Raw genomic sequence first — 144,179 nt, 5'->3', positions numbered from 1 at the left:
ACACACACACATATATATATATATATATATATATATATATAAGCAACATGGTGACAGTGAGCTGGCAAAAGCAAAAAGCAAAGCTTCATCAATGATATCAACAAAAGTGAAAGGACTATTAAATAATCCTATTACCAGAGATGTTTTTTTGAGTATTCCTTATTAGTTATAATATTGTTTTGTTGTTAGACATGATATATTTGTTGTGTGAATGCCACTACACTACTGTCTATGGCATCACGTTTTATAAGAATTTTCAGAAAAGATTGTGTTCTCTTCTTGCTTTCTTTTCTAGAAACATAGGTCTGAAATGGAAATTTATCATAAAGAACAAAAATGGATGGAACTGGAGAACATTATGCTAAATGACATTAGTCACAAAAATAAAAAATCAGATGTTCTCCCTAATATGCGAAAGCTAGGGAGATAAAGGGTCATAGGAGGAACTCTAGACCAGGAAGGAGAAGCTGAATATGAGCAAATGAGGTGATCTAACTGAGGGTGGTGGGAAGGGGGAAGAGGGAAAGTTCCTAATGTACTTGATGTGCATTCACAGACATATCAAAGTCAATCACTAAGCCAAACATGAGAAAAAGGGAAGGGGGAGGGAGTGGGTGGGAATTGAGAAAGGGCATAAAGAACGATGTGTGCATGTATGCCTCTACCGTCTTGAACTTCATTAGGGTGAATGACTACAATGCAACCGTTAAAAAAAAAATAAAAAAAGAAATCTATCACCAGTAAATTGTTGAAGTTTATGGAAATTAAAGAAGCTAAATTTTACTCTTTTTGTTCTAAGCCTGGGGCATTGTGATAGGGGTTCCCATTCATTAGCTCTATATTTCCTACTTTAGTCATGTCAAGTATTTGTTTTTTCTAAAAAAGAAACTGAGGCTCAGCAAGGGCTTGTCATTGAATGAGAGAAGACATTGCTGGCAAGTATAGGGTTTGTATTCATGTGACTAAACTTGGAACCAACAAGATTGCTTAATCCCAGTATTATTATTTTTGCTTCAGTTTCTTCCTTAGTTTATTTTTTATTGTATTGCATTACAACTAATTCTGTTAGCAGCCTAAAAGACACTTTTGTATTAGGAAGGACACGAAAATCCCAGAAGAATTTAAAGGTTTAACCACAAGGAAAATTAAATTAACTGAAACACTGGGAGACAGAAGCCTTCGCTTAACTGAAAGCCTTCCTTGTTTCCGTGCTTGTTGAAAACATTTTTAAGTGGATTAATGTTAAACACTTGATATTCTCCAGAGATATCCTTGCGACCTTGTAAATGGCCAAACTTTGGAATTTTAATACAATAATCATCAAAGCCAAGTCATGATTCAAATGGGAGATATTTAGTTAATCTCACTTGATAACCAAGTTTCTTGCTTCTGTTCACTTGTCTTGCAAAATATGCAATCATATTATGTCTCAACAAAATTACTTTGGCTGTCATCATGGATTTTTAAGATTAAGATTGAATTAAATTTGTTCTTAACTAATATGTAAAAACCAAAAGTATTCATATTAATGGGGTAAGGTGATGTTTTTATACATTGTGTAATGTTTAAGTCAGGTTAAACTTTTCTGTTTCTTCAAACATTTATCATTGTTAATGGCAAAATGCCATGTCATAATGAAGAATCTTGAGTTATTTCTTATCTTTCCTGATGAGAGTTCTTGGAAAATGCCTAAGATTTATTATTTTTGTAGAATTTATTTCTGATGCTTATCTGTTCCCCACACCTCTAATCCAATCTGTCAGAAAAATATTTTTTTTTACCTGCAAAATATACAAAATACTGGCCACCACTCCCATCCCTTGGACTGCTCATGTTTAAGGTCCTTGGATCCTACGGTACCTTCCTACCTGAGCTTCCTGTTGCTTTCTCTATAATACTATTTTTCCTGCAGCAGTCCGGATAATGCATTTAAAATATAATTTATGTAAATACGAATGTTTCTCCTTTGGTCAGAGCCTTGTGGCAGTTCCATATTTTACTTAGAATAAAAACCAGTGTGTTTATAGCGGCTGGCAGAACTGTGAGCAAGCTTGTCCCCATCTGACCTCCTCTTTGACTCCATTCCCTCCTCACGCTGTCTTTGCTGTTACTTGAGCACTCCAGGTACATTCTTGGAGACTTTTTTAGGACCTTTAGCAGTTTCTGGAAACTCCTTCTCTCCTTTGCAAACTCCCTCACTTCCTTAAGTCTTTGCTCAAATCTTACTCAGTAAAGCTTTCTCTCACCACAAGACTGACTGATTCAAGTCCCATCTTCACTAAATCTTTGGCTTTACAGATCCCTTTTCTCTTGTCCTATTTTTTCTTTAAGCATGACATATTTTTAATATTTATTATAATTTGCCCATCTGTTTAAAAATTTAAAAATTGCTACTTCTCCACTAGAATGAGGGCAGTGGTCTTTGTTTTTTCCACTGATGTATCTCAAGTACTCAGAAGAAAGTCTTGCCTCAATAAATATTCATGAACTTATAAGTGAAGGCTACCTTTATACATAATAGCTGAATTAATGTGCTGGGGATTTGATTATCTATTCAACAAATTTATTTCCATACTATTTGTATATTTCTCCTACCAGATGAATAGAAATTCAGTTTTAAAATTGGAAAAACCTACAAATAAATTGGGTCTAATTAGATACACAATGTCCTAGAAACACAGTGTAAGATGATCCTTAAATAAAAGGATACATCTGTGTAGCCTTTGTGGGTACTTGCAAAAATATGATTAAATAATGTTTAATAAAGAGAAAGAAAATATCCTATGTGGGGAATATGCAGTATTTGTTGACTTAGCATCCTTTGGGGAAGGCTTTCTTTTTCATTCTTATTCCATGTGGTTGAAATGAGCCTGACCCTGTTCCAGAGATATGTGACCTGGGGATTGCAAACTAGAATTCTCCAATCTTCTGACTGTGGAGATTGCTTCATGGACAGACTCTGATACCAGTTGATCAAGGAGTCATTCAGTTTTGTCATAGCTATGGAGAAATAAATGTCTTCATTATGCCATGATTATTTTCTGAATGCACAATGTAAACTTGGAGCTTCTGAGAATCATCTTTGAAAATGAAGCTAACACAGAAGAAGATGGCAAATGTGTGTGTGTGTGTGTGTGTGTGTGTGTGTAGAAAGAGAGAGAGGGAGAGAGAGGGAGAGAGAGGAGAGAGAGAGAGAGAGAGAGAGAGAGAGAGAGAGAGAGAGAGAGAGAGAGAGAGAGAGAATAAATTCTGAATTCCAGATGACAGGATTTAACTCCTTGATCTGCCTATTCAATTATATCCTTTCAGTTCTGGATAAAAGGGTTCTAACTTTTCAAGATACAACCACATTGTTTAATATTATGTAGAATTTACTTATTAAAACTGAAATACAGTTGAAGTTTTACTTAAATGGGTAACAGGAGGAACTCTAGATGAAGAAGGAGATTCTATAGGTGAGCAAATAAGGCAACCAAACAGGGGATGGAAGGGGGGGACAGGGAAACTCTCTAAAGCACATGATGTACTTAAACATATCAAAGTGAATCACTAAGCCGAGCATGGAAAAAGAGGAGGGGAAGGGAATGGGGCAGGAATTGGGTAAGGGTAATTGGGTGACGTGTGCACGTATGTCTCCAACATTTTTTATCCCATTAAGATGTATGACTACAATGCACCAATAAAAAATTAAAAAAAATAACAGGTTTCATAAAATTTGATAAAGAAAAAGAGCCGGGCATGGTAGTGCATGCTTGTAATCCCAGCATTTGGGTGGCTGAAATAGGAGGATCGCAGTTCGCAGACAGCCTCAGCTACTTAGAGGCCCTTTAAAGAATAAAAAAATAGGGCTGGAGGGGTCTCTTGGAGGTAGAATGCCCCTGGGTTCCATCCCCAGTACAGCAAAGAAAAAAAAAGATTATTTCTTTACTATTTTGTTTGAAAGGTAGGTTAATTAATGAAATGAAAAAGGTTACAACTACTAAAGCTACTGTATTCTGTTATTTAAACTTTAGGTTAACAGAGGTTCTGCTATGAATTGTTTTATTGCTATAAGACATGTATAAATTGTACTCACTCTATAATTTTGTGTTTAGATTGTACAGAGAAATCACAATAATCCACTCCAATGTCTGTAAAGTCCACAAAGGTAGAGGACAAAATCTGGAATGCCCGAGGATTTTTTTCCTTGAGTTTTTGGCACACATTGAACCCATCTACAATTTCTGTGTCACCACCTGTGACGGTTTGTTTTATGCAGTGCAGAAGCTGAACCTACAGGAAGAAAGAAACATAAATTTAAAAATAATGACATTTACTTTTTTGATGATTTGTTAAGGATTCAAAAAGATATGAATGGAAAAAAGATATGCATGGATCAAGATAAACCTTTAAAATATCTATTTTTTGTGTCAGTAGAGAAAGGGGATGGGAACAAAAAAGTGGTTATAATAAATACATTCAAGCTTATTATAATGTCAGATGAAGGATTTTGTATTTTCAATTATGCTAGAAAGAAATCATTGGGCACAGAAGTAACTTAATCAGAACTGAGTTAAAAAATATTAGTCCAGTGGTGTTACATAAGAGGAGTTATTTCTGAGGAGGGAATAGGACAGACAGTAGCTACTTGAGAGTCTAATTTGACAGTTCAGGTGTAAGGATAAGAAGGGCATGACAAAGGGGGACGTGGTGGTGCATGTTTGTAATCTCAGTCTTTGGGAGGCTGAGAGAGGAGGGTTGTGGTTTAAGGACATCCTCAGCTAATACTTAGTGAGGCACTTTGTAACTCAGTAAGACCCTGCTTCAAAATAAAGAATAAATAAAAAATAGGGATAGGGGAGTAGCTTGGAGGTAGAATGCTCCTGGGTTCCATTTCTAGTACTGAAAAAGAGATAGAGAGGGAGAGAGGGAGAGAGAGAGAAGGGAATGAGCATAGGACAAGAAACCTAAAGATAGTAAGGATTAGTTTTTCCAAGATTTTTTGGGGGAAATGTTAAGAAAACATTATTTTGAATAGCAAAACATAACAAAATTTAAAATTATTTTGAGTGATGTTTTTCATTTGTTTTGTAATTCTTTTGGGTAGGTCAGCATGGGTGGGTATCTATTTTGAGTATCTAAATTTAGACTCTGGTTTTCTACTTGAAGAAATTAATAGCTTCCAGTGTGAGAAATTTATTCTTAACGAGTGAAATAAAATTAAAACCATTGTTTTAGTGTTTGTAGAATGGAGAAGAAAAATAGTCAAATATAAGATTTAGAGTGATTCAAGTATTAGTGGAGAAAGTATTCCTTTAGCTTGGTGCACACCATAGATAGTCTAGCACGGTGCTGTTCATCAGAACTTTCTGGAGCAATGAAAGTGTTCTTTTTTCTGTCTAATACAATCATCACTATCTCCACATGGATATTGTGTCTTAAAATAGAAATAGTGTGACTGAGGAATTAAATTTTAAATTTTACTCAATCTTAATATAAATTAAAATTAAATAGTTACTTGTGGCCAGTGGCTGGCTGCCATATTGCTCTAGAATACAAATCCTGATTCCCCTCTAAAACCATACAGGTTTTCCAAGTTTTAATAACTTTACACATATTTTCTCAAATTATAATTAAGCCTGTTAATTCTTATAGCTGTCTTTAGAATTGGATAGTTTTTTTCTTCATTTTGCAGATAGACTGAAATAAACCAGCTGTCTAATAAAAATTCAGATAATATTTGGTACAGATGGTATTCAAACTTCAGCCTATTTTTCTAAAAACCTATATAGCAAGTCCTTTTCCTACAAAGGGAGAAGTTCTTTTATGATACTCTCAGTAATCAGTATTGTATGGTATGTACATGTGTATAAGTATATGTATAAATATGTACACATACACTAATACACACATGCTTTTTTAAGTTAGAGAAATGTCCATCCTTATTTATTGATATTGGGGAAAAACTGACTTAAATGAATAATGATTCAATTTTTAAATTAATACCATATTTTGTGTTTAAAAAATACATGAATAAGCTGATCAAGTCATGTTAGGAAAACACCTCACCAAGGCCATAAGGAGTAAAGCAGCATGATGAAAATGAAGAGGAAATGGAAAAGCCAACCTCAAGTCTCCCAATCTCCAAAAGGCAAAATAATCCTGTAACTTTGTCTTTGAGAGAATCTGAGTGTTCTTTTGATTGGTTTCGACTTTGCCATAATGAACTCACAGACTATTTCAAGTGTTAGTTTTTGAAGAGGTCAACTGAATGTCTTTCACATATGGCAAGGCCAAATACTGTTTTCTGTGTGGCAACATTTTTATATAACCTATAAAAGGAAAAAAATGATGGAGTTTGACAACACGTTCACCACTAATTCAAAAGGTAAATATATATCTGTCACATATGAAAACCAGTTTTATTTTATCTGAGTGATTCAGAATAAAAAATATTCTTCTTAGATGTTTCTTTAGGACAACATGTGATTTTTGGCCCAGAGAAAAAAGCAACAACTGAGTTTCATTCAAGATGTGTCTTCTTCTCCCTGCCCCATGCAATCCAAATTGGTCAAACAGAACTCACAACAGGCAACTCGTTGTCCAGATCATTTTTTCTATAGTGAAATAATATTGGATTTTTCTATTGAATATTGAAAAGCTCAAACAAATTCTCTCTTTGGCTTTGGTTGCTTTATTTGATGACAAGAGAAAGGTACAACTTTGTTGCACTTTGCTTCTTTACCTGTTATGTCTCTATTATATGTAAGATGCTGTATTAAGTGTTCAGAGACAGAGAAGTACAAAATTCACTTCTTGTCTTTGAAAAGCTTGTAAAGCATGACAATGTCAATGAGTAATCTATCATATTATATGGATTATGATCATTAGAAATTCAGGATAAGCCAGGCATGGTGGTGCACACCTAGTACTTGAGAGGCTGAGCAACAGGAGGATTACAGACTCAAAGCCAGCCTCAGCAATTTGGTGAGGCTCTCAGAAACTTAGTGAGACCCTGTTTTCAAGTAAAAATAAAATAGTATTGGGAGTGTAAGCTGGAGGTAGAAGACCCCTGGGTTACATCCCCAGTACCACGAGGAGGAGGAGGAGGAGGAGGAGGAGGAGGAGGAGAAGAAGAAGAAGAAGAAGAAGAAGAAGAAGAAGAAGAAGAAGAAGAAGAAGAAGAAGAGAAGAAAAGAAGAAAGAAAAAGGAGTAGGAGTAGGAGGAGGAGGAGGAGAAGAAGAAGAAGAAGAAGAAGAAGAAGAAGAAGAAGAAGAAGAAGAAGAAGAAGAAAGGAGGAGGAGGAGGAGGAGGAGGAGGAGGAGGAGGAGGAGGAGGAGGAGGAGGAAAGAAGGAAATTCAGGACCACGAACAATGTAATGACAATCTGGATGGAGACTAAGATTCAAGTTCCCCATTAATCAGATGTAACCTGTAAACCTTTTTAAACTTGTGCTTCATTTCCTCATCTAAAGTAACAAGGTACAATTAATCCTATCTACCTTAAAGGAATGCTATTGTTCACATAAAGGATTAAAGTAAGATGAGTAAAAATGCTTTGGAAAGGATAAATTACTATGAAAATATCAAGTGTTCTATTATACTTCAGAAATGTCTATGAAGTAATTTAATAATCTCATCTTATACTTTCAATTTTAACCCAGAAACAATGTAAGCTCAGGCAGAAGATAATTTAAAAATTCAAATAGAGCCTTTAGTTTTCTGGTCTCATACTTTGAGTTTTATTTCATCCAACTTCTCCAACCAATCTTTGGCAGATGAGCTGAATTGATTAGTTTGACTTTTAATATCAGGGTTTTAGAGAAATTTCTGAATCACATTTTGAATAAACCACATTGTGTTTCTCATCCCCCAACTACCACCCTAAAAGGTTACTGTAGGGGTCTTTTTTGCCATCAGTTTACTTTGAAAAAATGTCGTGTTGTACAATCAACAGAATAATTTAAAACACATGAGGTCAAATACTAGCCTAGCTTAGCTAATGCTGGCAAAAATGATGGTAATGATGAGGGCACAGAAAACACATTTTTAGTCAAGATGAAAAAAAGGCTTAATTTTTATTTTGGCTCATCTCTTCTTTATTAACTTGAGAATTGTCCCAATTTTTATTTACCTTGGTAGACACAGATTTCTGTGCCATGATATCACATAGTCCAATTTAACTCTAAAAATAGGGATCTTTTAAAGATAGTTCCTGTTGAGCATGGTGGTGGTACATGCTTATAATTCCAGTATTTAGGAGAATGAGACTGAAGGATTGCAGGGTCGAGGCCAGTCTCAGCAAATTAGCCTTGTTTTAAAATAATAAATACAGGGCTGCGATGTAGCTCAGTGGCAAAGCGCTTGCCTGGAGAGTGCACTGCCCTGGGTTCAATCCCCAGTCCAAAAAGACAATACATACATACATACATACATACATACATACATACATACATACAATAGGTCTGGGGCTTTAGTTATGAGGCAGAATCCCCCTGGGTTCAGTCCTTACTACCAATGAATAAATAAATAAATAAAAATAAATAACTGGTATTTGTCTTTTGGTTTAGTAAAATTATGGCTTTTTAAAAACACATTTGGCCTACTAAAATGAGAATTTTGTAAATATGGAGAGGAAGAGTGTCTACTCAAAAATTCTCCTGGAGGATATTTTGCCTTACAGAGAACATTCCTTTCTTTGACAAGAAAAATGATAGATGGGAAGAGAGATGCAAAAATGACACAATTCTTCTATTTCTTATATTCACATCATTTGGATGGCATTTTTGTAGCCTCTCCCTTGTGCTGCCTGCTTTCTCACCTTTTGAATCTGGGCAAGACTTAGGACTTAGACCAATTCAACATCACAGAAAAGACTGATTCCTATCCCAGGCCCCAAGAAATCGTGGATGCTCTGGCTTCCTCTCTGAAAATTCTGTCCATCACCTTGGGCATAAGCCTGGGCTAGCCTGCTGCAGGATGGTAGACCAAGTGGAGCAGGGCAAGTTATCTCCTAGGAGGTTAACCAACCTTTAGTCTACTCAGCAACTGACTGCCATCAAATGTCTGCAAACAAGAACTGCCCAGCTGAACACAGCCAAAACGTGCTAAGTACATGGCTCTTCTTTTGAGCCATTAAGTTAGGGAGTAGGTTTTTAGGTATTAATATCTGAACAAATGACCATGAGTGCCTTGTAATATTGTGGGAAAGCCCTTTATTATGTTCCCTGATTTTATTTTCTCTTTGTAACTCTCATGGGAGTGATAAATGAGAGGAAAGTCCTAATGATATAGAGCTGTCTTGGAAAAGCAAAAAATGCTAACGATATTTCTAGGAAGAACAAAAGAAATATTTTAAAAGATGCACAAAGATTACCTAACTTTTAGGAATGTGAGGATATTTAGAATTTAGGCACAGAGATTTTGTGAGTTTGGATTGTGTCTGTAGAAAGAAAATTTGCATAAGTGGAATTTTTCTCAGCTATAAAGAAAAACACACTTATTTCATTTATAGGGAAATAGATGGAACTGGAGGACATTATGTTAAGTGAGATTAGTCAGTCACAAAAAATAAGAAATCAGATATCTTCCTAATATGCAAAAGCTAGGGAGAAAATAGGTAATAGGAGGAACTGAAGATGGAGAAGAAAATTTTATAGATGAGCAAATAAGGCAACCTATCTAAGGGAATGGGAGAGGGGAAGAGGGAAAAAAATCTCTAATGCACGTGATGTACTTAACAAACCTATCAATATCAATCACTAAGCCAAACATGAGAAGATGAGAAGGAGGGAGGGGGAGGGAATTGGGTGGGAACTGGGTAAGGGCTAATTGGGTGATGTGTGCATGTATGTCTCTACCATCTTGCATCCCATTAAGATGTATGCATACAATGTACCAACAACAAAAAAAGAAAATTTAAAAAGCTTAAAAAAACAAACTATCTGGTAAAACATGTAATCTTACAAACTCAAATGCAGAAGGATATTTGTCCTTGTATTGCCCTATGGGAAATACGTTGAAGCTCACCTTACCCCAGGTGGATGATGGAGAGCTGGGTAATCCGTGTGAAAGCTTAGCTTCCCGGTTGTGTAAGCCACATTGTTTGCATCGATTTTGTCTTGTACTTGCCAAGTATGTCTGTAAAATACAAGAAACACATGTTTCAACAGGTTGTCACTAAGCCAGGGCAAATGTGTTAGAAGGAATTTGATATGTCAGGGGAAATGGCAACTTTTCATCTTATGAAATAATTAACATAATGACTATGAGCCAGAAAGGTAGTCTGATTTTTTTATATAAAGTACTATTTTAGAATTAGCGTGTCCTCATTTCTGTCCTCAAAACAAACACCAAAAAAGACATTTATACATCAGTCTATCTTATAGAATTTATAAGTAATATTTATGGGAATTATAGACCATCTTTTCAAAAAGCTTAGCACATTTATTATGATGTATTGAGGCAAAATATACATGGCATAAAATGAGCTATTTTCTTTTCTATTTTTTATTTTTTGCAGTACTGGGGATGGAATCCAGGTGGATTCTTTCTGTGAGCCACACCCCCAGCCCTATTTTATTATTCTTTATTTTGAAACAGGGTCTCAGTGAATTGCAAAGGGCTTTACTAAGTAGCTGATGCTGTTCACAAACCATGGTCCTCCTGTCTCAGCCTTCTAAATGCTGAGATTACAAGCATGCACCACCACGCATGGCAAAATGAGCCATTTTAAGGTGAACAGTTTAGTGGTGTTTAGTACATTCATAATGGTGGCAACCATCATTATTGTATAACAAGTTGTTTAGTTTTGCATTTTTTTGTGGCACTGAGGATTGACCCCAAGGCCTTGTGCATGCTACACAAGTGTTCCATTACTGAACTGCATTATCAAACTCTACACATTTAGTTTCAAAGCACTAAAACCTCTTACTCAGTAAGAATTTGCTTTGCATTCTTTCCTTCCCTGGATGTTTAGCAACCACTAATATGATTTTCCATCCTATCAGTTTACCCATTTTTAATATTTAATATACATGTAATTATACATAAAATATGGCATCTTGTGTCTGACTTCTTTAACTTACCACCATATTTTTAGGATTCTTCATATTGTAGCATATTTAATTTTATTTATTTTTTACTTTTTAACATTTTTATTGGTGTATTATAGTCATACATCTTAATGGAGCAAAAGATGGTAGAGGCATACATACACACATCACCCAGTTAGCCCTTACCCAATTCCTAACCCCATTTCCTCCTCCCTTTCTCCTTATCATGTTTGGCTTAGTGATTGACTTTGATATGTTTGTTAATGTACATCATGTACATTAGTGAATTTCCCTCTTCCCCCCTCCCATCTCTCTCAGTTAGGTCCTTATTTGCTCATGTATAGTTTCTTCTTCTTTGTCTAGAGTTCCTCCTATGACCCATTTTCTCCGTAGCTTCCATATATTAGGGAAAGCACCTGATTTTTATTTTTTATTGTGATGGACTAATTTCAGTTAGCATGTTCTCCAGTTCCATCCATTTCCCTATAAGTGACATAATTTTGTTCTTCTATATGGCTGAGTAAAATTCCATTGTGTATATATCCCATAGTTTTGTAATCCATTCATCTGTTGATGGATATCTTGGCTGGTTCCACAGTTTGGTAATGGTGAATTGTGCAGCTATGAACATAGATATGCATGCATTAGTTTAATAGTTTGGTTTCTATTCTTTTGGATAGATACCCAGAAGTGGTATTGCTGGATCTTTGTTCCCATTCTTCTTAGGACCCTCCGTACAGTTTTCCAAAGTGGTTCTGCCAATTTGCATTCCCACCAACAATATATTAGAGTTCCCACTTCTTCACATCCTTGTCAGCATTTTTTGTTTGTGCTTTTAATGATGGCCATTCTAGTTGGTCATTTGGTTTATGGTGTTCATTAGGTCTGTGACATCTTTACTGAACTTTTGTCTAGAAGATCAGTCTAGCAGTGTGAGAGGGGTTTTGAAGTCTCCCAGTATTATTGTATTGGGACTTATTTGTGATATAATGTCACCAAGAGTTTGTTTTATTTAAGTAGCTGTACCTATGTTTGGGGCATAAATGTTTACTATTGTTATTTCCTCTTGCTGGATTGGTCCTTTTACCAGTAAAAAATGACCTGCTTTGTCTCTTCTAATAAGCTTGAAGTCTAATTGGTTGATATCATAGTTGCTCCTCTGCATGTCTTCAAGTTCCATTGGCATGGATTACCTTGATCCAGCCCTTTATCTTTAGTTTATTTCTATCTTTACCTGTAAGGTGTGTTTTTTGAAGGCAGCAGATAGATGGATTCTGGTTTTTACTCAATTTTGCCACCTTATGTCTTTTTATTGGGGAGTTGAGGCGATTTATGTTTAGTGTGATAGAGAAATGATTCTTAATTCCTAACATTTTGTTTTAATTTCTGTTAGAGGTAGTGTTTATTCTTCTTTGCTTAGTTGTTTGCTTAACAGAATTATTGTTTCTCTGGTTCTGGTGTGTATTACTTATTTTTTCTTTGCAGTTAATCTCTAAGTATTTTCTCTGGTGCTGGTTCGGAAGATATAAATTCCTTCAGCTTCTGTTTGTCATGGAAGATTTTTATTTTCTCTAATTTGAAAATAAATTTGAAAAAAAAGAAAAGGGATGGAGAGAAGAGATTAGGTATGTACAAGGGAAGAGGCTTGAGAAAGGGGTTGGGAAGACAGCAAACAAACATACACACAAAAACAATAAACAAAACAATGAAATAATGCAATTCTACAAATATATGATTACTCTTCAGACTTGGTTTCTGCAGTCTCTTTCTGTGCAAATGCCAAGTGCCACTGGCACCTTTCCTGCTACAAGCCTGGTTCTCTGAGTCTCTCAGTCTATGGAGAAGGCTGGTATCAATGGGGCTGGATCTAGTATTAGTGTAAGTCTCTCTTCATGTTTTTCACTGATGCAGAGCCTGTGTCTCTTTCTGCCTGCATAGGCAGTGGGTGCCTCTGAGACCAAATCCAGTGTAAATGTCTCTGCTCTCCACAGGTAGGGCTGGGTTTGTCTGACTTCTCATTTACCACAATTGGGTGGTCTGTGTTGATCTCAGAGATCTTTCTAGTTAGATCTAGTGTTAAGTGTAGGTCTCCCTCCACACTTTCTACTGATGTAGAGCCTGAGTCTCTCCAAACCTCTGCTGTATCCAACAGCAGACTCCATCCCCACCTTTGCTGGGTTGAACTGCAAAATCTCTGACCCTATGGGTTTATTGTGGCTGTGTGAGTTCCTGCAGGTGCCGTCCTCAGCATTCTTCTGTCAGGACAGTGGGTTCATTTATGGTGTTGTTGAGCACTGCTCTGGCTCTCTGGAGAGTGTGGTGATCTCAGGCACCATTGCTGCAAGTCATAGCTAGTGCTTGTGTAGGAGGAACTAAAGGCTTACAATTCTCATGAGCCACAGCCACTTGCTTTGTTTCAAGTCCTTGGTTGTTTTTCTGTGGGTCTCTGGAAATTGGACAAGATGAAACTGCTCCAGTGCTCCCAGCTGCAGCCTTTGGAGGTGTGTGTGTGTGGGCGTCCTTTTCTGCTGATTGGCCTTCTGGTGATTCTTTCTTTGCCATCTTTCACTTATTGTGTTCTTTTTAAAGTTTTGGTGCTTTCTTTCTTTTGTTAGAATGCTGTTTTTACCACAATGGATACCAAGTGTCAGCAGGGCTGATATGTGCTGCTTTCCTTGGTTGCCATTTTCCTGGAAGTCCTATAGTATATTTTAGAATGTTTCTTTTTATAATTGAATATATTATATTGTATGGATATAGACATTTTTTTTGTTCATTCTTTCACCAGTTTCCACGTTTTAATTATTATAAATAGGGCTGGCACATGTACCTACTGAGTATTTATTTTCAATTTTTGAAATTTATATAAAAATAGAATTGTGAGATTATATTAAAAATCTGTGCTTAACTGAGAAACTGTCAAATTATCTCCTATAGTAACTATGTAATTTTAAAATTCCTATCAGTAAAGTGTGAGAGTTCCATTTGATCCATACCCTCACCTAAACTTTATATTTACTGTTTTTCAAAAATTTTATTATAGTCTTCCTAATGGGTGTGCAGTGCTATCTTATTTTTTTATGATAATGACTAATCATTCTGCGTATCTATTCATGTGCTTCTTGCCACTTGTTTATTTTTGGATAATTTTCTCTTTAAGTCCTTCCTTTTCACATTGTTAAATTTAACAATCTTTTTATTGAGTTGTGAGGTTTGTTATATATGTCCTGGATAAAAGACCCCTATGAGACTTATAATTTTTGAGTATTCTCAGTTATTTATTTATTTTTTGGTGGTACTGGGGTTCCTGGAAACCCTCCTACCTCCAGGCTTCACTCCCAGGCCTATTTTATATTTTTATTTGGAAACAGGGTCTCTTAAGCCGGCAAGGCTGGCTTTGAACCTGTGCGATCCTCCTGTCTTTGCCTCCCAAGTGTGGGGAATATAAGCATGCGCTACCACACCCGGCTTTTTCAATTATTTTGCAGGTGATTATTTATCTCGAGCTAATGTCATTAGATTCACAAAAGTTTTTAAATTTGATGAAGTATAATTTATCATTTTTGCTGTTATTCATGATTTTGGTACTATGTCTACAAATCCCTTGCCTTGTTTAATGTTTTGGAGATTTTCCTCTATGCTTTCTTCCAGGATTTTTATAGTTTCAGATTTTATTTTTAGGCAATTGATCCATTTTTGTCAATGAGTTGAATTTTGTGTATGGTGTGTGGTAAAGGGTCCAGCATCAGTTTTTGGGAATATGGATATTAAGTTGTCTCAGCACCAAGAAAGTAAAGCTTTTTACAAATGCTCATCCTAGTTACAATCCCTCCTCTCTTCTCCAAAGTAGCATAAGTATGACTTCTACAGTTATAATTTCCTTGGAATTCTTTATAGTTTTATCACCTAAATGTGCATTTTTCAATATAATGTTTAATCTTGCTCAGAAAACAACTGTTATGTGTTTTAGGTCTATTAATATACACCTTTCCTATACACCATTCTCCTTCCAATTTATTGTTTAAGGGACAAACAGTAGAGGTCTATGAAGTTTTTCAGTCTGGACTTCATTGGCTGCATGCTCATTGTGCCATTGACTTGTTCCCCTATTTTCTGTATTTCTGGATACAGCTGAATGCAGAGGCTGAACAGACTCCATTCTCCATCTTTTAAAAAAGTTTTTAAACCTACACACACACACACACACACACACACACACACACATCCATTTTATTTACTTTTTATTTTTGTGTTTTTATTGGTGTATTATAGTCTCACATCATAATGTAAATCATGTTGACAATGACATACATGCACACCTTTGTATGCTCCCCTTTCTCGTTTTCCTCTCTCCCAATATGGAGTACTCAGATTAACAATGGCATATATTCACATGTATATACAGAGTCTATGGTACTATGTCTATTAATGAACCTAAATCTTCCTTTACCCCTACCCTTATATCTCTTCCCTGGCTCCCTTGAGATTTTTCTTCATCATCTGGAGTCTCCCAATTACTCCCTATCCTGCACATATTAAAGAAAACATGATCCTTCACTCTCTTTTTGTCTGTGTGGTACTGAGGATTGAACCCAGAGGCATTCTGTCTTTGAACTACATCTCCAGCCCTAATTTTTCATTTCTCATTTGAGACAGAGTTTCACTAGGTTGATGAGAGTCTCACTATTTGCAGAAATCGTCTCAACCTTCAATCTTCTTGTCTCAGCCTCCCAAGTACTTATATTACAGTGTGCATCTCCACACCTGGCTAAGTTTTATGTTTTTCTTGCAAGACATGACTGGATATCTTTTAGTGATGTTTGTATAAGTTCATGCTCAGTGGCTAGCTCCATTATTTCACCAGGGGTTGAAAATAGTCAAACTGACTATTTTTATTTATTAAGTAGATTGCCTTAAAAAACTTAAAGATCATGAGATAATACTTGATTCCATCTCTTTATTTACCATTTTCAATGTAATGAGTTTGTTTCTTATGATTCCAAATTGAATAATGAGTAATTTTTCTTTTAAATAGCACTATCAATAAAGATGTGTTGAAACTCAATTGAGCCAGGCATTATGGCATGCTTTCGTCATCTCAGTACTTGGGAGAATGAGACAGGAAAATCACTGGCTCAAGACCAGTCTCAGCAATTTAGCAAGACTCTTAAAAATCTAGTGAGACCCTATTAAAAAAAATAACTAAGAAAAGGTCAGAAAGGTGGTGGTAGCTTGGAGGTAAAATGCTCCTGAGGTCAATACCCAGTACCACAAGCAAACAAACAACCAAACCAAACAAAATGAAACAAACTAAAAACAAAATTGAGGCAATATTTACTTTAAATTATGAATGTACCAAACGACACAGAATTGTTTTTTATCTCACTTATAAAAAAGTACCTTGATTCAGAAGTTTTAAGTAAGCTGTGGTTCAAGCAAAGCTAGCTTTTAAAAAGCCACTACATGTATTTATTTCTGTTAAAATATTTATTATTAATTTATGTTCAGGGGACTTCTGGGAAGATGGCGACCGAGAAAAGCGGGGCTTAAGAGCCCCGCTAACAACCAATCTCGATTACCACAAAATCAGCGCCTTTCATAGCCAGAAAACACCATCACCAGAGAAACAAAAAAATCACCAGGCTCCAGAGAGAAAGCTGACTGAGAACAGAGCTCAAAGCCACAGAGGAGATACACCGGCCTCAAGCCTGAGGATGCGGCAGCAGCGCCATACTGCCGGCGGCAGCGGCAAATTCACCAAACGGCTACAGCAAGCCGAGGTGAGCTGCTGCGGGACAGCCAGGTGGGATTTCTCACCGCAGGTAAAATCTAAAGCTCCCAGTGGCTGAGCTCAGCACACGCCGCAGGGATTCAGGGTGGAAATCAAAACCAAGAAGAAATATGCCAGCCTCACGGCCGAGGGCGTAGCAGCGGCACCATATTGCCACCGGAGGCAGCAGCAGAGATTTCACCGAATCCAGTACAGCTACATCTGCGTACTCAAGAACAGTGAGTCAAATTGCGGGCCACAGAAGAGAAATCCCAGTACTGTACTCCCAGGGACTTGACCCAGTGGGGGAGGGGCGGTGGCAGAGATATTACACCATAGGAGAACGTGCAACCTGGCACCCCCCACAGTCTAAAGCAGCCTCTATCGACTCTCTGGGTCGGAGACTCTGTGATACAACCCAGTAAAGGAGTAGTGGGGTCTGAGATACTACTGACTCGAGATCCAGAACACCTTAAGTGAAGTCATAGTGACCCAAGGGAAGAACCCAGAGAAAGCACAAACTTCCGAAATCATGGGAAAGAGGAATAATACTGGAACAATGAATGCCCACAACCCCACAACATCAGAACCCGATAAAACAGAAAATCAGAGATTTCTAGAAGATCAAATCAGGAAAATAACTGTAGAAATAATAGAGGTGCTTTGAAAAGAACCCAGAGAGAGCCAAAAAGAGATAAAGGATGCAATTAATGAAGTAAAGGCCTCAATTCAAAGCACAAACAACCAATTAGACCACATGGAGAACAGAATCTCGCTCTTAGAAGATGATCATTCCAAAAATGAACGCATAGTTTCTAATCTAGAAAAAAATATCCGACAGCAGGAATCTGATATTGAAGAAATATGGGCCCATTTTAAGAGAGCTAACCTAAGAATAATTGGAATAGAGGAGGGAAAAGAAAGTGAAACCAAAGGGATCAACAATCTCTTCAAGGAAGTAATAGAAAATTTTCCAAACATAGAGCAAGAGGTTGATACACAGGTCCAGGAAACTTATAGAACTCCCTTTAGACAGGATCGGAGAAGAGGATCCCCATGCCACATAATTGTCAAAATGACCAATGTGGAAGCCAAGCAGAGAATCTTAAAGGCAACAAAAACAAAGGGCCAAGTGACATTCAGAGGCAAACCAATTAGAATCACTCCAGACTTCCCAAACCAAGTGATGAGAGCCAGAAGGGCTTGGAGTAACATATTCCAAACTCTGAAAGAAAACAACTTCCAGCCAAAAATTTCCTACCCAGCAAAACTTTCTATCAAATTAGATGGAGAAATAAGAAGTTTCCATGACAAACAGAAACTGAAGGAATTTATGTCTTCAAAACCAGCACTAGAGAAAATACTCAAAGAGATTAACTACAAAGAAGAAATAGGTAACACACACCAGAACCAGAGAAACAAGAGTTTCCATCCAACAGTCAACTAAGATTGGTTATCTGTGGAGATTCATTACTTATGTTAGTCTTTTACCTATCTCTAAATGGTATTGTTTGCCTTTATTGTTGTTAATTTTTAGGATTTCTAGTTGGAATATTAATATACCTTCAGATATAGCATTTGGAAATATTTTATCCCATTCAATTAGTAACTGTTAACTCTGTTTACATTGTCTTTGGATATACAATATATATATATATATATATATATATATATATATATATATATATATATATTTTTTTTTTTTTTTTTAGGGAGTTTGTATACTCTTCTGTTGCCTGTGCCATTGAAATCATATCCAAGAAATCACTGCCAATTTCAATGTTGTGAGGTTTTATGACCCAGATTTTCTCCTAAAAGTTTATAGTCTTAAGATTTATATTTAGGTCTTTTATCTATTTTGAGTTAATATCTGTATATGGGATTAGGTAAGGGTCCAAATTTATTCTTTTCCATGTAATTATTATGTTTCAACAATATTTAGTTAAAAGATTATTATTTCCACCACCAAATGTTCGTGGAAACCTTGTCAAAAATAACTTGACAATATAGGGAAGAATTTAGCTCTAGGCTTTTATTTAACTCCAAGGGTTTATATATCTGCCTTTAGAATAGTGCTACACAGTTTCAATTATTGTAGCTTTATATGGTTTGAAATCAGAAAATATATATCTTCTAGCTTTGTTCTTTTTCAAGATCGTTTTGGGTATCTAGAGTCCATATTCCATATTAGGATATATTTTTTTTTCTGAAAAATAAATATATAAATATATGATAGTTTCACCTCAAAAAATAGAAAAAATATTCTCTGGTAAGAAAGAAAGTAAAAAGAAATATTGAAATGTTATCTTTAAGTCATCAAAAGCTTGGTATCAGACAAATGAAACTGTTATGTGAGATTATCATTTTTAATTTAGGATAAATTGATATAATACTAGATGTCAACCACTAAGCCAAGCATGGGAGGGAGGGATGGGGAGAGAATGGGGTGGGGATCGCGTGGGGGCTGACTGGGCGATGTGTGCATGTATGTCTACAAAAGTTTGTATCCCACTATGATGTATGAATACAGTGTACCAATAAAAAAATTTATGTTCATATTAATCAAATATTTTTTGTGATACTGGGGATTACATTTTGGGAGGTTCCATCTCTGAACTATATCCCTAGCTCTATTTTATTTTTTTATTTTGAAATAGGGTCTCACTAAGTTGTGGAAGACCTCACTAAGTTCCTGAGGTTGTCCATGAACCTATGATCCTCCTGTCTCAGTCTCCCAAGTTCTAGGATTACAAGCATGTGCTACATCAAATTATTATTATTATTATTATTATTATTATTATTATTATTATTGTTTTATGTTATGTTTTTTGCGGTACTGGGGATTGAACCTAGTGGCATTTTACCTCTGAGTGACACCCCCAGCCGCCTTTTTATTTGTTTTTGAAACAGGGTCTCAGTGAGTTGCAAAGGGCCTCACTAAGCAGCTGAGGCTGTTGGTGGACTGCAATCCTTTTGTCTCAGCCTCCCAAATGCTGGGATTACAAGCATGTGCCACCACGCCCAGCTTCATCAAATTACTTTTGGGTAAACCTATGTTTAACATGTATGCATGTATGGACTTAGCATTAGAGATAGATCAATGAAGAAAAAGGACAAAAAATGTAATTATCAAATTTAATAAAGTGCTGCAACAAAAGGCAAGATATAGAGAAGGAGAAGAAGCAGGGGGTGCTGAGATGATGCTTTGGGGGCACCCTACAGATAGGTGGCCAAATAAAATAAGGCAAGAGAAAATGTGATTTTTCTGGGAGATGTATTTTAGGCAGAGGAACCTGAGCTGCAATGGTGCTGAGTGTGTGGTATGCCTGGCACATTTGTGAAAGAACAAGACTAGTGTGGCTCCAGGGGATCCAGAATGGGCAGCAGAGCAGAAGTGCTAATAGAAGGCAGGTCCAGAAGTGTGCTGGGACTAAGATAGAGATTCCTGTTTCTACTTCACATGTGATGGGAAACCACTGGAACATTTCCATTGTGTAAACTATACAACCCCAAAAAATTTAAATAATTGCTTTAATTGCTGAATGTATGTGGGTAGGGTGTACATGGTACTAAGGAAAAGGTGAAAAGAAGAAGAAATTATGATGACCAAGACTAGACTAGCTGCCATCATAGGAAAGAACAGTCAGGTCTGAATTTTAAAGGTGGCAATAACAGGATGCTCTTACATATTAGAGGTAGGCTATAAGGGAAGGGGGTCTAGAATGATGTCAAACTTTTTAGCACAAGGAACCAGAGAGAGACGGTGAATCCCATTTGCTGAGATTCACTGTGTCAAAACACATTATCTTGTTGGATAAATCAGTTTCTATTCCATTTGTAGAAACATAAAATTAAATCCCTACCTCTCATCTTGCATAAGAGCCAAACTGAGATGGATCTAAGACCTGGAAATTAGATAAGAAACTGAAATTACTAGAGGAGGGAACAGGTGTAACACTCCAAATAGGAACAGGCAGAAATTTCTAAAACAAGACTTCCAAAACTCAGGAAATTAAAAATAAGAATTAATACCTAGAATATCCCTTTTTTGAGGAGTAGGTACAGGAGGCAGAAATCCAGGACTTCCTTTTATAGGCCATTTGATTGACCAAACTTAGATGACTTATTTGTGCTTTATAAAAGTCTTCATTCACAGGTTGACAAAGGAGGACATAAAGGAAGCCCTTGGTTTTTGTGTTTTAGCTTTCACCAAATGTCACCTTTGGCAGGTTTCTTGCTCCTAGTATTCCACCATACACCACATACCACAACCTGCCAGACCTCCTTTGTGCTTCATGCTTACCTTGCTATTTCTCTGCTGAAAGCTATTTTTTTTTATTCTTTAGGATCAAAGAGATATTATTTAGAGTAGCTTACTTAGAATTCAAGTATTGAATACAATTTTCTCACCTTGTCAACTACTGCCATACTCGTTATCTTTTCTAATGATGTTGATCTCATTATATAGTTTGCCTGTACTTTTCTGCCTTTTCTCTTGCTTCTTGTTTTCTTCCCATTCTTTTTCATCTACCTATACCCACTGCTCAAAGCTCAGCTCATTGTCAGTAGATATGACCTGGATTCTAGATTCTTATAAGTTATTATGTTTAAACTGGACTCATTCCAATCCTGGATTTGTAACTCACCTGCTGTATGATCCGGGACAGTTTATTATTTCTGAGCCACAATTTATATATGTGTATAGCAATATTTTGAAGTATTTACATATACTTCAAAGACTTGCTGTAACAAAGAAGCAAGGTCTGTATCTGACACATAGAAGATGCTTTTTTAGATCAATGCAAAATCATCATTATTTTTTAAAATGATATCCGAAGTAATTTCCTATTGACATTGTCAATGGCATTGTCTTCTTAGTCTGAAGATATACATTCTTGTTGAAATTATTTTAGGTCTCCTTAACTTCTTTCTTACATATTGATAATTTGTAATAAACAAAAGAAGAATATAGTTCCCTGGCTGCTTCAGTCATGGCAATTCTTGAAAATCTTGGATTGCAGTCTTAGAACATTAGAATTTAGCTTTAATGAGAGGTACATGCACATACACCTTCATCTCAGTAAAACTCCATGGCTGGGCTTTAAAATATAGTTTCTACTAAAGCCTGCATGTAAAATTGATACATATTTCTACTATGTTTTCCTGAAGACATAGATTGGGGATGGATTTTTCTCTTTTTAGTTTCTGATTACCTAATATTTATTCCTCAGACAGGCATGTGGTACACGCCTATAATCCCAGTACCTGGGAGGCTGAGACAGGAGGATTGCCGATTCAAGACAAGCTTCAGCAACTTAGTGAAGTCCTGTTTCATAACAAAAGATATAAAAAGTGCTGAGGATGTAGTTCAGAGGTAGATACCTCTGGGTTTCATCTCTAGTACTGATAATACAAATAAAATTATTTCTCCACTCAGGACTCCCAATGAATATTTATTTATCTTATTTATTGAAATTGTGGGTGTTTTGTTACTGTAGTTGCAATTCCCCAAGAACTACCATTAGTTGAATCTATTTTAGATCTATGATTATATTATTCTCTTTCCTCTTTTTCATTGTGTACTCTTTGAATGCAGAATAGTCTGCTCTCCTCCCAGTGTCTATTCTAGAACAAAGAACCAAAGAAATATTGACAGACTGTGCAGAAGAAGATGCAGGGGGTGACTTTTTGGAGCCTCCATCTTTACATGATAAATGGAAGTATGAATGATGGTGTTCACAGGAGATGGTAAAAAGCTAAAACACATAAGTTGATAGCTTTTTCCTCTTTTTCACAGGGATACAACCTAAAACCTTTTGCCACATATGAAAATATTTGTCTTAAGGGGCTAAAGTAGGGTTGCTTACTTGTTATTTGCGACAGAATGAAACCAGCAATCCTATTCTGCTTTATCTATTTAAAATTAGAGTGGAAAATTTGATACATCTTTCATTAAAGGTCCAACAGCCATCCATAGGGAGCCATGAACTGGTAAGGAATCAAACAAAATGGGAAGAGGATACATAGTCTCTGTTGCAACCTATTTTCAAGAGGAGTCAAGCAGTTCATTATATCACATGACTGTAGCCAAGAAATGCACATTTTTTAAGAGGTTCATTTGATTCTAGAGCCTGCATAAAATGTAGATCCATACTATTTTCAACATTGGCATTTCAAGAATTATAAATATATAAGAAAAGATTTAAGGAGAACCAAAACTATTTATTGAACTAGAATATATAATATCTTCTGACTAAAAAGACAATTCTGTTGAAAATGTCAGTTGGAAATGACTGTACAGATTTCCTTTTGAAAAGTAATGATGAGTTTGCATTGACCTACCTACATTATTATTTTTGGTTTCCCCTATGATCAAGGTTAAACTGACCGAGTTCTATTATAGCCAAGAGCTGGCTGAGAGTCAAAGCGCAAACTTCAGCCAGAGAACAGATTCTTAATTTCTTTGACATTAACTGGTTTCTACAGGGAGGAAGCCTGTGAGTTGGCGCCATCAGAATTCTCTGGTTCTCTGAGATAACTGTTAGGAGATGATAGAACTCCAGTATCATAGACATGGTATAGGACATATAGCCTGAAAGTCTATGCTCACATAATATGATATATTCTAGGGAAGGAACTCACCAATTCAAACCATAACACATTCGAATGGTTATAGCACAAGTCCGGAAAAAGCTCCAAAATGTCATTTAGTTTTCCTTTCTAACTCCTTGTAGAAATTAATCATGACAAACAGACTGTTATTGTCTAAGACTCTTAAGATTTTACTTATCCAATCCCAATCCAGATTTGCAGGGAAACACTGTAGAAATATATATCAACATTACATACTGGCTTGGGTAGAAACTATTTTTTAAAGCCCAGCTATGGGGTTTTACTGAGAAGTGGATGTATGTGCATATACCTCTCATTAAAGCTAGATTCTAATATTCTAAGTAGACAGAAACTCAAGATTATCAAGAATTGCCATGACTGAAGCAGCCATGGAAAAAAATTCTTTTAAAACTGAAGAGGCAAGCTCAATATGACATCTTACCGACTTGCTTGCTATTGTGCTACCAGAGGTAATTGCATCTCTACATGTATTCCTGTTTCCACCAAAGATACTATTTTAAGCAAACCTAAGGATTTCTACTGAGCTTTTTATGTCATTCTTGACATTTCATTAGAAAATTTCCCTATTGTTATTGAAGACATTATTCAGGTTTTGATAAGATGTCCTACACTTGTGACTTTTAGACAATATTTTTTTTGATTAGTTTGAATGCCAAATTTACTAGATACATCCAAACATAGAGGCTAATCATAAACATCCTCAATATTAATAGTGTTTTATAAAAACTTTGGATTCTTTCATGTTTATGGAATATTTGAATATTGTTTTTGCTGGATAAGTTCTTTATATCTTTGGTGATAGATTTTTACTGTCTTTTTTAATTTTTTTACTGGTGCATTGTAGTCATACATCTTAATGAAGTACAAGATGGTAGAGGCATACATGCACACATCATCCAATTAGCCCTTACCCAATTCTCGCCCTATTCCCTCCCCTTACCTCCTTTTCATGTTTAGCTTGGTGATTGAGTTTGATATGTTTTATTCTTTTGATTAGTGGTCACACTGGAAAATCATGCTAGATTAATTTGTAATCTCTTTTTGGTAATACTTCTTATATGAAAATATGTTCCATGTGTGCAAACCTGGATTTTTTTTCACCAACAACTACAACTTCCAATCTACCATAAACTCTTCTCGTCATATTTTACAAGAATGCCTTATTTTGAGCACTGTTACTTACACCCTTGAATACAGAACAGAATGTCCATGTTATTTTTACTTTTAAACTTAAAAATGAAATATTGTTCTTAGCTAAAATAAACAAAAACTCCAATTTTTTTTGGTGGTACTGGGGTTCCTGGAAGCCCTTCTACCTTCGGGCTACACTCCCAGACCTATTTTATACATTTTTTTTTCTTTTTTGGAAACAGGGTCAATCCTCCTGTCTCTGCCTCCCAAGCGCGGGGATTACAAGTGTGCGCCACCATGCCTGGCAAAACTCCAAGTTTTAATCACCTAAAGAAATATTATATCACATATTATAGTTGTGACATATCCACATATGAATTACTAGATGCAGTCATGCATTAGATACCCATTTTTCCATTATTATATTATACACTACCAAGGACTAGACACTCGGAATCCAGAAGTAAATAGAATAGACACAGTACTTGTACTACAAAGAAATTATAGTCTATATGGAATACAAATTGGCGTGGTTTAGCCAGGCGTGGTGGTACATGCTTGTAATCCCAGCATTTGGGAGGCTGAGACAGGAGGATCGCAGTTCATGGACAGCCTCAGCTATTTGTGAATGTTGTCAATATGCAAGAACTCAGATAACATTATTCTCATGAGACTTTTCTGAGTAATTTACAAGAGAATGAGCTTCAGACAACCAAAATAAGTAGATATCCATTGCTGCAGGATTTTTGCTAAGGAGTAAATTTATATTCACTTGAACTAATTATAGAAGAGAGAAAGAAGAATATTGAAAAACTAGAAAGCAGGAAGACTTAATTGTAGTACCAAGGGATGCACATATGGATGATAATACTCTAAATCAGGATTGTAAGGAATCAAATACCATAAAATTCAGTATAGCCATTATATTTGAGGAGAAAGGTCTGTTTAGGTTGGAAGATGTGGGATATTTGGGTAATGTTTCATTTCTTGATCTTGGTGGAGTTTAAGAGTATTCACCATATAATAATTCATTAATTTCTGTTTGTTTTATGTAATTTTCTGTATCTGTAGTATGATTTACCATAAGAACTCATGTCATAAAGAGAAGAATGGAGGTTACCATAAATTAGGAGTAGAAGAAAAAGGTTAAAAAGGTACAAACCTTCAGTTAAGATATAAATACTAAAAACCTATGTACAGCATGGTGACTATAGTTAATTAAATGTATCATGTACTTGAAATTTTCTAGAAAAGTAAATGTCAAGTGTTCTTGACGTGCTCACACACGCACATGCATACAAATACTTAAGAGGTAGCGATATGAGGTGATGGATATATGAATTGCATTTTTGTGGTACTCATTTTATAGTATGTACAGTTATCAAAACATATTGTACCCCTTTAGTATATATATTTCTTTTTGTCCATCATATCTCAATAAAAGTTGAAAAATAAAATTAAGTAAGATGTTTTTTTAAAAAATTATTTAATGATGACAGGTTGTAATAGAAAGATACCCACTGCCTCTAAAAACATAGCAAAAAGGGTGACAATAGGCCTGGATATGTAGTCCAGTGGTAGAGCACTTGCCTAGCATGCATGAGACTGTGGGTTCAATCCCCTATAATACACACACACACACACACACACACACACACACACACACACAAATTTGCTCCAAAGGAATTCCTAAAAGCCTTTATTATGAAAAACTAAGGGCATAATGCATTGCAAAAAAGAAAAAAAGATTACTTTGTGAGAATTCAGCATGAAGCATATGCAGTAGTTTCGCATGTGCTTGTGAGTTTGTCAAATTATGCCTAATTTCTTTCATCTGAACAAGAATTAGATACTAGTTAAGATTTAAATGTGAAAAGATGAAGATAATTTTTCTCTTGTGATAAATTATCTGTGTCCATTGTTATTTTCTTTCTTCAGACATAGCTGGCTATAAATTTGAACTTAAAAAAGAGGAAAGACATAACATTCTGATGTTGCTCTGACTGAGTTTGCACAACTTCTATATAAACCTGTCTATTTCTTTGCATCTGGACTATGAGGAGAAGCCACGTTTGTTACATGAAAATTACTATGCCGTTATAAACCTTGAGGGAAATGTGAGATAATGATAAATCCTCCTGGTAGCAATGGAGTAAAGTAAAGAAGGCAGGTTATTGGGCCAAGTAACCCTGGCTTGATAGCCTAATTTTTCTGCCTTTTTTACCTGTAAGATGGGGGAATAATTCTTCTAAAAATGGTGAATACTCAAGATAATGACAATAAGTAACTGAGCTCGGTACTTAGTACATAGAAAGTGCTTAATAGAAAGTTATCTTTCTCATTGAAGTGACAACAGCCTGTCCTGGTAGCCCACGAGGTGATCAATGGGAGTCAGGGGACTAGTGGAGAAGTAACTGCCATACTAGGTTATCTCAGAAATTTTCCCATATGATTGCTAGAACAACATGAGACATAAAAATTAATTTTCCTTCCATTCATGAGATGACATCATCCTCAAGTGGTTTTGTTGGCAGCAGCACTAATTACTATGAAACTTAATTCCACGGAAGGAGCCCCAGGGACTGGCCCTTGGCTGATCACATAAACTGGCATTCAAGATGGCTACAAGAACACAGCTTGTTACTCTGTGTAAGAAATTACTCTGTGTAAGAAACCCTAATACTTACTTGAATACACATTTTAAAGGTCCCCCCCCCACTTACTCAAACACTATTGTTGTTACTATATTTAAAACAACTCATTAAAAAAGTCCCAGTATGAATTTTTTACAAAGTCGGGTTGGATTACAACTACAGTCAGAACTCAGACAAGTTTTCTTCCCAAGTCTGAATAGCTTCAAGGCTGTTTTTCAAAACCCACAAGGCATTTTTATTCAAGAAGGGCTGTGTGGTTTTCTCGAGAAACTTCATGGCTAGAAATGTCAACAAAATCTTTGAACTTGTTGTTTCTTTCACTGTTTCATCCCCACATTTTACATTTGCTTTTTTGGTAACATGTATGTCAAGCAAGTAGCTATTTCAAAGTCAGATTTGGAGTCAGTGCTAATGGTAGGAGAATTTCTAAGTGGCTGGATGCCAAGGACTAAGGATATTTTTCACTCATACATTTTCAATCTCTAATACAACCTAATGTGTAAAATGCTGCTGAGTTGGCTTGCAGACATCATTCAGAAATATTAGCAAAAATCCAGTGGATGCTGGAAAGACTATATTGTTGTACTCCCCGGAGACCACTTCAGTATTGCTAATTCTTAACTGGTCTGGCTGGTGTGCTTGACAAGCAGCCCACTAGAAACATTTTTGCTTGACTTTATGTATTCATCTGATGAAGCTTGCCTTCAAGGAACCCACTCAGATGCAAACTAAGTAGAAGTAGTAGTAGGATTTTATATTTTTCTAGCAAACTTTCATCTAAAGACCTGCAAGGGCATAACAGGTATTATAACATTCCTGAAGAAAGAGAGAGGGAAGCCCTCAGTGGAGGAGAGTTGGATAGGCCTAGGAGACTACACTAAAAACTTAGATCAACTTTTCAACCTACAAATAGCCTGTGGAGAAGCCGTGGTTATACTTGATTCCCCCCATTGGTTCTGTGGACGGCTTTCTGGGATTTAATGCAGTACAGATGTGGTAGGATGTCCAGTCCTTAATTTTTTCCTAACCTTTTGGAAAGATGTGGTCCCAAGTATTTATTTATATTTCTGTTGTAACTTGTAGACTTATAATGGTTATTCACAAATTATACAGCTTCTGTGTAATGCTCCACAAGATAAAATTTGACACCAATATACATATTTTTATTTTTACTAACACCTTTCCTTTCTTTCTCTTGCCTTTTTAATTTTATTCCTGACACTAATATTTCAGAAATAATATTTTCATTTTTGAAAAATTGATTATTCTTACCACTTTGAGGTTTGCTACATGTATCAATGAAAATTTCTTGTACCAGAAAATAAAACATTCTTAGAAAAACAAAGAAAATCTGAACTTCTGGGCTCTATTCTGGAAAGAAAATTTGCTGGTTAAAGTTTAAAAATTTATTCTATTTTTTTCTTGACTTTTTTTTTAATGAAAAAGAGTTGCTTTGAGTTGCCCATAGGTTAATTTTTCAACTAAGGACTAGTAAACACCAACAATGCTGAGAAAAAATGTTTAATGCTTTCACCTGTTAGAAGTATTCCATGTTTAAGTCTGGGGATTGAATCCAGGAGATTTCTAACTCTGAGCAACACTCTCAGGCTTATTCTATTCTTTTTATAAACAGAATCTTACTAAGTTGCTGAAAGCCTCACTAAGTTGCTGAGGCTGGCAATAAACCAGTGATCCTCCTGTCTCAGCTTCCCAAGTACAGGGGTTACAGATATGTGCCACCATGCCAAGCTTTGATGTCTTTAATATCTTAGCATACTTTTCCTGAGATATAACTGTGTTTCAGGCATGAATATAGTACTTAAAATGCAATCCTAATTAGGCCACTATTTGTAGAGTTAAGACTAGTTTAGAACCAAAGACCTAGCACACAGTGCTTGCCCACACTACTATTCAATAAAGATATTCTGTTAAAATCATGTCATGATTAAGTTAAATCATGTCATAAAATTAAGATAATTTTTCTATAATATTACTTCTTGCAAAACAGATCCAAAAAGTTATTTTGTTAATTTTATTTATTTATTTGTTTTGGTAGTGGTGGACAGGGGAAGACATTTGATGAAGTTTTGGCTCCACTTTGCCAAAAACTATATTGTTCCAAGTTAAAAGTTTATAACCTCCTAAAAATGCAATCTTTTTATAAACTTCTATGTCTATATCTACATAATATATAAATATCAATATCTATATCTACATATCTATATCTATCTATCACAAAATTGACAGCAGGAGTTTCTTTACCTGCTCTTTTTTATGTTTTTATTTTTAATTTTTTTATTTTTGGTGGTACTGGGGTTCCTGGATACCCTTCTACACTCCCAGACCCATTTTTATATTTTTATTTGGAAACAGGGTCTCTAAAGCCAGTGAGGCTGGCTTCGAACCTGCGTGATCCTCCTGTCTCCGCCTCCCAAGTGTGGGGATTATAAACGTGTGCCACCACGCCCAGTATTACGTGCTCTTATTCTTCTATTCTAGGAAGGCTTTCATCATCACGGCATGAGGGTTACTGAGAATTTCACATGGTTGCACAAAAAATATTGCCTACATGATGTGCTGACAAAATAATGACAAGCATCTGAGAAAATGCAATGTGGAAAATGATGTGTATGTTTGTCCTTAAATCTATTACCATTTTGATTTAGTTGAACATAACTTTATAATTATGAAATACTCTAATAATTATTGAATGCATCTGCTTACTTATAGTCCTTTTAAAAGCATCTAGGCATGCATTTATTTTTGAAACATTTATCCCCTGCCTACTCTACATGAAGACTGCATGATATGCTTAAATCTTTTTTTTTAAATTTTTCTAGCCAACCACTTAACAATTGAGATGACAGCCAAGAACTAAAAATAGCTATTTTTGTTTCTCATTTTAGACCCATGCATTTTAAAGCCTACATATTTGCACTCCATTTGAATGGAAAAGCACTAGGTAGGTATTCATTTCACTGGAAAGGCATGCCAAAGTGCCACCACCAGCAAGCTATTATTGTTTTTGGCATGTAAGCAAGAGCTGTCATGTGTCTCCTTGGCAAATCTTTATAAAAAGCAAAGTTTACCTTTAACTTGCTCCCACTTTCTTTTCCCCATTTCTCTTCTATTTTAGTCAGTACCTCTTCTCAATTATATATTCGCTTTTGTTTATCATTTATTCATCCCATTCACTCATCAGCTAGTTATTTTTTCAAACAAGAATAAGCATTTTGCCAATGGTGAAACAAATATCTGAAGGACAGGGACCTAATTAGTATTTTTATTTTGAAAAACTTGGAATAGAACTCATGATGTCCTACCATAGAGTTACAATCCTAGCCCTTTTCAGTATTTATTTATTTATTTATTTATTTATTTATTTATTTATTTATTTATTTGAAACCCTTCTACCTTCGGGCTATACTCCCAGACCTATTTCATATTTTTATTTGGAAACAGGGTCTCTTAAGCCAGTGAAGGTGGCTTTTAACCTGTGTGATCCTCTTGTCTCCGCCTCCCAAGTGTGGGGATTAAAAGCGTGCACCACCACGCCTGGCTTCAGTTTTTATTTTGAGACAGGGTCTTGCTGTGTTACTGCATGCTGGCATCAAACCTGTGATTCTCTTATCCCTATCTCTCAAGTACTAAGAATACAGTTGTGTCCACTGTGCCCAGTAACAGAGTAGAGATTGATTCTGTTATAAATAGAACCCAAGAGAGTCCAGAGGATTTAAATCACTCAAGTAATATTGCAATTGAGACATGCCAACCTTGAAAGAAACATCCCTTTTTCTTAACCAAAGGTATTCAACTTTGGCTGTACATGAAATTGTATGCCATTTTTTTTTGTTATCGTTGTTTTCTTTTTCTGTGGTACTACTGATCAAACTCAGGGGTATTCTACAATTGGGTTATACTTTTAGCCCCTTTTTGTTTTTTATTTTAGGTTAAGGTCTTCTAAATTGCTAAGCTGCTCTCAAACTTGTAATCTTTCTACCTCAGCATCCAAAGCAGCTAGGATTATAAGCATGTACCACTATGCACAGATTGCCTGATGACCTTTTAAAAATTCTGATACTTATGTTCAATAATAGTCCTATGAAAGAAAAATGTTTGGAGATAGGACCTAGATGTCTGCATTTTTAAAACTGGCTATCCAATGTCAATATGCATCCAAGGTTGAGACTCATTATTTTAGGATCTCTTAGAATACTGAGATATTAGAATAAGGGACATGCTTCAATTTTCTTTTAAATCTCCTCTTATCCAGATTTCAATATCACTTTTCCATATTACTGTGAAGAGAAAGAGGAGACATTTATCACTTCTTTCTCAACAACAGCAAACAAAACAAAGGAACAAAAATAAAACTGTTTTTTTCAGTTCTTGAGGTAGAGAATTAAAAATTTTCCCCCAAATTTTAAATGGAGAGATTTTGGTAATAAGTGTAGAAGTAGGAGTAATGTGGCAAAAAAAGGATTTCACGTTATATGTATAGTTTGAGAAATTCTTGGAAGAAATTCTGATCATCTGAGGAAGGTGAGATGAGGAAAGATCTACCTCTTTGGTTAGATGAAAAAGTCTTGGATTAAGAAAACAGAGTAGCAGCAGAAGGTCAAATTTGTTTTGACAACAAACTGTTAGTATTTATTCCAATAAATTTCACAATATTTAATGAGTGGCCAAGTTATTAAGCCCTTTCATAGGACCTGTAGAAACAAAACAAAAGACAAATTGTAAATCAGAACTGGGATTCTGTTCCTCAGTGAGATGAGTGGGTGGGTGGAGTTAGGGAACTCTGAAAAAGAGCCCCTAAATTCAGTCACTGTCATGAAATTGTGAAATATGTTGGAACAATACACAGAGTTTGTTATTAGCAAATAGAAACTAAGCAAAGCAACTTAGAGGAAATTTATTTTGAAATGCTTTGTTTAATTATAGTGCCTGAACACATCTTTTCTTTTCCGTGTGTGTGTGTGTGTGTGTGTGTGTGTGTGTGTGTGTGTGTGTGTGATGCGGGGGGTTAAGCCCAGAGGCATTCTACTCTCAGGCTCTATCTCCAGCCCTTTAAAATTTTTTTTTGAAACAGGGTCTTAATACGATGCTGAGAGTCTTATTAAGTTGCTGCAGCTGGTCTTGAAACTATGGTACTCTTGTCTCAATCTCCCAAGTACTGGGATTACAGGCATTTACTACCATACCTGGTTCCAGGTACTTTTTTCGTATTATTTATAGTAAAATAGAGAAGTGTGGTTAGGAAACCCCAGATTTATAATTTTGATTCCTTTAATAATATTTGTAGAAACTTGAGTAATAAATTAACTTTTGGGGCTTAAGTTTCCTTATCAGTGAATTGGATTTACTTCAAAATCTTGTGGAAATTAAAGAACAAATAATACACTTGAGGCTCTTACTAATTTCAAATATTTTTATCTTATTTGTTGTTACTATTACTGCTGTAATCTCTAAGCAAACACAAATCCTTGAAGATGGAGAGGATGTGCAAATTTTATATAATGCAAACCTGCTAATAGTATCAGTAAAATCTTAGGATGGCCGCGGAGCCTTGGTTGTCAAAATCTAAACATTGTAGAGCCTTTGCTATGAATAAACTTACTTAAATTATTGAAGGGAAGTGACTGAATATTTTTGATGCTCTGCTTATCTAAGACAAGGTCTTGTTATACTCTAGATTAGGGGTGGTAAACTAAAATGCTAGCGGGTCCCTGGAAGGTCTAGGGTAGGGGTAGGATTTTGGCCAGCTCTTCAGGGTGAACACTCTACTTAGACCAGCAGTTCAGTGGCATTCTGGCTTTTAGGTTTTGTTGTTGCTAGATTTTATTATTCAAAAAATGGTAGATACATGTACATTTAAAGCCTCTCAGGTTTTAAGTGTGGACAACTAATTCTGTTTTTTTTTTTTTAACATCATGTGGATTGAAACAAAAACATCTGAATACAACTTGTGTACTACCAGTTTGCAACTTTTGGATTTTGAAGGTCTCTTTAACTTTTGATGCTTTCTACTTATGGACCCCAAAATAATTGTATCCATCTTGCATGAGATACTCACCTTAATGATTACAAATTCAGCTATCCCCCAACTTTCAGATTTCCTATTATTAGTATTTCACTAACTATAATGTCACTTTGTAGGAAATTCTTATCAAAATAGCTTCTTGTTCTTAAGTTAAAATTAATTATATTTTCTGTTATACTAAATCACATAGGATCACTTGTCTGAATGTTAGTTTCACCTTGTTAAAACATCTCTTGATGATCCAGGCTGGTGGTCTACACTTGGAATCCTGGTACTTGGGAGGCAGAGACAAGAGGATCATAGGTTTTGGCCAGTCTCAGCTACTTAGTGAGGCTCTCTCTAACTTAGTGAAATAGCCCTGATTCAAAATAAAGAATAAAAAATAGGCCTAACGGTGTGGGTCAGAGGAAGAAAGTCTCTGGGTTCAATCCCTAGTATTGAAAAAAAATTTCTATATCTATAATTATGTCTTGATTGGTTTCAAATTCTCAGGATCCAACTTTATTTTAGGCTAACTTTTAAGAGATAAAACTTTAATAAACTTTAACATTTAGGAAGTTAAGTATTTTAAAAGCCTTGGAAAAACACAATATTCTATCCTATTATAGACGGAATTGTGCCTTCCCCATTGAATCCCAAAACCCCAATGCATTTAAATAAATGTTCTTTCCTGAGGAAATTAAAGTTAAATAATGTTGTCACTGTAGGGTCCTAACCAAATAACTGGTTGTCTATAGAAGAAGAGGAAGAGATAGCAGGAGTGTGTTATACACAGAGGAAAGGCCACATTAGAGACACAGTGAGGAGACAGTTATCTATAATCAAGAAACTAACCCCATCAATACTTTGAATTTGGACTCCCAGCTTGCAGAACTGTGAGAAATTAATTTCTATTATTTAGGTCACCCTGTCTTTGGTGTTTTGTTACAGCAGCTTGAGCAGACTAATACATCACTCATAACTTGCCAGATATCTTTGTTGTCTGAGGTCTTAGAGCTCTTAGGCTTCTTAAAAATTATAGTCATTCTCTAAGAGAGACCTTTAGACTCCTCTTTCCGTGTGACATTTCATTCAAGACATTATGAATATTTCTGAATCTTCAGTCAATGGAGTACCACCCTTTTCCCCCCAAACCCCACCCCCCTGTGAAATATATCAAATTGTCTTTGTGAAGGCAGTATATAAACCATTTGGTGACTCACCCATAAAATGTGAGGTAAAGGAAACCAATCCTTTTCCCAAGCTTTAGGATTTCTCCTCGCTTGTCAGATGCTCCAGTGAGCCGCACAATGCCGACTTTCTTGAGGCTGGAGAGCCACATGTATGCATGTTCATCATTTCTTAAAACATCTTCAAAATTCAGTGTGGGCAGCTGAAGTTCTGACCCCCAGTACTGACATTCTGTGAAATAAGAAAATGAAGAAACCAGATGGTTTTATTTTTACCTAATAATAATACTTTTACCTAATAATATGGTAAACATAAAGAAGGGACTAATTCACTAGAGGTGACCTCTGATTTATCATGGAGTTTGCTAAATGCTAGATATACCAGAAATGCCTGTCACCAGGCTTTTCTTCATTAACGTCATGACAGTCTGTTATATGCCTCCTGCCTACAACTGTGTCTGGACCATAACTGGTAACTTGAATACTCCATTTGCTGAGGAAATGTTATTTAGCTTATGAATGGCTCTTGGCCTGTATGTCCTTAGGAATTAGATGCTGTCTCTGGGATCAAGTTGTTCTTCGGATCAGAAAAGCTGGCCATGGGGTGTGAGAGCTGGAGGTGAGTTCTTGGGATGCACACATACTTTGGTTGCAGCCCAGGAGATAAGGTCAAATGCTTTTCCTTAGCTCTCTTATTCCTGATAATGAAATCCTTATGGAAGTGTTTACTTAAGGGCTGGAGGTGTAGCTCAGGGGTAAAAAGCTTGCCTAGCATGCATGAGGCTCTGGGTTCAATACCCAGTACTGCAAACAAAACAAGTTTGTGAAAACAAAAAGAAAACACATATGAAAAAGAATAGGCTTACAGAGCAGGTTCTCTTAGAAGAAAATGAAACAGAGGAAATGTAACTTTTCCAAGAAAAACAATTACATTAACAACTGCATTTAGGAAAGACCTAACACAAGCTAATCCACTTGATTTCTTTCTTTTTCTGGGAAGGGAATTGCTTTAGGAAGGAACACTTTCCTCACAAGACGGAATGAGAACTTATGATCTTAATATCATCCTGACCAATTATTTACTTTTCTAACAAAGAAATATATGGGGCTTGAAAACCAGTCCCACAGAGCTCAGTTTAAGAATGAAGAATGGGCCAGTGCCACTTGCAGTTATGGAATGGAAATCATTTCCTCTTTGGTGTTCCTTATGGTTGTTTCTTTAAAAATGGGATTAAAAAAAAAAGAAATCAGTAGTTTTGTTAGTGAAAAGATACATGCAGGTGCCAAGACACACTTGTTATTCTACCAGCTAACTGCATGAAGACATTTGCAGGAGTAAGTAGGTGTGTGTATGTCGGAAAACCTAATTAAGTGATTAGTATATATATTGCCAATGTTTCTGGGTTATTAAGCATAACAGTTTAGGCAGTGAACCAGAATTTCCAAGAGCTAAATTACAAACTATATATTAGGACACCCTGGCAGTTGCATTAATTCTATTAGAATCTGTTAATATTATTTAGTATTGAATGCATTCTGCAGTAGATTTACTATATTATCTTAAGCAGTCAAATTGATACACAGCTGCTCATTACTAATTTTTTATTTTAACTCTTTTCTCTCTGTGGGAATAACCACTATAATAACCAATACACTTTGGCTAAGAGAAGTAGGTCAGTGCTTGGGCTTTATTACTTTAGACCATAGCAATTTATTGAAGCAATAATACACAATGAGGACCGAAGGTTTCAGGATGATGCTTGTCTTTGGGGGGTATTTCTTGAGCATTCTAGCACCTCAATAATTATTTTTTTGGCTTATCTTTTTAATAAACAGTACTTTACAGTGTCATAGGGGACTGTGGATAGTCAGTAGGCTTTAGGAAGCTTATAGTCTACAGAAGAATTGGACATGAAAGCTGATGATTCAAACAAAGTATGGGCCAGGCATGGTGGTGCATGCCTGTAACCCCAGTACTTGGGAGGCTGAAACAGAAGGATCCCAGGTTCCAGGCTAAACTCAGCAACGTAGTAAAATTCCCCAGAAAATTAGTGAGAACCTACTTGAAAATACAAAATAAAAAGTTTGGGAATGTAGCCCAGAGGTAACCCCAGTAACCAAAACAACAACAACAACAAAATACCAAACACACATACAGCCCCTTCACACACACACACTATGGGCCAGGCATGATGGCACATGCCTGTAATCCCAATACTTGGGAGGCTGACATAGGAAGACTGTAGGTTTGAGGTGACCCTAGGCAACTTTGTGAGACTTATTTCTTGTGGTAATGGGGATGGAACAGAACTTAGGGGCCCTTTACTTCTGGGCTACACCCCCAGGCTTATTTTAGTTTTTATTTGGAAACAGGGTCTTACTAAATGCTAAATTCCTCACTTAGTTGTTGAAGCTGGCTTCGAACCTGCAGTCCTCCTGTCTCAGCCTCCCAAGTACTGGGATTACAAGGGTATGCCACCACGCCTGGCTGTGAGACCCTATTTTAAAACAAAAAAGGATGTGGATATAATTCCATGGTAGACTGCTCTTGGGTTCAATGAGATGTACTATGGTTGACATATATTCAAGATACTCCAGAGGCATAAGATATTCTGATCTTTATCTAACTCTTTTTTAATGATGCCCAACTACTCTTACATGCATGACTTCCCCAGGTCTGTTCTCTCATGCCTCAAGTATTTCTTCTTCTAAAATCAGAGTTGGCTTTATATGAAAGAAACTCTTTTCAAAGGAGTGATCTGCTTGGCTTTGTCTGAGTATTGAATTATGCTTGTTTTACCACTCCCATTTGCTCATGCATTCTATGTCTCCAGATTGTAATAACTGATACCAATCACAAAGGTCTGCCAAGAAAGGGCGATGAATGTCATAAATATTGCATATGGACTGACTATTTAGAAAGGCCATTTGGTTTCCAGTAAGAAGAAAAAGTTCCTGAGTAAAATATCAGTGTTAGGGGAACAAATAACAAATCACCATCACGTCTCTCTAAAGCTTACTCCTAAGTGGACTATATCCAGCAACTTAAATACTGAAGACAACTTTAAACTTAGTCAAGACTCAGATGGAAATCAGGGACACACCGAGGATTAGAGGGAGAATTATTTGACATTTTCATACTGACATCAGTATTATCCATCACCATTAGTTTTTATCTTTGAAAAAAGTTTGCATAAACTACAGCTGAGGGGGTCTTCTAAATTTTTGGCATTTTCCTCCATATCCCACCTCTCCCTCCCCCTTTCCATACATGCCCTTGAGATTAGAATTGGTAATTTAATATACGATTATATATATATATATATATGATTTAATATAGCATTGTTTCTACTGTTACCTTCCTTATGTCTCTGTACCCCTGCTCCCTCTCTAGATTCTCTCCATCACTCCAATGGAGTCTTTCCTCCTCTCTCTGAGGTTATCTTTGTTTACCAGTTTTTGTCTAGCTTCCACTATGGGAGAAAACATACAACTCTTAGAGTCTGGCTAATCTTGCTTTATATAATATTCTCAAGTCCCAATCATTTTCCTGAAAAAAATGACATGATTTTGTTCTTTTTTATGGCTGAGTATATATATATCAGAGTTTTGTGATCCATTCATCTGTTGATGGTCACCTAGGCTAGTTCCGTCATTTGGCTTTTGTGAATTGTGTTGCTACAAACATAAATATACATGTATTACTATATTATTCTGACTTCAGTTCCTTTGGAAAGATGTCCAGGAGAGGTATTGCTGGGTCCTATGATGGTTCCATTCCCAATTTTCTGAGGTACCACCACACTGATCTCTATAGTGGCTGTATTAGTTTGTAGTGCCATCAATACTTCTCAAAAGAAGAAACACAAGTGGCCAATAAATATATGAACAAACTACACTGAAATTTTATTTAATTCCAGCTAGAATGGCAATCATCAAGAATACAAACAATAATAAATGCTGGCAAAGATGTAAAGAAATAGATACTATTAAATTTAAATGGCCACATATGACTGATCCTGTGTTAGAAAAGACATGCATGGGGGAAAAAGTTGGAGGTAGAGAGGCCTGGGTGTAAATTACCATCCTACCTCTTAGGAGCTAGTTTCTTAGCCTCTTCTCTTTCAATCTACTAGTTGCTAAAATAGGGACAATTGTCTTTACATGTCTCTTGTGACCATGTGATAAAATTATGCAGGGAGCCTAGGACCATGCCTGGCACATAGTAGACCTGTAAGGGCAACAGAATAGTTAAAATTTGCTGAATATTTTCTAGGAGTCAAGCACAGTGCTAAGTGATTTACAAACATTTATTTGATCTCCACAACAAATATCTGAGATAAATGCTTTTAGAATTGCAATGCAATAAAGTAGGAAACAGAGTCAAAGGCATACAGCTCATTTGCAGAGTCATATACAGATGACTGATCCCCTAACCAGTAATTTCAACAATTATACTTAACATAAACATTTGGTGCAATGAAATACTGTCATCAACAGGCCTTTTTGTATCCTATGTCTGAATGTCCATTGCTTATTCTATTGCTTATAAAGGAAATCTATTAGGTGATCGAGAAAGCAGGAAAAGTTAAATGGAGAACACTTTGTCTGAACTTGCTGAAGCATGGGTGTTTAAGATAAACGCTGGCTCCTAGTCAGAATTGTGAATGCAGAGAAAACATTAGGAGTAGGGCTTGTTGCACAATACTGCAACAACATCACTATTCACCTTTTGTGAAGTGAGCCAAGCTTTGTGTATTTAAATATCAGCTAACTTTTCTTTTTAAATTTATGCCAGTGTATTTCAGTGATCCTTGCCTTTTTGAGTTTACTTAAGGCTAGTATCACCTTTCAGAAAATTTTAGTGACCTAGTGGTAGGGAAATATAATAGAGACGTTAAAAAAATTTTAAGAGATGTAATTATTTTTAAACTTTGAGTTTATATTATGGCTAATTGGGGTATTCAGAAAGGATCTATTTAGGGAACATCCCATAAACAGAATATGTTTTCATGAATTTTTATTTATATATGAGTTTTTCCCATTTTAAAGCAATGTACACACTATTACTTGTTTTAATAATCAGAAAGATTTAAATTATTGTAATATATGCTTCTCTTTAAGTATGTAAGATCAGCCATATACATATGGAGATGATATTAAAAACAAGATTGTAGGTCAAAATACATAGTATAGTCCATACTATAAATAACTACAATTTTCAGCGTTTTAGTATCAGAGAGTGGTTATAAGTTTATAATTTTTAACCATACCTCTCATTTTGGGGGCACCCTAGCAGGAGCTTTGGTGAAATCAGAGATAAAGGCTACAGCCCATTACAGGATCTGTGACCAAACATAAGCTACTCATACATTATTATTATTATTATTATTATTATTATTATTATTATTATTATTATTTTGGTGGTACTGGGGCTTCTGGAAGCCCTTCTACCTCCGGGCTACACTCCCGGATCCATTTTTTATATTTTTATTTGGAAACAGGGTCTCTTAAGCCAGCGCGGCTGGCTTTGAACCTGTGCGATCCTCCTATCTCTGCCTCCCAAGCGCAGGGATTACAAGCATGCATGCACCACCACACCCAGCTATACATTATTATTGTAGATGTAACAGTGCTGTGAATAGACAGTTTCTATATTCGCCATAGTGTTTTGCATAAAAAGGGCTCTAATTTTCAGGGATACCTTACACTATATTTAATTGAATGCATCAGGAGAATCATCCTGCAATATTTGAACAGAATATTAAACTTCAACATTGAAAAAGTAATTTGAAAGCATTTTCAATTTCCTACCTACTGCAACATATAACTATCAGGGGAACCAAAAGAAACTACTTTTGATTAGAATAAACCATTTGTAAAGAGAATACATTAAAAACAAATCTAAGTTTCACACTCAAGTCTGGATACTCGAACTGAATGAAAAATGATGAAATAGTTAAAGTATGAACCACCCTTCTAATTTAACTTATGGTCTTACTAATAAATACTTCCTTGAACATGTGCTTCGCACATCATAAAATTTATTAACAGGCTGCATGCTGGCTTTCAAGGAATCATGTATACAAGGCTTCCTTCTGAGGGTTAAGCATCACATTCCAGGGACCTGAGTTATTTTTCAAAAAGAAAAAGATACAAAGAAGTTATTTAGTTAAAAATTTATGAGCACAGCATGCTGGTGAGCAATGTGTTATTTCAAGAGTTTAGAACCTTCTGTCCACCTGCACTGAACTGAGCTTTTGGCTCTGAAACGGCTTATCTAGTGTGCAGAGCACAGCCAATCTCATACTGTCTTTTTTTATGAATACCTTTGAAGGGCTCTGCCCAAACCAAAATCTGAACCCTAGCAGAGGAAAGGAACTCAGGAGAAAGGAAATAGGGTTTTGGTCCCCCGCACCCCCGCCCCCCTTATGCTTTGGGATGCCGCTTCCTTTGGATGTTCTTTGACTCCTTGGCCAGGGAGCTCTATGTAACTTTTAAGATTCTTGTTGCTTGTTCTTTGTTATATTAAGATCTTCCTGAGATAAGGATTTGGAGAGATTTCTTACAGAGGTATCCCTGGAAGCACTGATGGGGATGCAAAAGGGAAAAAGGGTCTTGAAGAAGTAGATTTAGTGAATTGCTACTTGTTTTGGCAGCAGGAGTTCAGTACTGCTACGCATCACAGAGACACTATAGAATATGCTTCAGAGGAGTCCCAGCAAGGAAACAGAGGTGCACAGGCCACCGGCACCCACCTTTCATTGGTTGAAGCTGCTCTTTGGGGCTTTCTGGCCTTCTCGTGTGGTGGCCAAGCATGATCTTTCAGACAGGAAGGGAGAGCGGCCGTTTTGCCATAGGAAGCCACTGGCATGTAGGAGACGAGTGCTGAGGGCACCAGTAACCTTTGCTTCTGAAAACCTCCGGGCTGTGCTGAGGGAAGTTAGAGGCCCGGCTCCTCTGGTCGCCGGGATCTGATCTATATCCTGGTCCCAGAGCCTACTTAAGCATGCTAAAATCATACTCAGTATGTGCTTGTTAAAATCTTCCCTAGGGGCCAGCACCAAGATTCATGAATAAAGATAGATGTGCTATCCTTGTTGGAGGAAAAGGGTGTATAAGCAAAGGAGTAAAGAGATAAATAAATCATAAAAATAGTGGGGTCAGTGCTATAAGAGTAGTGAGTGGGGTCACTGACAATGGTGACTCGATCTTGGGAGTGGGGTGAGGAACTAAGAGGTGTTAGCTAAGAAAAGCCAAATTGGAGAAAAGTTACTGAAGGCAAATACTGAGCAATAAAAGAAACATGTCACACAGAGGGTGGAGAATGGAGTGTCCATGCATGAGGGGCAGTGAGAACGGGGACATCTCTTAGTTTGCTTGAGTAACCTAGTCACTGAGATGAGAATGAGAGGTAATGTATCTGACAGGGTGGAGTAGAGCAGGGCTGAGACAGGCCAGACTCCGTCTCTGGCTCTTCCACTAGAGTTTAGTTCTCTCATGAGATATGGGGATGATGCTATTTATCTGTATTTCCTCGCCAACATCACTCCTTTCTCTTTCCCCACTCTCAAGTATGTAGTCCAGGCATACCACCTAGTAGGTTTTCAGAAAACATGTGTATTTTATATCCTAAACAAATCCTTGATAACTTCCTAATGATGAATAGAGACTAGAGATGATCTTGAAAAATGGGGTGTGGCGGCTCATGCCTATAGTCCTAATACTTAGAAGGCTGAGACAGGAAGATCACAGGTTTATGGCTAGCCTCAGCAACTTGTAAGGTCCTCTGCAAGGACCTTTAGTGAGACTCTGTTTCAAAACAAAAATACAGTAGGACTAAAATGTAGCTCAGAGGCAGAATGTTTCATGTTTCAATCCCCAGTATCACAAAAGATAACCAAACAACAACAAAAAAATGGCATTGTGCTTGAACATATCTTGGTATTTTAAAAGATGAAGTAATCTATAAATCCTTTTTTCCAGGTGAAAATTGCATCACAGTATAAAAGTCTCCCTAAAAATGTATCCATGTGGCTTCTAACAAGTTTAAGCTGCTCAGAATGAGAAAAACACATTTTCATTTGGAAGTACTAAGTACCTGGAGTGTTCTTTATACTCATCCCAAGTCCAAAAGCTTGTAAAGTGGGCATCAGATTGTAGGGTGATTTAAAAGCCTAGTGTTTACTGGGCTTTATCCTGCAACCAATGAATCACCAGAACAATGGGGTGGGGGGAAGGAGAGAGGCTCTTGGGCAACAGGGAAGTGCCCTGCAGAGATGTACAAGTTGGTTATGAACAGAGAGGCTATGTTATTTCAGTAGTTCAGCTATGAGAAGATAAAATGTCTCAACTAAGTTCTCGAGGTGGGCAACCTATACAATCGTTTCCCTATAACTTTATTTATTTATTTATTTATTTATTTTGTGGGACTGAAGATTGAACCCAGGGGCATTCTACCTCTGAGTTACACCCTCTGCCCTATTTTATCTTTATTTTGACACAAGGCCTCGCTAGGTTAATGAGAGTCTCACAGTTTGCTGAGGATGTCCTTGAACCTGCAATGGTCCTGTCTCAGACTTCCAAGTACTGGGATTATAATCGTACACCACCACACCTGGTTATCCCTTTAACTTGTTGAAAATAAGATTTCTCTGTGTTAACAATATGTATGGAAACTTGAAAGCCAATGGAAGAAATGGAGAAAGGAATTTCAATCATAGAAATCCACACTGTTCAAGAGGGTCACTGTTCAAGAGTTCAGGAGCCTCTCTGTAGTTGTTTTAAATCACTTTAAAAGAAGCCTGTGAAGATGAAGTGAGTTAATATGCACAGTGCAACATTGTTTTTTATCCAAAGTTGCTTTACCTAGAAGGTGGGTAGAGCAACTATAACTATCTATTATGCAGATAAAGATATTGGAACACAGAAGGTTAAATAAGTTACTTGAAATCACAAAACCAGCAAGACCCGGGGCTAAGAATACTTTTAGTTTTAGTGTTCTATTGCCTTTTTGACTAAGAGCAAAAAGTTACGGATTAAAACTAACATAAAATTTTTGAGAGAAAACAAAAGAACAGACAATTCACTGAATGGAGTAGAGCTTAAACATTATTTTTCTAATTTGCTCAGCTAGAGCTAGACAATTTGATAGAATGTATAAATAAGAAGATAGAAGTAAAAAATCTATTTGTTTATTCAAAAGGAATAGCCCATAGAAATTCCATGGATGTATTTGAAAACCTGGGTTTGGAGCCAGGTTTGGTGGCACATATCTGTAATACCAGTATTTAAAAGTCTGCAACAGGAGGGTCACAGGTTAAAGGCCAGCCCCAGTTAACTTAGTGAGACTGTTTAATATAAAAATTAAAAAGACCTGGGGGTAGAGCTTGGAGGTAGAATGCCTGTGGGCTTAATCTCCGAACAACAACAAGAATAACAACAATAACAAAACAAAAAACAGGGCTTGAGATTTAAGAGAATAAGCTTAATTATGATGAAGATACTTGCTACCTTAAAACTAAGATTGTATAGTTCAATATCCTGTTATCTTGAAGAAAGAAAGTAGAACTAAAAGTGAAAGGTAATTGCTTTTAAATTAGTTGCCCTCTGTTTTTTTTTGGCTTGAAAATCTCCTGATATGAAGGCCTTTGCAAAAATGAGAAGCTAAATTTATCTCTTATATGTAGGACTGGTAAATGCAAAGTTAACATCTAACTTCTTGAAATTGTCACACTTTCCAATTTCCCAAATTTGTAAATTCTAAATTTCAGTCTAACTGCAAATGTTAGGAAACTCAGGGCTATAGGAAAAAGGAAGCCTACCTTATATGAAAGAAACCACTATTCTGAAAGTTATCTCACAAACCTCCTTAGGTTGCTAAGTGCAAAGCACTAAAGGTGTTTTCCAGGCTCTGTCTCTTCTCTTTGGCTGACAGACCAAGAGCAGTTCCATCCTATGAAAGGATGTTAGACTCTTCAGATACTGCACTTGAGATTACCAAGTAGAAGTAAACATTAAATAGGAACAATAAATACGACTTACTTTGAAAAATAGAGTACATTAAAATTTACCAGTTTGGCACAGAAAAAAAAAGGAAACAAAGTATATATTTGTAAACTTATAAGCATTTGAGAAAGGTGTACCTGTTCCATCAAAATCCCAAAGATCTCTAAAAGTCAATAGGCTCATTTCACATATGATATGCAAAACAGAACAGGGACTTGCTTCTTAAACTTATGAAGCCTTTGGCCTGTCCGTATACCTGTCCATCAGCCTGTGAGCTGGGTGACCTCAGGGAAGGGGTTTTTGTTGGTTCTCTCTTGGGAAAGAGATATACTTGGGAGGCAGTGTGACAGCTTGATTGCTCTGAGGCATCTGTTTGACAGAGCTGTTCAGAAGCTACCATGACCTAGCAGCTATGATACATGGGGACATTCTCAAGCAGCTAGGAAAAAACAAAACCAGAATCTTCCAGCTCTGTTTATAATTACCAAGTACAATAAAAAGCAGAACAATTCCCCTCACTTCATGGCAGACTAGATTCCCACCTCTTGTTTCTCAAGAATGGATTGGCAAAAGCTCCGAGAGGGGTGAAATATCACATGGTGTTAGGCATATGTATTGTGCATGTTACTTGCTAAACACACACACACACACACACACACACACACACACACACACACAATCTTTTTTCTTTTCGACAAGGTTCTGTTAAAAATGGCCTCTTCCCCAAAACAACTCTGTTCTTTGCACTATGATAAAACTTCATCTTCAAGTAAACACAAAGTTCTCTTCAAGAAAGAGAAGCTCTATATTTTTTCTTGCTATGTCCCAAGCAAATAGATTTCCCAGGGCCTTGGAAGATACTTGAGAGTTTTCGCTTCTTGTGGTATACTCTTTTGATACATGGGGATGTATTAGAACTATGGGTTGAATCAAATGAAGTAGCTTGTAAAAACTACCTCTGCTGTAAGAACGGAGGACAGAATTGAGAGGAAATGTTCTTTTAAGATTGCACAACGTCCTCAGTCCAGATTGCTGAGGAAACTGCACATATTGCCTCAATTGGAAAAAACGATTTTCCTCAAATTACAAGTTTTTAAATCTCTATTTTCAATATTGTTAAAGTCAGAAACTAATATAAAATATTTTAGTACCAATTCGGAGATGGGAATAAAGCAAGGAGGAAACCAAGCATTTATCCATTTTAAATGCTGAGTATTATAAGAACAAATGTTTAGGTTCATATTTATTTAAAACCAGACTACATAGTGATTTTTCTATTTTAATTCTATCAATTAAGTGTTGGGGGTTTTGCATATCAGTCACAAGAATGAGTGTATATGTCAAAATATCAAATGGAACCTAGAATGTAATTACACACAAACACTTCATTTTTTTAATGTTTTGTTAAAGTCCTTGGTTTTCATACATTATATATTTGGAAATGTTTGTAAGTGAGGCTTTTACAATTAATTTTTAAATTGGTAGAGAATAGGAGGACAGAGCCAGCAACTCCTTATCTTGCAGGTTAATATATGTTTCTAAGGCCGGGCGTGGTGGCGCACGCTTGTAATCCCCACGCTTGGGAGGCAGAGACAGGAGGATCGCGTAGGTTCAAAGCCAGCCACGCTGGCTTAGGAGACCCTGTTTCCAAAGATAAAATAGGTCTGGGAGTGTAGCCCGGAGATAGACAGGCTTCCAGGAACCCCAGTACCACCAAAAAAAAAAAAAAAATATATATATATATATGTTTCTTTTGAATACAAATTCTACACCATCCGTTCTGTCTAGTAAGCAGTCATATGGTTACACATTCCTGGGCTCTACCCATATGCTTCTTCTAACACACACAACTCAGACCAAAGCCTTTTTACAATACTTATCTGATCCCTTCACTTTACAAACACAAAGGGCACAGTGGAGGAGGAGGGACTGCCACAGAAGAAAGACAGGAGATGATAGACTATTTATCACAGGAAAGATAGGAGATGCTCATAAACTTGTAGGCATTTGAGAAAGTATATTCATGCAATCAAAATCGAACAAACACAATTCTAAAACTATAAAATGCAGCTTAAAAGTGAAGGTGATGATCTTAAATTTGTGAAGATCTTGAACACATTTCTCTGACTTTATAAAAAGAAGATTCAGCAGGGACTGAGGGAATGGATACCTGAACATTGTTGGGAAAACTTGCCTGTGGTTTAAGCTGGACAATTGAACCATTGCTTAGTTGGCCTTTTTTTTCCTTCTCTTGCCTACCACTATAACTTCACCAATGTTAAACTAATGTGGTTTATAAACCCATCGTCTATTTTACATTTTGATGATTTTCTATTTGCTTTTTCCCCTTCTGTCGAGAATTTTCTTTCTTTCTGTCTTTACCTGACAAACTGGTGGATTCTTCAAAATTCCGGCTCAAGCATCACTCCCTCATTTCTTCATATTTCTTCCTCTCTGTTGCCATTAACTTTCAGTGCATGGTTTTAATGGCCTTAAAAATTCATCACACTTACTTGTTTTCATGATTATTGTTCCACACTAGACTTGGTAAATCCTCAAGGACAGAGTCCATGCCTTTTTACCTTGGTATTTCCTTACAAAGTCCAGAACAAAATTAGTTCACAATGTATGTACAGTTGGATAAAGATGTATGAAGGAATGATTATTCTCCACATCTTCCTTTCAGCTGTGAGTGTCCCGTGATAGTCTGTCCCATGACTGTCTCATAATCAGTCCCAGGGTTCATTATCATTTGTACTTTCATTTCTGTGTCCAGTAGCTAGTGCCAGGAGAAGATGAAGGCAAGTGGCCTGCATCTTGACTCCAGACTTTTAAAGTCCAATAGCCCTCCTTTACTCTTAGGAAATAATAGAAGAGAAACATTGCTACTGGGACTTAAAAACAAAATCCTTTCACGAGTGTAACTGAGATTGTTTATGTACTCTGGAGTACTGATGTTTGAAAATATGCAATGGCAGTAAAGTGAGGTATCAAGTTCTGCAGGCAAAAAGCCATAGAACCAATATCCCAAAAATGACCTATTAATTTCTCCTTTCACTCACCAACAGCACAGCTTGAGAATCTATTTTAAAAATCTGATCTTGTTTTAAACCCTAAAGTATTTTCCAGTGTCTACATAGCAGCCAGCTCTTGTTATATTATTCATGACTGGAGACTGTCATTGTGACCAGTTTTTTCCACTACTTAACTGAATGTAGTATCATTTCCATTCTGCTACTGCCTGATAGTACAGAGAAATGGAAGCTTTAAAACTGTTCTCTTCAAAAAGCATTAATGGAGAGGGGGGACCATATCCATTTTCAGTGCTTAAAAGCTTAAGTCGTAATAATAAAATGTTGGCTTTTACTTTCGAAAATAACCTAAAGAAGAACTTGAAAGAAATGAAAGTCAAATCCAAGGGGATTACAAAATTAGGGCAGATTTTAGGACAAAATATTTTGTGTAATGAAGAAATCTAAAATAAATAAAAAGCAATACATTCAAGATACTGCGATTTGACCCAGATGATTGCTATGAAGCTATGTAATTGGAGATTCCTTGAAAAAATCTAGCAATACAGTTATTGGAGGAGAACAGGAAAAACATTCTCCCATACTCATCTATATTTAACTAATGAGCAGGGCTGAAGAAAGAGGAAAAGTAGATTTCTGGTGGTTGAAAACCAATACACTAAAACAGTAACTTAAAAGCTGTCAGAATGATAAGATGAAGCAAATAGTGGAACTTTATTTTTGACAAGGTTGGTGCGTGCTTAAAGAGAAAAGGGAACAGTACTGTATTCTGTTACTGATCATTTCATGAAAAAGGGAAGCTCCCTGGTTCAAGTCAACTAATGAGTAACATCTCTTGCCCAGCAAATTGTTCTAATATTTATTTATTTATTTATTTATTTATTTATTTATTTATTTATTTATTTATTTATTGCAGTGTTGGGGATTGAATCTGGGGAGTTCTACTTCTGAGGTATACCCCCAGCACTATTTTTTACTTTTTATTTTGAAACAGGGTCTCACTAAGTTGCAGAGGCTGACTGTGAACCTGCAATCCTACTGTTCCAGCCTCCCAAGTACTGAGACGACAAGCCGGCACCACCACTCCCAGCTAAGACTAATATTTAAAACCATGGAGAGTTATCACACAAGTTTGGGGACTTTAAATGTGATAGGAGAAAAGTAAAACCTAGTGTATGACTCAAGCGTTCCCAGCAAAGGTTACAGACTTCAACCAGGTGGTCAGGTGTTGAAAGGGACATTGGTCCAATATATCTGGCCGACTATGGGGGGAAAAAGTTTATTGCCCTGTTAGTATGTTTGTAAAAGTCAAGGTTGTTTCAAATACGTCAGAATCATCATGTTTGTTAACGTTTGCCTTTAACCCACATAGTCTCATATCTCAAATCTTCAAGCTAGAGAGTAAATCATAAACTTCCTACCCTACCCAGCGTCTCCGCTTGAGCTCTCTCATTGTGTATCTCCTAAAAGTTATATTTGAAAAACATCTTTGTTTTTGTCTCAAGCATTTTTTTGTCTCTTGGCTCAAAAAATAAGTTTTCTTTTTTCTTTTTTTGTCCACTGAATCCATCTTGTGCAGTTTTCTCAGCGTTTTTATTCCTGACCTCAGATCCCCATCGACACTATGCCAAATGGGACAAATGTGCTTCTCTGCAAATGAACACATACACAGGCACATGCACACACACACTCACACGTTCAGTGCTGTGTTGGCCATTTCATGGGTTCACTGACCACATAATTTCATCTGTGGATACCATGTTAGGAATTCCTGCTTTGTTGACTGTGTTGTCCTGGCACCGACACAAAATTGCTAAGAAGTGTGAGTCTGCCACAGGTTCATCCTGCTCCTTGGTAGGGAACTCTGAGGGAGTGTCTGTGGTGTGCTTGATTTAACTTCAGATGGCAGGATACAGGTCTGCTGCTCTACTTTTGTTCTGTTGTTCTGTACTACTTTTTATTTCTTTCAGTTTTTTTTTTTTTTTTTTTTTTTTTTTTGTGTGTGTGTGATACTAGGGATGGAGCCCAGGGACAGTCTACTTTTGAGCTACACCCCCAGACCTATTTTTTATGCTTTATTTTGAAATAGAGTCTCACTGATTTGCAAAGGGCCTCACTAAGTAGCTGAGGCTGTCCATGAACTGCGATCCTCTTGTCTCAGCCTCCCGAATGCTGGGATTACAAGTGCCTACTTGTACCCCTTTTTGTGACCATTTTAATCACTTTTATTGCTGATACTTTACATATTCCCTATAAAGTAGGATGCCCCGTTAATAAACCCACAGGGGTTTGAACTTACTGCTGAGCAAATTTCTTCCTGTAAGAGCCTTACAAATCATAAGATAGCAATGTAAAATGACTAGGCCAGGCATGGGGGTGCACACTTGTAATCCCAGCATTCAGGAGGCTGAGACCAGAGGATGGCAGTTCATGGACAGCCTCAGATACTTAGCAAGGCCCTTTGCAACTCAGTGAGGCCCTGTTTCAAAAAATAAAATATATTAAAAAATAGGACCAGGGGTGTAGCTTTCCAAGAATGCCCCTGGGTTCCATTTCCACTGTCACACACACACACACAAAGAAAGAAATGTAAATGACTCTGATTTTATCAGTATGTTTTTATATATGTATTGAAATATCGCAATGTACTCACAAATGTTTCCATGGAAATATTAACTACCCCGATTTGATCATTATATGATGTATATATGTATCAGACTATTGCACTATACCTACAAAATATGAAAAATTAAAACACTTTTATAAAGGAAGATTCTTACTATTAGGATTTTAAATGACATTGAAGACCATATCAGGGTTACCTGGCAAAAACAATTCTCCTTGGAGTTTTGTTCTGGCATGCCAGGAAAAGCATCTTTTCTTCAGCCAGTCAGCTTCAAATTCACTGAAGTGCTCGTTGGGCCATGTGATACACACCTTGTAAGACAGAAAAAAAAAAATTACTTATTTGTATATTGTGCTTCCATAAACTTTTGTTGTTTATATATTTCTCTGATTTTGAATGTTATTATGGTAATCAGGGAATCCAATTATTCCTTGCTTCCCCGCCCCCTGCAAGCCTGGGAGTTTTTTTTTTTATTTAATAACATAATACCTGAGGTTATTATTATTTTTTGTATGGTACTAGGAGTGTAACTCAGGGGTTTTTCTATCTCCAGGCTATATTCCCAGACCTATTTTATACTTTATTTGGAAACAGGTCTCACTAAGTTCCTGAGAGCCTCACTAAGTAGCTGAGGCTGGCTTCGAACCTGTGTGATCCTCCTGTCTCAGCCTCCCAAGTGCAGGGATTACAAGCGTGCACCACCACACTCAGCTCCCTGAGGTTATTTTTTTAATTGGTTGTTCTAGTCATACATCTTATTGGGGTACAAATGGTAGAGCCATACATGCACACATCACTCATTCAACCCTTCCCCAAATCAGAAATCAAATCTGATCTGGCCTCAGGTTCTTGTTTTGTATCCCCAAATTTCCTATGATGACTGAAGTTAGATACTATTTAAGATTTCTGCAGAGAGTATTAGAAATAGGAATAATGGTGACGATGGGAAAATAATGATAATACTAAAGTAATAACACTATTTTAAATGTTTATTATATAACAAGCAGCATAAATGTTAACTCATGCTAGTCCTCAGTAACTCTAGAGAGCAGATATGATGGTGCACACCTTCTGCTTCGGCAGAAGGATTACAAATTGGAGGCCAGCCTGGGAAATTTAGTAAGACCCCACAAACTATAAAATATAAAGAAATGGTATGTAGCTCAGTGGCAGAGTGTCCCGGGTTCAATCGTTCAATCCCCAGTATGAGAAAGAGAGGGAGAGAGAGAGAGATGAGAATAAAGAATAAAGAATACAGAAAAGGTAATTTAAGATAATCTAGGGAGAAGTACTCCTATTAGCTGTGAAACCTGGGAATAAACTTGGGAATCAAGTTGAGATCAGGACAAAAAGTGGGATAAGGATGGCCTTTCTCATTACATTTATTCTTCTGAAAAGAATTCTGATAAATTTGGAAGAGAAAAACATGAACTGTTGGCTGCATCTGGATTTGTTTTGAGAACTATGCTTCCAGGACACAATGCACATCTACTTAATTATTTTATTTTAAAAAAAGTCATTAATACTATTTCTGAATGGTCACTGTGTGCCAGGCATTATGTTAAACATCTTTACCCATTTGATTTAATTAAATCCTGATATCCCTGTAAGCAGATTCTATTAGTATTCCTATTTTACAGATGTGTAAACTGAGGCCCTGAACACTGTTTTTATTGTAGAAATAGTCTGATTGTGTCTTCATTACCATTAACTTAAAAGTAATGAGCAGTGCTGCAGATTTTTTTAAAATAATAGTAATACTACTAATAGATACTTTTGTTTTCTGTATATACTTAAGTTGCATCAAGTACTACCCAAACATGATTATATAGATGGTACCCAGAGGAGCAAATAAAAAAGGAAGTTATTTAGATTATTGTAGATTGCCCCCTTCCCTTATTTAATTTGGAAGAGAATGAAGAGATCAGTTAGAGAATATTACCTTTTTCCTGTCAAACTCCAATCGTTTAATACTGATGTTCACATCAAGCGTTTCCAGGAGCAGTTTCCGTGCTTTTGCAGAATCCAGGTAGCAGTCAGAGCACTGGCAGTTGTCTCTCAGCCACACGGCAGGGTAGAGCGACTCGGCCCCATCGTGCCAGAGGATCTGCATCAAATGAGCCCCATCCAGGACTTCGGCTTTCTGGATGGCACAATGCATGTTTCTGGCCTTTGGGGTAAGTCTTCTTGGCTACCTGCTATGACAAGTTCGTGTTAAAGAGTGGTCAGGTAGATGGGCTCTGGACTTGACCTCGGAGCATGTGACTGCATCAAGCGGACTCTGTCCTCTGCCTTCTCTTGGTCCCTCCTGGGTCTGTGCTTTGCCTTATCAATACTGGGACCTTTGTTCTGACGACACTATTTCACATGCTGTAAACAGATACACAGTGGCTAAAAACGAAGTAAGATAAAAATGCTAGGTCAGGATCCAGATGAAAAGAATTTCTTGTTTTTCTCACAGAAGTTTAGATAGTAAGTCCAGAATCAATGGCGTATGTACTTTCATGTTTGTATAAAAGGTCTGGAATGTTTTTAAGGGAGAAACATTCTCACAAATTGAAAATGTAACAATCTTCTCTGATGTTATAACTGATACACAATTGCTCCTGGCTTTTGGGAAAAATGTTCCTGTGATATTAAATTAGTATATTTATTCTAATGAATGCAGTATGTGCATTTTTAAGGGACACTGTAACTCAAAACATGATGCTATTTCACTTCTATTATTTACACTTTTGTTTTGGTGGTACTGGGGTTCCTGGAAATCCTTCTACCTCCAGGCTACACTCCTAGACCTACTTTTTTATCTATATTTTTATTTGGGAACAGGGTCTCTTAAGCCAGTGCGGCTGGCTTCGAACCTGCGTGATCCTCCTGTCTCCGCCTCCCAAGTGCAGGGATTACAAGCGTGTGCCACCACCTCCAGCCTATCATTTACACTTTTACTGATACTTTTTCTCAATGAAATATAAAAATTTCCTAGGTTATAGGAGAAACTTGTTTACTTTTTTCCCTGAGATTTTCTGCTTTGGAACATATTAATACAATGTGCTTTAGTATTATGGTTAATTTATCCTGAATATTTATCAATAATTTTATGTCCCTCCATGAAGTCAAAAGCACATGCAACAAAAGCAAAACATCAACATATGAAATTACTTCAAATTGAGAGGATTCTGTGCATCCAAAAAAAAAAAATCAACAGACTTAAGAGATCATCGAGATCATCAAGAAGGAAGTACATTTATGAATATATCGAAGTCAACCAGAAAGCCAAATATGAGAAGAAGGGAGGGGGAGGGAATGGGGTGGGAATTGAGAAAGGGCTAAATAAGTGATGTGTGCATGTATGCCTCTGCGATCTTGTACCCCAATAAGATGTATGACTACAATGCACCAACAAAAAATTAAAATAAATAAAAACAACAAAAAAAGAAAACATTATTTGCTGATGGGTTGCAGTGGTCCCACAACTATCAGCAACTTTTGTAAGTGGTCTGGTACATGATTGAAAGTCCTTTATGTCAAGATTTCTTTTTCCTGCACTCCCATCCCTCCGATTGCTCTTCCCTATCAGCTGCCATTTTCCCATCAGCTGCTGTTTTGTGTTGGCACAGAGTCGCTACCTTGTAACATCACAGTCGCCATCTTGGTCACCATCTTGTGATGTTGCAGTTGCCGAATTGTGACGATGCACGGTTGCCATTTTGTGACCTTTCTGGGTTACCGGTGTCATTTTTTCTGATTTTACCTTCTACCCCTGAGGATCTCTTCCCACTGCCCTGACCAACAACCCTATCGTAAGACTGCCTCTTATTTTAACCTGCTCCTTTTCCTACGCTGTCCTCCCTTACATTGTGCAAGCGTACGATCTCACATGGTGGGATCCTTATGTTATTTTAACCTCTGCTTCAACTCTGGATGAATGTGATCATATTTTAAAGGCTGCCCAGAAAGGGGCTGACCAGGCTTATTTACCCAACCCAGTGCTCCCTATGGGAGCAGCTGTGGTTCCTTCTGAGGATCCCCACTGGGATTATCACCCAGCAGGGGTGAGGGGATAAAAATGAGAGGCCATATAATACTCTGTCTTCTTGATGGCATCCTTTTCAGGTCCTAGTTTTCCTTTTCCAATCTTGGTACAGAGGATTGATGGCAAGCTCTCCTGCCCACGCACTACAGGACAGAATTGCTTTGCCTGAGGCTCAGGCTGAAGCAGTCATTAGCCTAATACATAATTCCCTACATGTTGACCCTATGGCACTTAATCATTTTCTAAGCCCCTTGTTTTATTCTCCTCTCCTGCAACAGCTGATTAGTAAAGTCAGTGCCTCCTGTTCTACTTGTACTACTGTTTCTCCCTTGGGTAAAAGCTTTTCCCTCAAAGGACGAGACAGCCACCACAGTGGTCAATGTTCTATGCTCAGACATCATTCCTCGGTTTGGACTCCCCAATTCCTTACAGTACCAACTTTTATTTCTAAGGTTACTCAACAGGTGGCACAAGCCCTTGGCATTTCTTGGAAGCTCCACATCCCATATTGACTGCAGCCATCAGAAAAGGCACCTGCTTAGGGAACATGATATCTTCTCCAACCTGAGACTGAAGAAACAGCTCCACACCTGGCAGTCAAGGCCCTTAAACCAGGGAGACAAGTTCCCCTCAAGTTGCTCCAACCAAAACATCTCCAACCATGGAGGACTGGGCCTTTTACAGTGATCTTCACCACACCTACTGCAGCCAAACTGCTGGGGGACCCCAACTGGCATCACCTTACTCAGCTAAAAAGGGCACTGTTAGAACAGTCTCATGACAAATTCTCTTGTACAGTATTGGGACCCACTTTTCTCAGCATAATTCTCTTTAATGCTTTTATTTCATCAGGTCTACTTGTTTACATAGTATGTTGCTCTCCCTCTCTGGATGCCAGACAGCCATAAGTATTAAACTCTCTAAAATCCGTTACTGATGCCCCTGGCCCAATAACATGTTTTCCATTTGAACAGACTGACCCATACCCACTCACTGCTGAAAAGAGTGGCATGCTTTCTCAGGGACATTAATGAATCTGATCTAATGAATAAAACTGCTAAAAAGGGTGGTGTAAACCCTGACCAGGTTAAGCAAAAATCTAAAAATATGATATTGACAATCTACCTCATATCTGTAAGGGCTCAAAGGGCCAGTAGCTGCTGAGCTCATTCCATTTCTGGCAAGGTCCAGTAGCTGCTGGGCTCCTTCCCCTCCTGGAACCCATTCTCCTGATTTGCCTTTTCTTTTAATAGCTCTTTGTCTGTTTAAGTTTTTTTGAATGCGCATGACCAAACTGTCTAGCATAACCTCAGACCATACTCAGCCATACTGCCACCTGCCCACTTCTGAAGGACTTGACCTCTCCCAGCCAAGGGGCCTCCTAAGATGTCCTCTGATGGCAGGAAGCAGTTATGGACTCAGTTGTTGCCCAATATCACCAAAAGGCCGGGATAAGTTCCCTCCCTTCCCCCATGGGACCCCATAGCAGAGATAGGAGGCAGGACTCCGGAACCCAGAAATGGAGATACTGTGAGAATCCAGGTGCCTTGAGACTCTAGGCATCATGAGGCAGACTCCAGAAGTTGTGAGACTACAGATGTCACAAGAGGACCAGCATTCTAGCCCCATCCCAAGACCCACCTATATAATACCCTGACTTTCTCTCCATCCCATAACTCTGCTGACCAACCATGACCCTGCTTGACTGTGTGGCTTCACTGCTTGGTCATTGGTCCTTTCCCCCATGGGTGGCAGACCTCGCCTGAAGGTGCCAGTTTATTAGGCTGATTAAAGCTGCTTTTGATAACCTGGCTGGTGTTTACCTCCTTCCTGACTCCCCAGCTCAATTCAACATTACAGGAAGTACAAATGGATGTGTGGTTTCCCTGATCTATTTTCACCACCAGATTTCCTAATGCTTCATCAAGTCATTTTGTTCCTTTAATAAACATTTTTTAAAAAGTGGATTATCAGTGCAGACATGCACTATGATTTTTTCATATTTTCCCTTTGCCACTGACTGCTTAATATTACTTTTTTGAAACTTGAAATGTTAAACTTTCTGCCATCTTCCAGACATACAGTGCAAATAACATCACATTTAAGGTAGAGGAAGGCTTTGGGGGAAGACAATCCTGAACTACTCAGAATGTCCCCATTTTCTACTTGATACATTTTACAAATACCTTTGGCTTAGACATAGTATGGAAATATTATTTTGTGTTTGGTTAATTATAATGTAAATAGCAATTAGTATTAATAAAAATACATAGATAAATAGAAAAAATTCCATGTGTGTTGTTATATATTCTGAACTCAATTCTTTTCAAACATGTACTCACTAAAGAGATTAAATTTTTTTTTGTTGTTGGAGAAAGAATTTTTAAAAATGCAACTTGAAATTTGAAATATTACCCATGGATGCTCTGTTTGAAGGATATGTTTCCCATGATTATGAACATGGTTCTTGCACTGTGCCCCTGTCACCTACTATTGAAGTGATCACACCGATAGAAATATGTAAGTACTCATCTCAGAGAATTCTGAGATTTACATATCTTTTTATTTTTTCTTCTTCTACCTAGAGCATTTGAACTGAAGAAGAAAAAGTAAATTTCAGTTATTAGGGGCATATGACACTCTACACATCAACCTATTTGGCCAAAAAGATCTCTTGAAGAAAGTAGTCCAGAAGAGGTGGAGACATTGAGATCCTGCCAATGGGAGGCTGTGGAAGGAACCTGGGGTATGTGGAAGAACTGGAAAAACATGGGTGTTGATGAAGTTAAGTTATTTGGGTATCTATGCAGAAACTTGGCAAATAATCTCTCCTCATCACAACCTCCTTCTTAGTGTTATGACAGATATGAATGGTGACCTGAACAAAAACATGGTGGAATTGGAAGATAATTTCCCAAATTTTCTTGGCTTATTTAAAGCTTCACTGGGGCAAAAATGGTGAAAATTAAAGAAGAAAAAAAATCAAGTATCATCAGTAGTTAAAAGCAAATTGTGAAAACATATCAGCCCATATACAAGTATAATTTGTTGAAATCTGTTTTTTTAATTTAACCCATCTGACTTAGAATTGAGTCCAGTTGAAGCATCTTGACAATTTACTTAGTTGACAAGCCAATGTGTTTTTCTGAAGAAAGTAAATACTACTAGCTATATAAAATACATTTTTTTCTGGCCAGAGGGATTTCTTTGGCAAACCAAAGACCATATAAAATGAAAATATTTATTTTATACTTTATTATTTTGCTTGTTTGTTTTGGTGGGAGAGAATAGTTTTGTCTGTTTGTAAAACAGCTCCTAGATTGGGAAACTTCCTATCTGATGAGATAATTTTCTTTCTTTTTATTTCATACTATCAATTGATATCTCTCTCTCTCTCTCTCTCTCTCTCTCTCTCTCTCTCTCTCTCTCTGTTCCTAATCACCCACTGTATTTCTATTTTTTTAGCGTTGTGGATTTTATCTGCGACCCTACTTATATTTTGCACAGCTAAATTCTTTTGGAGACTATCCTACTTCAGTAATAGGTGTGCATTTTGTCTTTTTGTTTTTGATATTGCTTTCTATTTCTTTATTTTATAAACTCAAATTTGTCACTAGATCTTTTTAGCCCAGTTTGGAAACTGAGACAGTAGCTCTGAAAGTTATTTGTATGCACTGACCATGGGAATAAAAGTAACTTAGAATTACGACCCTAAGAGCCAGCGAGAAATACCCTGTGATATTACTGGTGTCAGTGGCCTCATCCAAGGCAGGGAAAAGGAAAGCCCAGAGATGTTGGGTGTGATTTTTCTAACCCCCTTGCTAGTTAGTGGGAGAGTTTGCCCCAGATCTAGGTTTACTAGCCCAGTGTACATACACACAAAGAGAAAAAATTCTAGTTCTATAAAAGATAGGGCAGAAAGTTAATTTCAACTGATTTGGAATCTCAGTCTTTGGAATTGGAAAGCTGGCTGATGGTACCTGCTACCTGAGCGGCCCTTTTGCTAAGTTTTAGTAAACTTAAAATTGTTAAGTTTATTTTTGTTTTAACTTGTTTTAATGTCTTGTAAATATATTCTCATATAAATAGTGAATTCTGTTTAGATATTAGCATTCTGTTGAGGACAGTCATCAGTTTGTCCATCATCTTGTTCAAAGTATCAAGTTTCTTGCAAAAACTTCCCTTTTAAGTAACAAAAGAGAAAACACTAGCATTGTTCCAGTGGAAAGACCACATTCTGAGGAACTGGGACTCAAATCATCCCTTGTTTATTGATGCAATGAAAAGTACTGGAAGATTTCCAAATTCTTTGAACCAGACCATATATTCATTTTGAGAAATCTTGTGTTTTTAATAAAAACAAGTCAAAATACCTGTAATATCTCTTTGAGCTTCACCAAGGGAGTAAAATGATAGAATGTATGCAAATGACCTTAAATGACCATTATTTTAACAAAGCACAGTATAGTCAGCATTTTGGCTTTAACAAAGGGTCAAAGAATACTATGCAAGCCAGGCATGGTGGTGCACGCTTGTAATCCCAGCACTGGGGAGACTGAGAGCAGAGAATCGCAATTTGCGGACAGCCTCAGCTACTTAGTGAGGCCCTTTGCAACTCAGTGAGACCTGGTTCCAAATAAATAATAAAAAATAGGGCTGGGGGTACAGCTCGGAGGTAGAATGCCCCTGGGATCCATCCCCAGTAACACACACACACACACACACACACACACACACACACACACACACACACAGAATACTATGCAGCCACCTTTCTTTGGGCTGGGATATGGATCATTCAAGGGCATTTCAAAAATCTAGGCAGAACCTTCCTTCCTCCATCCCCAGTCTGCTTTTTAGACATTATTCTGTCTGTTCCTTCTGTATACTTTCTGGATCAGTTTAGGGACTGCAAAGTAATTTGATGACCAGACTAAGCCAAGTGTAATTGGAAGAAGGGGAGCTGCCAAGAAGCAATCAGACCCTCTGCATTCCAAAAATTCAAGCCTGTTCCAAATGCCTGATGGACCATCCCCATCGCAGCCCCAGGCTGTAAGGGACATGTGACTGGAATTACAAATGAATCCCCCCACCCCAGACAACAGACCTGAATCCACCAGTCTTTCCAATAAGAGGCAGTTGAACTCAATCATACCTGTGCTCATACATGCTTTAGGCACTAAACCACGCAAAACTTACCAAATACAGAAAACGTCAGCCCTGGTTCTAAGTGTCCTTTGGGGCAAGAGCCTTCTGGTGCCGGTCACATCACAGGACGATCTACCTCCAGTTTCCAGTCTGTTGTGGGACTTTTCCTTGGAAGCTTTTCTCCTCCTGGCAGCTTGGTTTCAGCCCTGCCCCCGACACAGCTGAGGCTTGCAAATGAGGAAGGATGTCTCAATCTGAAGGTGTAGCAACTCCTGAAAGGAGCTTGGAGATTAAAAAGAGAAAGAAAGAATAAAAAAGAGCAAGAAAAAATAAAAGTGAAGAGCTTTTATGCCCTGGAGGGGAAGCAGTTAGCTAAAGAAAGTACTTTTAAGTTCTACAGGTTCTGGAAACCACAAATTCCCAGGACTCCATGCAAAGCCTGACTTCAGTTTAGAATCCTTCCTGATAGAAGAAAAACCCATTCTCACCTGTCAGTTTCCTATCTCTGGGCCAGCAGCAAAAACAGTAGCAAGTGAACAAGCTCTTTCACTTCTCTCCCACCTGTTCACAGTAATAGCTTTATTATTGCAAAACTCACCTAGACATTCAGATGTGCACTTAACAGGGAGGAGCTACCTGCTCTCACCTGAGCAGAGGTGAGCTGGCATCTACCTGTTCACAGAATATTCCAACATGACACTCTTTGGAGAGACCCTGGTTCATTATAAGAGTCTAGGACGAAGGCTGGGATTTTTCCCACCCCTTATTCTGATAGCCTCCTTTTCTTACAATTTTGGCTTGAATGATCAGTAGCTGCCAGAGAACATGGGGCTCTTCAGAAGGCAGTTGGTTGCCCAGTGATTTTATTCACAACACACAGCCCTTAGGGCAACAAAAGAGAAAGGCCAGGGTGGGCACTGGGCCAGGGATCCAGAGCTTGGCTGCCAGGCATTTACTCGGGGAGTGTCCAGTGCAGGGGAGAGGGCTTATTGGATAGGTCTCAAACCCTAATTCCTAATGTGGAGCAAATTTTATTAAACAAAGTCATCAGGTGGCAGATAAAGTCCAGGCAAGAGATGTACAAGTCCTTTGCCCTCCTCCCTTCCCAAGAAGATACAGAAGCACCTCACACCTCAGCCTGCAACTTGTTAACTTGTTGGTTCTTGCTCAAAGGAGTCACATGGGTATGGGACTCAGACAAAAAGAAACAAAGGAGAGAGAGCGAGAGGAAGAAGGAGAGATGAGAGAGAGAGAGAGAGAGAGAGAGAGAGAGAGAGAGAGAGAGAGAGAGAGAGAGAGAGAGAGAGAGAATTATTGAGGTAGAAAAAATGCAGCCCAACTTCTGGGTGACTTGTTTTGATTTCCTCTGTTGCATGGTTCCTTTTCCAGAACTGCATGCAGTGTCCCCTTCCTCAGTCAACTCCTTTTACAGCAAAATTAAAATTTAAACAGTCGCTGCATTTGTGGTCACCTTCTCACTTTCTTTCCTTCCTCAAGTCTCCAAGATAAATTAATGACACCCAGTTTCTATTGAAAATAACAGCAGGTTCTGTTTCCCATGTAAGAGAGGAGGGAGTACATGTGGGGCGCAGGCAGAAATGTTGCCAGGGGTTTAAAGCCACAGTAACCGAAGTTATAGCTGTGCCAGAAGTAATCAGCTAATCGCATTTTAATAATTCATGACATAACAGAAATACACATGGCCGGTTTTCACTTCATGTCTTATGCTTTAGTAACAATTGCTGGAATAAATTAGGCAAAGTCAATTCCAGATTTAGGAAAGTTGTTGAAAAAAAGATGTTGCATGCACATGGTTTGTTATGGAATGAGTAAATAAAACAAACAACAAATAAGTTTATCAGCAAATTTTAAGAATTCAAAAGTAAAGAATTAATTACTACCAAAAAAGAGGCAAACAAACAAAGCATACAGGCAAATAAAACTTTGCTCCTGACTGGGGAAAGCTTCATAAATGAACATGGGTGTGCAGATGCCTTTTGGACATATTGAGTTCATATTTTTTGGCTATACATCCATCCATTAGTGGGATTCTTGGACTATACAACTACTCTATTTTTAAGGAACTTCTGTCCAGTTTTTCATAATGGTTGTACTAATTTCCATTCCCACCACAGTGTGCAAAGGGTCACTTTTATCCATACCCTCTCCAACACATCTTTTATCATTTTATTAGGACATTCTGACAGTGTAAAGTTATATCTAACTATGGTTTAGATTTTCATTTCTCGGATTATTATTGACTTTTGAGCATTTTTCATATACCTGTTGTATCTCTCTCTCTCTCTCTCTCTCTCTCTCTCTCTGTGTGTGTGTGTGTGTGTGTGTGTGTGTGTGTGTTTGTGTGTTTTGCTGGGGATTGAACCCAGAAACATTATATCTTCAAGCTACACTCAGCCCTTTTTTATGTTTTGTTTTGAAACTATGTCTCATGAGGTTGCTGAAATCCTGGTTACATTCCTAAACCTGGTCACAAACCTGTGATCCTCCTGTCTCAGTCTCCCAAGTACTGGGGTTACAGGTATGCACCATCACACCTAACTTCCTATTGGCCATTTGTATATCTTCTTTTGAGAAATGTCCATTCAGGTCCTCTTTTTTTAAAATCAGGCTACTTGTTTTCTTGCTATAGAGTTGAGTTCTATATATGTTTTGACTACTAGCCCATTGTTAGATGTATGGTTTGCAAATATTTTACCCATTCAATAGATTATTTCTTTATTGTTTCCTTGGCTTTGTGAAAACTTTTTAGTTTTTTATACTTTTATTGGTGCATTGTAGTCTAACATCATAATGAGTTCATGGTGACAGTGGCACACATGCACACACACATGCTTGCTGGGCTCTCCCTCTGGCTCCCTTCCCACAACCCTTCCCTATATTGAGGATTGAGATTGACACTGACATTCTCACATATGTACATGATGTCAGTGGAAGTCATTTATTCTCCATATCCTTCATTTATTCTCCATCTGCTCCCTACCACTACCTCCCTTGCTCCGCTGGAATTTCTCCTTCATTACCTAAAGTCTCTCTGGTATCCTGATTACACCTTATCTTCCCCATATGAGAGAAAACATTTGACCCTTCACTTACTGTGACTGGATAATCTCATTTAACATAATGTTCTCCAGGTCCACCTATTTTTCTGCTAATGATATAATTTTATTCTTCTTTATTTCTAAGTAAAAGTATATTGTGGGTATATCCCATATTTTTAATCCATTCTTCTGTTGATGGACCCCTAGGTTGGTCCATAATTTGGCTATTATAAATTGTGCTGTTATAAACGTGAACATTCATATATTACTATAATATTCTGATTTTAGTCTTTTTGTTGTGGTTCCTGGAAGCCCTTCTACCTCTGGGCTACACTCCTAGACCTATTTTTACATTTTTAAATTTGGAAACAGGGTCTCTTAAGCCAGCAACGCTGGCTTCGAACCTGTGCAATCCTCCTGTCTCCACCTCCCAAGCGTGGGGATTGCAAGCGTGCACCACTACGCCTGGCGATTTTAGTCTTTTTGGAAAAATATTCAGGAGTGGTATAGCCAGATCATATGGTGGATCAATTCCCAGTTTTCTTAGGAATCTCCAACTAATTTGCAATCCCATCAACAGGGTAGAAGAGATCTTATTTCCCCAACAGCATTTATTGTTGTTTGACTTCTTGATGATTGACATTCTGATTGGAGTTGGATGGAATCACAGTTTTGAATTGTATTTCCCTGATTGCTAATGTTGTTGAACACTTTTATATGTATTTATTAGACATTTTTTATTTCTGTTTTTGTGAGCTATCTAATTAGTTGAATTGCCTATTTCTTGATTGGGTTATTTGATTTTTTTAATGTTAAGTTTTTAAAGTACTTTCTATATTCTAAATATTAGTCCTCTATCAGAGGAATAGCTGGCCAAGATCGTCTCCCATTCTGAAGGCATTCTTTAGACTCTTAATGATTTCCTTTGATGCGCAGACACTTGCTAGTTTGATGCCAGGAGGCGTCATAATTCCTGACTTCAAATTACACTACGGAGCTCTAGTAATAAAAACAACATGGTATTGCACAAAAATAGACACATAGGCCAATGGAAGAGAATAGAAGACATAGAAACAAATCTGCACACAGCCTATTGATTTTCGACAAAGGTGCCAAACACATGTGTTGGAGACAGCCTTTTCAACAAATGGTGTTGGAAAAACTGATTATTCATTTGCAGAACAATGAAGTGAAATCCTTACCTCTCACCTTGCACAAGAGTCAACTCAAGATGAATCAAGGACCTGGAAATTAGACCAGAGACTTTGAAATTACTAGAGGAGGGAACAGGTCCGACATTCCAACATAGTGGCACAGGCAGAAACTCCCTTAATGAGACTGACCCCCAAAACCCAGGAAATTAAAACTAGAATTAACAAATGGATGGCATTAAACTAAGCTTTTAAGTTATATGTGATCTCATTTGTCAATTCTTGCTTCTGTTGCCAGTGTTTTTTAGAGTCATATCCACAAATCATTGCCCAGAATAATGTCACTCCAGCCAGCATTGTTCATAATGTCTAAAAAGAGAATCAACATAAGTCTCCAGCAAAAGATGAATGAATAAATAAAATCTCTCTCTTTCACACACTCACACACACATGCTTACATGTATACACACACATACACACAGACACACAGACACAAGCATACAATAATACTCTTCAGCCTTAGAAGGAACTCCTGTTATTTTGTCATTTGCAACAACATGGATGAGCCTGGAGAATATTGTGCTCAGTGAAAGAAGTCAAATACAGAAAGACCGCACTACATGATCTCACTTATTATGCGGGATTTTAAAAAGTCAAACTCATAGAAGTTGATAGTAGAATGTCAGTTGCTAGGGGCTGGAGGTTTGGGTGAGGGTCTGGGGAGATGTTAAGCAAAGGTACAAAATTTAATTGAGATAGGAAGGATAAGTTCAGGAGATCTGTTGTATGAGTGACTACATAGATGAAAATTCCTGAGAGTAGATCTTAAATCCTCCAAGGCAAAAGACAAAGAAAAAGATAAATACAGAAGATAAATAATGAATATATCAGTTCGACTGATTTAAGCATTTTACAATATGTATATGCATCAGAAGAACACAATGTAAACTGCAAATATAGGGAATATATTTTTCAATTCTACTTTAATTAAAATGGATGAATAAATAAACAATACTCTTTAGGATTGAAAACCATAAAAAGCAAGCAGTTCCCTTAGGAGTCTTTCCTACCTGTGGTAGCCCTTTGTGGTCTTCAACTTGCTTTCACACCTGTCTCTCACTGTAGTATCCTGGAAGTGGCAAATAATATTAATACTGTGGGTTTCAGATGGAGGAAATGAGACCATGGCAGTTCATGAACTACAAAAGGTAGAAAAACATGTAAGAGGTGGCATTTGTATTGCTGACATGTTGCCCATGAGTTTCTAGTTCTCAAATAAATAGTGAAAATGTTTTTATTACCCATGGCAACAGAATCTTGAGCAAGGAACAAGGCCAGACCAGAATTTTCAAAAGGATTCAGTTGGGTAGGTGAAAGTAACATTTCAATAAATGAGATGTTGCCCTAAGCCTTTCCAATAACAAATATTTTGGGATAAAAAATAATAGTGATTATTTGCACAACTAAAAGTATAGCCAAGTTCTAAATTTTTACTCATTCAAGCACTTAGGAAGCTCTGAGGAAATAGCAAACTGCTAATACATGTAATTGATAACATTTTTTTTTAAACTAGGGTTGAGAAGAGGGGTGGTATTTTGATCTTCAAAATAACTTTTTCTTTTATATTATGTCTCAGTGGGATGGGAAATCCATTGGCCTTTGGGAGTTCTTCATTTGGTACTATTTTTTGACTAGGCAATAGAGACATCTGCCCTCAACCTGGGTTTTTAGGAAACTATTCTGGCTTTCCTTCAGCTGTACCACTTGCCTAAATGTGATTTATCTTTGGGACCAAGGAACCCATCCAGAGCCTATACCATCTCTCTATTCTAGATCATGTTATGGGATCCCAGACCTTAATTTTTCAGACCCCTAAAGATTTGTGTCTTTTTCTCGGTTTCCTTCCCTTTTTCTTGCCCAGAAAGATTGTCCTGCAGTACTAGTCCATTTGCTTCCAGGTCAAAGGGGACTTTCCATGGGCAGGCTGTACTGCATGAGTGGGGTATAGATAGATTAAGATTCGATGGGCATGGTGGAATTTTCCTATGTGTTTATGTGAACTCCCTTCCAGTGCATGACAAAAATTGAGATGGAATGAGGTATGGAGAAAGCTAGTGCATCAGGCTGTGGTCTGGGGGCTGGAGACTAGGAATGACTCTCTTCCTTTCCTGCCAAATTCTGATGTGGAACAATAAGGAGTCTGGGACTAAATTCAAACTTGGACTTCCAGGTTATTATGAAGGTATGTTTTTCAGGTATGAAGAAAATAACTTATATCTAACAGTTAAATTTTATAAGCAGTGCTGTGCTAGTAAATGATTAATAAGATGCTCCCAGGAACAAACACAAAACCAAGCAAATTGAGATCCAGATGAAGCATTTTCCATTTATTATGGTAAAAAATAATCCATCACGACTTATTTCAATATACCATAGCAACATCATTGATCGCGAATTTGTGAAAAGATGCCTATAATCTGCTCTCTTAAGTCTAGAAAAGCTTGCTCCAGCATTTCGCTGTTTATAATTTTTTTCTTTTCTTTTCTTTCCTTTTTTGTTTTTTGGTGGTACTGGGGTTCCTGGAAGCCCTTCTACCTCCGGGCTACACTCCCAGACCTATTTTATACTTTTTTATTTTTGGAAACAGGGTCTCTTAAGCCAGTGAGGCTGGCTTCAAACCTGTGCAATCCTCCTGTCTCCGCCTCCCAAGTGCAGGGATTACAAGCATGCACCACCATGCCCAGCCACTGTTTATAATTTTAAATATTTATAAAGTTGGTATAGGGACTTTAATTTATACTCTCATCCTGGGTCCCCCAAATATGATGAGCTCTGGTACATAGAAAAGTATCAGCATGTATCAGGCCCTTCATAAATACTTCTTCCACATATTAGGGAGAATATTAGATTTTTTACTTTTTGTGACTGGCTAATATGAAAAAGCTAGGGAGAAAAAGGTTCATAGGAGGAACTCTAGACAAGGAAGGAGAAACTAAGATGACCTAACTGAGGAAGATGGAAGGGGGAAGAGGAAAATTCCCAAATGTATATGATGTACATTCAGAAACATATCAAAGTCAATCACTAAACCAAACATGAGAAGAAGGGAGGGGAAAGGAAATGGAGAGGAAACTGGGGAAGGACTAAATGAGTTATGTGTGCATGTATGCCCCTACCATCTTGTACTCCATTAAAATGTATAGCTATAATGTACCAATAAAACTTTTAAAAAATATTTCTTGCATAAAAGTTCCCATTAGTTGAGTTGCTCTAGGCAAGGCATTTGTCTATAAATTAATCTGTATTTTACGTGGTTCTTGACTAAGCAAGACAGTTCATGTGAAAGCATCTAACCCAGTTTTTGGCACTCTGTATACAACCAATAAATGTTGCTGAAAGCATGAATAATAGACATTCAACAAATTCTAATTTCCTTGTATTATCATATTTGGGGAAAATTTGAGTTTTTCACTTTAAGCTATTCTTAGATGTTTGTAATTTTCTGCAATTGCCTTGAGATCAAGGCAAATGCCCACTTTTTTTCTCTCAGAGTTTTTCTTGGAAAATCCTTGTGATAGACATCACATTTTTATAAAGTTCTCAAGAGAACAGTGCTCATACTATGTTACTCATTTTAGACAGTTTGGTGAAATTCCATTTGGCTGCATGTCTGTTATCTGAGCCTAGGGAAGAGAAAATCTGTGTTTTATGCTTTGACTTTGTTCTCAGCTGTGTTTTGTATTTTGGGGTAGTGGAGAGAAGATGGCTTTGAATTAATACTTGGGATTTAGTCATTCCATATGTTGTCCTCAGTGGGAAATGTTTTGAGTTTTCAGGATGAACATGTTAGAAATAAGGAAATGTAAAAGATTCAACAGTGGCTTTCTCTCCCTCATTTGTTTGGCTAATGGAGCCAGGCTTAATGATGAGTGATAATTTCTACTTAAATTTGTTGTAAGTCATGAACATATCTCATTGGTTGGTAGTTTATATACTTAGTTTTAGGCATTGTTCTTTTCTTGGTAATTTATAATAGTAGATATTTTACCTCTCATGAGGACTTTTTTCTCTATGTATTTCAATGTTGTCACCAGGTTCTAAATTAATCTTTTTCCTCTCAAATTTTTCTCAATAGTTGGATCTTTTTTACTTGACAGTGCCACAAATAGCTTTTTGTTTTGCCTGCCATTTCCCAAGTAAAACTGTTTTTCAAACTCAAATGCCTAGGAAAAGAGTCTTTTCTAAACATAGCGAAGATCTTGTCTGCCAGTCTTTCTTTATAATATCAAAAAAGCAGCCCTTTTTCTAAAAGATTCCAAAAAGGAAAGTCCTATGATTAAATCATTAAACTATTGAAAACTCATCTGTATAGGCTACTGAATGAAAATACAGATTTGTCAATATGGTCATCAAATTAAAGGCAGAGCCCGAGAAAAATCAACATTAAATTTGTGATTAAAAAAATCTTGCAGGCATTTTCTGACCCAATGATCTTATTTTATATATGAGAAGCATGAGATATCTCTACACTAAAATAAAGCCAGGTATCATCAGGGTACAGTAGACATATTTTATCTTTAATATTAGTTAGAATGGACTAGAATATAATACATAAATATATAACTGCAAAAGCTCACTGGCTCTAGAAAACAGAGGAGGATTTCTTACATACACTACATGTTCATTATGGATGCTCTATGATCTTGGGGATCAAGGTCGATTGGGCCTCTACTACCTGAAATATAAACTGATGCTGTGACAGAGGGAAAGCAAGCATGGCTAATGATCCCAAGAACTTACAGAGTCTCGCCAACAAGTGTCATATATTACTTCTACTCTTCATTAATCAAACCAGTCAATGATCATGTCGCCCTTTAAGGATATAGAAGCTGCAATTCTTTCATGTTCTTGGAAGGAGGGAAACTGGCACATTTTGAATAGTCAGTCTCTGCGGATCCTTATTGCTCACAAAATCACTGACCATTTTCAAATGTGTTAACTCATAGACACCAATGGTAAACATGGAATACATTAAGGTATACTAAAATCCTAAAAAAGATGTTTTGAGAATGCAATTATGGAAAATACATTTAGAAAATGATCATGTGATTAAATGGCTGAAAAGGCCAGGCATGGTGGCGCACTCTTGTAATCCCCCCACTTGGGAGGCGGAGACAGGAGGATTGCACAGGGTGGCTTAAAAGACCCTGTTTCCAAATAAAAATATAAAATAGGTCTGGGAGTATAGCCCAGAGGTAGAAGGGTTCCAGGAACCCCAGTACTACAAAAAAAAAAATGGCTGAAAAGTTTCTCCATTCCTAGAGACTATACTATCACCTGGTTGAATTAGTAAGACTCAAGCCGTTGTGAGATAAATTATATTAAGTTATCTAAGAAAAGGATTAGTTGGGAAGTAAGGAAACATTTACCTACAAAGTTAGTGGAGGAAACAAACAGAATCTGTCCACACCAGCCCAAGCAGCCCAAGCAGCCCAAGCAGCCCAAGCAGGAGACTGAAGAATCAGTCTCTATAGTATGTATCCAATAACATTTAAAACCTACACATAGGTTTTTGTGATACACTCATTTTTTATTAAAAAATTGGCATGCCCCCAAAAAGGGAGAGAAGAAACTATCAGATGTGTATAAATATCCACATTTTTAAGCATTCTTGCTATAATTTAATAAATTGGTTCCTAGTTTATATACTTCAATTTAGAAATTCCAAGGGAGTCTCAGCAAATGCAATCAACTCTAGGAGACTGGTGTTTTCACATGGACAATACTTGATTGTAGTAAAGTCACCTAGGAAATACAACTGGAAAAAGCCCCCCTCATTCCCAATCAGCCTTGCCTCTCTGGCAATATCTGAACTGCTTGCTTTTCTATTGATAAGGTTATCTCCGAAACACAATGTGAAGAGTACTACTTATCTTCTTTTTTTGCATTTTTATTTATTTTTTATTTTTATTTATTTTTAATTTTTTATTGGTGCATTATATCCATACATCATAATGGGGTAAAAAAAGTTGTGTGGACATACATATACACATCACCCATTTAGCCCCTACCCAATTCCCACCCCATTCCCTCCCCACCCCTCCTTCCCATGCTTGGCTTAGTGGTTGACTTCGATATGTTCAAGTACATTATATGCTTTAGAGAATTTCCTTCTTACACCTCCTATACCCTCATTTACATTGTCTTGTTTGCTCCTCTATAGAATTTCCTTTTTCATCTAGAGTTCCTCCTATGACTTATTTCTCCTTAGCCTTCACATATTAGGGATAGGATCTAATTTCTTATTTTTTTGTGACTGCCTAATCTCACTTAGCATAATGTCCTCAAGATTCATCCATTTCCCTGTAAATGATGTAATTGTGACTTTCTTTATGGCTGAGTAAAATTCCATTGTATACATATCTCACAGTTTTGTAATCCATTAATCTGTTGATGGACATCTTGGCTGGTTTCATAGTTTGGAGATGATGAATTATGCAGCTATGAACATAGATACACATGCATTAGTTTGGTAGTTTGGTTTCCTTTCTTTTGGATAGATACCCAGAAGTGGTATTGCAGGATCAAATGGTAGATTTGTTCCATTCTTCAGGGAATTCTCCATACTGTTTTCCAAAGTGGTTGCACTAATTTGCAGTCCCACCTACAATATTTTAGAGTTCCCACTTCTCCCAATCCTCTCCAACATTTGTTGTTTGTGTTTTGAATGATTGCCATTCTGGTTGGAGTTATGTGAAATCTCAGGATAGTTTTGATTTGCATCTCTCTGATTGCCAATGATGTTGAGCATTTTTTCATGCATTTATTGGCCATTTGAATTTCTTCTTTCATGAAGTGTTTGTTTAGTTCTCTTGCCCATGTTTTGATTGGATGATTTTTTTTTTAGTGTTGAGTTTCTTGAGTTCTCTGTATATTCTGGATATTAGTCCTCTATTGGAGGAGTAGGTGGTGAAAATCTCCCATTCTGTTGGCTCTCAACTGAGGTTATTGACAGTTTCCTTTGCTGAACAGTTTCATGCAGTCCCATATATTGATTTGCCTTTTAATTTGTTGTGCCTTTGGGGCCTTGTTTAGAAAGTGTTTATCTGTGTCTATGTGTTGCAGTGTTGGACCTATGCCCTCTTTAAGGAGCTCCTAGGTCTCTGGTTTAATTTACAAGTCTTTGATCCATCTTGAATTGACTCTTGTGCAGGGTGAGAATGTAGGATTAATTTCCAATTTTCTGCATATGGTTAACCAATTTTTCCAGCACCATTTGTTGCACAGGGTATCATTTTTGCAGTGTATGTTTTGGGGCCCTTTGTCAAAAATCAATTGGCTGAAAGTGTGTGGACTTGTTTTTGGGTATTCTGTTCTGCTCCATTGGTCTATGTATCTGTTTTTGTGCCAGTACCATGCTGTTTTCCTTACAATGACTTTGTAGTATAGTTTAAAGTCAGGTATTGTGATTCCTCCTGCATGGTTTTTGTCGCTGAGAACTACTTTGGCTATTCTGGGAGAAGTGGTGATAATGGACATCCTTGTCTTGTTTCTGTTTTTATGGGGAATCTCAAAGTTTTTATCCATTTAATATGAAGTTGGCTGTGGGCTTGTTGTAGATTGCCTTTATGATGTTGAGATATGTTCCTTCTATTCCAATTCTCTGCAGTGCTTTTATCATAAATGGATGTTGAATTTTATCAAATGCTTTTTCAGCATCTATTGAGGTGATCATGTGGTTCTTGTCTTTGATTCTGTTTATATAATGAATTACATGGTTTGATTTTTGTATGTTGAATCAGCCTTACATCCCTGGGATGAACCCTACCTGGTCATGGTGAATGATTTTCTTGATGTGATTTTGAATGCGTGTTGCTTGTATTTGGTTTAGTAGTTTTGCATCCAAGTTCATGAAAGATAGGCCTGTAGTTTTTCTTCCTCAAACTGTCTTTATTCAATTTTGGTATTAGTGTGATCTTGGCTTTATAGAATGTACTTGGGAGAGTCCCATTTTTTCTATTTCACAAAATAGTTTTTTCTATTTCACAAAATAGTTTTGAGTAGTATTGGGGTTAGCGCTTCTATAAAGGTTTTATAGAATTCACTTGGGAAATCATCAGGTCCTGGGCTTTTCTTTGATGGCAAGCTCTTTATTGCTGTTTCAATCTCTTTGATAGCTATTGGTTGATTTAACTTTTCTATATCTTCTTGACTTAGTTTAGGAAGGTTGTATTTATCTAGAAATTCATCAATTTCCTCCAGATTTTCCATTTTGTTGGAGTATAGTTTTTCAAAGTAGTTTCTGATAATTCTCTGGATTTCTGCACTGTCAGTAGTAATGTCTCCTTTTTCATCTCTTGTCTTCATAATTTGGGTTGATTCTTTCTTTTTTTTTTAGTTAGGTTGGCTAGTGTTTTATCTATTGTTAATTTTTTTGAGAAACCAGCTTTTGGTTTTGTTGATTCTCTGTATCATTTTTTTTCTCTCTACTTCATTAATTTCTGCTGTCATTTTAATAACTTCCTGTCTTCTGCTGGCTTTGAGGTTAGATTGTTCCTGTTTTTCAAGGGCTTTGAGATTTGTCATTAGGTTGTTTATATGAAGATTTTTGTTGCTCTTTTGTGAGCACTCAGTGCTATAAATTTTCCTCTTAATACTGCCTTCAAAGTGTCCCAGAGCTTTTGATATGTTGTATCTCTATTTTTGTTTGTTTCTAGAAATTTCTTGATTTCACCTCTTATGTCTTCTATGACTCATTCTTCATTTAGGAGTGGGGTGTTCAGTCTCCACATATTTATGTGGTTTCTCTGGGTCTTCTTATAATTAATTTCTAGTTTCATTCCATTATTATCTGAAATGACACAGGAAAGTATGTAACATATTTTGAATTTGCTAGTGCTTACTTTGTGGCCCAGGATGTGCTTGATTTTGAAGAAGCTTCTGTGGGTGGCTAAAAAAATATGTAAACTCTGCTGTAGTGGGTGAAATATTCTATATGTGTCCTACAGGTCTATTTGATTAATGGTGTTCTTTAAGACTGAGGCATCTTTACTGACCTTTTTTTCTGGAAAATCAGTCTAATGCTGTGAGAGGGCTCTTGAGGTCTCCTAGTATTATCGTATTGGGATTTATGTGTGACTTAATGTCACAAAGAGCTTGTTTTATGAAAGTAGCTGCACCTATGTTTGGGACATAGATTTTGATTAGTGTTATTTTCTCTTGCAGGATTGTTCCATTTACCAGTAAAATATGACCTTCTTTGTCTCTTCTAATAAGTTTGGGCTTGAAGTCTAACTTGTCTGATATCATAGTTCTACTCCTGCTTGCCTTTGAGTTCTGTTAGCATGAATTACCTTGCTCCAGCCCTTTACCTTAAGTTTGTTTCTATCTTTACTTGTAAGGAGTATTTCTTGCAAGCAGCAGATGAATGGATTCTACTTTTTAATCCATTTTGCCATTTTATTTCTTTTTATTCTGCAGTTGAGGTCATTTAAATTTAGTGTGATTATTGAGAGATGATTTTTAATTACTAATATGTTAAAATTTTATTTCTGTTTAAAATAATGTTTATTCTTCTTTGCTTAGTTGTCTGCTGGATGGAAAATCTTGTTTCTCTGGATCTGGCATGTATTACCTATTTCTTCTTTGTAGTTAATCTCTTTGAGTATTTTCTCTAGTGCTGGTTTTGAAGACATAAATTCCTTCAGTTTCTGTTTGTCACAGAAGCTTCCTATTTCCCCCATCTAATTTGATAGATAGTTTTACTGGGTAGGAAATTTTTGGCTGGAAGTTGTTTTCTTTCAGAGTTTGGAATATGTTACTCTGAGCCCTTCTGGCTTTCATGACTTGGTTGGGGAAGTCTGGAGTGATTCTAACTGGTTTGCCTCTGAAGGTACCTTGGCCTTTTGTTTTTGTTGCCTTTAAGATTCTCTACTTGCCTTCCACATTGGTCATTTTGATAAGTATGTGGCATGGGGAACCTTTTCTCTGATCTTGTCTAAAGGGAGTTCTATAAGTTTCTTGGACCTGTGTGTGTAGACCTCTTGCTCTATGTTTGGAAAATTTTCTGTTATTACTCCTTTGAAGAGATTATTGATCCATTTGGTTTCACCTTCTCTTCCCTCCTTTATTTTGATTATTCTTAGGTTAGCTTTCTTAATATGGGCCCATATTTCTTCAGTGTCCAATTCCTGCTGTCTGATTTTTTTTCTAAGTTATAAACTACATGTTAATTTTTGGAGTGATCACTTTCTAGGAGCAAGATTCTATTCTCCATGTGGTCTAATTGATTTTTTATAGTTTGAATTTATGCCTTTACTTCAATGATTGCATCCTTTATTTCTTTCAGACACTCTCTAAATTCTTTTTGAAAGTCCTGTATCATTTGTACAGTTACATTCCTGATTTGATCTTCTGGACATCTCTGCATTTCTGTGTTATTAGGTTCTCTGGGGTTGTGGGAGGTCATTGCTCCATTGTTGTTCCTCCTTCCCATGATTTCAGAAGTTTGTGCCTTCTCTGGGTCACCATGACTTCTCTCATGATGCTCTGAAATTTGTGGTAATCTCAGCTGCCACCACTCCTTTACTGGGTTGTATCACAAAGGCTCAGACCCAAGGAGTTAGTCGAGGCTGTGTGAGACCTTGGTGGCACCAAGCTGGGCGTTTTATTATGGGAATCTGCAACTATGGTGTGGTATCTCTGCTACCACTACTCCTTCACTGGGTTGGACTGAAAAATCTCAGATTTATGAGTAGTTGTTGACTACAATGCATCAATAAAAATATATTTTAAAAAGTCCCTGTAATAAAAAATTGCAGCAAAAAAGTGGTAAAACAAACAAAAAATAATAAAAAATAGGGCTGGGGGTGTATTTTGGAGGTAGAATTCCCCTGCATTCCAATCCCAGTAGAAAAAAAAAGTGTAAGAAGGGAAAGTCATGGCATCTCAGAAGATAGCTGTTGTTTTCATACTTCTGTCTAAGAGCTATCCCTCCTCCAAGTTATTTTTAGCTTTTACTTTCCCCAAGACATACAAATTTGGTTTTAGATATGTAAACCATCACATTCCTCTAAGCACCTGCTGAACACAAGGCAGAAAGTTTGTAGTGTTGACGGCTATTTTGTCTAGCACGCTTCATCACAAACTGCTGGACCTCAGCCCCCTCCATCATCTGCAAAAGTTAGTGTTTTACATTTCTACAGCCAGAAAGATGTGCAATAAACTGTTGGTGGCTGCAGTTAACTCAAATTGCTGGAAATGAGGCAGAACAAATGTTATCAGTGAATTTAGGGACCTAGTCTGATGCTTTTCTATAATTATCAAATGATTTCCAAATCAACATTGTAACACTGGTCTGAATCCTACAGGTCTGCAAAAAATTAATTGGTTTCTTTCTTACTATTCTTTCTGGAAATTCTAAGAGATCCAGTGGGACTCAAGGGGACTTTTTTGTTCTGTTTTCTTGCATCTACTATATGAACTGCAAACCAACAATGAGAAATACCAATAAAGTAACAAATAATTTGGTTTTCTTATTGTGTAACAAATGAAGTATTTCTGGGTTGTGTGATGCATACCTGTAAGCCCAGTACTTGGGAGGCTGAGACAGCAAGATCACAGGTTTGAGGCTAGCTTCAGCAACTTCACAAGACCCTGCTTCAAAATATAAAATAAAAAGGGTGGAGGTCACTTGGAGGTAGAATGCCTCTGGGTTCAGTACCCAGTGCCAAAACCAAATAAAAAATTATAAAAAACAATAAGAAAACACAAAACAAAACAAAACACAAATGAAGTGTTCCCCAGGATGTTTTATATTTAAGAGGTATTTTGAATATCACAAGACTTAAGCATATGCCTGAGAAAATGGATTTAAGATTTGACAATATATTTTAGAAGATAAATTTAGAATAAGACTAGGAGAAAATATATTATGTACAAGTTCTTCTCAAGAGCATGCGATTCTGTGGGTAACTTATTGAGATAGCATATTAATGCTGTTTTTTCACTCAAAACTGATCTTAAATCTCACATTTTTTCTTATCCAGATATATTTACAATAATTTTTCTTTTTATTTTTTTGTAGTACTAGGGATTGAATCCAGGAGTGCTCTACTACTGAGATGTTGAGATGTACCCTCAGCCCTTTTTTTTTTAAACAAGGTCTTACTAATTTGCCCAGGCTCACCCAAATCTTACAAAATATTGCTTCGGCCTTCTGAGTAGCTGAGATTGCAGGTGTACATCACCTCACCTGATTTATAATACTTATTGTTTGTATTTAGCTTTAAATGATTTTAGAACATTCTCTGTTTTCCTCTCATGATCTTTTTCTCAATTAGCTCCCAAGGCTCTAATTGTACTATTGGTATAAAAAGGGAAACTTCTTACTCATTCCTTACTTGCCATGGGAGGTGAGAGTGGTACTCTTCAGATAAAGAACTCAGGAAAGGGTGATTTGCGGGTTTATTATTTGTCTAGTCAAATCTCTGTTCTTCAAAATACCCTTTTATGCCAGACTGAGTATCAAAAGCCACTAAAGGATGCTTCACCCACACATATCATCTTGATGTATTAATGTTGGCATGGATGATGACTCTGAGATGCTTTTAAACTGGAGACATAAAACCATCTAATGGAAAAGTTGTTTTTACCTTAATAAATTACTTAAAATGGTCTATGCTGGCCTGTTAAGCTTGGCTTAACAAAACTGAGAAACACAGAGCTCTGAGACTTAAAGCCTTCTGCCCTACAAATGCACATCTGCAGCTCATTCATTTTCTAATACATTCACATTATTTGGTTACTTTTACAAACTCAGAGGTAAATGTAGCATGAGGTTCTCCTTTATTTCATCCTGCCTTAATTATTTTATTTGTTTATTTATTTATTTTTGGTGGTACTGGGGTTCCTGGAAGCCCTTTTACCTCCGGGCTACACTCCCAGACCTATTTTTTTTATATATATCTTTTTATTTGGAAACAGGGTCTCTTAAGCCAGCGCAGCTGGCTTCGAGCCTACTCGATCCTCCTGTCTCTGCCTCCTAAGCACGGGGATTATAAGTGTGTGCCACCATGCCCAGCTCTGCCTTAATTATTAAGAGAGTTATTATTGACTTATCGATACATCAAGTTGAAAGTAGCTTCTGGTTTATAACTTACTGTATTTGCTATTATCCAGCTAGATAATATTATGATAAATGCTAGATATTCAAGAATTATGATTCATCACGTGAATGTAGAAATTTATGAATTTTTCTCAGTGAGATTGGAAATAAAGAAATTAAATGTGGAATTTGACTGCATAACTCCAGATAATGAAGATCTTTGCTTTATATGTAAGGAAACATTTTTATCCTTTTAACATTCTTTCACTATAAAATATTATATGATCATAAATATTTAAGTAATATTGATGTTAAGTAGACAAATTTTCTTAGTTCTCAACAAGTTTGCCTGAGAAATTTGAGGTAATAAGTTGAGAGACATTTTTCCAGACTTTTTTTTTATAGTACTGGGGAATGAACCCAGGGGACATTTTAACTTAGCTACACTTCCAGTCTTATTTATTTATTTATTTATTTATTTATTTATTTATTTATTTTTGAAACAGGATCTCACCAGTTGCTGAGGGCCTTTGTAAATTGCTGAAGCTGGCCTTTAATCTGCAATCCTCCTGTTTTAGCTTCCCAGGTGCTGGGATTACAGGTGTGTGCCATCACACTTGGCTTCTTTCCAGACTGAATATCTGTATAGACTTGCACAAAGGTATGTAAATAGAAACACACACACACACACACACACACACACACACACATGCACAATTATGCAGGGAGCATCATCTCTTCTCAAATAGCTACCTCTTGCCTTGCTTAAATAGGTACAGGACACAGATTCGCAGTGTGCTACTGAAGAAGCATCTGAAGAAGAAAATGAAAGTGCTATCCTGGGCCTTCCAGTGGTTATCTGACAGCCCTCCTCACTTGATTTGAAATAGATTCATGGAGTAAGGGGCATCTTTCTCTAATCCATAGGAAGCAGGAGTTACAGAGGAGGAGCAGGGGTTAATGTCCTTCTAAGCTGATGAATCTCTACCCAGACACACTTATGGCTCCCAAAATTCTTCTTTATTTAGGCTGGAGGTTATGGAGAGGGAGAGAGAAAGACGATTCAAGTAGCTGAGACATGGCTGGAGTTGAATGGTTCACTTTCACTGTTTTATTCTGAAGCCCTAGACTGACTCTTGACCTATCTTTTTTCTGTGCTCTTGTAAAGATGTGGGGGTATTTAATACTCCTTTATCATTAGCATCAGATTCCAGGATCCCACTCTAAGGAAATAGGAGAACTTTCAGTTTAATTTTGTATTACTTAGCTTATAGAAACCTGAGGTTTCCAGTCAATAGCAGCGATTCTACTAATAAAATTGTTATGCCTTCAGGGTGTAACTTGAGAGCCTTAGAAAGGCCCTGTCCTGGTTAAATATGTACACTTTAAAATTTTCAAAACAGATGAGAACCTTAGGTTATGCATTATATCTTCAGGGGCTAAACTAAAGGAACATCAAAATCTCTTCTATTTATGTCTGGCACTTTGCGCTCTGGTGGCCAGAACTGGGTGGGTTGTTGAACTTGTTCTAAGATAGCAGGCTGTACTAGCTTAGCCTTCCTAGGAGAAACACTCTGACTCAAACAAAGGAATTGTAATTGTATTTTATGTATTGTGAATAGCACCACTGACCTTGAGCTAGACTTATGGCTACTTATTATAATGGAGAAAGATAAGGATATTGGAGTCAAAGAGATCTGGTTTATGATCCTGATTCTGCTACTTCCTAGTTTTGTTACTTCAGGCAGTTTAAATTCTCTAAATTCAGTATTTTCATCTGAATACTGGCAATCCTATTAACATCATTGTGGATAATCTATCTAAAGGTATCAGCACCATGCAGTAGGTGCTTAATAAGTGAGTATTATTATTATTTAGCAAATTTGAAAGGAGGTCACTAAGTCCATATGACCCATACAGGTTTGGCTATGGAGTATTTGCCACAGTTCTCTAGTAACTTAGTCACACTTGAGCTGAAACATTGAATTTTGTTTGAATAATCTTTTCCTTTTAAAAGTTGTACTTTTGAAGAAACTGGTAATCATTCTGATTGTTTTTGAAAGTTTTGAACAATAATGACCACGTGACTAAATTACAAAACCTTATATTTCGTGAAGCAAGGCCCAAGAGAGGTGATTTTAGACAACAACCAAAAGCACACTCATTTTTGATGTTATAATTTTCACCCATATTTCATTATTTCCTTGCACTTATTCCAATGGACATACATACTATATCAGTAGTTTTATGTCTCCTCTATAATAATCCACTGAATGGTGGTCAGTTCTTTGTACAATAAATTTTTTTAGTGGGTATCCATGAATTTGAGCATAATAAGGAAGTACCTCACGTGGTTTAATGAGTCAGTTATAATTATACATAATCATGGGATTAACTATTAGATATTTATACATGCATGTTGGGGAGCCATTAAGGTTTTCCCCTTTAAGAATACTTCTGACTCTCCTTTGCCCAGAGCCAATAAGGTTTGTGGTCATGGAAAGTTCAACGTCTGAGAGAAGCTCAGGTGGAATTGATTGGTTTGACCATTAAGTGCACAGGTGGTGACAGCACAGGGTTGATTGGTTGACCGTTACGCGCATAGGTGGTGACGTTATGAGGGTTGGTTGACCGGGAGCGGTATAAATAGGACGAGAGTGATAAACCCGGGATCGGCCAGTAGAGATATCAACCCGGGAGTGGACTGGCGATCCTTCCATGTTAGGAATAAATAATATTTGAAATTTAATTCTTAGCGTTATATTATTTTATCCTCACTCCTCTCTTCGGAACTCGTACTTTTGCTGGCTGGCTCCGGCACATGCACATAACATAATTTGGTCAATTTCATTCCCCCCTTCCTGCCCATCCTTTTCCCATCCATACTGCCCCCCCTCATTCCATTCTACTGATTTCTCTTCTGTTTTCATGAATTCTGGGAGATGTATTTTATACTCTAGTAAAGTCAGCGCCTTAGTCCTGAGAACTCACCTACCACAGTATTACAAAACATGCTGCTCATGGCCTCCTGTCCTGTAATATTCCAGAATGACATGTGTCTTTATTGGAGGCATCCTATTACATTGGAAAGAATATGATTTTTGGAGCCTGTGGAGGAAGTCACCAGCTGTCCACAGAAATTCATTCTTCCCAGATATCTGAGAACCTTCCTCAAAGTTAAGTGTGTTCGTGTAAGTGACCAAGGTCTGAGGAAGAGAGTAGGAATAATGGGAATCTCCCAAACCTGACCTGGACAACTCTCCCTGGTATGTTCTTCCATGGTCTTCCCTGTATATGGTGGTGAGAGTCTAGGAGGGGTTGGGGCTGCAAGATAAGAGTTTGGGTCCTTGTGTGACCACATAGAGGAGAAATGACATGCTGACTCCAGTGATGCTAGTTGGGTCTTTAGGTAAATAAGAAGTAAACTTACATTTTGTTAAAGCACTGAGTGTTTGGGGCTGTTATTACAGTCCAACTTAACCAAATTGCATAACCAGACATATTGAGGTCTAAATCTGGTATTTAATTCTCGTTAGACACTTGCAGTTGAGCTACAAACTTTGCCTCTCTGAGCCACTGAAGTGCAGAAAATATGGGTATATAATAGCCACATGTCCTGTGTTCTTGTAAGCAATGGTCATTTGCATGTAGCAGGAAACACAAGAAGATTTCAGGAAAATAAAGTTTATTATGCTCAGAGGTAATGAAAACGGGAGGCTTGCATGCCACTCAGAGCCACACAGGAAAGCATTAGCATTTCCAGGAGGCAGAAGGGAGGTAAGGGGGAGAGCTGGGCTGGATCCTTTACCCCAGTTTCCACTGGCAAGGCCAGGTAGGGCAGGGAAAACAGTTTAGGATTGGCTCACTTGGGTATTAGTGAACTCTATGCTTAGTCCCTGATCCAGGGATGCTGAGGACTATTGTCTCCAGGAGTATGTAGGGCAAGATAGAAGAGGTGTAGTTCTGGGTTGGTTTGCATATTAAAGATATGTTCCAGCCATGTGTGGTGGTACACACTTGTAGTCTCAATACTTGGCAGGCTGACCCAGGATGATTGCAGGTTTATAGACAGCCTCAGCCACTTAGTGAGACCTTGTTTCAAACTAAAGAATAAAATAGGGCTAGAGGGTATAGTTTAGAGGTAGAATATTCCACTGTTCAATTTAAAAAATGCTTCAAGCTGACCCCTTGGTTATCTCTAAGAATTGGCAAGTGCCAGGAGGGGCAGTTTCTTCCCATCCAGAAAAAAAAAAAAAAGATGTCAAAACATTCCAGATTGTCCATTCCTATAATATCAGTACATGTAGGTTGAGACAGGAGGATCATGGGTTCAAGGCCAAACCTCAGCTGCTTAACAAGACTTAGTTTCAAAATAAAAAATAAAATAGAACCGAGGGTGTAGTTAAGAGGTAAAATGTCTCTTGGTGCAACCACCATTACCAAAAATAGAAAACGATATCTAAACAATATTATATGCAGAAAAATTTAGGCATACATTTAAGTAATATACTACATCACAAGTTATTATTATGATTTTTGATAAGGTATATGAATCACCTAAGTTAAAGTTATAAAACCATTCTCCCCTTTTATATTTAACTACGGAGTATAGGATTGGGTTAATAACAGTCTTTAATCATAAGCTATGCTCATAATTAGTTTATGAATGATCTTACTTGCTTTACTGTTCATTTATTTGTTTGAAATTATTTATTTTCAGCAATACAATAAAAACTCGAGGACCCAACCTCTAATGTGAGAATCAGATTATTGCATGAAAGTCTCTTTGGCCAAATCCATCATAGGGCAGGTCATAGCTACCTGACACAGCCAGATTTCAGATTGTAGGGGAAGGCAGTGCCTCTTGGATTGTGGAATTTTAATGTGCACGATTTAGGTTTCTCTAATTCCTCCTCTCATGTAATCTAAGTTCAACAAGTAGAATAATGGGGCATACCAGAACATCCAGGCCTTCCCTGTCCTGCTGGCTGATTCTTCTTAGTAGGAGGTAGGACTGCCTCTTCCTTGCAGGAACTAGCAGGCAAAGTTCCAAGCCTAGTGACTGCAGGTGCATGAAAATGTAACTGAGTGCAGGATTTGTCACAGGATAGGAATATCCAAGCCTCAGGAAACACTAGCCCATCATGTAGCACAATCAAGGAGCTTCAGTCTAAGCTCTGTGGCTGATCAGAGTGGATGGCCTTAAGTATTTGCACAGAACTGATTTCCATGAAACTTTGCAAAAGACAAGCTCCTTTTCTGGGAAACAGACCTGTAATAGATTGGTCTTTGTTTCTTTACCTCTCAGTCCTCTTCATCTACATTTTCTCCAACACTTAGTATTATCAAACACTGCTACGATTTTTATTATCGTTGCCAGTTAAGTCAGTCTAAAACGACATTATTTATTTATGTATGTTTCTGAATAGAAAGAATTATACTTGTCAAAACTATTTCATTTGCTTCAAACTATCTCTCTTAAAGAAATTCTCTGAGTGTGATTTCCCTAGACTGAGCCACTCATTGTTGCTTCCCAAACTTCCCTTCCTAATTTCAGCCTGTTACTCATGATGAAGCTTGTGTACTTTGACTGTCTCATCTCCTTCAATGGAGATTTCATCAAGATATTTAAGGGCCACTTTGAAGAATGTAGTCATGTACTGTATTGACGGACCACATGTATGATGGTGGTTTTATAACATCGTATTGTCCAGTGCTGTTGTAGCTATGCAAATGTGTGAAAATATATTCTGTGATGTTTGCAGAATAATGAAACCACCTAAAAGTGCATTTTTCAGAATGGTATCCCAATTGTTAAGCAATGTATGACTGTTTAGGTTTATTTTCCACAAAATTGGGGGAGGGCACATTTGATTAAGATCAAAACAGCTGATGAAGCTGAATGTGGTGGGGGATGCTTGTAGTCCCAGTACTTGGGAGGCAGACACAGGAAGAGCACAGGTTCAAGACCAGTCTCAGAAACTTAGCAATGCCTTTAGTAACTTAGTGAGACTCTGTTTCAAAATAAAAAATAAAATAGATCTGTAGATATAACTCAGTGGTAGAATGCCTCTGGATTCAATCCCCAATACTTCACTCCCTCCCATCCCCCCAAAAAAATCCAAGGCAGCTGTTGAGAATCTTTGTGTCTGCGTGTTGTATGTGTCCCCAGTAGGTGTATGGGGAAATGTTCAGCAAGCTCAGGGGCTCTGATGAAATTCAGCTTTGCTGTGAATAGCAATTAACTCATGGTTTCCAGTTATTCTTCATAATAATAATTCTGAAAAATAAGTGAAAATATTATTTTAGAAAGTTAGCTTATAGTTTTGTTCTGTTAAACCTTTAGCCATGTAAATACTGGAGTTTTTTTTTAATCAAAGTCCATTCTTACTTATTTAAAAATATCATCTTGATATTCTATAGTTTCTTAAGAAGAAAAGTTTCCCAGACACACAAATGCAAGCTTTCATTTGACATACCTTCGCAATTGCCAAATAAAATTGATCTAACTTTGGATAAGGAAGGTACTATAGAAACCAGTAACACAGCAAGCAAACAATTTTTTTTCCTGAGCTTCAGAAGGGAAAAACCAAACCCACAATATTATTTGCCATTCCTATTTAGTATGCATTCCTACTGATTCTGCAAACCAATGTTGTTGATTCAGAGACTGTGGTTAAATTAGAGGCCCAAATTAATTTTGCAGTTCACTTTAGTTATTTCATGATGACATACCACCTACAAGCATAGTAAAATTGAAGCTTTCACTTACAGATACTTGCCAGAACTCCTAGTAACAAAGTGTGACCCATAATTTTTCTAGGACATGTTTAAATAAGAAGTTGCTGAAATCTTATCCATGGATGACCCAGAATTTAATCATGTGACCACAATTTTCTGAATGGCGGTAAGATATTATAGTTTTGTAGTCACTATAGATCTGAGAAAAATCTGTTCAATTTATTTGAATTAAGTTCAACTCAGGTATGGTTGCTAAAGATCTAACACATAATAGTTCAATTATACAAACTTTATTGTCTGCCTTTATGTATAAGGAAACTAACTGAGGGAGGTAATGAAAATTTATTTTTGCTGTTTTTCATGTATTTGGAGAGATAATAAATGAAATGTGGTATATACAACAAAAGTATTTTATTTAGCAGTGAAGAAGAAGAAAATAATTTCATTTGCAGAAAAAATGCATGAAACACAAAAAAATTATGCTGTGAGATCAGGCAATTACAGAAAGTCAAAGGTTTTCTCTCATATGTGTCAATCTGGAGAGATAACAGGAAAAAATTATTTTAGATAAATGATAAGAGAGACCAATAGAATATGAAAGGGGATTGGGGGATGGAGGTGGATAGATGCAAAAAAGAGCTCATGAAAAACACAGTTCAAATAATGCTATTTCTGTATATGAAAGCATCATTATCAGTACCACCAACATGTACAAGGAAGGGAGGGTGGAGAGGGACCAAAAGAGAAACACACCAAGTGCTCCATGGATGTGTGTCTATCTTACTTTGAACTTCATTATGATGCATAATTACAACACACCAATATGAGTATATAGAAAACTCTTCCTCATAGAAAGTAGTGAAAAATTTTCTATGTTAAGCAAATTGCTTTAATGGTAAGTTTTTAGGGGCTCACAGACTCAAAAGACTAATCTGTCTAGTTATCTAAATAACACATGCACACACACACACACACACACACACACACACACACACACACACACACCAATACAGGTCTAAAATATAGAAAGCTGGAACCATTCAGAAAATATTTCTAAGTAGGAATCTGTTCACATGCCTGTTCTGGTAGAACCAGATTCTGTTATCTTGGGCTTCCATCACTGAAGGTCGGTATCCACAAATCAGGATTATCCTTTTGCTATGTTGAAATACCATACAATGACACAGATAATTTTCCAAAGGGATATAGATATACTATTTGTCTACTATAGGCACAGTGAACATTGATATGCTGGATAGAGGCAAAAAAAAAAGAGGACTAAGAAGGGACCATTGAGTTAGGAGATGAATGGGAAGGTCATTATTGTTGATGATACATGGAGTAACAGTGAAGTGTCTCTATGAATACAGGACAAAAGGAAACAAAATAACCATATAAGAGTTAATCCATAAAATGTGCACTTTAAGTTTAATGACTCAGAACTAGGCAAAGTTACATAAGAGAGCCAGAATGTTATAAGGTAGGGCTGAAAAAGAATTGAAGGTGTTACCTTATCTACAAAAAAGAATGTGTCATTCAGAAGGGATGTTGGCCAGGAGAAGCAAAGAGACACAGGCCAGAGAATGCAGTACCCTGATTAGATATGAAAACACTCATCTTTCCCAAGCAGATGTATCCTTATCATGGAAGCAGACACATTGCATCATTAAAAATTACAATCGCCACATTAACTGTGAGAGATCCAATTCTCTTCCTATCAGGGTACTGTCTGATAGCTTGGCTTTCACTCAGCTTTCTTATAGGAAGAGAATGTGCAACAGAGATAGATAGTTTATTTCTTTTCTAAAAAAAATATACCCTGGTTTATACATTCATATCAGCATGAGCCATCATGCTAAATATAATCTGCTCTGGAAAACTGTTAAGGGTTAGTTCCTGGACCTGCTAGATTGAGGGTCAGAGCCTGCAATTTATTGAGTTCACCAAAGTAAATGGTAAACCGAGAGACCCTTGGAAGGTAGCTAGCTGATTTTTTCCTGGCAATCTCTCTACTTGTTTCCTGCTGTGTCTCAATTGTCTTTATTAGGTTTTTCTTAAAAGAAGAGCCTCGAGCTGAAGTGGGATGGCAGGATGTTAAGGCATAAAAGTGTCTTAATAGTATTCCTTCATACTTGGTTTTATCTTATAGTTTTCTGAGTACTTCTACTTATATTATCTCAGTTAACTACTTTGTGAGGGGAAAAAAAGTTCAGAACCCTCTTTATAATCAGGAATGCTGGCATTTAGAAATTTTGTGATTTACAGGTGAGAATTATAGTGATAGGACTCTGTCCTACCAGTCTAGTGTTTTTCTATGTGACTACACTTTCTATACTTTCTTAATCATAGTATTAGTCACCATGGGATTGCAGCAGGTGAGGGAGGCACTGTTCTTACCCTTCAAGAGTAGGGAGTGCTATGAAGTTGCATACTTACATAATTTGTTTTGCATTTCATCTTTAAGAGTGGCCAATTCTTCCATTCACTAACTCCATTTTAGCAATAGAGTTATCACAGAGAGGGGCAGACATGTCTTTGCCCTCATCAACCATTCAAGCCCAAGGTATATTGAATGTCTACTCTGTTTGCTGCAATACCAAAGGGATTGGGGAATCATATTTCTAGATGTATTCTGCACCAAACATCACATCAGGGACTTTATATGCATTACTTTATAAAATCGTCCCAACCACTTTAAAAGTGAATTATGTTAAATCATCTTTTGAGAGGACTCTCAGATCATTTATAATTTATACCCTAGATAAATTGTGAACCCTCTAACTAGCCCTGTGCTACAGTCCCAGATCTATTATAAAAGGCTCTTCATAAATATTTCTTAAACTGGGTAGAAAGTACTTGTTGTTTAAAGCTAAGTAATTGATAATATCCCCTTTGTCTGAGATATTGGGTCAAAATTTAATAAAGGTTGAAATTATTCCACAGTCTGTGTTTACTTGATTTGAATTTTGTTGTTTCTCAATGGACAGAGTCATTATGGTTTTCTGTTAAAATTCACCTCAGAGCTTTATAAACATGAATGCTCATTACTTTTGTGCCAAATATCTACCTTTCCATTAAAGTAGCTAAAGCTAAGCTTTAAACAAAGATCAAAATAATATTTAAGAGAAAAATATAAAAATTGAGTCTCAACATCTACATATATATGTTTGTGTGAATATATATGTGTACAAATATATATGTTGGATATGCATATATGGTCACAATTATTTAACATATATAAATAAAGTATAAATAATAAAATACAATTATTTAATACTTTATCTCATTCCATATGCATTACACATACATATACATAACTATCAAAATAGACATCACCTCCATTATTTCCTAACTATTTTCATTTTTATTCTTTTCTCTTTCTGAGACTGTCCTAGAACCTGTGATTCTCCTGTCTCAGCCTCACAAGTACTGAGATTATAGTTGTGCCCCCATAAGAAAAGTCTGGCTAGGTCACTAAGTGTCTCACTAGGTTGATGAGTCTGGCCTTAAACTTGTAATCCTCCTGTCCCAGCCTCCTGTCTCAACTGAGATTATAGTTGTGTGCTCAGCACTAGCTCCCTTCTTTAAGAACTCTTTATGTTAAAAATTTTTCAATGGTGGGAAATGAAGAAGGGCTAAATGTGTGATGTGTGTATGTTTATGTATGCTTCTATATGCTATCTCGTACCTCATTAAGATGTATGACCACAATGCACCCCAAAAATGTATCCCAGGCCAGAAAACAAGAATTTAAATGGTTCTATATTAAGAATATAAATGTAAACAATGATCTGTTTAAGATGAACTACTGTATACATACAAAATGACTTTCGGAAATAATTTAACCCCATTTCAAGATGGATAAGAGAAAAATAAACAGATGTTACACAGAAAACAACAACAAAAATTTCCAATAGAGTTTCATTAGAAAATATAAATATTATTTAAAAAATTGTTGGGAGTACATGGTTTTGTGAGCAGATAGAAACTTGTTTGCAAAAATAAATAAATAAGGAAGAAAGAAAGAAAGAAAGTCCTTTCTTTAGGCAGTTACAGCCCTTATCCGGAGAATATGGCTTTGATGGTTCACAGAAATTCCCAGACACATTAGGCAACCCTGAGTATATGCTTAGAATCTTCATTTTTAGCTCCAGAACTCTATTTCTCTTGTAAGCAGCGGGCTTCCAGGTTGAAGATAGATGCCTACAATTCTTTGTTTTAGAGCCAGTTGACTCTACCCTGTGATTATCCTGTTTACAACGATGACTAGGACACATCCAGCAATGATTGCTTTCTCTACGTCAAAACCACCATGTGAAAATGAAAGCACCAGTCATCCAGATGTTTTGTCTATATTATGCCAAACTATTAGTTAGGCTAAATTGATTTCCCGTGTTCCTCTTTATTTGTCTTTCCAAAATGTAGAGGAAGCCTTAATCAACGGGAAGACTAGAAATCTAGCTTTTTTTGTTCTTGTTGATTCCAAGGAGACAGAATTAACCTGCTGATAGATAATTTAACTTTTTAACCAGATGTTGGGATATTATACCCATGATACAATAAGAAATATGTAAATTTGCATGAGGATGCTTGAAAATTCCTATGTTCCAACACATGAGACACAAATTTATAATACAAATCTTCGCAGAATTCTATTTTCCTCATACCTCAAATTCCATAATTTATTCCTTATCTTTCAGAAGAAATCTTTGCCTAATATTTGAGATCCTTAATCTGACCACCATTTTTCTTGTGCCCTAACTACCCCATGTTTTATAGATCTAGATCACTGTTACTCAACCCTGGCACTGTTGACAGTTTGAAATAGACAATTGTTTGTTGTAGGGGGGTTGCCTTATGCACCACATATGCTTAGCCGCACCCCTTTCTATCCCTTTCTTTTCATATCACACTCATACACGTAGTTCTTTTTCTTTGTTAAGTGTTTTTTCTTTTTGTGGTATTGGGGATGAAACCCACGGGCATTCTACCTCCAAGCGACACCCCCAGCTCTCTTTTTCATTCTTTATTTTGAAACAGGGTCTCACTGAGTTGAAAAAAGCCTCACTAAGTAGCGGAGGTTGTCCTTGAACCGTGATCCTCTGGTCTTAGCCTCCTCAATGCTGGGATTACAAGTGTGTGTTACCACACAGGGTTTGATAAGCTTTTACTTTTGAGAAGTCAGTAGATTATGTCTTGGTGTAGTTTCTTGTTTTTCTTTCTACCAAGAGCCAGGAGGAAGATGAGAAGAGGTGTAGAGGCTATGCAGACAAGAAGGAAGAGAACTACTTGGTGTTAATCATTTGCTTTGATATGTTAAAAGTATAAAGATTGCTTGTTGAGCATGGGGAGTTGGGGAGGGAAAGGAAGTGGGGTGGAAACTGGGGAGAGACTCTACTAGTATTGTGTACATGTATGCTTTTATCACCCTGAACTTCATCAAGATGTGTGATTATAATGTACCAATAATAAAAAGACTGCTTGATTCATACTACTTTTCAGCTAATGAAAGAGTTTAAACATATCTCAGAGCAATTTGACAATCTATTTTTTTAATTTGGCTTTTCTCAGATCTTGTGAAATGAGGACCATTATCCTATTTACAGAGGAGAAAGCTGAGGCCAAGGAAGTTTCAGTTACTTATCACAGCCCAGATAATAAGGATAGGAACCCAGATTCAAGGCTAGGCAGACTGTGTCCAGAGCCCCACTTTAAACTATGTTTAAGTTTATAATAGCATATGAGATACTGTCCTTGAGGTGGTTTGCTTGGCTTCAACTTCCTGTTGTTGACAGATGGATCATCTGGAAGAAAAAAAACAATTGACTTTCCATCTTCCCTGTGCATTTCCATTCTGGGGCTTTCTCTTCCCATTAATGACTTTCTCAGGCCTTCTTCTCCAAGAGTGAGGCCTTCCAGGACTGAACTCTGCCCAAACATGAAGCTTTTGGGAATGAGTTAGGAAAGTCTGTTTCAGCTGTTTTTGTAGAGGGGGAAAAAGATATAAAGTACCTTTTATTCCATCCCTAAAATAACTTAGTGTTTGGACTTTCAAATTTGCATGTGGTCAGATCTTTATGAGAATGTCCAGGGTTAGTAGGAAGGGATGTATATTAAGACTCTTCTCTTCTGCACCTTTAATGAGCAGAGGGGTGAGTGCGAAGCATGGATTTGATTTTTGGTTGGGCCTTTTCACGTCATTCTCTCTTTGCTCTTTTTCCAACTGGGTGTTCTTCAGGCTTGTTATTTATTATATAAAATATCTCACCTAGTGCTGAGTATAAAGTCTCCACCTAAGAGTTCATTCATTCATTGTTCAAATATATTTATTGAGTTTCTACCAAGTGCTAGATATTGAACTCGGTCTCCTAAGCAGCTGGGATTGTAGACAGGTGCCACCATGCCCAGCCCTGCTCTTAACACTAGGAGTTTATAAGACCTGGGAAGAATTTCTTTGCCTGCTTAGGCCTCAGCCTCTGCATCTGTTAAGGTTATTTCTAGCTCCAGTGTTATCAGATCATGTAGCCAAAACTCTAGCTAGGGATGCAATTACAAGTATGGTTTTATTACTATTCAAGTCTGTCAGAGGTTAACACAATTTTGAAATCTTGAATTGTACTCTCAAGTTGGTTGGCTCAATCCTAGAAACTTAAGCCTCTGACTAATTTATTCTAATATCATTCTCAGGTTAACTCAAAGTGTGTTTTATGTAGCTCCTGGAATTCCTGAGGAAACTTTTCTCTATATTCTTCTGAACTCCTGGTTGGAAAATGTCCTGATCCTTCCAGAATTACGGTTCCATTAGAGATCAGGACAGACTAGATAGCAATTGCTGGTAACAAGAGGTGAGGCTGTAGTAGGACTACAGATCACAGGGAGCAATAGAAAAGGCCTCCAAAGGCATTAGTAACACCCTAGGCAGGCAACTGAGCAGTGTATGAGCACCATCATAAAGGGTTGTTACATGGCCTGTGTTCACATTTAGAATGATGCTCCTGGCACATAATATATAGCATGAAATATATATATTTTTATTACTGCTAATATCTTTGCAATGTAGTGTAGCAGCTGTGCATAATAGGTCCTGAGTAAATGTTAGTTGAATGAATAGGAAAATGAATCAATAACTTCTTTGAAAGACATTTTCTTAAAATGATGTTTAAAGGCAGACGTGGTGGTTACACATTTTGGTAATGGTAAGATTTTTACAGAGGAAATGGGAAAATCCATAAACTCTGACATCCTGTTAATTTTATGCTGTTATTGCAGACTGTGTTTTCAGATTTTTCTGTCTACAATTTTTTTAAATGATGAAACTCTTGGAAATTAGAAAGTTTATGGAAAATATGATTATAGGATAAGTATTTATCATTAGTAAGGCCTCTGCCAATTTCTATTCCTGAATGAGGTTTTGTTTGAGCCAGTTAAAAATTATTTTTGAAGTTTTCCAAATGCCCCAAATGCTTTTAACCTAGAAAAGTAATATTTTTATTTGTTCTTTACATTAATAGCTAGTTATATCCACATATTAATGCTCACTTGGCCTAATTGTCTGATTTTGTGTTAAGGAGTGTGCAGAGTCAAGTCTTTTCTGGGCATATGTTGGAGGGGCCCCATGCCCTGTTCTGAGGTCTCATTCAGCTGCGTTAAGGCCTCTTCCCTTGCTGCCCAAGTAGAGGGTACAGGAAGAGATGAAGGCAAGAGAATTACTAAGCTGTCATCCCATTTCAATACATCTTCTGAATTGCCTGTTCGTGTCCACAGACACTCTCAGTGAACACTGCTGCCATCAGAGCTAAAATAGGGCTTGGATCATTCTGTTCATCTCTGGCAAACTAATGCCTGCAGACGACAGTCCTCCCAGGCAGTCAGAGCACCATATCACACAGTGGTTGTTTGGGGTTCTGTAAAGATAATTCCCTAATGCTTTGCACATTGCAATCACTTAGAGACTGTCACCACTATTGAAGTTTGGTTTCTCTGTCTTATGGATCTAAAAACTAGAGGATTCCAGGATACCCAGGACTCAATATGTGGTTATCACTCAATAGATGTTAGAAATTAATATTCTTATTCTCTCTCACATGGTAGCCTTATTGCTAGGCTTTGGTAGTTCCCTTACTGTAGCTGTCTCTTGACTTGAGTTTCTGGTTTTCTTCCATAGGTGTTCCCCATGTTCAAGGCATAAAGCAAAGGCACTGTTAACACTCAGAACCGAAGAGCCGCCGGGCGTGGTGGCACATGCTTGTAATCCCAGCATATGGGAGGTTGAGACCTGGAGGATCGCGGTTCGCGGACAGCCTCAGCTACTTAGTGAGGCCCTCTGCAACTCAGTGAGACCCGGTTGCAAAATAAAGAATAAAAAATAGGGCAGTGGGTGTAGCTCGGAGGTCAAAATCCCCCTGGGTTCCATTCCCAGACCCGAAAAACAAACAAACAAACAAACAAAAAAACCGAAGAGCAAGCAAGTTCTGTTATTTCAGCATTCATCATCTTGGCCAAATAAGGACAGGATGTTTGTAGTATAAACACATACATAAAATTTCTCTTATGTGGATGGGAACAAACACATCTTTGGCTTCTGAGAAATTTAGAATGGAGAGATGAAGGCTGCTTCATAGAATGTCTAAGGCTTATTTGAAATAAGCTACTTTTTCATTTCAATTGAAGAACACACCAAATATTCCTTACTTTCTTTTGGTTTTGGGAATTCAACTCAGGAGCATTCTACCTCTGAGCTATATCCCCAGCCATCTCCCTACCCCTTTTTAAGTTTTTTTTTTGTTGTTGTTTGTTTGTTTTTTTGTTTTGTATTGAAACAAGGTCTCATTAGGTTGCTCAGAGTCTCCCTAAGTTGCTGAGGGTGGTCTCAGTCCTACAATTCTCCTGTCTCAGACTCCCAAGTACTGGGATTATAGGTGTTTGCCACCCTGCCTAGCCAAATATTCCTTTTTAAAGAGGGTCTCAGCTGGACGTAGAGGCATACAAATGTAATCCCAGTATTTAGGAGGCTGAGACAGGAGGATTGCACATTCAAAACCAGCACCAGTAATTTAGCAAGACCCTCAAAAACTTAGTGAGACTGTTTCAAAATAAAATTAAGAAAGAAAGAAAGGAGTGGGGGTGTGACTCAGTGTAGAATATTTCTGGGTTCAATCTTCACTGAAAAAAGGAAGAAAGAAAGGAAGAAGGAAAGAAAGACAGAAAGAGAAGGAAAAGAAAAGGTCTCCTGCAGAGCTCCACATTGCCACCTGGTGTGAGAATAGTTACAGTTTTGCTCAGTATTGTCAGGCATGCTTATCAAATCCGCACAAGAATCCTGCAACGAATGCATTGCATTCCCCACTCAGTGGTGGAGGAAACTGAGGCTTTTGAAGGTTACATAGTTATCTCAGATTGCCCAGCTAATAAACTGCAGAAGCACAAGGTGAATTAGATTCTGCCTCTACTTCTCATGCTCCCAACACTGATTCTATACTACGAAGAGAGGAGAGAATGAGAGGGAAAGAGCTTGGCAGAGGCAGGAGGCAGATGAGAACAGAGGAAGGATAAAAGCGACCCTCGCTAGGGAGGCAAAAATACAATGCAAAGCAAAGCAAACCCACTAGTTTTTCTGCTCTTTATAATTTAATTCGTAGTAGAATCTTGTGGAAAATGCCAGTGGTTGGCTCCGTGTGGCTGCCAGAAAAATGTACATTTTGAAAGTTGAGTGGAGCGCTCCAGTTGCATGGTCTTGGGATGAGTGTTGGGCAAAGATCAAAGCAAGAGAAGATATTCAGGAAACACATTTCACTAACTGCCTGCAGGAGGAAACTTTTCACAACTGGAAAATGCGAGCCATTATTGCCAACCCTGGAGCATGGAGACTTTACTTCATTAATCAGAGCCGTCAGGTTCCTTTCCATAAACAGTTAGCTGTTGACATACAAAATATCTTCTGTTTCTCATAGAAAATCAAAAGAAGGAGATGGTGAAATATATAAGCCACCAAACTGAGTGCTAGATAGAGTCAAAATAGAATGTACTGAATCCAAGGCAATCTAAGATTCTAAAGTCATTGCATTCCTCAGAAGAAAATTATATTTAAATAAAACTTAGGTAGACAAGCTCTTTAAAACAAACAGAATGAATAGAGATACAGTGGTGATAAAGAGATGTTTAAGCTTTAATGCAATCTTAGTTATTTTCAGCATTAGTTGAACACATGAGGCGTGCCTGTAGTGTAGTGCAATCTCCACTTCCATAGTTCTCTATTTTAGCCCATCAAAGAGGAGAGCCAGAGCTTAGACTGGTGGGTCAGAATTAGACTCTAAAGTCAGAAAGGTCAATATTACCTTACAGGGCCAGATAGAAGAGCTGTATCCCATTCATGTATTTACTGCTCCTTTGGGTGAGGGGAGGAAGATGACCTGAAATCAGTGGGAAGCAATGCTAACATCAAATCCAAATGAAGAAAAAGACAAAACGGAACCAGGAGCTGTGGAATTAGATCAGTTCAAGAATAGGCTGGAAAGCGTGACATGTGTTTTTTTTTCTGAGATGAAAGGAACATATTTGTACACATTTGGGAGGCTGAGATCGGAAGATTGCAGGTTCAAGGAGAGCCTCAGCAATGAAGTCAGACTCTAGCAAGACCATGTTTCAAAACAAACAAAACAAAACAACAATAACTCTCTCTTCTCTTCTCTTCTCTTCTCTCTCTCTCTCTCTCTCTCTCTCTCTCTCTCTCTCTCTCTCTCTCTCACACACACACACACACACACACATAATGGGTTTATGACTGGAGTTTGATAATATGATTTTGTCTTCTTTGTGCTTATTTTGTTTATCCATGTTATTAACACCCATCAGTTGTAACTTAAAATGTTATTGAAAAGATAAAAACATTAGCAACAACACTAAAATCTTTATTCCTATTGAATGCATAATTATGCTAATCAATTATTTTACCCTTATTTTAGGCTCTTGCTGAGCTCCCATGGAAACCTGTGCATTTTCTAGTCCCCCACAGAGCCATCTTCTAAATCTTTGTTTAGGTGTCAGTGTTCTCATGTGTTCATGCACTATTTCTATCCTGGTTACCTTGAATGGCAGCACCTGAAAAAGTATCTATTTTAAATAAGCCAGGCCTGATGGTGCATGCCTGTAATACCAATACTTTGGAGGCTGAGACAAGAGGATCTTATGTTTAAGGACAGTCTCAGCAACTTAGAGAGACAGTGCTTCAAAACAAAAATAATTTTATAAAGGGCTGGGGTGTAGCTCAGAGGTAGACTGCCAACCGCCCAACCAATCAACCAATCAATCAACCAACCAAAAAAAAAAAAAAAAAAAAAAGATGATGACTAATATAGTCATTGAAATCCTGACTTTAGAAATAATATTCCTTTAGGACCAGCCAATTTTAAAGTTATTAAGATTGTTTATAAAATATATCCCTGTATACTGGTAAATTATTGTTACACATGTCTATAGTCTATTTCTAATCAAAACGTTTTATGCTTCCAATTATTTTCTCTCTTGTATTAATCCATGTATAAACCACATTCTATTATCCATATTCTAGCATTTTTATTTTCTACCCAAGTAATATTCCATTTCAAGAAGATTTTAATAATTGTTCCCTGAAAAATGCCCTAAGAAAATCACCTTCTGAGTGATTTCATATTGTTAGTGGCTCTCATGGACATTTTTATGACTATTAAAATCGCTTATAAGTTTCACAGCTTCCATCAGAAAGTTTCTTTGGCAGAGTTGTAAATGAGAGTTTAAAAGGCAATGAAAATGATGTGCGCTATTGGCCAGCCTCCATGGTGTTGCTGCGCACACCACCTGTCGACTTTTGATCGCTTCTGATGACTTTCTCAGACCTGGCTTGGATCTTGCTGAGGCTCAACTAGCCTGGTGTCTTTCATCAACAAACCCCAGATAGATACGTACCTAAAGAACACTTCAAAATAATTATGCATGCTCAGAAGGAGAGTCCAATTTGTATTATTGAACAATGATTCTCACAAAGAAGGTATCAATAAAAATTAAATAAACACAGGAAGCCAATCTTCTGACTGCTAGACAGCGTCAGGCATCTAGACTGCTTCTGAAGTGGATGTCTGGAGGTCCCAGTAGACCCCTAACCCTTTATATGGTCATATATCTTGCTAGGTAATATGATCAATAAAAACTGAAAGCCATTAATGAATGAAAAGTACTAGCACAGTGAAGTACATAAGCTAATACAGTTTTAGCCTTCAGAAAAGTACCTAGGATTTCTTGGGCCCCAATGACAATAATAAACACCAGTAATAACAACAACTAACATTTATTTAGGATTCTGTCTGTCTCAGATATTGTTGTAAGTGCTTGAAATGTATTACTGCCTCATATAAAATTTCTCACACAGCTGGACATCGTGGCACACACCTGTAATCCCAGTTCTTGGGAGGCCTGAGACAGGAGAATTGCAGGTTCAGAGATAGTAATTTAGTAAGACGCTCAGCAACTTAACGAGACAATGTTTCATAATAAAAAATTTAAAACCAGCTGGGGATATAGCATAGAGGTAGAATGTCTTGATGTTTAATCCCCAGTACCCCCTTCAAATGAAACTCCTAGAGGCTTTTTCAACTTTTGTCCATATATGAAAAAAAAAAAAAGGCTTTTAACATCACAGAATTACCTACAATTTAGCTCAGTGCCTGGTATGGATTAAGAGGCCAACAAATATTTACAAAAACAATTCACATCCTACATTGTATGGATGTTTGAGAGTGGATTTTTTATAGAAGACAGCGTGTGGTTTTGTTCAGATATGTTTCGTGGTCTAGGAAACAAAAGACCACTGCTTTAGTGGGGAATCATCAGTCTAGTGAGACTATGGAGGGCGTGGGGAGGGAAGAGCTGAGTGCAGCTGACTTCCCACCATGAGCCTCAGAAAAACCCTCTGGGCTAGTTGTCAGGGGACTCTCTCCTCTCCCCACCTAGAAGTGGGGGGCATTTACATAAGGCCTGTGGAGTTGCTGGCTGTAAGCACATCTCGTCTTGAATGGAGTGATTCAATGCCAGATAATCTCATTTTGGTTTGTAAGAATTGTAGAATGAGAGCACTGGAAAGAACCTCATATGTAATCTATTTCAGGGTTTTTAAATTTATGGCAGATGTGTCACTACTCCCCTTCCTGCACCCAGGGAAGATGGCTCTAATGGGACAGCATTCTCTATTTCTGTTCCTCTTAATCTTTCACAGCAAAATATTGTATGAAACTATTGCCAATCAATTAAAATCAATATACAGGAGGAAGTAAGTTTTCAGTCCTAATACATGTCCAGTGTCTCCATAGTGCAGATGTGAACATCAGAGATGACATTTGATATGCCTGTGGATGAGACCTGAGCCCTTTGAAGTGAATGCTATGACAATTTTGAAGCAGGAAGGGCTGTGACTTCAAGCTTGCAACCACAGTCTTCGCTTTTACTGTTATTTTCTCCATTTCTTTTATAAAGAAGTAAACCTTGTTAAGAGATCATTTGACTCATTCTCCCACACAAATCAGGAAGGCAGCTCAAACCTGACACCTGAATGATGAAAGGACATCATAAGTGAGGATCTTAAGTGCTATTCCCTAAGTTGTGCTTTTTATTTTAAGAAAGAATTAAGTGAAGGATCCCGCCTCCAACCATGCTCTCTTATCTCTCAGTATCCTTGAAAAAAGAGCAATATGGGTATATCCTATAAATAATTCTAAGAGACCTGGGACTGTAACAATTAGCTAGGATCAGTCACTTAGTCTTACAGATGTCAGCTTCCCCTGCTGTAATAGGAAGACCTTAGAACTTCATAGAAATAGAAACAGGTATCCTCATATATGGGACAGAGGGAGGGAGGGAAAAATGGAGAGAGAGAGAGAGAGAGAGAGAGAGAGAGAGAGAGAGAGAGAGAGAGAGAGAGAGAGAGAGAGAACAGCTCTCTGCTTAACAGAAGAATATGAACATTTATCATTTATTTCCCGTGTGTGTGTGTGTGTGTGTGTGTGTGTGTGTGTGTAAGGGGGACATAGTTAAGGTGAGGGTGATTGGCCAGGGGAAGACATGAAATAAAGTGCATTTTCATCTTTTACAGCTATTGATTCAATGACATGGAACTAGGTTGAAAATCACTAAACATTTTTGTGATTTCTCTAAATTAGGGATCCCTCTGCCAGATGAGGGCATATAAGGTATAATCCTTGTCATATACTATTCTAGTTAAATCTATGGGAAGAAACTGGAGAAAATTCGAGTTTTTAAGTAGTCCAGCAGAGATCAAATTTAAGTTTCCAGCACAGGCTAGATTTTATTTCTTTAAGGACAGTAAGGGGGGAGGGGTAGGGAGAAAAAAATTCTAAAAGCAGAGTATCTTTTTTCCATCTTTATCACACTCTAGGTAAACTGGCTTAAGTCCCATCTTCTCTCCTTTTCTTCGGCCCCTCTTTGAAATTTGAAGGATAAAGCTATAAATTAGAAAATAAGCCAGTATTATATGAAAACATATTTATTGGATGAATAATAAAACTTAGCTAGGAATTATTAGAATTAGAATACCCCCTCTTTGAAGTACAATATGCCAGTAAGCAAAAAGAAACAAAACTCCCCAGTGAGAAAGAATACACTGATAACCTAAATCAGTTAGGTGGGAGGGTTCAAAAATCCTTCTACTTCTTTGTAATTGTAGCACTGATGACAAAGCACAGACATAAAAGGAGACATAACAGATAATCGAATCAACACAGTTGGCAACGACTGCAAAGCTTAGACTTCTTAAATGTTGCCACTTGAACTCACATGCAGCCCACAGAGGACCCTTGCAGCTCTTTCTGCAAAGGAGGATTCATTTGCACATAGCTTCTCCACAATTATTTTTTACAAAAACAAAACAAAAAACAACTCGCAGACTATGGTTAATAAATAAAAGAGAAAAAAGGAGAAGAAACAAGCAACTTCCATGGCTGACAGGCATGCAGAACAGAACCTTGGACCTCATTTGATAAACAGGCACCTCAGCTTTCAGAGCTCAAGAGAGAGGCTGAAAGTGGGAAAGGAGCTCTGCTCTAGGCAACTTGGGTGCATCCAAATAAACTCTAGGATGGAGAAGTTTAATCAGTCCTACTGCACATGCTGTCTCCTTTTAGCTGAGGCTGAAACAAGCATCTCTGCAAAGTTATAAAGCCCCCTAGGAAAGATAGAGAGCATTGCTTTAAACTGTTCTTTACCTGTGATACATCCTTAACAATCTTATAAATAATGTACAGAACCTGAAACCCCAAACAAACCATTCAACTTCTCAACATCCAATGAATCCAATCACTTGGATTCATTCTCCAAGTGCAAACCTGGATATAAAAAATTAATAAGTCTAAGGGAATATTTAACCATTGCCCTGTCCCCCCACCCTCCACAACGGGGCATCATTTTGGTCCCCTTCCATCTATACTTTAAGATAATCGTTTTTCAGCCGACCTAGCCTGGTCCCATGGCTCCTGATGGTGAGGACCAGCAGCTCATACTTGTCCCTGAGCCCCACAGAGATGTCCAGCGTTTCTTTCAGCAGGGACCTGGTGTGCACCAGCATCCCCAAGAAGTCCTCGTTGAGTCTGCTGTCCTGACGACTGTCCTGCTCCTGGCCCTGCTTGAACTTGCTTTCCAACTCCACCAGGGACTTGTGCGAGTTGGAGTATGCGTCCCCGATCTGGTGGGACTCGCGCCGCAGGTATTTTCCATAGCTCTCCTCCCCGTCCAGGTCGTAGGAGATGCTTTTGCTGATGCCCTCCAGGACGCGCCCCGCATCCTCCACCTGGCGGCCCAGCACCGTGAACTCCTCGCGTAGGGTGAGACTCAGCAAGCCGCTGGCCTGGCTTCCTTCCCCCTGGGAACAGCGCCGCCGGTCACTCACCCTGAAGAGCAGCTGGCACTTCTCGGGGTCATCATTCTCCTCATAGTCTCCGTCGGGCACGAAGTAGTGGTGCAGGGTCCCGTTGGACATTTCTGGGTAAAGAGGACCATCAAAGTAGCCCTGACACAGGTGCCAGAAAAAACCCATCCAGAGGAACTTCAAAAACACCATCGTGGATATTCAGAATGACCTGAGATCCCCTCCAGGAGTAGACTTGTTTTTTTGCCCAGGAACAAGGAATTGGGTCCCCTTTGGGAGTCAGTGCCTCCCCGAGACAGCGTCCTCCTCAGTCCCAGCTGGCTCGCTGCACCCTGGTCCTTGCTGCTCAGCAAGCTTCATGTGGTTGCGGACAACCGCGGCTGGGTAGCTGGTCCCGCAGCTCAGGATGCACCGCACTGAGCAGTGGCTGGTGGCTGGAACTCGGAGGCCCAGGCAGAGAACCCCTCCTCCAGGGCTCTGTTTGGTGCTGGCTGGGTGGCCCCTCCACTCTCCCCTTGTCCCGGGAGATGGAGCATGCATCCAGAGAGAAAGGCTCTTGCTTTCTGACACTATTTCAACTTCTGGACTGGGTGGGAATAAGGAGCTTTTCCTTTGGCTAAAGATATCCTTAGGATCTCTAGGCTCTCAAATTACAGCTGGTTTCGTCACTTGGAAGCCAGGGAACAAGTTTGGAAAGAAACCTCTCACCAGGTCTCTGTTATTAAAGGTACAGGGCCTCTTTTAAAGTTTGGAAGGGAGACCCTGCAAAACAGAATTCAGTGTGAAGGGGAAAAGGAGAAGAAGAAAAATAGAATTTCCACGGCAAAAAGAACCTGAGTTGCTATTAACGTTTTGGGGGCAGGGGAATGATTACTCTGGAGAAATGTCATTTTACACATTCAAATAAACATGAGTGAGACTGGCTTTGTTCAGAATGCCTATATTTATCTTAATTTTTTTTGGTCAGTACTAGGGATGGAATCCAGGGGCATTTTGCTTCTGAGCTACACCCCCAGCCCTATTTTTTATTATTCTTTATTTTGAAACAGAGTCTCACTGAGTTGCAATGGGCCTCACTAAGTAGCTGAGGCTGTCCCTGAGCTAAGATCCTCCTGTCTCAGCCTCCCACATGCTGGGATTACAAGTATGCACCACCACACTCAGCTCACCTTCAAAGCTAAAAACTTAAAAAGCAAATTTGAAGTGTCAGAAATGGTAGTTTTGTTTAGAAATGGATGGTTAGCTAAAATTTATAAAAACAATACTTTGAAAGCAATAGGAACATAGGAAATTAATTCATAGTTGCTAATGGGTATAAAGCCCAAATTAAAAATGAGATTGTACTAGTTATATACATAAAAGACCAAGTGAGATTATTGTTTAATTTTGTGAAAAGCCAGCCATCTAAACCTCCTACACTGAATCTTTAACCTAAAACTATAGCTACTGCCTCTCGAGATGCTTAGAAACTTTTGGGAGAATGTAGGGCTGGCACAATTATCCTCATTTTCCAGATGGAAAAGTGAAATGGTAGAATGTTAAGCAAATTGTTTGTAGTTGCACAGACTGTAGTTGAGCCATCAAAGTACATGGGCTTTAGTTGAATTAAAAATGCTTTATTATTTTTTCACCAGGACGCTTTAGTTTCTCATGTATCAGTTGATTGGCACATGTCCATCCTACAGCCCATTTGTTAGCTCAATAAGTATTTATCCAGCACTTACTATGTGCTAGGTTTTATTTTAGGTACTGAGAATATAGCAGTGAACAGAAACAGAGGCCAATTCTAGTCCTTCTAGTATTTTTGTTCTGGGAAATGGAGAGAGAAGCAAATAAACATGAACAGATAACAGGTATTGTATGTAGGGTAGCAAATACGGCTGCAAAGAAAACAGGACATAGGTAGGCATAAGAACAGCACTTTTCTTTCCATAGTTACCTGATCTTTCTGCCTTGAAATATAATTGAGCCACTCACGCTGATTTGCCAATTTTATCCCTGTCTCCTTCTTAGAGTCCTAAGGGACTGGTTTTATTCAGAGACCCCGTGACACATAATACTGGGACTGTCACACCAGTTGTCATTGCTTCATTGACATACAACCTAAATGTGGGTAGATGGAAAAAGTCTGGTTAAATAACTGGATTTTTTGGAGTTTGGTTATCACACACATAGATTTTTTTGAGACATATTGACTGCACATTTTGGTTCTTATTCAGATACTTAGCACCATAAAAATACAGACCAAAGGAGTTTTCTTCATGTTTATGCCAACTAGAAGACCAAGGCTAATTTTCACTCTGTTCCAGCAGAAAACTACAACCTTGTCTAATTTGGATACAGGATGGTTGGACTCACAAGTTGTATTGCTTCATTCCCTTTTCCCTGGGACATTCACAAGTGACAACAGATGGATTCAAATTGGCTGCTTGGCCAAAGAAGAGAAGAGGAATTTACTCTGATTCATTATGCTTCTTGCACAATTCCTCCCTGACTTACTAACCAAACCAATTCAATTAAGCAAACTTAGAGTAAGCACTTACCACGTGCTCCCTACTTATAGGGTACAATGTTAGGTTAGACATAGATATAAAGATATGCAAGACAGGTGTCCTGGTATACACATGGGCGCCCAAGACAGGAAGATCGCATGTTCCAGGTGAGTGCATGGTAACTTAGTATGTCCTTGTTTCAAAAAGAAAAAAGAAATAGTACTGGAGGTATAGCTCAGTGGAAGAATGCCCCTAGATCCAATCCCCAGGTCTGCATGCACGCGCACACATACACACACACACACACACACACACACACACACACACACACAATGTGCAATAAAAATTTCAACCTATTAAGTCTGGGTGGAGAGTCAGGAACACCAACACACAAAGTCATGAGAAGAAAAACACTAGGAGTATTTATTTTCTTCCTGCAATTACCTTATTCAAAATCATTTTTGCTCAAGTAAATGGAAGTAAATTTCAATCTGATAAAGGCACAGAGAAATTCATGGATTCACATAAAGGCTAAGATTAGGTTTTCGGACAAAGGCTTGTCCAGAAATGGTTTTTATCTCACACTTTCTTGGTTCTGCTTCTGCAGCTTATATTTATTCTTGAGAAGTCTCTTTCACTTGTATCTTCTGAGGCTATATGCTCCTTCATTCATGTCTAGCAGGAATGACAGGTTGAATTTCCTGGTAGTTCAAATTCATACCCCTCAAATCAGCCTCAATGCCGACAATTGGCCTGATTATAATCACGAAACCATCTTTAAACCAGGCATACTATACACAGAGGCATGAATAACCTGCTTGGCTTCAGAAAATAAGGCCTCAGTTCTGCATATGAACCACATGGCTGAGTAATTTAGACTCCTATGTAGGAAAGAAACAGTATGAGAGTGGAAACTAGGGAAGGAGCTATGAATATTCTCCATACTTCACACCTTTGTCTTCATTAACCACACCTGGAAGACACTGCCACCCTTCTGAGATAGTGTGCTGGTCAGCATTTGGCAGATGGCTGTTTAGGGGAGCTCTTATCTGTAGCACTAGCTGATTTTCATAGTGTAAATACTCTCACGGTGGCCAACATCACTGAATGCAAAATGGAGAAATAAGTGTGAGAGTTCATTATTGCATAGCATTCCCCTATACAAATATAATGCCAGATGCAGATAACCCTAAGAGAATAGAAAATAGTAAAAAATCTAGCATTGAGATTTGCATAAACATTTCCTTTAATATAGCTTATCTAGATACAAATTTAAATAGTTCAATTTTTAATAATGACTGTGCTTAAAAACTGGTTCACAAAATTCCTGAAAGCCTAAAAATCAGGTCTCAAGAGTCAGTACAAGCCAGGCATAGTGGTGCATACCTGTAATCCCAGTACTTGAGAGTCTGAGACAGGAGAATTTCTGGTTTGAGGACAGGCTCATTAGGTAGTGAGAGTCTCGGCAATCTAGCAAGACCTTGTTTTAATAGCAAATAATAAAGAAAGCTGGGATATAAATCAGAGGTAGAATGCTCCTGGATTAAATCTTTAGGATCAAAAAAACCAAAAGAACAAAAAGAGTCAGTGCAAGTCATCTCTAGCATATTATGGCTTTTTGATTAAATAGCTCATTTTGCTCACTTTGAAAGTATTTTTATTGGTAGGTATTTCATACATGCCCAATTTTGCCTTGAGCTAGCACACCAGGCTCAGAACTAAGGTAGGCTTCTAAGGTTTGACCTAGAATAAATGAGGCAAGGGGAACTGTCTGAACATAGTCATGTCAGACAGAGGATTTTAAAAAGTGAAATCAGAACATATGATTTGTTGATGGAGCAACAGTTGATCCTAGGACTGAATAACAGAAACAAAGGGGCAAAATGAGAACTGGATAAATGTTAGAAAGAAGGAAGACCTCAAGAGTCCTGGCTGGAATCATGTAAGGAAGTAAATGAACACCATTGCCAAATCTTAGCCGTTTATACATGAACAATCCCTGCTTCACAGTGTCAGCAAGGTTGGCTAGCTTAAGACTTGCTTATCCTTTATAATTTTGAGTGTACTGTAAGATATTGTTCCTCTGGACCAATTACCACTTGAGAGAGGGAAGGAGAAATTCAGGCTGGTACTATCAGTTTAAGGCTACTTAACATTCCCATGTCAATGGCTTCTGTGAGTCTCTTACTGCTTCTGATTATGGCAATAGTAGAAATATTATTAAAAAAAAGGGCTCCAGAATTTGCTATGGTAACTCATGCCTGTAATCCCAGCTTCTAGGAAGGCTCAAGTGTTCATAAACAACAACAACAACAACAAAAACAACAACAACAACAACAACAAAGACTGGGGATGTATGTCAGTGGTAGAGCAGCCTTGAGTTCAATTTCTAGTACTGAAAAAAATAAAAATAAAAAAGAGAAGAGGGCTTCTATGCATTAAGTATAAAGAGAGTTTGGGAGATTGGGTACTACTATGCAGCCAGATATCCAGAAGGAGACTTTATGAGATGAAAGTTATCATTTCCAGCATCCCCCGAGTCCCTGGGCTATGTCAAAATAGAAAAAAGAACAAAAGGTGTTATCCTGGACCACAGAAGGGTCATTTGGGAGGAATTTCCTGTCCTGTTTTGTTTTTCACTTTTCAGTCCCACTGTACTTAGAATGAAACTCAGTTTTCTTAGTTGACATACCAAACCTTGACCTATCTGGTTCTGGTCTCTGAATATTTATATTCTGAGACTCCCAACTTTGTTTGCTGTGGTTAGTCCAGAGGCTTCTTTAAAAACAAAACAACGAAACAGAAACACCCTCATCTCATCTCAATTCTTCTTTAAAGCCATGTCTCCTCCTGGAAGCTTCTTTCCCAACCCTTGTCCTGGCTCATATCTCTCCGCAGTGCCATTCTCTCTGAAAGCTCCTGCTTGAATCCTGGATAGTAATTAATTTCCCCCAACATTTATTTTTATACCATCCTGTTCTTTTTCCCATAGTATGTTTTATTATATAATCATATAATTATAATTTAAGTATTTATTTGTTATAGATTTTTCTCTAATAATAATATAATTGTCTCTATATAATTATATAATTATACTTTAGGTATTTATTTGTTATAGTTTTTATCTCCAGTTTTACTTAACCTGCATGAGGAGAGGAGCTGTATGTACTCTATCTTCTTAGTACCTTCGCATAGTGACTGGATCATTGGTTGTGCTTGGTTAATGTTTATTAGCACCTTAGGTAGAGATGATCACTTCCTATTTAGTGTTTTAACAAGAAAGCTTTGTAGTTAGTGTTTCAATGGTACCTGGTTGTATCAGTGCTCTAAATATCCGACAGAATAATTTAGAGGAAGAATGATTGATATGGGGCTTATAGTTGTAGAGTTTTCAGCTTATTGGAGCAAGATCACATCTGTGGAGGTCTGGACACTGTCAGAAAGCATAGAGAAAGATGAGAGTGTGCAAGGGACATGGTCTCCAACGCCACATCCCTTGTGACCTACCTCCTCCAGTCACAACCTACCTGTTATTGTTACCACAGAATCAATTCACTCAAATTATAATACATTAATGGGATTAGAAACCTCATTATTCAATTATTTCACTGCTGAACATTTTTGCATTGCAATATATGAGCTTCTCCAAGAAACATTTTATATTCAAACCATGACACTATTCTTTTTTTGTTTTGAAGTCCCATTGGGATTTTTATTTTTATTTTTATTCATGTTTTTGCTGGCAGGGGTGGAATCCAGAGCTTTGAACACGTCATCTCTGTACTACACCCACTGAACTACAACCCCAGTTCATTCTCTGTTGTATTATAATATGAATTGCATTTTGTTGGATTACTTGTTAATTTGCCTCCCCCATTAGACTGTGAGATCCTCAATATTTACCTTTATATTATGTAAGATGAGCAGAGTTAAGCACCTAACAGGAATGGCAAATATTTGTTAGTTGTTGTGATAGCTACATTGTAGAATTTATGGAATTCTATTATTCAATAGTGGCCAGATAATTTATCTGAGTATTTTTTTTCTGGCTACCAATCAGCCAGCAATGGCTTCACAGTGATTCCAGATGATTCTGGCAGGCAGGAAGGAGAAGAGCCCTGTGAATTCCAAAGTCAGAATGTGCAGAAGGAAGGGAGTGTCACTCAGAAGTAAGACTTCTGACCCAAACTAAGTAAAATATGCAGATGTCTCTACACATGATCCTATAGCATTATGGTTTATACACCACAGAAGTATCAGACCACCCTGCAGGGTGACTTTCTATTTGTCTGGTAAAGATTTTCACTTTTCTGCTGTCAGAAGTGCATGTTCTGGGTTATAACCCAGCTAGGTTTGGAGAAGAATCAGACCTTGTTTATTCTCCTTTTGTGAGCAAGGTTTAATTTCTTCTGGTTTTAGTCTGTCTGGGCTGCTGTACAAGAAACCCACTGATTGGTTGACTATCAACAACACAAAGTTATTCCTCACAGTTCTGGAGGTTGGAAAGTCTAAGGTCAATATGCCAGAACATTTGGTATCTGGTGAAGGCCCACTTTCCGTCCCATAGATGATGGTATTCTTGCAGTATTATCACATGGTGGGATGGTTAAGTGAGCTCTTTGAGGTTCCCCTTGTATAATCCCTTATGTGGGGGCTCCACCCTCATAGCCTAATTGCCTCCCAAAGTCTATATCTCCTAACACCATCACATTGATGACTATCCCCACATATGAATTGTAGGGGTACACAAACCTCTAGCCTATTAGAGTCTTATCACTTTAGTTCTTCTCAAGAGAATTGGCAAAATCAGAAGAGGCAGAGAGTAGAGTATGAGACAAAGAGTAGGCTAATTTTGCCAGCACTTTCTTCAGCAACCACACAGGGAAACCAGGAGTAGAAACAGCTGTATGATCTGCTGTGGGAGGGAAGGAGTGGGGACAGATCCTGCATTTGAATAAAATGCTGGGAAGTGTATGATGGGGGCAGACAAAAAGCACCTATCAGCTCTATGACAATTTGAAGATCTGAACATTCTTATCTGATTGGGAACAGGAAAAGCATCATGGGACTCTTAGCCAAGAGACAGTGACTGAAGTTACTAAGGAATGACAGGGCTGAGTGGGTGAGTCTCCTTACTTGGAGCACTATGCTGTATTTGATTTTAACAAAACATGCAAAGGATTCCAACAATGGCTAGATGACCCTCATTGGTCAGTTGAGGCAGGTACCAAGGAATGTAAAAGCACCTCTCCTTTTCTTTGCCAGAAAACAGAAACATCTTCCATTATGTTTCTTGGTTCTTGGCCGCCTCTATCCTTTTTTCAAGATCTTGGAGATCTTGAAAAAAAATCATCTTGTAGTGAACAAGCCCTTGATTATGTTTTTAATCCAAATCCAAACACAATTTTTAATCCTAAAGAAATGCAGCTGGAAGAGGATGATAGGGACTGTTTTGGAGATGAGTCAATGTGGGCTTGCCATTGTTGCCTTTGGGAGCAGAAGTCTGAATGCACTTCAGAAAGCTGATTTCCAGATCCGAGTTCCTGGGTGAACTCAGTTTCCTTTCTTATTTTGCAGTGTATTTTTAAAATATTCCTAATAAACACTAACACTTTCTTCAACTCACATCACTGATGTCCCTACCAACTTCAAATGTCAAAGAGATGGAGGTAGAAGTGTAATTTCATCCAGATGCTTGCCATGTCATTACCCACTAAAACATGCTATTTAGTATTGAATCGTAATATAGGGATTGTTCTTGCTTACCACTGGGATGCTGTTCAATCTGACCAAATTCAGAACAGGCATTTTAGCAAATATTTATTTATTTTTTATTTTTTTGGTATTGGGGATGGAGCCCAGGGACATTCTACCTCTGAGCTACACCCCCAGCCTTATTCTTTATTCTTTATTTTGAAACAGGATCTCACTAATTTCTGGAGATCTCACTAAGTAGCTGAGGCTGGCTGCAAAACTGCGATTCTCTTGTTTCAGCCTCCCAAGTACTGGGATTACAAGCATGAGCCTCCTCGCCTGGCTCAGTTAATATTTATTGATAGAAATATTAAACAAAAGATTAAAATAAATGAAGTTACAAATTTAATACTGAGCATACACTTTGAACCATGGACTCAAGAGGTCAGTAGGTATAGACTTGAAACACAATTAATGTTGTCAAGATTCCCCAACAATGCTTTTTTTGTAGTATAGCAAAGGATTATTTAGGCAGGAGATGCATACTTATTTACTGATAAACTCTTTCTGCAGATTTTGTGTTAATGACAGCTCTTCATTTGTTTAGTAGGGAGTCTGAGTCACAGCCTGTCTTATGTTAAGCATGCCATGGCAGCTGTGTAAAGAATGAAAAGCAAGCAAAACAATGTTGAGAGTTGATAAAGAAAAGTATTGTGGAATTGATTACATAAAAGCGTATGTAAAAATTATGACAGTCACAGTTAAAGGAACCGGAACATTTGTAATAAATTTTATCTATTTATAATAAATAGATAAGAGATGGCTAATTTGCTTGAAGTATACTGTGCTCACAGAAATCAATACAAGAAGCCAAACATCTCAAAAGATGAACATGGAAAAGTCATGAATTGGCAGTTTTCAGTAAAAAAAATTTGCACACTTAGTTAACATATAAGGTATTTAACTTTGTGTGTATTAAAAATCCAACAACAGTAGTAATGTGATGATATTTTCATAAAGAAATATATTTATTAATGCCTCATTGACAGAAAAAAGTAAAGAAATATTCTCATATAACAAAAATGAAGATACAAATGTGTTTGATTTTTTTGCAAAGTAATATGGATATTTGTATCAGGAAACTAGAGTTTTTCCTCTATCTTTTGACCTAATAATTTTGCTCCTTGGAAACATACCAGAGGAAGAAACAAAAATCCATAGAAAGATTCATAAGCAAAGATATCCATTGCTGAGTTGTTCCTGAGAATAGAAATTTGGAAAGAGGCAAGATGCTCCAACTAGAAGAAAATGAGAATAATGGTGCATCTATGTATGGAAATATTTAATATCCCCTGGAAATTAAATATAAAGATAGTGCTAGTAAAAGAGGGGAATGATTATGGAACAATATTGTATGAACAATGACTAATAAGGAAAACAACAAAAACATGGAAAAGATGGTACCAAAAGAGGGTAGCATGACAAAAAGTCGTATGCTTGCTTCTGTGGGGGGATTATGGGCAATAGTTAGACTCTTCTTTAGTTTGGCGTGTACTCTCTACATTTCCTACAAAGGAATATAATATATATTTTAGAAAGAAAACTCTGCAAGCATCTCATGGGGCTCCTAACCTCCCATTCTTTAGACAGAACACTTCACAACAAGCCAACAAGCCAATCCTAGGTCTACATCCAGTAGCCTCTCATTTGTATTAGTCTCTCGAACCCCTTAACCTCAGTAGCCAATACACAGAATCTTTAGATTCAAGAACCTCTGGTAGATGCACTTCATTGCCAAAATAAAATCAGCATGTTCCATCACTGTGGACTTTGAGGTTAAGTTTCTAAATGTCTGTGGTTGGACTTTTTACTGAAGGTATTAGGGGTTGGTTGGGTTGGAGGGAAGGTGAAGGAAGATGAAATCTCTATGTGTTGTACTCTTATTTTGTGATATACAAGGCTTTGTAGAGTTAACCAGAAATCCTGAAATCCAGGAATTACTGTCAATCTAAATAATAGAGAACAACTGCATTTTTTTTAAGAAAAAAAAAAACCAAGTTTAATGCCAGAATAAAATAATACAAAGTCTTACAGAATATTAAATTATATGAACTCTATATTCCGTATAAATATACTTAAACATTTGCAAATGCAGGTCATGACTAGAGATTTTTATTGTTTTATTTTTATTTTATTTTTTGTAGTACTGAGTTTCCTGGAAACCCTTCTACCTCCGGGCTACACTCCCAGACCTATTTTATACTTTTTAAAAAATTTTGTTTTTTTTGTTTTGTTTTGTTTTTGTTTTTGCGGGTCTGCAGATGGAACCTAGGGGCATTCTACCTTGGAGCTACACCTCCTGCCCTATCGTTTTTATTCTTTATTTTGAAACCGGGTCTGACCTTACTAAATAGCTGAGGCTGTCCGCTAAGCGCGATCCTCCAGGTCTCAGCCTCCCAAATGTTGAGATTAGAAGCCTGCACCAGCATGCCCGGCTTTTTTTTTTTTTTTTTTAATTTTTTTTTATTGGTGAACTGTATTCATACATCATAGTAGGATACATACTTTTGTAGACATACATGCACACTTTTCCTCAGCCCCCACCCAATCCCCACCCCATTCTCTCCCTATCCCTCACTCCCATGCTTGGCTTAGTAGTTGACATCTAGTATTATGGCAATTTATCTAAAATTAAAAATGATAATCTCACATAACAGTTTCATTTGTCTGATACCAAGCTTTTGATGACTTAAAGATAACATTTCAATATTTCTTTTTGCTTTCTTTCTTACCAGAGAATATTTTTTTTCTATTTTTTAGGTGAAACTATCATATATTTATATATTTATTTTTCAGAAAAAAATCTATCCTAATATGGAATATGGAGTCTAGGTACCCAAAACGATCTTGAAAAAGAACAAAGCTAGAAGATATATATTTTCTGATTTCAAACCATATAAAGCTACAATAATTGAAACAGTGTAGTACTATTCTAAAGGCCGATATATAAACCATTGGAGTTAAATAAAAGCCTAGAGCTAAATTCTTCCCTATATTGTCAAGTTATTTTTGACAAGGTTTCCACGAACATTTGGTGGTGGAAATGATAATGTTTTAACTAAATATTGTTAAAAATAATAATTACATGGAAAAGAATAAAATTGGACCCTTACCTAATCCCATATACAAATATTAACTCAAAATAGATAATAGACCTAAATATAAATCTTAAGACTATAAACTTTTAGGAGAAAATCTGGGTCATAAAACCTCACAACATTGAAATTGGCAGTGATTTCTTGGATATGATTTCAGTGGCACAGGCAACAGAGGAGTATACAGACTCCCTAAAAAATAAAAAAAAAATTGTATATCCAAAGACAATGTAAACAGAGTTAACAGTTACTAATAGAATGGGATAAAATATTTCCAATTGCTATATCTGAAGGTATATTAATATTCCAACTAGAAATCCTAAAAATTAACAACAATAAAGGCAAACAATACCATTTAGAGATAGGTAAAAGACGAACATAAATAATGAATCTCCACAGATAACCAATCTTAATTGTCTGTTGGATGGAAACTCTTGTTTCTCTGGTTCTGGTGTGTGTTACCTATTTCTTCTTTGTAGTTAATCTCTTTGAGTATTTTCTCTAGTGCTGGTTTTGAAGACATAAATTCCTTCAGTTTCTGTTTGTCATGGAAGCTTCTTATTTTTCCATTTAATTTGATTGAAAGTTTTGCTGGGTAGGAAATTTTTGGCTGGAAGTTGTTTTCTTTCAGAGTTTGGAATATGTTACTCCATGCCCTTCTGGCTCTCATGACTTGGTTTGGGAAGTCTGGAGTGATTCTAATTGGTTTGCCTCTGAATGTCACTTGGCCCTTTGTTTTTGTTGCCTTTAAGATTCTCTGCTTGGCTTCCACATTGGTCATTTTGACAATTATGTGGCGTGGGGATCCTCTTCTCCGATCCTGTCTAAAGGGAGTTCTATAAGTTTCCTGGACCTTTGTATCAACCTCTTGCTCTATGTTTGGAAAATTTTCTGCTATTACTTCTTTGAAGAGATTGTTGATCCCTTTGGTTTCACTTTCTTTTCCCTCCTCTATTCCAATTATTCTTAGGTTAGCCCTCTTAAAATGGGCCCATATTTCTTCAATATCAGATTCCTGCTGTTGGATATTTTTTTCTAGATTAGAAACTATGCGTTCATTTTTGGATTGCTCATCTTCTAAGAGCGAGATTCTGTTCTCCATGTGGTCTAATCGGTTGTTTGTGCTTTGAATTGAGGACTTTACTTCATTAATTGCATCCTTTATCTCTTTTTGGCTCTCTCTGAGTTCTTTTCGAAGCACCTCTATTATTTCTACAGTTATTTTCCTGATTTGATCTTCTAGAAATCTCTGATTTTCTGTTTTATCGGGTTCTGATGTTGTGGGGTTGTGGGCATTAATTGCTCCAGTATTATTCCTCTTTCCCATGATTTCCGGTGTTGGTGCCTTCTCTGGGTTCTTCCCTTGGGTCACTATGACTTCACTTAAGGTGTTCTGGATCTCGAGTCAGTAGTATCTCGGACCCCACTACTCCTTTACTGGGTTGTATCACAGAGTCTCCGACCCAGAGAGTCGATAGAGGCTGCTTTAGACTGTGGGGGGTGCCAGGTTGCACGTTCTCCTATGGTGTGATATCTCTGCCACCGCCCCTCCCCCACTGGGTCAAGTCCCAGGTAGTACAGTACTGGGATTTCTCCTCTGTGGCCCGCAATTTGACTCACTGTTCTTGAGTACGCAGATGTAGCTGTACTGGCCTCGCTGAATTTGCTGCTGCTGCCGCCGGTGGCAATATGGCGCCGCTGCTACGCCCTCGGCTATGGGGCTGGCGTTTTTCTTCTTGATTTTGATATCTACTCTGAATCCCTGCAGCGTGTGCTGAGCTCGGCCACTGGGAGCTTTAGATGCTCTCTGCGCGGAGAAATCCCACCTAGCTGTTCCGCAGTGGTTCACCTCGGCTTGCTGTAGCCGTCCGGTGAATTCGCCGGTGCCGCCGGCAGTATGGCGCTGCTGCTGCGTCTGCCGCGTCCTCAGGCGCAAGGCCGGTTATCTCCTCTGTGGCTCTGTTCTCAGTCTGCTTTCTCTCTGGAGCCTGGTGATTTTTTGTTTCACTGGTGATGGTGTTTTTTGGCTATGAAAGGCGCTGATTTTGTGGTAATGGAGATTTGTTGTTAGCGGGGCTCTTAAGCCCCGCTTTTCTCGGTCGCCATCTTCCGTAAGTCAACAACTGCATTTTGACTTCTTATTTTGTCTTCTTTCTGGGACCTTTGTACATTTATTGAGACAATTGCTGTTTCCCCGAATTTTGCTTCACATGATCAACTAAATGGCCCCTGCCATTTCTATAGAACAACACGATCACATAATTTATATCATGCAATGTGTGTGAGGAAAAATTTTAAAACCCACATTGCTGTGATTTACCACCTATTTTGTTTTCATTTCATTTAATATAAATGTTTTCTTTCAGAGCTGATTTAATCAAGATGGAAGAATTGTGATTGTCTACCTGGTATGTTTCTGCAAAGAGAATGGGAGAAAAGGAATAATTTTTCATTTTCAAAGATGAAAAGCAAAGAATGCAGGTTTTAATGAAATTTAAGAATTTTTTTCAAAGCTATGAAAAATAAGTTTTGGTTTAAAAAAATGTTTAAAAATAGAGTATTGCGACCTGGGAGGTCTGTCAAGTAACCAAGTAACTGATGATGTTTATAATGACTCTTAATAATACAAAAGATAGAGAACACTTTTCCTCCAAAAGCACACCAGTGTCTGGTACAAACTGACAACAATTTATAATTTATGAATAGTGGAAAGATTCATAACCTATAATTACACTCTTGTGGCTGCACAGTATAATATTAGGATTAAGATATGTAATATAGAGAGAATGCAAAAATAAGAGTGTTCCCAAACTTAGAGATTCTGGTGAATGCACAAACTTGTGAAATGGGCATAGTGGCACATGCTTGTAATCCTGGTACTTGGGAGGCTGAGACAAGAGGATCACAGGCTTGTGGCTAGCCTTAGTTATTTGTGAGGCCCTCCACAACTTAGCGAGAACCTGTTTCAAAATAAAAATAAAAAATAGAGCTGGGGGTATAGCTCGATTGTATAATGCTCCTGGGTTCAATCCTCAGTATTATAGAAAAATAAGAAAAAAATAAATTGTGGGGTCCATTGTTGAAGTCCATGTGTAGGTTTGGATAGGACAAGCATGGGACTTTCTGGCCAGGATAAGTCATCTTCCTCTTTTTTTTTTTTTCTTCAAAGGGTTTTTTGACAATGGCTTTAGCTCAAAAACAGGAGCCAAGTGAAAAAGGACAAAATGATCTCAATAAAAGAAATAAATTTTTTCCTGTCAGGAATCAAATAAACAAGTTGAAAATAACTCAAGAGTGATTTATCATTAAAAAATTGCTTACCATTTATAGGATGGTAATTATTTTTAATTTGGTACAATGTAATTTTACATCATATTGGGGTACAGAATGCCATAAAAATGCATGTACACAGCTCTCCCCAATTAGAGGAAAATATTCCCTATTTTGTGCTCTCCTTGGCTCAGCATGGCTGCATTCCAAAGCTGCCTGAAGAGAAGGACAGGATTAGTCTTGGCATGGAGACTTAGCTGTGGTTTATACTCAGGGATCCTGAGCTCCAGCAGGTGACAGAGAAACAAAAGGAAAGCTTTCGGATATGACATCCACATGAAACCAAACACCAGGCTCTTTGGCTGTGACTGGCTTTGACATGCTTGACAATATGCAGGCAAATGCTTCTGTGTTTGACTCTTGCTCTAGATATTTTAGTATGTGAGAATCCTGGCCTAGAGTACTAAACAGTGAGTGTTTTAATTTGAGGAAGAACACCCATTACCTGAAAAAAAATGCCATCCCAAATATATAAAGCCAAAGATATCATCAGAATATATTAACCTACAGATTACAGTGGAACTTCTGGCCTTTAGGGGAAAAAAAGTCACATTTGTGCTTCAGGCACAAATAACACAGTAATGTAACAGAGTAAAAGTAACAGAGGCTGAGTATGCCTTTCAACTTGAAATAGCTAAAACTCTGAACACAATGTAGTAAACAACATTTTGAAAACAAAGTTTTCAAGTCATTGGGCCTCAGGCAATGAGAGACAGTGACTCCTGAGAAAGGACAAAGCAGCCCACCACACAGGGAGAAAGAATGAAGAGGCAGCGCCCTCCCTGTACTGAGAAAATGGGTCTGAAAGTCAAAATGCCAGCCACTTTATTTGTAGATATTGACAAGCTGTTTCTAAAATTCACATATTGACAAGCTGTTTCTAAAATTCACATGGAAGTGCAAAGGCTCTAGTTAAATGACTATGACACATAGTTAAACTGACTTGGAAAAGGGATATGTTTGGGTAATGTATACTATGTGATTTTAAGACATATTAGAAAGGCACTTATCTATGTAAGTGTTGTGTTGGTATCAAAATGGAGAAAATGATAGATAAAAAATAATAGGGAATCCAGAAGCATACCTTCGCATTTATGGTTGATTACTTTTTATCAGAGGTGTAATGGTGGTTCAGAGACAAAAGATAATTTTTTTTCCACAAGTGGAGTTAGATTATTTGATCATCCATTTGCAATAAAATAAACTTTGATCTGTATACAGAATTATACAAAAGTTAACCTTAAGCCTTATACAAAATTAATTTGGAATGAATTTTAAGTCTAAATTTTCAGCCTAAAACTATAAAATTCCAAGAAGAAAACATAAAATAAATATCATGACTCAAATTAGGCAAACATTTATTTCTTAATTATGCCATCAAAACTATACTTCATAAAAAACAAAATTGATACAGATGATATCATTGAAATTAAGAAATTCTTAAAAAATGTTTTTTCAGTACTGGGGGTGGAACCCAAGGGCATTCTATTTCCTAGCTATACCTCCAGCCCTATTTTTTATTCTTAATTTTGAAGCAAGGTCTCACTAAGTTGTGGAGGGTCTCACTAAGTAGCTGAGGCTGGCCTCAAACCTGCAATCTTACTGTCTCAGCCTCACAAGTACTGGAATTACAAGTGTATGCCACCAGGCCCAGCTTCTTTAAAAATTTTTAAGTAGCTGGAAATAAAAGCCACACACTTGGATAAATTATTTTCCCATTACATATCTGACAAATAATTTGTGCTCAGAATATTAAAACAAAGGGAAAATATAGTCAATTAAGCTAGAATGAATTATCTGACTCAGAATTTTTATTTTACTATTATTAAAGAACCATTTTATTTATTAAAATACATACATATTTAAATATGTACTTATTTAAGCATATACATCTTTGAGGCTATATTAGAAGTTAAGTATAACAGAATGAGTTGCCAAGCATGGTGGCACACACCATGCTTGAGGGTGAGAGAAGGATGACAGGTTCAAAATCAGCTTCAGCAATGTAGTGAGACTCTTTCAAAATAAAAAAATAAAAAAGGATGGGGGTAGAATGTTTCTGGGTTCAATCCCCAGTATCACACACACGTGCATGTATCTACACACACACCAGAAGAAAATGAATTTTGTTACATTCTTCCTAAAACTTCATATTCATTACTACTAAATCTCTTCCAACTCATCACTATTAATACCCATAGATGATAAATTTCTGGAGAGAATCCTTCACTATTGTCTCTAGGATTGACTTCTAAGTCATTTATATCAATTCTGTACATTTTAATGATGGTACTTCCCCTTGCTCCTTCCTTCTTCTCTTCCTTTCTACCTCTGTTTGTCTGTATTATATAACTCCATAATTTCAACTCAAAAGTCATAAGAAAAGCTTTCACAAATTCTTATTTAATGCCTTTTCAATCTGCCAAGCAATACAGAAATTGTCATGTCAGCCTCCCCTTGCTTTACGTATGTCCATTCACCTATTGCAGATATCAGCTTCTGCTGTCTTTAGTCCCATTGTTGGTGTGTGATAGCCGATGTTTTGTAGTTATTTAGGTAACACAATGTAAGGACTGTGATCTGTTCAGGAATAGAAATGATAATAATTATAAGCATGCATAAGCGCAGAGAATGACATCTACTTCACACTGCTGCCTGGATGACAGGGATTGTAAGTAGTCATTTATTATAAAACACCCTGACAGAATGTGCAATGCTAGTTCAAGGTATATCTTAGAACCAGAGAAATGGATTGAGTGCTTATCCTGGGCTGTTTGCTGGACATACTTCCTTTACTTTTGCATGTCTTTATTAGGTACCATTAAATACTTGATTCTTATTTTCCAAGAAAATACGTGATTTTGGTAATTTTTGTAACCATGATATTTGTAACCCTAATATTAAGTGTCCTAATATCTGTTTTTGAACCTCTAGCATACACACAGTGACTTTTGTTTCAATTTGGAATCATCATGTAACCTTAAAGACATTTAAAATGCTAGATACACTAAGCACATGCAGAAACATCTATGCGTATACATCAGATGAAATGACAAGAATATAAGCAACTATAAGCACAAAGATGAAATCTATTCACTCTGCTGCCTGACTGACAGTGATTATAAGCAGTCATCTATTACAAGACACAACCTAAGTGCAGAGATGTTAAAATGCTATGTATTTATGTATGTATATATGCATGCACGTATGTATTGTTTGACACTGAGGATTGAACTCAGAGGTGTTCTGTTTCTGAGATACATCCCCAGATCAATTTTATTTTTTTTTAAATTTCAAAACAGTATCTCACTAAATTGGTGAGGGCCTCTCTAAGTTGCTGAGGCCAGGATCCTCATATCTCAGCCTCCCAAGTATGGGAATTAACAGCATGCACCACTCTGCTGGACTTAGTGTGATATTTTAAAAAGTGTGTTTTAGAACCAGCGAAATACAATGCTGAATATTTATCATGGGCTAAATTTTTTACATACATTATTTAATTCTTAGCAGTAATAAGAAAAGAGAATTATCATTTTCTACCCTTACTTTGAGGATGAGAAAATTAATAACTTGCTTAAGGTCATATTCTAGTACAACGAGGAACTGAGAATTTAAGGTAAATCTGATTTTTATAAGGACACAAGTTCTTTAGCTCTGTGCTAAACTTCTCTGAGGGCCAGGGGAATGAGGGAACACAAGGCTTCTTAAAGTTAGTGTGGTTCTCAAGGCCACTCTGATGTTATCTCTGTTCTAAATTTTTTATTTCCACAAAGAACTTTATTGTAAGGTTTAAAATGGGTGTTCAGTATACATGCATACAATGAATAAAAAGCTGCTTTAATCTGCTCAGTATGGAATATCACAGTATGCTAAAATTATGTTTTAGAAAAATATAACCGTTTGAGGAACATCTTGTAATGGGAACTGACTTTCATGAGAGTGCACACAGAAGTCCAAAAAGTAGAGTTGGAAGATGCAGATGGGCTGAAAGAAGGGGAAAGCTGCATTCCTCTCTATCCAGCTGTGTCCATTCTGGGAGGCCAGCTCCAGACGTGGGTCAGGATGCGGCAATAGTCAAAGCCCTCAGAGTGGTGCCTCCTCTTTTTCTTTTTTGAGTCAGTATTAAAGAAGTGAAGTGTCAACTACTTTTGTATACAAACCTTTGTACTGAAAATCACATGTGATAATGTTTATTCTCTCAAAGCTATGTCACCAGCCATCAATAGATCCTAGGGATGTAACTGCAAGTGCATGACAACTAACGGCGATGCTGTGGTCCTCTCTAATCATTCCACCTCCTTTCCCTGAGTATCTGGTATAAAAGGTTTAATCTGGGCCACATCCTAGACTGCATTGGGAGATACACAAGAAAGCAAGGACTGACTTGCTTTCTTGTGCAGGACTAAAATACTTGGATGATATATGTGATGCTAATCAACTTGACTTCCTCATGTTTTTCTATGGAGTTAAAGGGTAGTGAAATCTTAGATATTATCTAATCTAACTCCCAGGGTAAGACAGGAATAGTTTCCATTACATGTCTAGCACAAGGTCACCGATCTGCTCAAAATCCTCCCATAATGGAGAAAATAGCAGTTTATTCCATTCTTGGAATAAATTGAGCTTTCTATCCTGTTTTCCTATATTATTTGTACTGGTGCTACCCTCTAAAGATGTAAGAATGGATTGTGCCTTCTTCTTGCTATGGCATATTTATAATGGAAATATCAGCTAGTTTTTTTTTTTTTGTTGTCTTTTAGTTTAACCTGTTCTGCCCATTGGCCCTCTTTTAATGGATGAAGGAGCCAAGAACAAACATCCTTATTAGCAAATTTTTTCATGGGATATTTAAGTTAAGATAGGCTGTGACTGTCCATAGAACACCTCATAGAGAATCCCGTAGGATTTAGAGTCTGAATTTCTTAGAGAAAACAAAGCCAACGTTAAAAACTGGCTCTATCTTGAATCATCATGAGCAAGAGATAAAAGAACTATAAAGCAAAGAGGAATGTAGGTAGAGTTAACTCTTTGTATCATTTAAATTTGATTAAATCTTTTAGTATCATTTTAATTTAGAAGTTTTAGCAAAATATCACATATGATGAAAAAATTTTGCTTGGGTCAGGTAGATAGAATAAATTTCTTGGTTTCATAGACACCATAAAACATTTGTGTATATGATAAAGTATGATATATATATATATATATATATATATATATATATCATGTTCTTTTGTTATAGTAAAGGCTGAAATAAAATGGTGAATATTATCACTCCCAGATCTTTTCTCATAGTGGCTGAGTACTGAGAACTAGAGTGAAAACTGCCCAAGAACCCTTTGGTCCTAGACGCTTTCATCTGCAGTTCACCCCATCTACCTGATGAAATGTCTGAGGAAGCAGGTGGAAAAACCCTGCCAGGATTTTTGTGTTATTGCAATGAGCAGAAGCGTGCTGCCTTGCCGCTAGGACAAGGCATAAAAAATAAAGTTGAGTCAGGTGAGTGGTACAACCCTGTAATCCTGGCACTTGGGAGGCTGTACAGGAGAATTGCAGGTTTGAGGCCATTATGCTATAACTTAGACCCTGTTTCTAAGTAAAAAATAAAAAGGGCTGAAGATGTAGCTCAGAGGAAGAGTACCTCTGGGTTCAATCCACAGTTTACAGTCTGTCTGTCTGTCTGTCTCTCTTTCACACACACACACATGCATACACACAAACACACATGACTTTTGTGTCAATTTGTCTCTTGCTCAGAGATGTACAGGAGACTGTCAAATAATTAGTATAATTATTCTGGCGGGGCTCACATATTCTGGACCTTTAGTTACCACATGAAGAATACAAGATAAGTTATCTTGAGTTAGCTATAAATACTTTTTTGGGGTTTTGGTTTTGGTTTTTGGTTTTGAGGACTGAGCACAGGGCATTCTATCTCTGAACTATACCCCTAATTATTTTTATTTTGAAACAGGGTCTTGATAAATTGCTGAGGTTGGCTTTGAACCTGCTATCTTCCTGTCACCTCCCAATTACTGTGATTACAGTAATATGCAACCACCTCTAGCTAGCTATAAGTACTTCGCATATTTAACTCTACCAGGCTAACTGAAGCTGAGGCATCCATTTTGACATAGGAACTTACGTGCCACAGGAAGACAAGAAAGGCCACACTCTATACCATGGCAGTCTTCACTGAACTGTGCTTGGCTAGCACTGTTAAGAGCTGCCTCTTCCACTATGTTCTTTGTGACCGGCCCTTGGTTTTCTACCTCTTTTTATTGACATGCTCAGGTTTAGATCTTGTGTAAGTTACTTCCACATCTAACTTGTATGTGAGTCAGTTGTATATTTCAATCTCTCATCTCCTTTTTTTTATGGTAGTACTGGAGATTGAACCCAGAGGCATTCTATTTCTGTGCTATACTCCCTGCCCAATTTTATTTTTTATTTGGAAACAGGATCTCACTAAGTTGTTGAAGGCCTTGCTAAACTGCTGAGGCTAGTTTCCAGCCTACAATCCTCTTTTCTCAGTTTCCAAAGTACTGAGATTATAGGCATGTACTACCATGCCTGGCTTCTTGTCTTTTCTTATATATTTATGATTGATTTATCAGAAGCCAATGCATTTGTACCAACTTCTGTTTTTTTTTTCTTTTCACTGCATTTTATCTTGCATCTTGTCTATAATTTTAAGTGAGGAGATTTAAGGCTATATGAATCTTACCCATCAGGACTATTTCAAGGATGACATTTTTGTGATATAGGCCACATCTCAGTCATTGCATACATCATAAATAAATCAGTCTGTGCATTCTATGTTAGCCTTGCATTTTTGTCAACAAGAGCACTAGCAAATTACTGTCAATGAATTCAGTTATTCATCTGTATGTTCATTACCTTGGCAAGTATTTATTGAACTTTTGTTGTGTGCTTGGAACTGTTCTAGTCATTGGATGGAAGCTAGAAATTATAATAGTACCTAACCTTAATTTCAAAGATAAAATGAGGCAATGAATATAACTATCCTTTGTGACTTATTTAAAGAGGGATATGCTTTAGAAAGTGTTTTCCATATTCCTCAACTTCAAATTTATTATCTTAGATTATTTTGGTAATAGTATGGTATCGAATTTCACATTGATATTCTACTTGCCAGTAAAACAGAAGCAGAAATTTCACTAGCTCAAGAACCTACCAGCTTTGTTTTCAAAACCTGGCTCTGGTCCTCTGATTTCTTGTCATGGGGATATCAATACAATAGCAATTACAAAAAACTCTTGAGAGAATTAAATAAGAAATGTATGTGGGATAGGGTAAAATAAGGGAGAATGAGCATGATCAGTGCATGACATACACATGTATGGAAATGTTACAGTGAAACCAATTGATTTTTACAATTGATATTTGCTAATAAATAGAATGCATTAAAACATTTAGTATTACAATTTATCATGGTAAATTCACAATAATGTCCATCATAATTATTTATCTAAATTCAAATAACAAGAAGTTCTATTTATAAAATTCAGTAGATGTATTATAACTTAGGAGAAAAGTGGTTCATAAACATTTTTATTTTCTTAAATTATTCTTTGAGTAAAATCATTGCTCAACAATTTTTAAGCATTGGTACCACTTGGGAATTGTTACAGATATAGAATTTCAGTACTTTCCCCAGGCTCACTAAGTTAGACTTGTATTTTACCAAAGCCCCCAGTTAATTTGGATTCATGTTCACTTTGTCATAGGTAGAACTAGGTTAAGAAGTACAAGGTATGTACTTGTGAGTAATCAGATTCATTTTTATACCTATATGTGGTTTGGTTTTGGCCAATTATCAAATTACTATACTATCTGACTTTTTAGTTTTTTGTAACTAATGGATGGACAGCAAACACACATATGAGAACAAAAGCAAAGAACGGTAGCAGAATCTCAAATGAGAATTTAAGTTGCCAACCATCCACTCTCAGTCTCCAATAATGCACCAGGCTTGTGTATGCTTTATATTTTTAGGTCTATTTGGGCCATATAACAATTATGTAAGATAAATACTATTGCCTTATATTGCAGAAAATGAAACAACCTCAGTGAAATTGGAAATTCTTTAAAAGGGACCCAGAGTCAAAACATGGAAAACCTGGATTTGAATCCAAGTTTGTTTCTGTCCAAAGTATAAGTATTTTTCTCTCAATTCTCCAGTGCATTACCTCAGTTGTATCACTTTTCTGCTTGGTAGGTAATTAATCAAAGAAATAGTTTTCTCCTTTCTAACAGATTGAAAATGCAGCATTCCGACTTTCCAAAAGTATTTATCCTGCAATATTATTTAGTCCTCCCCTTTTAGTTGGGTTTTAAAGTGGTACACATTTTACAAGTAAGAATTATTGAACCAACATATGGTTTCAATTGAAGAATTCTAATACATTATTATGAAAAAAGAAGGAAACTGAAAACATAGCTAACTTTTGTACTTTTGCAAATGTCTTAAAAATCTTTTAAGTGAAAGGTCTAGAGTTAAGTAGACACACATTTATATTTGTTTATTTTTAACCTTCACTGTTGATCATGCCTAAAAGCCAGAGAACCTCAGACACAGCTTCCATTCAGCTGCTTTTATTATTTCCTGAAGTTTGGGGCACTATTTACCCGAATTTCAGACTGTAGCTTACTCTGTCTTCTATGGCCTGGAGGTGGCTCAGGATCAGTCTGCTTGAGTTGATTCTTTATTCCAAAAAGACTGTAAGGATTTTACATACTATTCCTGCTTCACTGAAAGAGAGATTCATATCTGTGGGTAGGTTTGGCCTCTGAAACGCTCCGTATTGGGAATCACTGAATTTCAATTAGACTGTGGTCGTCCACACCCAAACCAGTTTGGTAATATCTGACATGGTAAGTTGGAGCCAATGCTCTAGTAGGTTGTGGGAGGAATCTAACTCGTCAAGAAGGTTTATCTCAGAGCAGAGGAACCTTTGTCATAACAATTATCATCACAACTTGTATAGTAATCACAGTACTTTTCTATACATTATTACCTCTCATCTTTACAATGGATCTTTTGAGGTAGGTATTATCCACCATGTATCAATGTATGATGTGGGAAATTCAGTTCAAGCAAGTTGGAACTTAGTTCCAGGTAGTACCTGATGCTACAGACTATCTTGTTTCATTTTGGTATTTATTTGGCTTTTGTGCTATGATAGTCTTCTGGTATTTCTTTTCTTCTAGCTATCACAATGGCATTTTCATATTCATTTTATCTTTTTATTATTATTATAATTACTAACACATACTAATTGTACAAATCACTGGACTTCACTGTGACATTTCCATACATGCATGTATCAAGCTTCTGCAATGTCCACCCTCACTTCTCCTATTTCCTTCCACACACTTTTCTCCTGACCCTTTTCCCCTTCCCTAATAGTCCCTTCTCACTTTCAAGTTACAATCTTTTCGGTTTCTATACAGGAGAGAAAACACATGATACTTATCTATGTCTGGTGTAACTTGTTTAACATGATGTCTTCCAGTTTCATCCATTTTCAGATTTTATTCTTCTTTATGGTTGAAATATACTTCATTGCATATATTTTCCTTATCCATCCATCTCTTGACAGGCATAGTCTGATTCCATATCCTGACCACGGTGAAGAATGCCACAAGAAACATGGATATGCAGGCATCGTTTTTGTATGCTTGACTTCATTTCCTTTGGATTTCTACCCTAGAGTGGTATGGCAGGACCATATGGAAGTTCTATCTTTAGTTTTTGATGAAACTCCAAATTGCCTTTCATGTTTACTATACTAATTTACATTCCCACCAACAGTGTATAAAGATTCCTTTTTCTCCAAAACCTTGTTTGCATTTGTTATTTTTTGTTGTTGTTTGAATAGTAGTCATTGTATTTGGGGTGAAATGGAATCTCAAATGCAGTTTTTATTTGCACTTATTTCCTGATGGCTAGAGAAATTGAGCATTTTTAATGTATTTGCTGGCAATTTGTACTTTCTCCTTTGAGAAGTAGCTAGTCAGATTCTTTTTCCATTTATTAACCAAATAATTTGTTTTTGTTTATAATTTTTTAAATTTTTTATTTAAAATTTGTTTATTAATTCTGTAAACTTTATTTCACTCTATTGACTGTCTCCTTGGCTGTGGAAAGCTCTCTCTATAAATTGAAACAATCTGATTTGTTGATTCTTGCTTTTGTTTCCTGTGATATTTTAGTCCTATCCAGGAAGTCATTGCCTTGCCCATATTTTATAATCTTTCCCCTATGTTTTCTTCCAGTAGTTTCAATAAGGTTTTTGATCCACCTTGTGTTAATATGTTTATAGGGTAAGAGATGGGAATCTAGTTTCAGACTTCTACATGTGAGTATTCAGTTTTACCAGCACCATTTGTTGAAGAGATTGTCTTTCTCTTTGTCAAGAATCAGTTGGCTAAAGATGTGTAGATTTATTTGTGGGTCCTTTATTCTATTACATTGATCCATGGATCTGTTTTTATGCAAATACTGTGCTGTTTTTGTTACTACACCTCTATAGTAAGTTTTGAAATAAGATACTATGATGCCTCCAGAATTGCTCTTTTTGCTCAGGTTTGCCTTGGCTACTTGGGGTCTTTCATGCTTCCATACAAGTTTTAAAATTGTTTTTTTCCTAGTATATTAAAATAGTATTATTTAGATGGGGATTGCATAGAATCTGTAAAGAGCTTTTGGTACTTTTGCCATTTTAACAATTAATATTAATATTTCCAATTCATGAACATAGGAGGTCTTACCAGCTTCTTATTTCTTTCATTTCTTTCTTTAGTGTTCTATAATTTTCATTGTAGAAGTCTTTCACATCCTTAGGTTTATTTATAGGTATCTTGTTATTTTTGTGGTTATTATGAATGAGATTACTTTTCTGATTTTTTTTCTCAGCAAGTTTATTATTGGTGTAAAAGAAAGCTATTGATTTATGTTTCACAGTACTGAGGATTAAATCCAGGGGCATTCTACTTCCGAGCTACACCACCAGTCCTATTTTTTTATTCTTTATTTTAAAACAGGGTCTCACTGAGTTTCAAAAGGCCTCACTAAGTAGCTGAGGCCACCATGCCTGACTAAGAAAATGAATGATTTTTTCATGTTGACTTTGTATCCTGCTACTTTACTGAATTTGATTATTAGTTCTAAAAGTGTTTCATAGAATTTTCCATGTATACAATCATATGTTCATTACCTTCCATGCAAATGGATAATTTGACTTTCTCCTTTTCTACTTGTATGCTTTTTATTCTTTATTTTGACCAATTGTTCTGGCTAGAATTCCAAGTACTATATTAAATCAGAGTGGTCAGAGTGGACACTCTTGTCTTGTTTCTCATTTTAGAGAAAATGCTTTCAAATTTCAACATTTATTTTGATGTTTGCTATTGGTTTGTCATATGGCTTTTGTTATGCTGAAGTAGAACCCTTTAAAACATATTTTATTCATGACTTTTACCATGAAGGAATTTTGAATATAATTTTTTAATTGAAGCATTGTAGTCATATAACTTAATGGAGTACAAGATGGTAAAGGCATATATATACATATCACTCATTTAGTCCTTACCCAATTCCCACCCCATTCCCTTCCTCTTCTTCCTTCTCATGTTGGGCTTAGTGATTGACTTTGAATGTTTGTGAATGTACATCATATGCATTAGGTAATTGCCTCTTTATCCCATCTTCCTCAGTTAGTTAGCCTTATTTGCTCCTCTATGGTTTCTCCTTTTTCATCTAGAGTTCCTCCTATGACCCCTTTACTCCCTAGCTTCCACATATTAGAGAGAGCTTCTAATTTTTTACTTTTTGTGACTGACTGATATCCCTTAGCATAATGTTGAGTTTTATGAAAGGATTTTTCTGCATTTATTGAGGTAAGCATGTGGTTTTTTATCCTTGACTCTGGATGTTATATTATGTTTATTGATTTGTAAATATCTAACCATCCTTTAATCTCTGGAATGAAACCAACTTGATCATAGTGTATGATTTTTTTAATGTATTCTTGAATCTGATTTTCAAGTTATTTCTTGAGAATTTTTATGGTTATCAGAGATATTAGTCCATAATTTTGTTTTTTCGTTGTGTCCTTGTCAGGTTTTGGTAGCAGGGTAGTACTGGCTTTATAGAATAAGTTTAGAAGGATAAATTTTCTTCTAACTTATGGAATAGTTTGAAGAGAATCTATGTTAGTTTTTCTTTTAGAATACTACTACATATTCACTATTTCTAATCTCTACTATATACTACCTTATCAGGTTCTTCTTTAGAGTCTGGATGAATCCATCAGTGAATCTATTTGGTCCTGGACTTTTCATTGTTGGGAGAATTTTTATTACTGCTCGATTTCATTACTTATTATTGATGTATTTAGATTTTTATATCATTTTTGTTCAATTTATTTGACACATTTCCAAACATTTGTCTATTTCTTTTAGGCTTTTTATTTTATTTATTTATTTATATATATATTTTTGGTGGTACTGGGGTTCATGGAAACCCTTCTACCTCTGGCCTAGACTCCCAGACACCTATTTTTATATTTTTATTTGAAACATGGTCTCTTAAGCCAGCAAGGCTGGCTTTAAACCTGCGTGATCCTCCAGTCTCTGCCTCCCAAGAGCAGGGATTACCAGCGTGTGCCACCACGCCCAGCTTAGACTTTTTATTATTTGAAGAACTCTTAGTTTCAATAATATTTGTGTTGTTCTTTTAGTTTTAATTTTATTTATTTCTGCTCTAATCTTTATAATTTATTTCTTTTAACTGATTTTGGGTTTGGTTCTTTTTTGTTTTTCTAAGATCTTGAGATGCATCATTAGGTTATTTATTTAAGACATTCTTTCTTTCTCTCTCTCTCTCTCTCTCTCTCTCTCTCTCTCTCTCTCTCAAATTTGTGGTTCTAGGGTAGAACCCAAGGATGCTTTACCTCTGAGTACCTATTTTTTAAAATAAATTTTGAAGCAGTGTGTTGTGAAATTATCACATGCTGGTCTCAACCTGCAATTTTCCTGTCTCAGCCTTCCAAGTACTGGAATTACAGGCATATACCACTACACCTGTCTTCTCTTTCTCTCTTTCTTTCTCTCTCTCTCTCTCTCTCTCTCTCTCTCTCTCTCTCTCTCTCATATAGGCCCTCATTTCTATAAACTTTTTCTTAATATTTCTTTTGCTGTATCCTACAGATTTGTGGTATGTTATATTTTCATTTTCACACGATTCATTGAACTTTTTAATTTCCCCTCTGATTTCTTCAATGGCCTATTTTTTGTTAGATGGCATGTTTTTCTCCATATGTTTGCATAATTTCTGCAGTTTCTCTTGTTCTTGATTTTTAGCTTTATTTCATTATGATTTAAAAAGATGCAAGACATTTCAATGTTTTTGAATTTGTTAAGATTTGCTTTGTAGCATAATATGTGTTCTATTTTGGAAAACGTTCCATGTGCTGATGACAAGAATGTGTAGCCTGCAGGTGTTGAATGGAATATTCTGTAGATGTCTGTTAAGTCCATTTGATCTAGGGTGTAGTTTAACTCTGAGCTTTTTTTGTTGACTTTTAGTTTGAATGTATTTATTTGGTGAAAGTGAGGTATTTATGTCACTCACTCTTATTGTATGTTTAGTAGCATTTGTTTTATAAAATTAGGTGCTCTTATGTTAAGTGAATGTATAATTATAATTCATAATTATAATTGTTAAAGTTTCTCAAAGTACTATTTCCTTGATCCCTTTTTTGTCTCTATTAACTGATTTTTGTCTTAAAGTCTATTTTGTTAGATATAAGTATAGGCACTCCTGCTTGCTTTCTTATTCCATTTGAGCAGAATATATCTTTTCTATTTTTTCACTTCTTGTCTGTGCATGTCTCTGTAGGGGAGGTTTCTTGTATGCAACATATTGCTGGACTTTGTTTTGTAATCCATTCAGCCAGTTTGTGTTTTTAAGTTGGAAAGTTTAAGAGCATTTATATTCAGAGTTATTACTGAATAGTATGTGCTTGTTCCTGTCATTTTGTTGACTGTGTTCTGAATGTTTTGAATATTTTATATAGATTTCTTTTTCTCTTCTTCATCTTAGAAGTTTGCTCATTTACTGTATTGATAATGTTTGACTCTTTTGTTTCTCATTTGTGTAGACTTCACACAGATATGGTGAAGGGAGCACCCTGTATGGTTATTTTTACTATGGAAATTGCTTGCATAGTCACTCTGTTATTTGAAAGCAACTCTAGTGCTGGTTACTTTAGTCATGTTAAAGGGCTTGAAGTCATGTGAAGTTCTTGTTCATTGATTGGAGACTGGTAGTAAACTAAGTGTTTTATAGGTAGGTAGGAGTAGAGGCTATAATCATAGCTCCCCCCGATGGCACTCATTTTCTATCTCATCAGCTCTACACAATTAAGTCAGGCATGGTCATGATTGATGTAGAGAACCCATGTAGATGTGGAGTTAGCAACTATTGTTCTATTTCTTTCTGGTGTCACTGTGGGAGTATCTGCACAGGAGCTGGACCTCAATCTTTGCCTAGTAGGTTGGCTCTCTTTCTTACCCTGTCTTGTGTGTTATTCATTTTAATGAAATGTTAGGCATCATGTGTACAAAATTGTACAGGCTGAGTTAAATAATATTTCCACCTGAAAATAGGTATAACCTTTCTTATCAGGCTATTAATGTGGAAGTTTGAATCAATTTTTAAATCAGTTAGATTTTATTTGTTTCTAGAGTCACCTTTAATATACAAAATATTTCAAATTACCACAGCAATAGGCTGTGGTTATTTTGTACCATTTTGTGTCTTGGAGTGCTGGAGTATTTTACCAATTTAGAAATCCCTCTATGCTGTATTATAGTGGAAATTTCTATCCATTTTGGTACTTATACCCTAGCAGTAGAATTCTGTTGCTCTTTATTTGTTTCTGGACTTGTTTTAGTTAGATAGAATCTTCTACTAATTTTAAGTTTATCAGTCCAGACTCAGTCTTTGAAATGGCCTTTGAGCCCAAATTTAGGTATATGACTTCTCAGTATTCTTGCTGTTTACTTCATGGAATCCAAATCTGCCTCATTTCTATAGGGGAGGATGTTGGGCAGGGGAGAGAGAAATTTTCATAGTTTTCCTTCAGGGCGGATGACCTCTACTTTGCAGTAGGTTTACTTTACAGTAGGCCTACTTTGCACAGAGACCTATCCAAGAACACAAGATGGTTGATCCTATCTTTCCCCAGAAATAATAGGTCTTTGCCAGGGCTCTGGGCTGGAAGTATTTTCTGACACCTTTCAATGCGTTTTTACTTCTGTCAGTAACTTTAGAAGTAGAAAATATTTCCTGAAATTTGAGGTTAGGATAGGAGTTTTTCTTTAATGAAAGCAATTGATTTACATGAGAAATAACCCAAGGAAAGGATTGAGTTATCTTGCCTATGCCCAAGCATCAGTCTAGCACCTTCTGCATGCTTTTATCACTGAGGTAGTTCTCTTCATTCTTTGACACTTTCCCTATACTTATCATGACCTACTAATAGGAATCCATGGAGAAAGCCTTTGTATGTACCCATGTATCTGGAACTTCCAGTTATTCTAAATTGTCATCCTAACCCTCACTTGATTAGTAAAAGTTTTTAAGAGTTGTAGCTCTTTTCTTCTAATTACTTGTATTATGACTATCTCTTTCTCTTGAACTCTATCATATGTGAAACACTTCATGGATCTCATCTGAGAGGGTCTTGCCACACTTGGAAATTCTGTTAGCTGACTTATCTTGTAACTTCAGCTTTCTGAAGGCTAAGAAAAATTTAAGATTTTATAGATTATCTAGATTTTTTCTCATTATTAACATGAAAATAATATTCTCCCAAAACTTTCTTCACCTTAAATGAAGATGGAATAAAAATGTACTTTTAGTAAAATACATATTTGCCATACAAATTAAATGGAAAAAGCTCACAGTAGAATGATGAATGCAGGACTCAGGATGATGATTACCTTACTGGGGGGGGGGAGAAATGGCTTAGGCTAGAAATAAATTATAGATGTAGGTTATATAACAGTCTTAGATTTTGGATTGTGGATTATTCACACCTTTTACTAACCATATAAACAATCAAATAAACACATTGATAAGTGGATTATCCATGGATTGATTATAAGAGGATGTTGAAAATCAAGGATTCATCTAATCCAATCTGCCATGCCCAAGTTAAAAAAAATGTGAAAAGGACTGAATATTCACTGCAGAGTTATTTTTCTTTATATCATGAAAGACAGCTGACACTGACCTTACTACATTGATAATGAAATGATTACTCTCTCCTGCAGTGAAAGAATTATTCACAATGTTTTGCTCTTGATCAAACTACCTTTGAAATGGCTATAGGTTTAACATGTTATAACATAGTTAGTACAGTAAAGTTGTTTATAGCCACTTTCTATAAGCTCATGATCCATGTCTTCTCTGCAGCTGTAATTTCACTTCCATTGAACTGAATATACTTCTTAATTTATCCACAACATGTCATAGTTATGTGCTCAGTCAAAGGCATGACTAAATGTCAGAAACAGGGGTCCTCCTCAACTCCCTCCTATTCTGCTTCACTCATATTCAGTTTGGTCTGGCCAAACTTAACAGCTTACTCTATCTTGAATTTGTTACCCTTTTTTCATTTCTAATGCTAATTTCCTTCTCCACTTTCTTGTCATTTCTCTCCAGCTTATTTAAGTGCTTCCTAATTGGTCTCTACAGGTTTGTCATTTCTGACCCTTTCAGTCATCACTTCATTTATCTTAGTGTCTCCCATTAGTTACAGAATAAAGTCCCAGCTTCTTCTTATTATTACACATTAGGCTCTCTTTCTGTCCATATATATAACATTTATGGTCTACCAGATCTCTCTTCCCCTGAACCATAGCCTAGATATTCTGAAGATAATTATTTTACAATATAAACCATTTGTTTGTTTGTTTGTATCTTAGAAACTTCAATTGATCTCTACTTCAAGATGTTTTTATAAAATGGTTTTGCTGGGTGTGGTGGCACACGCTTGTAAACCTAGCATTCAGGAGTCTGAGACAGGAGGATTGTGGTCAGCAGACAGCCTCAGATACTTAGTGAGTCCCTTTGTAACTCAGTGATACTCTGTTTCAAAATAAAAAATACAAAAAAAAAATAGAGCTAGGGTGTAGTCTGGACGTAGAATGCCTTTGAGTTCCACCCCCCAGTTCTGCAAAATAAATAAATAAACAAACAAATAAACAAAATAAAATAAAATAAAATGGTTTTATAATGACTTATAAAGTATCTTCCTATTAATTTTACCCCTTTCTTAACACAGTACTCTAATAATGCATATTCAAACTATCAAGAGAGTTTATTGCTATAACTTTTGACATTAAAGATTCTCTAAATTGGTACCATACCTAACATTTTGCTGTGGACTGAAATCTTTTATTCTCCCAAATTCATATGTTAAAACCTAGTCACCAGCTGGGCAAGGTGGCACACATTTGTAATCCCAGTACTTGGGAGGCTGAGACAGGAGGATTGCACAGGTTCTAAGCTACCCTGAGTTACTTAGTGAGGCCCTCGGCAACTTAGTGAGATACTGTTTCCAAATAAAATATAACATAGGTCAGGGGTGTAGCCAGGAGGTAGAAGGCCCTGGGGTTCCATCCCCAGTACCACAAACAAAAACAAAACCAAAATCCTAATCACCAATGTGATGTTATGGTTTTAAGGAATGTGGGCCTTTGGGAGCTAATTGAATCACGAAAGCAGCAACATCATTAGTGGAATGATTCCCTTATAAAAGAGGCCCCAAGGCACTACCTTGTCTCCTCTACTCTGTGAGGAGGACATATCCAGAAAGCTGCCCATACCAAACACCAAATCCTTGCCTCTAAACATAATGAGGAATAAATTTCTGTTACTTATAAGCTACCAAGTTTGTGATATTTTGGTGTGGCATACAACCAGATAAGACATCTTAGTTTCTGATATTCTATAATTTTACATACCAAGGTGATTAAAAATAGACATTTTAGGTCTTTTTCATGTATACTTTAATTTCAATGGAATGCAATCTGATAAATGTCAGGAAAGCTAAAGGACAAAGAAAATCCAATAGTAGTTGTGCCATTATCCAAAACCTCATGTGTTAAATGGAAGAAAGAGTAAAGTTCGAGAGCTTTTCTACCCCATAAAGGTTCACTGATGATTCTATTTTAATTTTCTACCTGAATACAAATAATAATGATAACTTTCACTGCTTTCTCGGATGGTTTTGCACTCTAGAATTGATTGGTGGTAGCTCTTCCAACATACCACATCAATTCATTGAGAGCTGGTATAGAATGACGTTCAGGAACTCACATCCTAGAATTATAAAGATCCCATCCTGAACACTGCTGATATTTCTGTGAGGATGGGATATTTGGCTTCATTTATATAATGTTAATGAGATCTTCAAAGGTAAAGACTGGGAATGTGTTGAGAGACTGCATATAAAATATTCAGCCTGTTATTTAGCAAATCACACAGTAAATGAAAATTGTTGTTGTTATTCCTCCTGTCTGGTTATTCAAATGCTGTTCAATTTTACCTGATAGTCTCTGAGAGAAGAATCTGCCCTAAACCTGGGGGACTTCTTTTCCATGCCAGATGCAAGTTTGGTTGTTTCATCTGCAATAACAATGAAATTTCATGTAGTCAAAATTAGTCCAAATGTTTCATATGTTCTTTATTTCCCAAATAAATACAACAATGAAGCATTATTAGATACTGTCCTTATTACTGTTAGTTTTGGAAGGTGAAAGATGTTACTCTTTCCAAGTGTCATTTGTCCCAGAGTAGGAATGGCCCTGGGGTGATTATTCTGGAGACCTTAGACTTCTGGCTTTCTCCCTTGACTCTGTATAGTCTTTTGGAGAGAGTAGGGCTTGTGGCTTCTCAAGGCCAGCTTACCACTGACATTCTGTTGGCAGTTGTGTTAGCAACAAGTCTTCTCAAGTGCATTTGATGATACGGGGACCAAACAAGGGCACCACAGTTATGACGTCTGCAAATAATAGAAAATTTTTCTTCTCAGTGAAAATAGAAATTTCATTTCTCAATGAAAATGTATAGCTTACTTTGTTAATACTTGTTTAACAACAATGGTCAACAATATTAATACCTTTGGGTATCACAAAAAAGGGAAAAATCGGGCTTGCTGGAGCGTCTGCCTGGAGGGCGGGCAGCAACTTCAGAGGGCTGTGGGAGTGGACCCACTGTGAGCCGAAGCCCAGAGCCCAGAGCCAAGAGCAGTGGCTCGGACCCAGGCGGGGGTCGCCCTGAGCCCCAGCCTGTCCCATGAGTGAGCAGCAAAGAAGACTCCTGTTCAAAAATAATGTGAATGAATGCTTGGGCACTCAGGAACCTCAGACAGCTCCATGAGGTGTTTAAAATCTACCCTGACCATCTTGCCAAACGAGTCTCCACACATGAGGCCCAACAAGATGGGCCAGCCAAGGAGGGACAGTGTCCTTCCCTGTAGGCACAGTGGCTGCTGACCTCTGAGCATGCTGGGGACTGCGTGTCATCTGCCAGTACAATGAAGGAAGTGGCTTATTGGTCACCAAAGAAGGTGTCAGACTGGCTGCTGGAGAATGCCATGCCAGAGTATTGTGAACCCCTGGAAGGTTTCACAGGCCAGGACTTGATCAACCTAACCCCAGAGGATTGCAAAAATCCCCCTTGTGCCGAGTCTCCTCTGACAATGGGCAGCGGCTCCTGGACATGATGGAGACCTTAAAAATGGAGCAGCACAGGAAAGCACACAAGAATGGCCACGCCAATGGGCACCTCAGCATTGGCATAGATGTCCCCACACCAAGGCAGCTTCAGCACCAAGATCAAACCCAACGGAGTGCCAAATGGCTACAGGAAAGAGATGATAACAATCCTCATGCCAGAGCCCGAGCACCCTCAGTACCCCATGGAGTGGGGCAAGACATTGTTGGCCTTCCTTTATGCACTTTCCTGTTTCATTCTCACCACAGTGATGACCTCTGTTGTCCATGAACAAGTGCCTCCTAAGGAGGTGCGGCCTCTGCTCCCAGACACATTTTTTGACCATTTTAACCGGGTGCAGTGGGCCTTTTCTGTTTTTTAAATTAATGGCATGATCCTTGTAGGACTCTGGTTAATTCAGTGGCTGCTCTTAAAATACAAGTCTATTATTAGCAGAAGATTTTTCTGCATAGTTGGCACGCTGGACCTGTGTGGGTGTATTACAATGTATGTAACTACACTCCCAGTACCCGGTGTGCATTTCAACTGTTCTCCAAAGCGTTTTGGAGATTGGGAAGCCAAGCTGAGGAGGATAATGAAGCTCATTGCTGGAGGTGGCTTGTCTATCACTGGCTCTCACAACATGGGTGGGGACTATCTCTACAGCGGCCACACCGTCATGCTAACACTCACCTACTTATTTATCAAAGAGTAGTCCCCTCGACGACTCTGGTGGTACCACTGGATTTGCTGGCTTCTCAGAGTCGTTGGAATCTTCTGTATTCTCCTAGAGCATGACCACTACACTGTGGACGTGGTGGTGGTGTACTACATCACCAGGAGACTCTTCTGGTGGTACCACACCATGGCCAATCAGCAAGTGCTAAAGGAAGCTTCCCAGAGGAGCCTCCTGGCCAGGGTGTGGTGGTACAGGCCGTTTCAGTACTTTGAAAAGAATGTCCAAGGAATTGTACTTCGATCTTACCATTGGCCCTTCACCTGGCCAGCAGTCCACCTTGGTAGGCAAGTTAAATACAGCCGGTTGGTGAACGTCACATAACAGCTGGAAGGGGGCAAAGGAGCTGTCCGGAGTGCTAAGAACTCCACGAGAGAAGATGCCATAAAACACCTCCCTAGTCCTATTATCTTTCAACAGTTATCTTGACTTAACCTATTGAGTTACCTGGTCAGCACTGTGATCTTTTGTTGTCTCCAAAGGACCTGCATGGGACAACAATAAAGAAAATTTAACCTATCATGCGCTGTATACATTACCTGTTCATAAGTTTGGGATTTACATAACCCATAACCACCATATTCCTTTATATATGATGCAACAGCATAAATGTAAGCTTTTATAGCATAAGTTCTGGTCTTTCCAGTCACATCAGGTAATAAAGTGTATTATTTTCCTAGGTAAACATACTTTTCATATCTCTTGCCTCAAAGATTGGGCTGTAAGCCATTTTCTAGCAAATGTCTCTATGAAGGTTTCTAAGTACCTGAATGGGGTTCGATTCTGAAATCTTTCTATATGTTGAACCATTATTCAAATAAAAATGACACAGAGAGGTTTGGTAACTTTGGGTTTTGTAAAATCAGCAGAAGTGATGTGTCAAAAAGTGCAAAAAAAAAGATTCTGTTATAAAGTGATATTCTAAGTATTTCCTAACATAATTTTTCAAAATGATGTTATGAAAACCAAATTTAAAGATTTTTACATGCCAGAGAGAAGAGAGTTATAAGTTAAAACTGCTTCTTGGGAGAGAAATTTGTCTGTTTCTAGTGCCTTTCTTGTCTTGATTGTATGGTCAGTAGGCAATCTTAAATGTTTTTATTTAAAATAAAATATTCCATGAAAATATAAATATATGTATACATGAATAAATTTTGCATTTATAGCTGAATTAAATCAAAAGACTGCTTACAGTTTTAAAATTGCTTTGAATTAAAGAATGGGGATGTTAATTAGAGAGTCAGAAGCTGTTCACATATTATGAGCAGGTGGCAATGACATGTACCCTTAAATTATTTTATTGTCTATTTGGTAGTTCCATTTTAACTACTAAATGAAAACAGCCATGAATATCTTTTTAAAGAGATTTTTGAAAATAATCACTTACCCTAAACTTGAAACCTATAAATTAGCTATCCATACTTTCAAGACAATTTTGTTGAACAACAAAAAAAGATTTATTTCTTTAAAATATATTTTTGCAGAAACTGTATGGAACTCTAACTTTTACTCCTAACATATATATGTTTGGGGAAGTATTCTATTCTATACTTGCCAATGTGGAGAACAAAATAGTTTTTTAAGAATGAAGAAATACTATATATATATATATATATATATATATATATATATATATATATGTATATATATATATATCCATTCTGTAAGCAAGTAGTATATTATCTTCTGTAGGGTTTTTTTGTGTATTCACAAGGTGATATTTGTATTGTAAAACAATAACGGTGAAGGAAATAAAAAGGCTTTAAAAAAACAAAAAAGGGAAAAATCATGCAAATAGTTTGTACTAGAGGAATTTTATAAAGCCTGTTTTTCTGACACTCTAATACATTCATAGTTTTTAGTGTTTATATATGCAACCAATACATCATAACCCATCTGTTACTTCTATTATTACATAACTTTATTAATGATTGAATCACTCATATTTTTTCTTGAATGTATCATATCTATATATGTGTATAAATATGTACATATTTCTCCTTTGTGATCCTCACAAATACAGATATTGGCTATATTTGGCAAGTTCCTATTTATTCAAAGAATGCATCAATAGCAGAAATCTGAGATATCCTAGAAGTTCAGTTCAAAAGCTCATTCTTTCTGAGAAAAGTTGATATTGTATTTTGGATCTTTGGATTTTCCATTTTCCTGACCTGCACATACTTGAGCTGAATTTCCAGGGTGACCTCCTCCATGTATTTTCACTAGCCATTGAATCCTTCCCAGGAAGGGCAGGAAGTCTGGCACTACTTTTGATGACACATCAATGACGTGATGTCTGGTTTCTATTAAAAATAAAAAGCAAAATTTTGGATGTCAGAAACAAAAGTATAGACAAAAAAGTATGTTATATATAAACACGAGGACAGTACTTTATATTTTAAGCAACCAGCCATAAGGGCTTCCAGTGGGTTCAGACTACAGTCAACAATTATATAAGAGGCCTTGTCAAAGAGGAGATAGAAATGCAGGTTTTGTCCCTTATGGTATTTTCAAGATAATTCTGTTAAATAATACCAGTTAAGATAGCTATAAATGTGGAAGCTACCTTTTAGAGGCAAAGTACTTTCTTGGTAGGGTGTCAGGAATTTCTTAAATTCAGAGCTTTAAAGTAAAGTAAATCAAATTCTCTAAATTATGCACATATATATGTCTCAAAATTTACCAGATGTAGGGCTATGGCTTTGCCCCCATGAGACTCAGGACAAAGCTGCCTTTGTGCTGTGATTTAAATTTTCAGGTCCCAAGGGGCTTTTCTACTTAAAAATGTAAATTTTATATTATACTTACTCTATACCAGGCTCTGTATGAGGTTCTGGGGTATAAAATAAAAGATGGATGAGGTTAGTGTTTGTTTGCCCTCAAAAAGCACACAGTCTAATGGGAGAGATGAAGATGTGGCTTGCAAAAGAAATTCACTGTGAAAAGAGCTATAAATGGGGCTTATCCAGACAGGACCCTGCAGATGCTTTCAGAACAGGTCGATACTGGTCAGGTCCAGGTCCAGAAGAAACTACTTCTTTGGAGGCCCAAGAATTGAAGATGTTTAAATGATAAACGTGATGTGGACAGGATAACCTACTGATGTCACAGAGAGTTGAAGGATCACAAGGACACACAGATCAGGGGGAAAAAGGATATACATGTATGCTTTGTGAGTAGGAAAGAGAAATAATAGCTTTACTATATGACAGGAAGTAGTATAAGAACTATATATATATATATATATATATATATTATCATCTAATTTAATCATTTTAGCTAGGTATTATGTTGAGACTGAGAACGAGGAAGATGTGCCACTGTGTAAGGCAAAGGAAGGGGTAAAAATTGAGTGAAAAATGTAGAAAACATCTGGGAAGTGTTCCACCCACATGGAACATGTTTCTTGGACTAGAATTGGAGGCAGAATGGGAATATTGAGTGTCTGAAAAGGCCTATTGGGAAGAAATGATGGGCATGTGATGATGGGAAGAGTATTTTTTTCACTGAAACTTAATAGCATACCTTTATTTAAAAGTTGACCCTCAACAATTTATAAGTGGCCTGTCCTCAGATTTTTATTTAGAAAAATAATCTTTTTCTGTCATAATAAAGGGATTAAAAAAATAGCCGTTGCCAGGTGTGGTAACTCATATCTATAATCCCTGTATTGGGAGGCTGAGACATGAGGACCACAAGTTTAAGGACAGCTTCAACAAGTAATGAGACTCTCATCAACCTAGAAAGACTCTGCTTCCAATAAGAAATAAAATCAGGTTGGAAGTGTAGCTCAAAGGTAGAATGCCTCTGGGTTCAATCTCCAATAACACACACACACACACACACACACACACACACACACACACACAGTAATTTCTAATTTCTTAGAAGGTTTTTAAGTGCTAGAAGCAGTTTCATGCACTTATCATACATTATTTAATTGAAAATGTGGAATAACTTTATAAGATATAAGCCATAATCACTCCCATTCCACACATGAGAATACTAATGCATAGGAGTTATTTATTTTAGGTATTTATTTATTTATTTATTTATTTATTTTGGTACTGGGGTTCCTGAGAGACCTTCTACCTCTGGGCTACACTCCCAGACCTATTTTTACATTTTTATTTGGAAACAGGGTCTCCTAAGCCAGCGCGCGTGGCTGGCTTCAAACCTGCGTGATCCCCCTGTCTCTGCCTCCCAAGCGCGGGGATTACAAGCATGCACCACCACGCCCGGCTAGGTTTATATTTTTAAAGTAACTGTTAGAGCCAATATAAAAAAAGCTGGACCATAGTGATTCACACCTGCCCCAGTACTTGAGAGGCTGAAACAGGAGGATCACAGGTTTGAAACCATCCTCAGCAATTTAGTGGGATTCTTAGCAACTAGCATGACCCTGTTTCAAAACTAAACCAAAAGAAAAACACAAGGTTGTGGGTAGAACTTGGAGGCAGAATGCCTCTGGGTTCAATCCCCAATACCCAAACAAACAAGCAACCAAACATGAGCTGGTTGTGGTGGTACCCTCCTATAATCCCAATACTCAGAAGTCTGAGACAGGAGGATTCCAAGTTTGAGGACAGCCTCAGCAGCATAGCTAGACTCTGATTCAAAATAAAAAATGTCCTAGGCTGTCATTTGGAGACAGAATGCCCCGGGTTCAATCTCCGGTACAACAACAACAAAAAAATCATCCCCCAAAGCAGCAGCAGCACCAACAACAACATCAACAACAACAACAACATATCTTGCAGTCAGATTCTAGAGCTTATTTTTTAAACCCCAAATAGAGGAAAGTGTTAGATTATATAACCCATGACAAACCATTTTGGTAATGGTAAAAAAAAAAATTAAGAAAGTAAATTGTAGCAAGCTGTGTCCCTTCAAAATTAAAATATGGCAAAGTATTTAAAGATTTTTTTCCTGTATGTTCTCATGGACCACTGATGAACATGTGCTGTCTCAAGGAGACTTTGAAAGCAACGTGGCAGGAGCTGAGCTATAGCTGTCACCCGCGGCGTAGTGCAGCCTTGATTTTCCACAGACGCAGTTTGGAGCTATCTTGTCTCTAGCTTCTTGGTGCCAGACCCTCAGAATGCTAAAGTTCCTTTCCATTTTAGTTTTATTTCCTGCAGACTTGAGAACGCCTGAATAACCTAAAATTATTACCAGCCGTGAGCCCTTTGTTGTGCTAAAATCTTGCTCCCAAAGCTATTTTTTCCCCTTCTTCCAATTGCCTCATTTTTCTCCAAAGTAATTTTCATCCTGAGAAGAAGAAAAAAAAAAAAAAACAAGCCTGTCTTTTGATGATTTTGTTGACTTTTCATTGGAAAAAATCTGAATAAAAAATGCCATTCAAAACATTTTACATGGCATCAAATGGTCTAGGAGGTGTTTAAATGCAATAAAATAATGAAGGATTCATGAGGAAAGGATTTGCAGAGAACCTAGACAGAAAATCTGTCAATAGTTGTTTCAAATGCAGCTTTGTTGGCCACAGCAAACCTTCTTTTAAAATATTTTATTGGTCCATTGTAGTCATACATCTTAATGGGATGCAAAATGGTGGAGACATACATGCACACATCACTTAATTAGCCCTTACCCAAATCCTGCCCCATTCCCTCCCCTTACCTTCTTCTCCTCAGCAAACCTGCTGTTATTTACGTGTGTCTATTTTTCCCTAGGAGCTCAGGCTTCCAAAGCTTCAAGTTTACATCAGAAGATACAGAATAGTTGGGGCAGTGGAGCAAATCAAACAGGAGTGTTGGCTTTAGTAGCCAGCAGCCCACTATTGACATTTACTTGCTGGGGACTTGGGCCAAATTTCTTTGCTTTACTTCTGACAGTCCCAGTTTGCTCTTCTATAAATTTGGCATAACGGTTAACAACCAATTTATAGTTCTTGGGAAGATTAAGTAATATGCATAAAGCTATTTCTCAATTGCTTGGTACCTATTAAAAGCCAAAATCCTGGTAAGTGCTATTATCATATAAATATCTTTTTCCTGCATTGTCATTAATCTGACAACAACAAAAGTGTTGGCATCAAGTTTTTCTTCGTTAAAAGGAATCCTAGATGAATTTTGACTTCATGTCTTTCTACTTTCACCAGACTAAAGAGCCCTGCCTCCTTCTTCCAGGGCATCCACTGTGTTTTCAGTACTGCTATTGGCAGGTATCTCACTCTCGTATCTGATAGCATCTTACAGCTCGGTAAAATAGCTCAGACTCACAGAAAGTCCCTGTTCTAACTATTGGTTTCCAGTAATTTCTGCCCATTGCTGGCCATGGTAATCTCTATTTCCTTTCCTCCTTCTCCTTCTTCCTTCTCCTCTTTTTATCTTCTTTTGTAATAAGGATGCAAGCAAAGGCCATTCTGCCTCTGAGCTACATCCCCAATTCATTTTATGTGTTTGTTTTAAAACAGGGTCTTGCTAGGTTGCTGAGAGTCTTACTATGTTAATGAGGCTATTTTCCAACCTGCAATTTTCCTTTCTCAGCCTCCCAAGTACTGAGATTATGAGCATGTGCCACTGCACCCGGCTGCCATGTGTTCTTTATTACAACTAATAAACTCTCTACAAGTGTAACGTGAAAGAAGCCATACCAAATACATAAATGAGTGAACATGGTGTGTTCTAGTAAAACTTTACAAAAACAAATGCCTGGCTAGATATGGCCCATAGGCTATGGCTACAAAATCTTGCCCTAAGCGGTGGAACTGTAAGATGATAACTAAAGCAGAACTTGGAAAAATATAACTAGTCAATATCACTAAATATCACTTTATTTAGTTTCACTTTATTTTCATTGGACAAAAACTTGTCAAGAGATAGAAAAATAGTTAATTCTCTTTGATTACGCCAATGAGCCAGACTCTAGGTTAGTGTTCCCTGGAGCCAATAAGGATGGGCCTAGTCTCTTTTCCATAGTCCCCAAATACACTTAGGTATCTTAGTAAATTACCTAACTACTCTAGGTCTGGATTTACTTATGTATATACACTGGAAATTATTGTGATTTCACAAGAATTTAAAATACATGTTTGAAAAGATGTTGGCTATAGGAGATGCTCAGTAAGGTATGGTGGATGAGCATGGTGTACACACCTGTAATCCCAGCTACTTGGGAGGCTGAGGCAGAAGAAGTTTAAGGCCATTATTGTCAACTTATGAAGAGTCTCAAAATAAAAAATAAAAAGGGCTGAGGAAGTAGCTCAGTGGTAGAAAGTCCCTGGATTCAATTCCTAATACCACAGAATAATAATGATGATAACAATAATAGAACAAGCCATGGTGTTCTAGACTCAGTTTAAAGGCCTCCGCAGATTTCATGTTTCTGGTCTCTGTGATGGATGACTCTCAACCATTTTCCCTTCAGGGCTTATCGGGGTGTGAATGATTAACCTTTATTAATCTTTATGGCAGTCCCATGATGGGGGTCCATGTCTTTTTGGTGACCTATTACTTGGCTAATCAGGACCACTGTGGGGACCTTTTGGTCCTTTGGGCCACCGGCAGTCATGATGTGGCCCTGCCTCACTTTATCTCTTGTTCCAGGACTTTCCTTTTACTCTTGGGGATCCCCAGACCTTGGGATGTCCTCATGCGTGTCCCTTTAGTTCAGCTGCCCAGGATAGCAGGACTGTGGATAGCGGCTTAGGGCGAGGCTCCAGGCACTGACAGGCAAACCATAGTTTGTGCTGCAGATTTTCCTACTGATTTTGGGGTCTGACTTCCTATAGTGAGGAGGTTCTGGCTTCCTCTGAGGTGAGTTGGAGTTGGTGTCCTGTCGAGAATACTCTGACTCACAGGAACTGGAAGCTGTTCTGTCTTTTTACTCCTGGAAAGTTTGAGAAAGCAGAAGTTTCAAAGAGGTCTTATTTTTTAATTTTTATTGTTTTTTGGTAGTACTGGGGGGGGGACCTAGGGGCTTTCTACCTCTGGGCTATACTACCAGACCTATTTTCTATTTTATTTGTAAACAGGGTCTCACTAAGTTGCTGAGAGCCTCACTAAGTAGCTGAGGGCTGAGGCTGGCTTCGAACCTGTGTGATCCACCTGTCTCAGCCTCCCAAGCGTAGGGATTACAAGCGTGCACCACCACGCCTGGCGAAAGAGGTCTTTAAAGATGCCCTATGAGACTAAACTCTGTGCTGAGTAGTTCTTTTTATAAGCATGCCATTAAATTTATCCTTTTCTTTTCTACTTCCCCCTTTCTTTTTCTTCTGCTTTCTGAGATTGCAATCTCAATATTCGTGGAGAAAAGTGTATATAGTTTGTTTCAGTCTACATTAGAGGGCAATCTAGTGAAGGTAGGTTCCTAGTAATATTATTACCATGTCTCCTCCTTTTGCTCTGGTTCCTTTTCCTCAGCTTCACCAACCATTGCTTCCAAGGCTGGTGATCGACTCTCTACTCTTCTACTCACAAAATGAATCTTTCTTTTCTGCATTCTGCATCAGACTCTGTGGCCCAAGCCTTTCCTCCACTCAACACTGCCAAAGAGAATGTCCCTTGGTTCATTCTAACTCATCTGGTGATTTGATCTAAGATGACCTGGTCAGGGCAATGGGGTTGATATGTCATGATCTGTTGGAAGTGGCATCTTTTTAAGTTCCTACTGGTTTTCTGAAGAAATAGAACTTTCTTAACTGAAAATCATACTCTATTTTAGGCCATATCGTTTTATTGCAATTATTGAACTTTTTACAAGTATAATGTGACAGAAGTCATAGCAAATATGTAAATGAGTAGACATGGTGTGTTTCAGTAAAGCTTTATGAAAACAAATGTCGGGCCATATTTGGCCCATAGGTTGTGGCTGCAAAACCTTTTTTTAGGCAATGGAATTGCAAGATTTAGAAAAAATGTAGCTAGTCAATATATCTAAATGTTATTTTCTTCAATTTTAATTTATTTTCTATCAGTAAAAACCTGTTGAGAGATGAAAGGAATAGTAAACTTTTTTTGTGTGGTACTAAGGATTGAACCCAGGGGCATTCTATCTCTGAGCTATACCCCCAGCCCTATATTATTTTTAAATTTTGAAACGAGGTCTCAGTTGCAGAGGGTGTCTCTAAAGTACTGAGGCTGGCCACAAACCTGAAATCCTCCTCTCTCAGCCTCCCACATACTGGGATTATAGATATGTACCACTATACCCAGCTAGTAAACTCTTTTTGAGTACCCTAGTGAGTCAGACTCTAGATTAGAGCATATATATACACACACACACATACATATATGTATATATATACACACACACACATACATACATATATATGAGAGAGAGAAACATTATTCTTAGCAATTCTATAAAGTCACTATTGTTACTTTTTTGTGGTACTAGGGATCAAAGAAGAGGAATTCTATCTCTCTAAGATATACCTCTAACCTTATGTTTTATTTTGAAAATGGATCTCACTAAGTTGCAGAGAGACTTACTAAGTTGCTGAGACTAGCCAGGAACCTGCAATTTTCCTGTGTCAGCCTTACAAGTACTGGGATTACAATCCTGTACCACCACACTGGCTTCCATTTTTGAAGAGACAAGTAAACTAGAGCCCAGAGATAAGTGAAATTTTTCCTCGTAAAAGACAGTGTGAAGATTAATAAATAGGTTCCCTTTAACTTGATGACCTACATTAAAGTATTGTAATTATGCACTTGCTGCATACAAAGTTCTTCACTTCTGGCTGCTT

General features: G+C 37.2%; 2 protein-coding genes and 1 pseudogene across 3 annotated transcripts in view; 1 reads left to right on the top strand and 2 right to left on the bottom strand.

Moving 5' to 3' along the window:
* The window catches only part of BBOX1 (gamma-butyrobetaine hydroxylase 1), a gene marked incomplete at both ends in the record, with an annotated part of 56,050 nt that extends 3,789 nt beyond the window's left edge, over positions 1–52,261 (bottom strand). Inside the window, 5 exons of the mRNA XM_080703876.1 lie at positions 4,076–4,272; positions 10,015–10,120; positions 34,468–34,666; positions 50,297–50,411; positions 52,043–52,261. Coding sequence (XP_080560002.1) covers positions 4,076–4,272; positions 10,015–10,120; positions 34,468–34,666; positions 50,297–50,411; positions 52,043–52,261 — 836 coding nt within the window. The remainder of the gene's footprint in view (positions 1–4,075; positions 4,273–10,014; positions 10,121–34,467; positions 34,667–50,296; positions 50,412–52,042) is intronic.
* A 46,536-nt stretch (positions 52,262–98,797) lies between these two features.
* On the bottom strand, positions 98,798–99,433 carry FIBIN (fin bud initiation factor homolog; the record flags this gene model as incomplete). The annotated part of the gene is made up of 1 exon (XM_080706168.1): positions 98,798–99,433. One exon carries the CDS (start codon positions 99,431–99,433, stop codon positions 98,798–98,800), a length of 636 nt encoding a protein of 211 aa, XP_080562294.1.
* Positions 99,434–133,540: 34,107 nt separating this feature from the next.
* LOC308270171 (phosphatidylcholine:ceramide cholinephosphotransferase 1-like) lies at positions 133,541–134,788 on the top strand (annotated as a pseudogene). The gene has a single exon. The product of its transcript is annotated as a phosphatidylcholine:ceramide cholinephosphotransferase 1-like (transcript).
* The last annotated feature ends 9,391 nt before the right edge of the window (positions 134,789–144,179 follow it).

Source organism: Muscardinus avellanarius (assembly GCF_963383645.1).
Source record: "Muscardinus avellanarius genome assembly, chromosome: 1".
Taxonomy (NCBI): domain Eukaryota; kingdom Metazoa; phylum Chordata; class Mammalia; order Rodentia; family Gliridae; genus Muscardinus; species Muscardinus avellanarius.
The sequence above is the reverse complement of the archived record's forward strand: the minus strand, read 5'-3'. Positions and strand labels throughout refer to the sequence as shown.